Source organism: Diadema antillarum, unplaced genomic scaffold, assembly GCF_040938485.1.
Source record: "Diadema antillarum isolate AM-2024a unplaced genomic scaffold, OU_Dant_1.0 scf00000008, whole genome shotgun sequence".
NCBI lineage: Eukaryota > Metazoa > Echinodermata > Echinoidea > Diadematoida > Diadematidae > Diadema > Diadema antillarum.
Genome location: NW_027270897.1, coordinates 4,148,003 through 4,288,045, shown reverse-complemented (window position 1 = coordinate 4,288,045; position 140,043 = coordinate 4,148,003). Strand labels below are relative to the sequence as shown.

Genomic DNA, 140,043 nt, shown 5'->3' with positions numbered 1-140,043 from the left:
CACAGGTTCAGAAATACATGAAAGCAGAGCTGCGTACAGCAGCCTCTAGACACTCTAGATAGTACATAACATACTGAGCGATCCAGATTCCCTCGCCCACATCAAGGTTATCTTTCATCGAGATCACCACACACACACACACACACTCACACGCACACATCATGCACACACAAGCTGCTCTAGGCTTGCCAACTAAGACTGAGCTATAAAGCTAATATCCTTTCAGGAAGTACTATACCGTTAGTCAAGAGACACCAGTCATGATGCACAGATGACTGCATTCACAGTGCTCTCACTCCACACCAGTGCTGTTTTTACTTTCTCTAGCTGAACTTAAATTAGCTGGGTGAATTAAAAAAAAAAAAAATGTCTACAATCAGGAGATGAGACACTACTCACATCTAATACTATTATACCATTATGTATAGTCACTGGGAAAGTCGAGGGTTAAAAAAAAAAAGATGACTTACATCAAATTGTGATGCATAGGATGACATGATATTTGCATGTGTACACATGCAAGACTTATTGATTTTTGCATAGCGTTGCAAAAAAAAACAAGAGACCCGCGGGTCTAGCGCTCACCTGAGTATCGCAAGTTCACCTTTCACGCAGTCACTAATCTAAATTATTCACAGCTCTACCAAAATTTGACCAGGCATTCTCAAGTAGAAGATGAAAATGTACAATAAGGGCCCAATTTTTTTAAGATTCCTTAATTTGGGGGGATTGGGGGCCCCCTGGGGCCCTCTGGGTGGGGCATGGTGCCCATTTTGATAAATTGAGATCCTGACCCCCTAGGGATGCTACCTGCCAAGTTTGACAAAAATCCATCATGAGGTTTTCAGGAAGAAGATGAAAATGTACAATTCAGGCCCCCATTTGGACCTTTCCAACCACCACCCCCCCCCCCCCCCTACCCAAGAGGGGCACCCCTGGATCTCCTATGAACAAACTTGAAACTACAGTCATTAATGTACTCACTCATAGTATTATCTCAGCTCTATATATAACTTCTGATTCTAGAGAAGATTTATAAAGATTCCTTCATTTGGGGGATTTGGGACCCCTGGGGGCCCCCTGGGTGGGGCATGGTGCCCATTTTAACAAATTGAGATCCTAACCCCCTAGGGATGCTACCTGCCAAGTTTGGTGAAAATAGGTCATGGGGTTCTCAAGAAGAAGATAAAAATGTACAATTTAGGCCCCATTAGGACCCCTCCTCACCCCCTCCCTCCCCTGGGTCCCAAGGGGGGCACCCCTGATTCTGCCATGAACAAACTTGAAACTACAGTCATCAATGTACTAACTCATAGTATTAACTTAGCTCTATCACTTCTGGTTCTAGAGAAGAAGATTTTTGCGGATATTCCTTAATTTTGGGGGGTTTGGGCCCCCTGGGGGCCCCCTGGGTGGGGCATGGTGCCCATTTTCACAAATTGATTTCCTAACCCCCTAGGGATGCTACCTGCCAAGTTTGGTGAAAATGGGTCATGGGGTTCTCAAGAAGACGATGAAAATGTACAATTTAGGCCCCATTAGAACCCTTCCCCACCCCCCTCCCCTGGGTCCCAAGGGGGGCACCCCTGATTCTGCCATGAACAAACTTGAAACTACAGTCATCAATGTACTAACTCATAGTATTAACTTAGCTCTATCACTTCTGGTTCTAGAGAAGAAGATTTTTACAGATTCCTTAATTTTGGGGGGTTTGGGCCCCCCTGGGGGCCCCCTGGGTGGGGCATGGTGCCCATTTTAACAAATTGAGTTCCTAACCCCCTAGGGATGCTACCTGCCAAGTTTGATGAAAATCGGTCTTGGGGTTTTCAAGAAGAAGATGAAAATGTAAAAAGTTTACGCACGACGCACGACGGACGACGCACGACGGACGACGGACGACGGACGACGGACGACGGACGACGCACGACGCACGACGCACGACGGACGCCGGACGAAGGACGATCGCAATAGCTCACTTGAGCCTTTGGCTCAGGTGAGCTAAAAATAACTGTTATTGTTGATGTATGTAAACAGGCCTACAGGTACAAACGGTTACTAAAGAGCCATTTCCTCAAGGGATGAAAATGCATTTTAGCTTCCTGTTTTCCACTGCGCTTTGTAAGTCTTTTTCACCTACCACCTCCCTGGTCAAACACTACTTTAACACTGCTACATCAATATGCCTCACAAGTGAGAACTTACAACAGGCTAGGACAAGTCAGGCAGAACAATGACTTGAGAGGACAGAACATTTATTAGGGTTACATCTGAGGTCACACATTTTTTTTTTATTACATCTTATATACTGTACATCCTATCTATTCTTCTCTCTCTCTCTCTCTCTCTCTCTCTAATTTTCTTTATGTATGGCGTGGATTTCTTGCATCTGTACAATAACAGCAAATATCATGTAAATTGCAAATACCTTGCATGATATATATTTTGGTTTTGATACTCTACCACGCACTGGCCCCTCCAGAAGGTCATGTGACCAGTCATAATCACAGCTTCAAAAGCCGCCCTCAGGGCTGAGGTTAAAGTTTACACAGCAGGCCATCCGTGATGCTGAGGCCACAGATCACCTCCAGAGGTGGCCTGAAGTGGAGTGGAGTTGCCTGCCAAGTTTTGTAGTGACTGTTTACACATGCGCGAGAAAGTGGACCTGAGGAGCGAGGAACCCAGAAGGACGATCTGAATAGAAAGTGAGGCAGGCCTCGGGTCGGCTCTCTTGTATGTGCGACAGGGGTCTATGAGTCAACTGACAACATTTTCCCATCTCATGTATGTACAGCAGCAATCTAAAATTGTTGCCAATGGAACCATTCATACACACACACACACATTGAAAAAGCGTGCGAGTAAAATCACAGTATCAAAGCACACTTTTTGGGGCTCTGGTGGTTCATATGTACACAGACAAAAAAACAAAGTGACTCAAATCACACCACTTAAAGTGAGGCACGATTGTGCATGTGATGCAAGTCCTCAGAGTTTGAACTGACTTTGCATCTGACTCCTGCACACCTTGCATTATGGTATGTAATATACAAAAATGGTACAATTCTGCACAGCGTTTGGGCTCACTTTTGCAAGCAAATAATCATGACTACAAAAAAGAAAGTAACTTTTTCAGAAAAAGTCACACTTTTAGTCGTTTGTGGATCACAATTGAGAAAAACACATAAAAAAGTGGTTTTTATGTCGCAATTTGAAGCCTATCAAAAACAATCATGACTTTTGGTGGCTGTTCAAATGGGCCTTCTGTCACACACTTGTATTGTTGCAAAATTATTTGTGATTTTTAAAGTGATTGATTTTGCTAATAACTCATGACATTCAAGAGTCGTATCAGTAGAAAAATATTAAAACATTCACAAACTCCCCCACATTCTGCTAAAATGTAGAGGTGAGTGAAAGCAGACAATGGCCAACCTTCAGTTTCAAAGAAGAGGGAGACAATAGCTTTGTGGTGAGTCTTTGTTTTCAGACTCATATTTCTTCCCTGTGAGTGTCAGTGTAAGAGCAAATAGACATTTGAAAATAGATGGGGAGGTGCAGACAATCTTGACTGAAAAGATTAGTTTTGTCCGCAACTGAGCATGAAGCATATCAAATGTACAGTTGTAATGTTAAAATCTCCTCTGACTCACAATTGTGAGAAAAGGCACTTGCAGAGCTAATTTTTGCAATTGTGAAGAAATATGTGCTTGCCAGTATGTCTCTTCATGACAAAGGGAAATTATATTTCTTAGCATTGATAATAGTGTACATACTGTAGTTAGAGTCATACAAAAAAGCTTGTAACAGGCCTCGAAATAGGATTTTGGAGGGGCAAGGCCATTTAGAAAAGGGCACTTTTTCAAGAGGCCAGGGCACTTAAGTCAGTCAGAGGGGCACCAAGGCCACATTGGAAAGGGCATGTTCGGTGTTTATGAAAAAAGAAAGAAGAGAAAAACAAACCGAGAAAAACAAACACACACACACACACACACACACACACAAAGTGCAACACACAACAAAAACCTCTTCCCTACAGCTGTAAACATATTCCCCGATCTCCGCGTTCCTATCAGGTGAAACGACATTTTTTAAAACAGGAATAAAACAACAGTAGGTATTGATTGAAACTCGACACCCTTTCAGGCCAGCCAGGCCAGGCTGCCATGAAACTTCAAAGCACATTCCGACAGCTGGCTGGCAAAACCACAAGGCAAAGGAATTTGCGTGCGCGTGTAGATTGCTATGATTAGTCTGTGACAGACAGTTCATGACCTCCAAGAATGCGCCAGTACGCGTGGTTTCTTCTGTTGATTGGTCTCTCTCTCTCTCCACCCCTAGCCCTCCCCATTCCCCAGTCTGGCACACCTTGGCATCGTGGGATTTTTCTTTTTTCTTGGTGAACTTGGTGTTCACTCTTTACTACTCTATCTGAATATGCGCTGCCTAGCTAGTACATACTCGCGGGCCGCTGCGCTGCTGGAGGCAGTCGGGACAGTAAAAGCGACGAGTCGGCGTACATGTACGTACACGTCGTCTCGTACCTGATCGGAAAGATACTTTGAGTTTGAATCAGATATATCGGGACGCGAGTGAACTGACGGGTATGATATTTGAGATCAGGAAAGTTGTTCAAGCTTATTAAAGAGACTTTGAGAAAGGGCATATCATCCGTCATAAATAGTAACTTTCATTCTAAAAGGGCATCACGGCCCCAAGAAAAAGGGCACATTTTTTTTGGCCGTAACTTTGATCAAAAAACAAAAGGCATTGCGGCCAACGAGAGAGGGGGCAGCGACGGCCATGGCCGTCGGTGGCCGTCGGTTAATTCGAGGCCTGTTGTAACAACTTGGTGTTGTGAATCTAGCTGTTTGGTTTGAGTATAATCCACACTACTACGAAAATACCAGAATTTTTTTTTCAGGAAACACAGGAAGTAACTCAAGGTTCCGGCTAGTGTGTCAGATAGATAAACCTTGGCCTATCATAAAATATGAGAAAAAACATCATAGTCAGTGAAGCCTTTGCCGTATATAGTATGTGTTACATGTCTCTGTGGCACAGCTCAAAATATAAAATGATTACATGATACAGTGCTCAGGAACCGCTTCAGCAGGAACCCTGCTTATACATGCAACAAAACATGATCACTAAGCTGATGTAACAAGTTTTTCACATGTTTTTCCACTGCTTAATCAGAACCAATAAACCACTTCACTGTGATAAATTCTGGCTGAAACACTTCCATTGTCTGGCATTACATGTCTAGAATTAATAAATTAATCCTCAAAAATAATTAGTTTGAACAATGAGAGCGCTGGGCAACGAAAACTTTTGTTACCTAGAATAGCTCCCATAAACCTCGATAGCAAGATTCGAATAAAATCCGACAAGAAATGTGGCGATAGAGCATTATGCACAAGAAATGTGACTGGCATCCAAGTTGGAGCACTGAGGGCACCACCGCCACAAACTGTTGTGTCCTACATGTACATGTAGAATGACCATCCGTTCACCGATCCTTAGCAAGTCTGAATAAAATCCCATGAGAAATGAGATTACATGTAGTATAGCACATGTATGACATGGCATCCTTAAAAGTCGGAACAATGAGGGTGCTGTCAATGGAAACTTTTGTTACCTACAATAACCCTCCACAAACCTCCATAGCAATAAGTTTGAATAAAATCTGACAAGAAATGTGGCTTATAGTTATAGAGCATGTAGTGTATACAAGAAATGTGACATAGCCCCCAAGTCGAAACACTGAGGGCGCCGTCATCACAAACTGTTGTGTTCTTCATGTAGAATGACCATCCACACCTCCTTAGCAATTCTGAGTAAAATCCATTCAGTAACAATCAATCACGATCAGGGTAACCTTTGACCCTGTTAAAGGTGGAACAGTGAGGGCAGCATTATCAATAAGTATAGGTGTATAGATATGACTATGATACATTTACATACCAAATTTGACGAAAATCGGTCCAGAAACAAGGCCAGCGTCGCACACTCAAGCAGACCCTGTTAAATTCACCTTTTCAAGTATAAAGACGGAACAAGCGAGGGCGCCATCACCAAAAAAATAGGTGTCTTCGTTTTACCATAATACACCTTCATGCCAAATTTGAAGATGATCTAAGAAGTAATGCAGCCAGTAGAGCGCTCACAAGAAAATCTCCGCGGCAGACGCGGACGCAGCGGCGCAATGAGGCCAAATCCATAGTATCCTTGGAACTCTGTTCGGGGGATACAATAATAATAACATTGCTGCCATCACTCAATCATGAATGTATATGAAGGTGGACTTGCCCTTTACGCTTTTTTTGTTTTTTGCTTGTCAGCCAATGTGGCACAGAAAATTGCACATAAAGCCTTTTTTTTTTTGCTTGTCAGCTGATGAAACCCTGAAGTGGCAGAAATATAAAGCAGTGACCACTGTACTAACATCATATTTTTGAGGAGGACCTCTAGGTTAATGAAGGCTTTGGTTTACCTTTTTTTGCATGAAAGATACATGCCAATGAAATATCTATGACATAGCTGTGATTTCTGTATTAAGAGAAAACGAAGAGATGATTGATGTTTCAAGAATTTACCGGGTATCTGGTTTATAAAGTCTGAGCATGATATTTGTCTCTTTGTGCATTTTAATACTGCTTATTCCTTCTAAATTATTGGGTCCACTGAACTGATCAAGCCTTTACTTCAAGACAGACAGTACACTGAAGTGTTCACACAACCTACTCTCTCATTCTTTTATAGCACTTTCCCATTGCTGACAGAGATGAAAAATGGTGGGGGGAAAAAATGTTGAGGCCTATTTTGCCTGTTTGTCCTACAATGTACTTCAGACTTTCATCTGATGATATGCTTTTAAAAACTTTTAATGAAGACAGGTGTACCATTATAGAAGACCATGTAAATTGTTGATATTTTGTGTGTGTGTGTGTGTGTGTGTGCTGTGTGTGTGTGTGTGTGTGTGTGGTGTGCGTGTGTGTGTGTGTGTGTGGGGGGGGGCAGTTCTACATCTAACAGGTCCATCAAATACGAGTGAGACTGCTAGCAGTACATAACCTTGTGAAGTGCCACAAGTTCAATGTCAGAATTCCAAATCAAAGATTGAAATCTATAAATTTAAGTAAACTACTAATCGTGGACCTCATTACTTTGGATCCATAATTGAATGTATCACTACTCATAAAAGGATTATCTAAATAGACCATAAATCCACGAGTTAAGGCCTACATAGCTTACAGCAACACAGGGGATTTCAAGCAGATTTCAATGTTAAGCTGGTATCTCACTGAGCAGGCGAACGTTTGCGAACGTAGCGAATTTGAGATTCGCTAACTTTTCTGACGAACGTTTGCGAAAAGTCAAGGTTCGCTTCTGCCATTAGCGACAGTTAGCGACTTTTAGCGATGTTTAGCGACAATTAGCAACACTTCAGCGAATGTTTGCGAAAGTGTTTGCGAAACACAGGTGGCGACTGTTAGCGAATGTTAGCGACAATTTTGCAAATGTTAGCGACAGTTTTCGCGAATATTAGCAACTGTTTGCAAATCTTTTGCGACAATTGCGAATGTTCTTGGACCTAGAAAAAGTACCAGGCGATTATGTATAGTCAGACCCATAAAACGAACGTAAAACCTTCCACTGGATTCAGATCTCTTGTGACAACCGTTGTCAAGATGATTTCCAGTTGTATAGGGAAATAAATTTCTGCCAAGAAGAGGACTCAACGTGTTGCTATCCTTGAAGAGCTGCTTCTGTCAGGCCGGCTGGCTGGCTACAGCTATCGTGCAGCATAAGAGAAAAGAAAATAAAGAAAAACAAGAAAGGAAGAAGAAAAGAAAGACTGTTTGGGTCAGAGAGTGGTTGTTGCAGAGACAGACATTAGTCAATATGAAAAGCTTTTGAAGCAATTACATGATGGAGATGTCAAGAGCTTCAAGAACTTTCTTAGAGTGGAACCTTGTCTATTTCAGAAGCTTTTATATAGGAACCATATGGTTACTTGTTCGCTAGCAGTGGCGAATCAAATAAAAATGTTAGCGACACCGTATTACAACCGCTTGCGAATTCTTACAAGTGTTTTGCGAATGTTTGCAACTGTTAGCGAAAATACAAATTCGCAAAGGTTCGCAAAGAAATTTTGAACATGTTCAAAATTTCTTTGCGACAAGAAAAACTGTTTGCGACAATAAAAACCGTTTGCGAACTTTCTTGCAACCGTTAATGAACCTTTTGCAACCCTTTACAAACCCTGGCGAAATCCCAAATTCGCTACGTTCGCAAACGTTCGCCGCTCAGTGAGATACCCCCTTTACAGATAATGCCACAAGCAGCAGATGAGTATACATAGACTAGCTTTATCATCATGCATGCAGATGCGATACTGGGTGCCAGCGATATGGTTACAGTTCCTTATTCCCAATGGTTTTGTCCAATGGTTTATTAACCCAAAAATGAAACTGGAAATGTTGAGCTATGTTGTGTGGTGACTGGTATGCCTCCGCCATAGCACATGGTTCCCCCAATACGCCTAGTGTTTGTCTTGACAATGTAAGACGACATGTTTCACACTAGACTTGGAATTTGTCAACACTGACAAATTAGGTGATCTGATATATTCGGAAATAAATGTTATGACCTTTGACCCTAATTTACCTAGAAAAGACAGTGTCTGATGAAGTACTGAGTAGTTGTTAGTTTCTGAAAAGATGTACTTAACATGGACTAAACATGTGCAAAATGTAGGGGTGAAAGAGCATATTTTTCTTGAGCTATTGCAAAGAAGTCACAGAAAGAAAGACATATCTCCCGACATTGAAGCTAAGCATCAATTTCAACCAGGTCTTTGGATGTAATCCCGACTTCCAATAAGAATATGGATCACATGAGCAATAGCCCAAAGTTTCATCTACAACATATTAAAATCTGGGAGAAATTCACTGAAGGATGAATTAGCTAGTGCTCGATAAAGACAGTCATGTTATTTTTCATTTCCAGAAAAAAAAAAGTACTTCCATAGAGATAATACCTCATTTACACAGCCAAAATGGCGTCCGACCAAAGCGTCGTTATTTTACAAAATGATCCATCTATCGAGATCCATGTGTGTGCAAAATATGACGGTGATACCATATACACTAATGAGATTACAGAATGAAGTATATTTGACCTTTGATCCCACTTTACACAGCCAAGATGGCATCTGAGCAAAAAGTTGTTATTTTGTGAAATGATTCTTGCAACATGTGACCTTACGTGTGCAAAATGTGGGAAAGATAGGATGTGTATTTACCAAGATACAGGATTAAACACTTTTGACCTTTGACCCTAAATTACCTACCCAAGATGGTGTCGGAGGAAATAGTTGTTATTTTGTGAAATGATGTTCATGACATGAACTAAACATGTGCAAAATATGGGGTTGATAGCCATTGTTGTTGTTGATCTATTGCATAGAAAGTGGAAGAAAGAAAGAAAAATATTAAAAGAAAACTAGAAATGTCGCTAAGGCGACTGCTATGCCTCCGCCATAATGCATGATTCTCCTAATAGGTCTATAGTACATGTGGACAATGTATAATTACATTTTCACAATATTGGCAAAATATTGAAATTACATGTTTGTCACAAATGTGTTGAATGTTCACCTTCCTTTACCTAGGTTTAATTAGATGAATAGGAGAGCATGTATTTGGGGATTCAAGGACTTTAACTTGACTTTGACCCATTCATAAGTGTATGTATACTGTAATTTTCAAGGTATGGAGAAAAAAGTGTAATTTCTGTATTGAAAAGTACACTGTTACCATTTTCTTTTGGCCTTTGACCCTAAAATTCATAGGATAATCACTGTCAGGCAGAACATGCATAAATATGTAGTAAGTTTCAAGATAACTTGAGCAACTTCTGAGATATGGAGGAAAAAGTTAGTTCAGCACTTTCCCTTGATCTTTGACCTTTTGACCTTTGAGGCAAATCCCCCCCCCCCCCCCCGAAAAAAAAAAGAGAAAAAGAAAATTTCCACATAATCTAGGTTATACATGCATACACCAAGTGCAAAGAAAAAAAAATTGCTGGCATTACATAAATACATGTATGAGGGAAATAGTAAAAATTTGAAGTGTTGCACTTGACCTTTGACCCCTGACCTTTGACCCTATGAACCCTAGATTCTCTAGATAATAAGTTTCTGCCAGTCAGTACATGTATATATACTAGGTTCCATGAAGATACCTTGAACAATTTCCAAGGTACAGAGAAAAAAGCGAAGTTTTAATACTTTAACTTGACCTTTTGACCTTTGACCTTTGACCTCATGACCCAAAACTTTCACCAGAGAATCTTAATTGGGTAATACATGTATACACTAAGTTTCAAGAAAATATCTTCAGGCATTGCATAGATATGGAGGAAATAGTGAAATTTTATGTATTTGACCTTGACCTTTTGACCTTTGACCTTGACCATGTGCACCCAAAAGTTGATAGGCACAACTTCACCCCCTAATACACATACATGCCAAGTTTCATTAGGATACCTTAAAAGGTTTTGATAGTTACCCTGTCCACAAAATTTATTACGGACGGACGGAAGGACGGACGGACAGACGGAAGGACGGACGGACGGACGGACGGACGGAAGGACGGACGGACGGACGGACGGACAACCCGAAAACATAATGCCTCCGGCACCACTTCGTGGCGGAGGCATAAAAATTAAGCTATTGTATAGAAATTTGAAGGAGAAGCATAAAAAAATCAGAAAAAGATAAAGTTAGGAAGGGAGAATAAGACTAACTAAAGAAAAAGAAGAAAAAAGTGTTTCAAAAAAAAAAAGAAAACAAAAATATTGGCAGGGGTGAGCCTCGAACCGGGGACCTCAGGATTACAAGTCGGATGCCCTATAAGATGCACTGACCTATTTCATCCTCCATAGGCCCTGTGTATTAAGCAAAATGACACTGCATCGAAGCCAAGTGCCAATTTCAACCAAGTTTTTCGATGTGATGCCTATGTCATATGAAAAAACGGAGGGCACAATTACGATAGCCCAAAGTCTCAGCTACAACATATTAAAATCTGGGAGAAATTCACCGAAGGATAAGTGAGCTAGTGCCCGAAAAAGATAGACATGTCAATTTTCATTTCCAGAACAAGTGCCATAATGAGTCTCGCCCATTCCCGTACAAAAAATTATACGCGAATGGGATATAACGGATAAAAAAAGAGATATAACAGATAAAATGAGATATAAAAGAGTAAAAATTTATGGCAAAAAAGAAATGCACCATAAAAACTTAACATTGAGCTCTTAAAGTCCATTGACCCCTGTCTGTCACCTTTGACCTTGTGGTGACCATCCACTCCCCAAGGGACATCTACCATCCAAGTTTGGTAACAAACGGACCTATGGATCAAAAGTTATGACCCATAATAGAAACGTGCCATAAAAACTTAACATTGGGCTCTAAAAGTTCATTGACCCCTGCCTGTGACCTTTGACCTTGAGGTGACCATCCACTCCCCAAGGGACATCTACCATCCAAGGTTGGTCACAAATGGAGTTATGTATCAAAAGTTATGACCCATAGTAGAAACGCGCCATAAAAACTTAACATTGGGCCCTAAAGTTCATTGACCCCTGACTGTGAGCTTTGACCTTGAGGTGACCTTCATATGTGGTAAAATGTGAAACTTTGTATGACCCCTCTTCCCTCGAAGTTTGATTGCAATTGAAGCAAAGAGTAAAGAGTTATTGAAGTTTTGTAGCATTACGGACAGACGACAGACGGACAGACGGACAGACAGACGGACGACGGACGGACGGACGGACGCCGCAGGCGATCCCTTAGTCTCCCCTCACCTCCGGTGGGCTCGACAAAAACTGCACTCCCATAGAGATAACACGCAAACTGGTCAAATTTGACAAGATTACTTTCAATCCATTTTTCAGAGGTGATGCCGTCATCCGATCAAAATTTTGTAATTACACTTATGAAAGAGCACTTAATAAGTTACAACATACTAAAATCTGGGTGAAAATCAGCAACGGATAAGTGAGATACGCTCGAGTGAACTTAAAATTTGATGACGTCAATTGGGAAATTTACTTTTTTTATTTCATTAAGAAATTTGGTATCTTTTAATCATTTTTTCAGCATCGGCAACCCATGAAATGACATGTACAACTCATCAGCTTTCCGAATATGTAACGAAAATGGGAGGTCACCGTCCATCCTGACGAGTAAAATCGGATTTAAAATTGGTGGTTTTTTGGCATAGTTGCACTGTATATCGCCATTGACGCGCACATGAAATTTCAACTTTGATGGGCCCGTATGACGTCATATTGAGTCCGATTGACTTGAAACTTGGTAGAAATATTCCTTGACATTTCAGACATCTAATCCAAGTGAAAAAACGGGAAATTTCCATTGCATATGAGCTGTGCGTGTGTATATGCGCACGCGCGTACGCGTCCGTCTAATTTTTTATATTTTTCAAAAAAATGCTCCAAATGGTCTGAAACGAGTGCAAAAAAATTTTAAGCTCGATTGAAGCATATAAATATTTCAACGCGCGCGTATTTAGTTTAGAGATGAAATTTGAGAATATGGGTAGAAAGAACTTGACTTGAACTATATGAGACGTAAATTTCATTGAAAATTTTCATTCCATTAATGAGATATGAATGAAAATGTGTTTTCATATAATGACGTCATAGTGACGTCACGGTCGACTGATCACAATGATTTTATTACCTCCGCTATAAAGGGAGGAGGTTATGCTTTCGTTACCGTTTGTTTGTTCATTCGTTCGTTCGTTCGTTCGTTTGTCTGTGCGCAAAATAACTCAAAAAGTATTGAACGGATTGGGATGAAACTTGCAGGAAAGGTTGAGAATGACACAAGTACCAAACGATTAACTTTTGGTAATGATCCAAGAATTTGGGGGGAATTTATGAAGGATTTTTGATATTTTGGCAGGAGGGTCAATGAACTTGGGAGTTCAGGCTGGGCGTATTTGAGGTTTGCATGCACGCACTAAAGTGCGTGCCCTAGTTTCTGCTAGGGTGAGGCGCGCCGCGCATCTGAGGGTTTATGACGTAACAAAGGCTTCTATATTGGGGATTTCGGGCAATTTTTCAGTGGGTGGAAATCACTGATCTCCATATATGGAAGAGCAAGATCATCGATGGAAAGTAACTGCTTGGAGGAGGTCTGCGCTCTCGGAGTGCTTTTCTAGTTAGATATGTCGTCTTTGGGACACGATACATATATGGTATAATTTTGAAACTGATAGGCAGGGCTTTCTCAGCTAACCTCTACACAACTTTTGAGGAGAAAGAAGAAAAAGGAGAAAAAGAAGAAAAACAAAGAATCAGCACAGATACAGAAGGTGATCCGAGAGGATACTTGGATCACCTAATAATTGGCTAAAAAGGCACTGAAAGATGACACTGTACTGAGCATCTTTCCAAAGGGAGGACTACAAAATTGTAAATAGCAGAGACTTGCCTATACTCAAACACAAAGGGTAAGTTCTGAATCATATTCAGATGTGATATATACAAATGTAGGTGCATGGCACATTACCACGCCAATCATTGTCTAATAGATCAAATTCCCCTTCCTAAACACAAATGAAGGAATAGTTTGATTGTTGTTTGATTGTTTCATGATTTACTGCTTGTATTACATTCTAAAGACATATTTTTGCAGTCTTCTTGCACATACTTTTGTCACCTGCTGGTCACAGATGTAAGACCTCCACTGGTGGTCACATGCTTCATCAACTTGAATGATTGCTTGTCATCCTGCATCAGCCATATCTTTGTTTTCACTGTTTCACCACTGTATCTTCCACCTGCACTTAACTCTGCATGCACACTTGTTGTGACCTGGAAGGTTACCGAAATCCTGACGTATAAAAGCAGTCTTGTCAGACATAAAAGTCAGCTCAAAACCATGTGGATATGGTGTTTTTCTATGCCGTATCAGTCAATACTGTTCGATTTATCTAGCACAAGCTTCATAAAATACTTGTTCTCGATGCAGCTGATCAATACTTCTTTGGTTGTGCTCGGTGTTACAGAAGTCTAGAGTGATAGAAATGATCAGTTTCTGTAGTAGCTGTTGTAGCTTGGTAGTATAACAGTATATGGTGCACCGAGAGTGGCATGCAATGCTGCTGGCTATTAATGCAAAGGTATAGTGTGTCTAGATTTCCTGACTATGAAATACATCCTGTATTGCTGATAGACAGTTTAGGTAGTTTATTACAATTTATGGATTTTTCTTTTCCTACAGCCTAGTAACAAAGCATGATTTCATTCACCTGCGCCCCCTCCCAACATATTAAGTTCCATTAGGCAGGAACTGGCTTAATTGTTGTTAGGTAGGGCAAGCCTCTGGCAAAAGGGCAATTTTTGTGAGCAAAGCATGATAAAATCTAAATTCATTACAGAACAAGTCTATTGTTACAGAATTGCAATCTACTATCAAATAGTTTATAGCCTTGTTACAGTGAAATAATATTCATACAATTATATTAGACCTTGTTATATTTCAAATATTGGACATACTGTTAATGAAGATTATCTTTATAACTATGTAAACTAAAAAAAAAGCAATCTAGTGTGATTTGAGGAATAGTGTTACAACTGTATATTTGGAATGGCAACACTACGTATTTATATGCATAGCATCACATGCTGAGACTCTAGCAGATCTATGGAATCCGTATCTTACGTCACAGAAGTTCTAGTATGTGCCAGCAATGGCGATCTGTGGCTACCACGTGTCAGTGTCTTCTCGTAATTTCTTTTGACACTTCACCTCCCCCTTCATAATGCTTTTTGAAAATCCAGACAAACCTGCCTTAGCGGCCACCTGCTGTATGTGGCCACTGAAAAATCCCCCCAAGAAAAAAGCCCTGTTAAAGACCCTGTGTAAGTGGCCACCTGTCCAATGCAGCCAGCAGCCACTAGTTTTCTTTCCCGTGGTAGATTTTAACCTGTCTATACTGGCCACACCCACATGGAGCCTAGCTGAGCTGATAATTCAACATGTTTTTCTGCTTTGTAGCCATGCCAGTCATTCATGGGCAACGTTCAGTGATCGCCACCACTACATTCATCACTAACTCAGTCATAATAATGCACTAGTGTAAAACTTTCTTCATGACTGTATACATGCTACTGTGCAACAACTTGATAACACCGGCATAGTTCAATGCATGAAACACATGTGTGCATATGTATAACATGTACATGTACAGTTTTGTAGTACTGTATACAACGATGATACATGTACACTTGTACATTGTACATGTAGGCAATGCACACAAAAGTCGAATAACGTGTCTGTATAGAGGTCACCTGTCTATAACAGCCACTCTTTTCATCTCCATATGCGCAAGTATGCCAGTTTTGTCTGTAAATATATGCAACAGATCATACAAGTCGCATCCATAAACTGAACCTGCAAATCAAATGTTTACTCCACTGTGCATGTCCCTGTGGTATAGCACCTATCAATGGCATGCTCTAGCTCTCCCATTAACATACCTTATAATACTCATTCCTACATACATTTATGCTTTCTGGTAGTATATCAAACTTTTGCTTGTTCTGATTTTCAGTCTGGGTTCAAATGCATTTATTGATTTAAGTGAACCATATCATAACTGTGAGGCCAAGTGTTCTAAAGAAGGCATCTTTTTTTCTTTTTTTTTTGGAGATTTAGCTGTTACACTATTTTCATTTTTTTCACATAGTTTTGAAACACACACTCAACACGGGTTTGCATATTTTCAAAGAAACATGAAACTTACCATCCCATGGTGATGTTTCCCTTTAAGAGAGAATACTGTAAGCTTATCAAAATCTCCTGTTCTTGAAGTTAGTGGAAGAGATAAAGATCAGTCACATTCATTAGTTTTTGCACCAAAATAGCTTCAGAGAAGTACAGACTTCACATCATACTACAGTCTGACTTGCACAGGAAGGACAGCTGACGTAGTCTTCTGACTATCAGGGAGTTGGTAGTCCTGAACAACTGCTGTGAAGACAAGGAGATGAAAGTTTTTTATAAAACTTTTTCACTTTGTGCAATGACAACAGAGCAAATCAAACGCTGTCAAGTTTGGAGTATGCAATGACCACCGCTAATATCACAGTCATATCAACTAGGCATGACGTCAAAGGAAAGGAATGAGACAGCCCTCAGCTATGCCAGTATACTACGCAATGTAGCATACTCAAAGCTTTCAACCAACACACACAGGGCACTCTCTCCAAAGGCCATCCAATCTACTCATGAGACTCGTTCCACCTAGTCTGTGGAAAGGAAACTCACATGACCCCAACACTTTGCAGGTGATTTAATGATGCCTGTAGAGAACTATTGTAGTACCAGCAAATGCTGCATTGTTCAAGAATAAGAAAACCTACAAAAAATACAAGGTGGCTTGAAAAAAAACCACCATAATGAATCATGTTGGTATGTGTGGCACATTATGATAACAAGGAACAGGACTAGAATGTGCAGCAGAATAAAAAAAAATCCACATGTTTTGACCTACTACTATATTTGAATTACACCATACCCACAGTTGGAGATCACCAGTGCATTTAATATAAACAATAAAACTTCCCACTAGAATGAAAGTCCTTGATAAAGTATGGTAGTCACTCACTGTACAAATTGTAGCTGATAATAAAGTACTTCAGTAGACTATACTAAAAATACAATCTTTCAATGAGACCGAATAACTATTGCTAAAATCATTTCAAGGCATTTTCTTTTTTTTTTTGAAATCTAGTAATGTATACTCTGATTACATTTGTACCTCAAACATGGACATGCCATCAAACAAATGGGGTTCAGACCAACTGCCTCAGACAAAGCTCTTATGGAAATAGTAACTTCAGAATGTGTACTGAGTTTCCATATACATCATAGGCATGAAGAAGTGTGACAAACAACTCTGAATACATGACACATGCTAACTACTGCTGACACACACTACACAAACTAACACACACACACACATACACACAAATAAAAAATGACTTGTCATCTTATGAAGCATCACATGATCCATTGCAAAAGTTGATGCAAAGTTGCACTCATGCACTAATACGGCATTTGTCTATGATGCAGAAGTACAGGCCTGTGCAGAAAAAAAGAGAGATATTTAGTGGCTGTTCATTACAAGCTTTTATGCCCATGTACTTCAAAATGGAAGTTATGTTACGAAAGCTTTGTAGGATTGCGACATAGTGAAAGCACTAAGAAATCTTTCCGCGGAAATGTTCGACAAATCCTCAGTCTCATATTGCAGAACACACAGCCAGTAAAACTACTACCTGGGCAATGACATACACTGTACATGTATGCTGAAAGGTTGGCTTCAAGCCAGTCAGCAGATAGATTACTGAGCTTCATTTCCATTTGATGGACATTTTTGTTACATATAATACATGATATTGTCTAAAACATGACACATCGTATTGTCTTACAGGTCCAGTTTGCCTTTGGGAGCAGTGATTTAAAAAATGTTCAAGATATCACATTCGATGCATACGTGTAGGTCAGTTGTATCACAAAACATCCTACCATATAAAATTTTCGCAATAAAGCCTATAATAAGAGATATCAGTGTTTTTCTCAATAAACCGTAACTGTAGATGGTTCAGTCTGGAAACATTTTTATTATAACTATTGTTCACATATTGCTTATTTAACAATCTTTCAAATTTTTACAGCGGTTGTTTCTATCCCTAACTCACATTTAAGAACTATTAAAGCACTAATGCTGGGTTTTTGTTTCATCTGCAAATGGTAAATTATAACTTTAAACATGACAAACATATAGCTCACTTCATCTTGACTATAGTATAAGACAAAGATGTTTTCTGTGTAAAGTATTCTGTACATGGGTGTGCACATGGGTCTGCATGGAACACAGACTTAGCGACCTGGCATTCAGTGTTACTCCGATGGTGACCTTTGATAATGAGCTCACATCACATCCCCTCTTTGAAGCATCATGTGACTACAGTCACCACCGCTTCTTCAGAACATGTCAAGTATTCAACTTTGTAAGAACTTTTTTTCTCAATTTACAGAGGTCACATATCAAGCCATCTCCATGTCACATGATGGTAAATGGGCATACATAGTGTACTGTACAACTCTGTACACACTAGTTTATGTAACTTGCACACACTTGAATGTCACAAACTCAAACTATCCATACAGTGTTTTTACTTAATATGTATGATTGTACATCTGTGTTTTCAATCAAAGATAAGTTGATGGCAAAATTTTTTTCAATAAAATTGTATCAGGGATTGAAGCACAAATTGCACAGTAGGACTCGATTATGTAAATTCCCAGTTATCCAGACGTCGACTTGTTGACATGTTTTTTATTAAAGGGATGGTATAGTAATGGTTGAGGTGAGGAGTCAGCTTTTAATTTTTTGCAAGATACTTTAAGAAATTGTTTTATCAAATGCTAAAGAACATATAACTCTAAGCTTTGGCTAGGAATTCAAAGCTCATTTGATGAAAATTGGTTTTGAAATGGCCGAGATATCCAAAAACAAAGTAAAACAAAGCGATCATAATAAAAGGTGAGTCCCATCTTTTATAAGAATTGCTTTGTTTCGGATATCTCACCCTTTCAAAACCAATTTTCATCAAATAAACTTTGAATTCCTCTTAGAATTATACGCTCTTTCATATTTCATAAGAGATTTCTCATTCTATCTCACAAAACTATCATTAAAAAAAAAGACATTGGAAACCTGAAGCCCCATCTCAACAATAACTGTACCAACTTTTAATGTTTTCATGTATTCAGTTTAAGCAATTATATACATCTTTCTTTTGGATTTCCCTTAAGCTATAATCCTTCAAAATCAGTGTGCTTCCTGTACAGAGACTTGAAGAAGAAAGACAAAAAACAACAACAAACAAACAAACAAACAGGGCACTGTTCAAAGATGACGTCAATACGAACAGGGCACTGTTCAAAGATGACGTCAATACGAACAGGGCACTGTTCAAAGATGACGTCAATACGAACAGGACACTGTTCAAAGATGACGTCAATACGAAAGAGGAACTAAGTCAGGAAACCTTTCATTTATGTCCGTGACGTAAATTTGATGTCATACCACACTGCTGTCACCGGGTTTGCTTTCCAAGTGTGTCATTTGGAAGAGGATGTTACTCATTCCTACACACGACAGCATGGCTCCATGATAATTCAGAGGCCTAAATATACTATGTGATGAAATGAGATAATATTGCTCATTTCTCTAACTATCAGCACTCTGTCTACACAGTCACTACAATTAATGAGCTGCTATGATAAAGTATAAAATACACAATGTATCCATGTTTACTTGCTAAGATTGCCAATAAGCTGCATCTAAAGTATGTCCAGAAGCATACATTGTAAAAGGATTCTTAGGGGATCAAATAACATCTCTTTCAACATTTGTTTAATTCAATTTTCACCATACAAAAAATCTGGAACTAACAAGTCAAGGAGAATAAAAAAGGACAATTGGAGACTACAACAGTGAAGAAGAAAGACAAACTAGAATCCAACAACACACTCGTCAATGGACACTTCAGTGAAGAACAAGGAAAGAAACTAACTCTGAGCAACAGAGGGCAGCAAAGCTACAGCCAATGTGACCACATTGAATGCTCCTCCCAAAGCTAAAATGTCTTATCTGTACAAAAACCTTTTAAAGATGGCCCTTCCCTTCTGCATTCCTTCCCAAATAGCACAGAACATGATATATTCCACCAGAATGACAAGACTATTGTAAATCTATAACATTTCTGTGATATTTGAAGGTTGTTAGCCGTTAAAATTCAAATACAATGTAATGCACCATACACTCACCGTAACGTATTCGGTGTACTAGGCACAGCTGCGTACATTAATCCTCCTGTAGTTGTAATATGATACTTATACTTCAAACAACAGATTAATGCATGTTAAAGCTGTCAGAAAAGAAGAATTAACTAGCTTCTCTTACTTTGTTATCAATGGCAAATAACAACACACCACTTAATGTTCAACTAAGTGCATCACACAGGTCTGTAAAACTACAATGTAGACTAGTATTTAGATTTGTAATTTTCGCGAAGTTCGCAAAAAATTATTCAAATCTTAACGGTCAATTTAACTAAACAAATAAAGACCCTCTTGAGTTCAAAATTTACAGGAAGTTTCTAAATAGTGTTTTCTTCAATACCTAAGTGTTCTCACCAATTTTTCAAAAATTTGCATGCACAAGGGATTGGCTGTCTTAAACATACGGTAACAGCACAACCCACATAATGGGTATCAGGTGGATTTCAGTAAATATTTCCTTTTACTGAGAAAGTGGTAATTTTCATGCCAGTAAATTTTTCACGCTTGGCTGGGTGAAATGAATTCTACATGTTTTCAATTCGGAGGAGTCAAGACGTGTATTAGTGGAACATGATGTGCAAAAATATTTGCATGTTTTTATTTTCGCACTGGTTTCTGGTCACACGAAATGCGAACAAATATCCACACTGCTGAATTTCCCACTTTTACAGTACCTCTTGATTGGGTACAATAAAAATCTAAATTTGCCGTGGTGGCAGTGCCTTCAAGGAAGCCATGTAATAGCATATTCTGAAACTTACAAGAACATGTTGTGAAAACGAAAAGCAAAACATAGCCAAATAAAGTTGTTAACAATTCCATGTTAACTACTGTTGTTGAGGACATTACATGCACGAAAGAATTTAAGGGGAAATTCAGTCTAAATATAAGTTAATGTGATAAAAAAGAATGAAATCTTATGAGTTCAACGGTAACAAATTTGACAGAAATTGGATGAGAAATAAGGAAGTTATAACATTTTGAAGTTTTGCTAATTTCTGCAAAACAGTTCTCGCACAGTAGATATATGAGTGAGCTAACCATGTCATATCCTCACAATTTTCCATTGATCGTATACAAAAAAATGATGAAAATTCAATGTTTCTGTCATTAAAGTCTGAAACATGCTGTTATTCCTGGTTCAATAACTTCAGAATAGTGATCAGTTACGATGATTTGAGTCTCAGGCATAATTGCATTAGAATGAAAAACTGGAAATTTCACAATTGTATACATAACAAACTATATGGTAAGTTGTGAAGGGATGACATGCTCACTTTGCCATTTGCATCTATTCATATTGACTGTTCAAGAACTGTTACCCCTAAAAATAGCGAAACTTCAAAATGTCATAACTTCCTTATCTTTCATCCCATTTCGATCAATATTGTACCGTTGAACTCGTAATATTGTACCGTTGAACTCGTAATATTTTACTTTTTCTTATCAGACTAACTTATAGTACCGTTGAACTCGTAATATTTTACTCTTTCTTATCAGACTAACTTATATTTGGACTGGATTTCCCCTTTAAAGGGTGCAACAAAAAGAAATCCAACTTAAGAATTAAATGAATATTTAATTGGGGTAATAAGTATCAGCTGGATTTCAGTAAACACATCCTTTGAATGTAGAAGAATTGTTTGCCTCTTGATTGGGTAACTCTACTCTCAATGACCTGTTGAGCACACAATTCCTCAAAGGTCCAAAGACATTTAATTCATTGTGAATTTGCAAGAGAGAGAGAGAGAGAGAGAGACTCTTTACAGGTGGTGCTCAAGTTTTGTTACACAAAAGCCCCGTCTTAACAGACCTTCTCCCAGGGCGCGCCCGGGTGTTTGCTGGCGAAGATTCGCCCATGTTTACATTCTACAGATTCCATAAAACACGGGTTGAACGCCAAGTGCACCATTTTACCAGACAATGCTCGAAGACCTTCTCCGCGTAGGATACGCTCCCCTTGGCCAATCACATTACAGATACGCTGATATTGGAAGCATTTCACATCATTGTCATTGCAGTAGCATGTGATTGTGTACTTATGTGCACGTGTGTGTGTGTTTCAATATATTAGGCCTACTGCTTTTCTTTTTATTTCTTTTATTTTTCTTTTCTGAAGGGTCTTTCAAAAAGAAATAAAGAAAGTATAAGTCATGAAATCAGCCACATGTTTAATCAGAGCACGTCTACTATGCTACCCTTCAACCCACAGAACTCGTTGAGCGTGACGACTGTGTACATACATTGTAGGTAACTACACTTGTACACGCAGCCCAATACAGGCTCGGCGATATGGTGCCATACTCCATATGAATTTTGGGTGAAAATGCTGATTATACATACTTATGTATCTTTCGAGATATGTGTATTTTTCTGTTTGAGTCAACCATGGGGAAGGGTTACTTACGATTATTTTCCAACACAACTCTGCTACAGCATGAATATGATGCATTTGATTAACATACTGCTACTTTTTATACACCAGGCTCACTACCTGCAAAGTTTCGTGTTTGCACAATTAGTAGTTAGGTTAAAATCAGAGCAAATAGAGAACCAACTTTTAGAGAAAATACTGGACTATGCACTACTAGATCATCCTCCTGCGCATGCGTTCTCTGCTGGTCAGTGCATACTAAGCAAATCAGCGGTGTCAGGTTTGTCGCACGGCCACAGGGTTCGGTTTCGGTCCATAGGGTGGTGAGTGGGTGAGAGACGAACCCTGCAATATGCTTCAACTGCTTCATGCAGCACGAAAACCGATACATCAGACTGCATAATGCTTACGCTATGGATTTTATGTAGGTCACAAATGACACTGGTCTCGGTTTTTTCCCAACATAACCGTGCAACAAATATTACAAAAAAGAAATTTGGAACAAAGTATGGACATACTATCACAAGTCATATGCCCTAGTTTCATTTCGGGGCAACAAAGAAAAATGTGAAAAATTAACACTTTTCTAGATACCAAATTTTCTTTTTTGGAGGCTAAGTTTCGACATTATTTTCACAGGTTTATCAATAAAACCAAAAAAAAAAAAAAAAACATTGTCAGTTAGAGAATAGTTTCTCCTTCAACTTACTGTATAGATTTTATCATTTGACGGCTTCTGAGGCAAGGTATTGTGATCGTCCTGCAACACTTCCCCAGCGGTTTTGCGTACACAAGCTGTTTACTTTATGCAAATGAGGTTTCAAGGTCATATGCTTTTGGCGAGTTAATTGCACCGTATCGCTGAGCCTGGAAAGTAGCCGTGCTTTGCACGGCGTCTGGTCGTGCTAATACATAGGGAGAGTTTGTACATGTAGGATTTGTGTGGCACAGCGCTGGTCACCTGACTTAGCGCTGGTCCAGTGACGCCTCCGGGTAAGATTCACCCCACAAGCATTTTAACAGACACCTTCGCGGTGTAGCCTGGTCAATCGCTGGGTAAGATTTCGCCGCAGGCTACCCCGAGGCTACCCTGAGGATGTCCACTGTGTTGCGTCTTAACAGACACAGTTTTCCCCGGGGAACAATCTTCGCCGGAGGCCACCCTGAGGCTACCCTGCGTTTTGTGGCCTGTTGAGACGGGGCTTTAGGCAGGGTTCCTGATTAATGGGTGAGCACTGTACTGGGTACAGAGTTTCAGAATCTATAGTGATTGGAATGAAAAATAAGAATGTTTTCAAAAGTCATAACAAATCACAATAAACTAAGGATGATGACATAGCAGCTCTACATGAGAATGCATGACTGAGTACTTAAGGGAGCAGAACAAAAGAAGAAAGCATGCACAAATTCTACACAAGTGAACTTCAGCAAGTGGTATTGTCAAGGCGGTTGAAGCGAATGGACCGACTCACAACTGTCTTATTTCCTTTGAACTCAAGTTCGATGCCACCACTCTAAAATATTTGAAGCATGTGCCAAACTGGATCTGCCGAGCAGATAGGAAGACAATTGACCCGTGTCTCATTGCATAATCACCAGCCACTTTCTACGGAAGATATGTCTTTGTGATGGTAATTCTACTTTTCGCCATCCCTACTAAGACAGATGTTAAAGACACGGGGATGCGCGAACAGATTTCGGAGGAAAAAATGATGAAATAAACCCTGCGTTCAGGTGACCCCCGCTTTGCGGGAGAAGTTGGGAGATATTGTATCTTTTTGACGGTCGACCGTCCACACATGCATTGAAATACCCCGCTGAAAGGGAGACAAAATCACGGCTGGTGGTTTCAGCTGTGTTAGGTCACCGTACGTGGCGCTGTAGGGCGCGCAATTGCAAATTATACAAACACATGTAGTATAAATTTAGTTCTTCACCACCACATTTCAAGCATGCGCACTTATGAGGAAAACAGCTGCGCGAGAGATCAAGGTCAGTCCCCCACCAGAATTTGTTGCCGGACTCGACAAGCTTGCCGGGGGAGCGGGGGATGTCCCAGGCAAGCATTCAGACAATGGGATTGCCGGGGAAATTCCTAGCAAACGGGACATTCCCCGTAAAGCGGGGGATTGTCTGAGCGCACTGAAAAATGACAAACTTGACTGAGCATGCCAGGGCACTCGTCTGATATTCAAATTAATTAAGAATTATACAGCATTGTCTAATAAACCATACCATACCATAATATAATGAAAAAGCTGATGAAATACAAGGCAAACATTTATAACCCAGTATTGTAGTGATGTAAATGTACGTCCATTCTACAATACTGAGTTCCAACTGGCTGTAATTATTCAAATAGTCAAGCTGGAAATAATTGTATGACAGCTTGTCAATGACTAATTAGATAGTGTTATGGATTAAAATACAATGACCACAATTTTAACATTGATGCAAAATCAAATACAGGTATTTCTATTGATAAAAGTTAAGATTGGTAATCTTTCATCCAAAGCAAGAAGACAAAGTAGGCCAGAAAAAAAAAAATGTGTTTTGTTGAGTATAGACTATAATATTTGACATTATTTCCTTTACAAAAGCTTGATACATTATTCCTCACAATAAGACAACAATTATGACAATGATAGATACATAGTTAGTGTAATGAGGGCAGTGCTTGCATGATGAACAGACAAAAATATTGTGTAGGATATCAGCTTCTTTGATGTGCATGGGGTACAATATCTGTAATATACAGTGAATGTTTTCAAGTTCAGTGCTAGTGTTGATGCTAGTGTTATCTCCTATATCTGCCTTAAATCGAGCTCTAACACCAATGGTCAGATTAACGCAAGTGGTACAATAACAATTATTGACCCCCAATGCTAGTGTGATCTTCACATCACCATGAGGTTCACAGGTTCGTGCTGAAATTGCAAAACCGAAAATAGCAATGCATATATAGCAACACTAACACAAACACTGAACTTTAAATGACAACTTTCATAATCCCTAGAGGTCGGTGTTAGCCAATGAAGAAAAAACACATATCTCGCCGACAAGAATAGTGGAGCTCTCTTCAGGAGACAACATTCAATGCCGGGACCGACATGTAGCTACCAGAACTTTGTATATGTCCATCATACTTTTGAGGTCAAACTGCAAACACCGATTGATTTCAAGTTCCACATTATCGCAAGTGCTAGTGTTGAGGTACAAATTGTAGCACCATCACCAGCACTTAGCACCAATCTTGAAATTGTCCAGTGTGTACAAGGATACGTGATAAACAAAAAACAGCATTCATTCCGAAAGAACAAGTCAGCAAAGGGCTGATGCAGATTTACTTCTGGGCAATTCCGCAGTTTTGTAGTAACGTTACATTTTAGGGACATTCTCATGACATAGATTAGACTCATTTCTCTATCTGTGGATGTGAAGTCTCATTAATGTCACCAGAGATCATTCTAGTGTAGACCTAGAACAGAGCAAAGAATGAAATCATTTCATGAATTGTTTTAGAAGAAAGGTCTGCTTTTAATGCCTGTTAGTAACGTTACAAAAAAAGGACATAAAAAATTGATGAGCGTCTTTGAACAAAAAGTTTGCTAAAACTGGTATAGCTTGAAATATATCAACACTTATTTTTCATTTCTATCTTTAAGGGCAATATCTACCCCAAATATCCTTTCTCATTGTAACTTTGTTTGAAAATTAAGTACAAAAATCATGGTTAGTAACGTTACGGTTTGTCCAGTGATTACAGAATTGTGTATTAACTCAAATCATTACATGTTTCCTCATGAGAATGCAAAGTTAAAGCTAAGAAACATCAGATAAGACATGAAACTCTTATTTCAATCATCAAACTCAGGCAGTATAGTACCATTGTACTTGTACACCTATGTTAAAAAAGACTAGAAAAAAAGTTTGCATAAATTACAAACTAAAAAAAAAGTACCACTTTTAAAGACTAGGTCAAGTGATATCCACAGTTTCATAACTTTGCCAATCACTGTTCATCATGACTCACATTAATTCACAAAAGCAGCCTGTTTTATTGAGCAAAACAGTTAATGTGTTCCTTATCAAGAGTACCTTTAATAAAGGGGAAAGAAATCAAAGAGCAAAAAACTAATGTACCGGTATGTAGTATGTACAGTGTATGGCCAATTGTGGTGTGTGTAGTCATTGCACAATAGGAATCTAGCATAATGCAATGTTTTATATTATTGTGAAAGTAGTTTAAGTCATATGATATTAACTCAAGTAATACAGTGTATTAGTTGAATTCATGTTTATTCAAGTCTAGAGACATGTATTCTTTTTCTCTTTTAGACCAGTTTTCTATGATCTCTGCATTGTTCTGAAAACAAAAGTCTGTTCGCTGTATCTGAAGCGTAATTAACCCCGACAAACCATTGTATGATAATTTCAAATTGGGACAGAAAATTTGAAGTGATGGCCTCAATTGTTTTTAACACTACTTTTCACACAAAATGCTCTGCTGGCCCACAGATTCCATCAATTGCCCCTTCCCATGGGAAGTGGTACAAAAAAAAAAAAAAAAAAAAAAAAAATCGCTCAATGTGTACCTTGTGAGCCTTCTGTAGTGATGTGAATGCTGCAGACCCCCCCCCCCCCCCAACATTTCCCGCCACGATTGAGCAACGCGCAAAGATTTTGCCGCATCGTTTCATGACTTTTTTTCATTGAAGTCTCCCGCATATTTTGAGACCAAATTTGCGACGTCCGGGAACACTGTTCTGCAGTTATGTAATGTTTTGCATACATGCATGTCGACCTGAAAACAGCTCAAATTCATATATCATGTGCAAATCCAATGCAAATTGTGTTTTTTCGTTAATATGATAATAATTAGATTGTTTCAACCTTTGACCAGTGAAATTAATCAATTGTAATGTAGATAAGCTTGAAAACGTGCCTGCAACAAATTTTGGCAAAAAAAAATTAAAAAAACATTAAAATACATAAGATATGAACAAAACAATAAAACACAAAAGAAACTGATTTTGATTTTGCTATTTTTTTGCAAGAAAATTGTTTGATGTGTCTTGAGGAACTCTTACACAAAAATTTAGCAATCCTTCAGTCTTTTTTATGGAGTTATAGGTGAAAATATGATTTCATGCGTAAATTTGCATATTTAATTCACTAAAAAAAAAAAGCCAATATCTTTTTACTGTATGACCACGTAATCTTGTAGTTGACATCTGGCTCTATTATCAGGCAAAACTTTGCCAGACCAGGACCTGTCCATTGGAGTCTTATTCACTTATTTCATGGTTAGTAACGTTACAATACACACAGGCTGTGGTTAGTAACGTTACGTGGTTAGTAACGTTACACATTTTGACTGCTGTTATTTCTAACTTCTGTAATGATTAGTAATACTTATTTTTATATTTCAATTAGTCATTGGACACAGCAGGAAAAATTGAAATATTATCATTCATAGACACTTTATACTCTCTGGAGGTAAATAATTTCACTTTTTGGCTAGTAACGTTACATGTCTGATGGTTGGGGAAATGCACACATGTTTGCATTTCGAAGACATGTAAGTTGATTTTACTTAATCTATCCATGAAAGCACTGCATTGCCTCTGTGAATTCAATATTTGCGGCTAGAAAATGGCATTTAACTTGACTAGCTATCTGCTTTGCCATCATGGAGATTTTGCTGATGAAATTCAATCTGAAAAATTACTTGTTCAAAATTGGTGAATTCAATACCTAAAACTATCAAGATACCCTGAAAAATAGTTTTTCCTGAATTATCAATGTGTTCTTTCTAAAGTCAAACACAAAAATCAAGGAAAAAACCAAATTGAAATTTTATGGTCATGTCCCTCTAACTGCGGAATTGCCCTTCTATGTACATGTGTACATGTTCAAATTGCTAAGTTAAGGAAGCAAAGAGTTTCACACTGCACAAGCACAGTGATGAGGAAGAGAGGCTTGAAATTAATCCTGGTAAACAAAAATGAGCGGAGGCGTGGCCCTGAAAAGGACAGTTAGGTTGTGAGGAGAGTACAAAATAGAATGAGGAAGGAAAGAGGGTGGCAAAATCATGAAGATTGGAGAGAAAAGTGATGAAGACATGACATTCTGAATTATGTATCACAAAACAACATGAGAGAAAAAGTTGGCAAGCAATGAAAAAATGGGCTATGGAATGAGGAATAAATGACTACAAAAAGTGAGAAGGGGGTACGGAGTACATGTAAATTTATACATCATAAGAATGACTAAGTTCTTGATACATTGTACATCATTCAGAATTTTTGTCACTTCTCTCTTTTATCTCCACGAGTCTCCAACCTTCTCCTTTCTCCTCTCCTCCCACCTTTCTGGTTTGATAAATCTTTCTCCTCCTACCAACTTCTTAACCCTTTACCTGATTCTCACTCCATTCTTCTATGCATCCGTGTTTCCAATTCTCCCATCTACATTATAAGCACAACCTCAACTTCCGTCTCACCACTGCCCTTCGTCTAGGTCACTATTTGCCTCACTTTAGGCCAAGTAAAAAAAGAAACCAGTTTCTCGTCCTCGCGCGCATCGATTTTGGCCGCCGCATCGATTTTTTTACTATTTACTAATTTCAAAATGGCGCTGAAAATACCAAGAAATTCATAATTCTTGTCCCAGCCCGCTCCCCGCCCGCATCGATTTTCAGTTGCCGCATCGACTTTTTTGATATTTACTATTTTTTCGGCCGCCGAAAAAAAAAATTTGACAATTCACCTACCAATCGTGATGTCTCATTTCTAATTACGCCTTGCGTCCTCTACTTAAATATAGTACTTAGCTGTAGCACAGCTGTAGCTTCTGTAGTGCGTATGTAATAACGCATGCATTCAGAGACTCCAACCCCAAGCACCTTCTGATCTGGAGATTCTCCCGCCCGAAACCCCTAGCAAACAGGACTCCAAAGTTGATGGGAGCGAAGCGCGAAGTTCCTAGGGTTCTAGATGTTCTCTGGTGCTATCTAAACTTATTCTTTTCAACATACGATAGCAATAAGTAAGAAATCCTTTCCACTGGGAGACACAGAGCCAGGGCGGGAGAAATCAAATCTCAAGCGGGAGAACGGGAGATTTTGCAAAAATGGGCTTTCGGCGTGAGATCTCCCGTCGAAAACGGGAGAGTTGGAGTCTCTGTGCATTTCACACTGCGAGCTCGGCAAGAAGGAATGACGGAATGACCCACAAAGCAGTTGAACTGTAGTTGGATCGCGGCGGGCCTGGGCTGTGATGTACAGCGCACTCGGTACGTCGTGATGTAGACAGGACGTTGAGCACCTTCTGTACATTTCTCTCGTGCTATTGCCCGCTTCATGTGCTGCTAGATTGATTGCGCAATGTAACCACAAACCCCGCTATAACGAGTTCCGTGGGACCGGCGATATTACCTCGTTTTCACCGGTACCTCGTTATAACCGTACTCATCAAAAACAAAGAAAAACATAAGCATGACGTCATATACCCATCAATGAAACTTAAACATATCCTTTGCGTTGTTATTACACAATTATTGAGCGTTATTATTGAGAGAATAAAGGGAGATTATTTGTGAATTAGACGAAGAAATAGAGGCTGAAATGAAAAGTTAATTCTTTATTGTAATTATTGTCTGTTTAGCTTTTTCTAAACACCTGCGCAAATATGGGGGCAAATATATAGAGTAACATACAGGCCTTGTTTACCGTAACTTGCTAGGTATTTTTATGCTGTTGGTGCCCAGCGGGAATACGATGATTTCATGAATCAGTTCGGCTGTAATCTTGTACACATGTACAATGTATGATTGTTGCGCCCACATGGATTAAAAATGCGTTCTTTATTTTCTTCCGAAAATCTCTTCGCGTTTTGTACGACCGTTCTTGAAAATATCTATGCGACAGGATTGAATGTGGGAGGTTGTCATCCTGTTTACGCAAATCTGTACCAGATCTATTCAAACTAATAAATGCGTTTGTTTCTTTTTCTGATTTAGGTTAACATGCGTCATTCAACTTTTTTTACGCTACTGTCACCTGGCGAGATCGCGATGATTTCAGAGTAACATACGTGCGTTGTTTACCGCTAACTTGCGAGGTACTTTATGCTGTTGGTGCCCAGCGGGAATTCGATAATTTCATGAATCATTTGGCTGTAATTTTATACAATGTATGATCGTTGCGCTCGAAGGGATTAAAATTGCGTTCTTTATTTTCTTCCGAAACTCTCTTCGCATTTTGTACATCCGTTCTTGAACTGTTGAATGCGTTTGTTTCTATTTCCGAGCACCGATTAAGTAGGTTAACATGCGTTATTTAACAATTTTTACGCTACTGTCACCCAGCGAGATCGCGATGATTTCATTAATTATTTCGGCTTTAATCATACACACTCATATTCAAATTATCATTCGTTAAATGATAATGAACAAATCCAGATCTATTCAAACTAATACATGCGTTTGTTTCTTTTTCCGAGCACCGATTAAGTAGCATAACATGCGTTATTCAACTATTTTTACTCTACTGTCACCTGGCAGGATCGCGATGATTAATTCACTAATTATTTCTGCTTTGATCATACACACTCATATTTAAATTATCATTTGTTAAATGATAATGAACAAATCCAGATCTATTCAAACTAATAAATGCGTTTGCTTCTTTTTCTGAACACCGATTAAGTATAGGCTAACATGCGTTACTCAACTATTTTAATGCTACTGTCACCCGGAGGGATCGGGGCGATGATTTTATTATTTCGGCTTTAATCATCCAAACTCATATTTGCTCAAAACCAGCAAAAGAACTGGACGTCGGAACTAAAATTGGAAAGGATATAATGACGAGTTGCACACGCATTCCAATTGTCCATTTTTGGTCACAATTTTATTGTCGCTACATGAAAAGTTTTTGAATGCGTTAGCTATTTTTCTCTCGTTGCGCTGTGGTCTGACTTCATATTATCACGCATGCGTTTCTCGCGAAAAAGAAAATCGAATGATTATGTTTAATAATTTAGTAGGGACATCGGAAGGTGTTCCTGTGTCTTATCTTGTGATTAAGAAGAAAACATGGAAGGAACGGTTCTCTGCAAAACGGGAAAAGACGTGGATAGCGAGATTTCGGTTTCCAATATTTCATTTGTCGCGTGTTTGAAAGCGGCAATTTGGTCAAGAAATGGAACCTCGTTATATCCGATCAAATTGCTTATGTTTTTCTTTATCATGATTTACCGAAATTGTCCTCGTTATAACCGAACTCGTGACCGATTCGTTCTGCCATTTACACGCAAAGGAAAACGGGACCGACGCGATCACCTCGTTATAAGCGGTTCCTCGTTATAACCGAACTCGTTATAACGGGGTTTCACTGTAGTAGAGGAGACCAGCCAGCCAGCATAGCATGCGTTCTGGAGCTGGTAAAATAAAAAATCGTTGAGTGATGGAGAGAACCGGTCTCAAGCGCACGTGTGCACAGCGAACGGCTTTAATATAGTATTAAACTGGTTCATATTCTGTCTTTCAGTAAAAAGGAAATCAGTTGGTTGTTTCACAGGGTTGACAATTGGCAGTACTGTCTGCGGCATTTTAAATCCTTGAGCGAATAAGTTTTCATATGAGAAAAGATCTAACTCAGTAAGTTTGTGTTTTGTTGAAAGGCAAAAATAATGCTATGCATTTCCAGAGATAATGGTTGGATTCATAGGTTCAACAAGTGATGCATAAATGTCACTATTTTATGTTAAAAAAACGTGTTTTTTTTTTCCATACCCTTGATATGACTGAATGAATACAGTCACAGTGTAGTTAAATTGGTATACTTGTCATGCATAAACAGCAATATATGCAGATTTGGTATAAACTTGTGCATCACTCAAATGATAAGTGTCATCTATTATGGTTTATATCACTGCTGCTTCTTGGTAGCACTGTAATGATGGCCATGGAAGAAATGAAGGGAGAATGTGACTTACCTTCACAGGTACATGTTTTACTACATAGTTTTGGTATACAATCATTCATCATCCAAATGATGAGTGATTATCAAATGTCTTTTTAGAACATGAAGAAACATCTTTAAATGTTTAATGCTATAATGCCATATATGTATCATTTTGACATCCATCTGCAATTGTACAAGCCAGTTTCCAGTTGAATGTGCTACAATACTGTGAAAAAATGCAGATACATACCAGCTGTGTGGACACAAAAAGTCACAAACACAAATGATAAACAAGGAAAAGTAGAAATTACGCGGTGCGTAATATATGTCCCCGCCGGAAGTAGCATTTAGTAGCAAAATGCACAATATAGGTAAAAAGATGAAGGTCAAGGTCAAAGAAGTCAAAGGTCAAAATTCTATGTAGAAGTTTTGAAGCCCTCACCTAGTGCCATCACATAAAGCAAACGGAATCGAAATCGGGTTAGAAATGGCGAAGGAGTAGCATTTTGTAGGCAATGTGCAATATAGGTCAAAAATCAAGGTCAAAGGTCAAAGAAGTCAAAGGTCAAAATTCTGTGTAGAAGTTTTGAAGCCCTCACCTAGTGCCATCACTTAAAGCAAACGGAATTGAAATCGGGTTACAAATGGCAAAGGAGTAGCATTTTGTAGCAAAACGTACAACATAGGTCAAAAATCAAGGTCAAAGGTCAAAGAAGTCAAAGGTCAAAATTCTGTGTAGAAGTTTTGAAGCCCTCACCTAGTGCCATCACATAAAGCAAACGGAATCAAAATCGGGTTAGAAATAGCGAAGGAGTAGCATTTTGTAGGCAATGTGCAATATAGGTCAAAAATCAAGGTCAAAGGTCAAAGAAGTCAAAGGTCAAAATTCTGTGTAGAAGTTTTGAAGCCCTCACCTAGTGCCATCACTTAAAGCAAACGGAATTGAAATCGGGTTACAAATGGCGAAGGAGTAGCATTTTGTAGCAAAATGTACAATATAGGTCAAAAATCAAGGTCAAAGGTCAAAGAAGTCAAAGGTCAAAATTCTGTGTAGAAGTTTTGAAGCCCTCACCTAGTGCCATCATATAAAGCAAACGGAATCAAAATCGGGTTAGAAATGGCGAAGGAGTAGCATTTTGAAGCAAAATGTACAATATAGGTCAAAGGTCAAGGTCAAAGGTCACAATTGAAATTCTGTAGAGAAGTTTCAAAGCTCCCATGTAGTGCTATCATATAAAGCAAACAGAATCAAAATTGGGTTAGAAATGGCGAAGGAGTAGCATTTTGAACGTTTTGATCACACACGGACGGACACACGGACGGACACACGGACGGACGGACGGACACACGGACACACGGACACACGGACACACACACGTACGGAGCCCGTTTCATAGTCCCCTGCTCGAACTCGTTCGGCGGGGACAATAAAGCAGTGTTTTGAATATCATGGAATTTATTTTAGTCGTACATTTGTTGAAAGACATGTTTTATACCTGTTTCAATTATTTAATAGCACAATACCCTACATCAGAACTGCAAGTACACTGGTATCAGAAATGCCATTACAGCACTAAATACCGGTATTAAGATGGCCAATTTCCCTTCGACATCTGTAGTGGAAAGAAAAAGCAAATGTATTTCTGCATGCATGAAGTTTCATTTCAAGTATGGTACATTATATAGATGATGACTGGCGGGGGAGGGAACATACCGAATGTTCCACCCGAAGGGTTTGAAATGCTATTGAGGGAGGTTATAAGTCCCGAGACGAAGTCGAGGGACTTATAGCCTCCCGAAATAGCATTTCAAACCCTGAGGGGTGAACGTTTGGTACATGTTCCCGACAACAAAAGTCATCATCTGTTATATTATATGGGTCAGTCAAATACGTCAACGTCAACCACCAAAGATCGTAGAGATCTGTAGGCTCCTACGAACTTTGCAGCCACGGCCACCATGTACTTTGCACCAGCAAAGCGTGCATGTGCAGCTAGCGCGCACTACGCACTATGCATAACTCGCTCGCGCAGAGCCAAATTCACTGTGCGCGCGATCCTACGCGTAGGCATTCTGTCATTTGTTACGTGGAATGTTTTCCCATGGGAGAACATTACCAAGAATGTCCGCCCATGGGAGAACATAACGAATGTACCTCCATCACGTGACTCTGTTTAACCAATCACTAACCAGTATTTGACTAACCCATTTAATATATCTATTTGTTTGAAAATGCACAGAGTGCAGGCAAGACATACACTTGGGACCTGGTCTCTCATAACACAGCTACCAGAGTGAAACTGATATTTCATTTCATAAATTGGATAAATAGAAAATAGTAAAGCCCTCTCTCGTTACCTTTCTCAGAATTACCGGACAAGAAACACATATTACTTTCATTTTGACAATCCTCGAAAAAATAGTAAGATATCAAATAGTAAGGACCTCCCTCATCGCCTTGCTCAAAAAACCCGGACGAGAAACTACTTTCTTTTTTTACTTGGCCTTATACACTCTCTCTCTGTTGCTTCCTTCCTTCATTTCACTCTCCTATTTCTACTAGTCTAGGGTCTTCTTTCACCAGCCCTTTCAGGGACTCAAGGACTTCATGCACACGGTGTTATCACAAACCTCTCTTCCTAATTGCCATCGTGCAAACTTTCAAACAACACAAGTACAGTATCATTCATCACAATCATATATTTCCTGCACAGAGACAGAGATCCTTCCCACTGATTCATCTAAGCGTATCCAGCAAAAAAAAATGAAAAAATAAAAAAATGAAAATATAATAATAATAATAAATATGTTAAAACAAAAAGACAAAGGCAAAAAACAAAAAACAAAACAAAAAACAAAACAAAAAATCTTATCAGGCAATCTGAGTCTAGAAATACTTATATTCCCCACATGCAGCAGCTTATCAAGATATTTAGCCATTATACCGGGTATGTAAGCAGGGCAGGGCATTGAACAAGCCCTTCTTTCAGCTCTACCTTGTTCTCAAGTTCTACTTGATTACCAAATGGTTACAATACCACAAAGTAGTTGGCTACAACTGTACAAGTTCTACATATATTCATCTACCACACCACTAACCCCAGGGTGCTCCATGGCACAGTGCCCTGAGTAAGCAGCATTCTTGATTTGTACCATCAGAAAGAATACAATAAAATCAGACACCTCTAAAAATGCTCTTTTTCGCCAGCAAGAGGCTGGCATTGTTCTATAAATATGTTTTTTGTCAAACTTATACCTACACCAAACTTACTATAAATTCCCAGACTGTTCCCATTGTCTTGAAAAGACATTTTTCTTCGTATTTATCTCCTTCCCACCATTCATTTTGGAAACAACTTTGTGTGGAACTGTGAATACTCTACACTGCATGAATATTAATTCTTTCTACCTGTTCATGACTGTCTGGTGTGATACAACATGTACGTTCCTGCTGATATACTGTACATTACACTTGTAGACCTACTGTGTGCAAAAGCAATAAATGGCGAGTGCATGCACATTGTAGATTTAAAATCCACTGACGGGAGCAGTTGTCGTTCTTGCACATTCTGCTTGATCGAATCAAGAAAAATCATCAATTTTTTAAACTGGAGGAAGCAAATGCTACACAACACCAGTTGTTAACAACTGAACTATCTACATCTGTACATATTCAGATTGAAAAAAAAAAAATCAATTTTTAAAGTCAAATCTTATGCTCAATACCAAGTAGATGTACGAGATGAAAAATCCTACTATCTGCATTCCATTCGCGTTTGGGCTGGTCACATCACAGTTACCACACCACTAGAACAGCACAATTGCCCAGTAGACTACTAGGCCTACTACATGTATGTTGTAGCTCTATACTTACTTCCTTACATGGGTATCTAACCAGTCAGTGCTTAACAGTTAATTTACAGAACAGCCAACAAATTACACCATTGTGGATGGGGTTTCGGGAAGAAATTGTGTCAATCGTTTATTATGTGTATTCAGTACCAGGTAATTAATGTTGATTCTCTCAGTAATAAGAAACCTATTCTGGAAGCAAGGATTTCCATTACCAATCCAGATATTATAGCATTGGGGGAAATTATCCTAAGAACAGTTTGAATTCAGTAGAAGAAAGTGAACTTCAGTTGCCAGGGATCTGTTTTTGCCTGCCAAGTGTCGTAGAGGTGCAGCTATTTATTACAGAAAGAGTCTTCAATGTAAATGAATCTGATTTTGAAGAAAAAGTTTGGTGTTCTGTGAACGACAACAATGAAGAGTTACTGTTTGGCTGCATTTATAGAAGCCAAAATAGTGTCGAAGCTAATAATACAGCTCTGTTACAACTTTTTTAAGAAGTAGAGAATTTGCAATAGAAGAATTTGCTCATCGTGGGTGATTTTAACCTGCCAAATATTGATTGGGAGATCCCTGCTGCACAGGGAACGGGTACAAATGACTTTGCACTTGTGCGTTTGTCAATGTTATCCAGGATTTATTTTTGATGCAGTTAGTAAATGAGCTTACCAGACTGAGAGATGGGCAGAGGTCAAACATCTTGGATCTTGTTATAACCAACCAAGAAAATATGGCAGAGTCTTTACACACATCTTCCCCAGTAGGTAAGAGTGACCATTTAGTTCTTGAATTTGAACTTTATTTGCCTGGTTGTTATCTATCTACTGAGAAACCTGAACGTTATGCATTTTTTAAAGGAGATTATGACGGTATGAGGAAATACGTATTGGACAATGACAATTTTGACGTGTTGGATACAGAAGGAGATATTAACACTGCAAATGATGTTCTTGTGAATGTAATTGGAATGCTTACTGACAAGTTTGTACCAAAAGTCAAACCAAGAGTGCAGGAGAAACCTCTATGGCTGAATAGCTCTGTTAAGAAAGCAATTGTCAAAAAACATAAAGCTTGGAATCTTTATCAAAAGACAAGAAGTCAGAATGACAGACTCTGTTACAGAAAAGCTAGAAATGAAGTAACTAGAGTGGTATTTGGAGCAAAAAGGGACTTTGAATGCAAACTGATATCTGAATTGAGTTGCAACCCCAGAGTTTTTGGAAGTATGTGCAAAGCAAAACCAAATTCAAACCCTTTTTAAGCATTTTGGAGAAACCAGATGGCCGTATAGCAGTAAACGATGCAGAAAAAGCAGAGACACTGAACAACTTTTTTGCCTCTGTTTTTACACATGAAGACTTATCAAACGTTCCAGTTCTGGATCCCAGGATCTATGATGTACAATTGGATACAGTCATTTTTACAGATCAACTTGTGAAAGAAGCCAAAATGAAACTGGACCAAACAAAATCTCCCGGTCCAGATTATGTGCAAAATCATATTTTGAAAGAAATGGTAGATTACGTTTTGAAACCACTTGCAGATTTATTTACTATGTCAATGTCAAAAGGTGAACTTCCAAAGGCATGGAAGAATGCTAATGTTTTTTTCAATTTATAAGGAGATAAGAAGAAACCAAATAATTATCTGCCTGTGTCTGGAGAGTTTGACTAGTAATACTTGCAAGTTAATGGAAACCATTGCCAGAGACAGAATTGTACAACATATGGACTCAAATCTGTTGTGTACAGAGGAACAATACGGTTTTAGGAAAGGAAGAAGCTGTGGTGCACAGTTATTACGTGTCAGAAACACGGACAGAAGTATTAGATAATGGTGGAAATGTTGATTATATATATTTAGATTACAGCAAGGCGTTTGACAGTGTACCTCATGAACGACCGATTAAGAAAGTAGAAGCGTACGGGATCACTGGAAATCTTTTGAAGTGGATCAAGTCTTTTTTAAGTGAAAGATCACAACAAGTGGTGGTCAATGGTGTTTCATCTTCACAAACTGCGGTTTCTAGCGGAGTTCCACAAGGTAGCGTTCTGGGCCCAATTCTGTTTCTGTTGTATGTACTAGTAAACGACCTTCCTGATGTGTTAGTGGCAGATGTGACGTTAAGCTTTTTGCAGATGATACCAAGTTGTATTCACAGATATACGATAATGATGATGCACTGAATCTGCAAGCTGATCTAACCAGAGTGATGTAATGGTCAAAAAAGTTGCAGCTTCCTTTTAACCTGGAAAAGTGTAAAGTTGTTCATTATGGAAGGAATAACCCATGTGTCAGTTATACAATGGATTCATACAAACCCGCCCATCCCAGTAGCTACATGTGTAAAGGATCTTGGAGTAAATTATGACAAGAAGTTAGATTTTACTCATCATGTGGACACAATCTGTACTGCATCGAATCGTAAGACTGGAATTATGGACCGTACATTTTCTACTTTCAATGAGAAAGGATTTATTCAACTGTACAAGTCTATTGTCAGACCGACATTAGAATACTGTTCTTCAGTGTGGCATCCACACTGGAAGAAAAATGTTGTAAAAGTAGAGAATGTACAGCGCGCAGCGTCGAGCTACCAGACTGATACGTCCACTCAGACCTCTGAGTTGTGAAGCAAGACTTAAACAATTAAAATTGCCTTCATTGGTATACAGACGGCATAGAGCCAGTATGATATAGATTTTAAAGATTGTCAATGGGATTGATGATTTGAAGTCTTCAGTGTTTTTTGAGTTCTCATCTGGAGGAAGGACGCCTGGTCATAAATTCAAGATACTGAAGAAACATGCAAAGTCTACAGTGAGACAGTGCTCTTTCTCTCAAAGAGTAATCAGCGAGCGCGAGTGGAATAAGTTGCCACCATTTTGTAGTTGACAGCCCATCTGTAAACAGTTTCAAGTCTAACCTAGAGAGGTTCTGGAGTCAAGACAAGAACAAATATAACCCCGAAGGGATATTTTTTTGCCCATGCAATACAATTTCTGCACAGCGCCTATGGCAATGCGAGTAACAGTTACGTTTAGAGCTATTCTATCAATGTGTTGCTGACGCCTGAAAGTTCAGTGTGGAACCTTCAGTGTTATTCACCTAAACTGTGACTGGCAATTATGCTACACATGTCTCCGAAAATTTGTTAGAAAACAGATGAACCACAAACCAAGAGGAACCGTGCAGTGAATATTTGTAAATACATAGGCTAGTAGGCGTGTGTATGCACGGCACGGACCACGGTCGCGGTGCAGGATGGAGGCGGGGACGCTGCGCTGCGCCGGTAGTGGTTCTGATGCGACAGAAGGTCTAACATTGTTAGGCTATGTACTATCGATGTGGAAAGTGTTGTCTAACTGTTCGTGTTAGAGCAATTACGGGAAAATTGAGTGCTTCAAACGATTATCCTCTAACCAGCCTCGTAAGAGATAGGTTCAATTTGACGTGAAAACAAGTGAGTTTAGGTTAACCATTAACGACGCTACTAGACGTCTAACTAATAAAATACAAAGCAACTGCCGTTAGATACTAATTACTATTTAGTACCTGCAGTAGTACGACAGCCTAGCCCATGGCGTTCCGCACAGACTGGATGCTAAGTTTGGGTGTTGGGCTTGGCACTACAAATTCATAAATTTCGCGACTGCTGTACAAGATAGTCCTACCTTTTGAATGGAGAAATGACGGCCACAGCTTTGAACAGCTTTTCTACAAGAAGCAATGGTCCGCACTCTTTGCCTTCAATAATTTATCCACAAAATCGTGGTGATGTCATCATATAGCCTATGGAGTAGACATAGTTCAGTACCAATACCGTAGCGTAGAGGAGACTGACCTACCGCGTATACCTTACCGTTCCCCCCACGCTGGCATGCCATGCTATGCTCAGATCACGCCCGGTGACCATACAACATAGAGGGCGGATTTCATAACGATAAGAGTCTGCTGCAAAGAGATTCTCCTCCTCCCCGCAAGCTTCAATACGTGTATGAACGTTGTAGTTACCTGCACGTAATGAGCTTCTATAGAGTGTCCCAGCCCGGCATGAGTCCATGGGCCTAACAGAGATGAGCTAGTGTACATCACAGAGCTGTATAATAATCCAACTCTATGGTGTACATGCACCTACGGTGTTTCTTTGTTTTTGTCGTTGTTGTTGTTGTTTGTTGTTGTTGTTGTTGTTGATTTTCAACAGGAGCAATACGGTACTTGCAGGCATTGACATAACTTCCATTGTCCCCATCTCCACTATTTTTATAAGGCATTTTCAGTCTTCTGCTATAGCTAGGACACTCAGATCATCAGACCTCCCCAAACCTTTCCGAGTGAAAAATAGTGATGATTTGACTTAAAAGTAGGAAAGAAAGAGCAGTTCCCAAAGGAGTGTGGAGTAAAATTATCCAGAAAAATAGGAAACTCCTATTGAAACAAGAGCTCGGAATGGTAAAAATTCAGATACTTTCCTCCAAATTCAGTAGGCCTATTGGTTGGGAGGTCTGTTAGGCATAAGGCCTATTTGTAATTAAAGTAATAGATTGTGGTTATGTTTAATAAAAGTGCAGGCCTAAAAGTCACATAACAATCCGTCCGTTTGGGGTTTGTTATTGTTGCTTGTTTGTTTTTGTTTTATCTATTTGCTTTCTTGGTTCTCTTTCTGCCGTGAAGTCAGAGACTTATCGGCGGAACATAATATCCCCTACGCGTACGATATAGACAGCTCTTTTTATATGGTCAGATTGGTCAAAATAATTATGTATATAAGCCTATATCGCCCGCAACTTTAAAAGATGTTAAAATCCATGCACTCCACGTGTAAAGTGACGTTGTCGAAAAGAAAAAGAAAGCACGGATGAAGTTCAACTGAAATCGAATCAAACATAAAACGGTTATCTACTTTATTATCCCCAGGTATATAGGCTTTTTTACCCCCAAGGACTGCACATTGAGTATATCGGTCACATGCGTCACGCATTGCAATGAAATGAGGTGATGGTTGGCCCCACAAGTCTCAATACAGTTCACTTGCACACTTAATATCTTCACCAAACGTCAAGAGGGGAATACAATCCATGTAGGTCCTATGCCCTTCATATTAAATTGTTCTGAAGTTGTAGTAATTGAGCTATAAGTATAATAGACAACAGGGATGCGGTTAGGTTGCTCCGTTGACAAAAATAATAAATTTATGAATAAAAGCTGCACACTAGCATCCAAAGTTAAAATATTGATGGCCAGTGAAAAAGACATAGGCCTACAGCACAAAAAAACAACCAACAAACACAAAACAAACACGAAACACAGAAATCCATTTGTTTCTTTATTTTGTGTGTGAACCTGTGATAGGAAATTGTACAGCATATTGTACCATGGACCTATATATTACACATGGACGATCATTATTTCGTATTAATGCATGCCTCTGTCTATGTCAAAAGTGTCACAAAAACATTTTAACTTTTTTCTCTGCTTTGATCTTATGATCTCCGCCGCCGGCAAGCCGGATCAAAACACGACGCAGCTTTGAAAAATCTGTAAACTAAATGTGCTGAAGATAATTATTGTCCTTAATCAAGGAAAATGTATGTGTAGTTGCGGAATACGTATTGATATACCTGGTATCACCGCTCGGACATTTCCATCAGCGAAATGCAGGTAGGCCCTACTTTTAAAGAGAAGGCTAAGTTTTAAGATATAATTGATTACGATTTGTAGGCTCTAATCCCATTTTCTTTACCTTTTCCGCACATTTTCCAGAGTAAAAACGGATAGGGAAGAGGATATGTAAGCCTATATTAGGCAAGGTCACGATATGCGTGAGCAAGATCTTATGTGTAAGGCAAAGTCATGTGTGAGCGGTATAATAGCGAGCGAATCGGTAATTTCCAATCCAATCAGAATGACACGAAATTAGTCATGTTCTGAGATTGCCGCTGCTCATCATTGGCGTTTATATTCAAAGACGTTTCCGTCTGAAAATGCGCATCAGCCAGAAAGGCCGGAATAAGGGAAACAATTCTTTTGTCAGTGACGACGCATTATTTTTCATTACAGTATTATGCAATTATCATTTTCAAGACAATAACATCTTGGTGGCGGCGGCGGATCTCGTACTTCGAAGTGGTTGGATTTGTTGGAAGTCCATCCGCGCTAGGTAGGCCCATCCATGATAGTACATAATAGCATTGCATATCCATATATACTTATATACTTATATATATATATATATATATATATATATATATATATAATATATATATATTGTGACGAACTCGCCTTCTTGTCGTGAATTAAGGGAGTGTATTTGCCTGTTTGTACAAATGTCTCCGCGAGCCGTGTCAGGATGGCCGAGTAGGCGGGGTTCGCTTTGTTGCAGTTTACAACGATCCCTTTTAAATTACTAAAACTACTAGTCTATGTCTACCATGTAATATGTTGGGTCAGAAGCAGTTCACCAACACAAGCGGCATACATACAAGTTCATCATCACTTAACGTATCTCACTCCCAAGCGTCTCTTGTTGAGGATGTTAAATTGGTACGCCTATTTTTGTTACCAACATTTGCTACCAAGTTCTACTACCAAGGTTTGCTACCAAGTTCTGCTACCATGTTTTGCTACCAAGTTCTGGAACACATTTCACAACTATGTGGTGGCACACAAGGTAATGTGATGACTGGACCTTGGATTGGGCACGGGCATATGCGACAAGTCACATTACCACTATTCCCGAAATCCAATAGCGACGACTGGAACTTGGATTGGGTACGGACTGTTATGCGACAAGTCACATTACCATTATACCCGAAATCCAACGGCGACGACTGGAACTTGGATTGGGTACGGACTATGCGACAAGTCACATTACCACTACCCGAAATCCAATGCTGCTTGCTGGTAGATCTCTACTGCTTGTGCCACCACCAAATACTACTTGCTTTATAAGTCAAACTCAAAGAAAGAGTCTAAAGAGTCAAATGTTGTATGAATGTATAAACAGTTTACTTGGGGCTTCCAAGCAGCAATGAAACAAAAGCAAATGAACTCATGCAAACACTTACTGTACTGTTAGTGCTACGGGCTACTTGCTGGCGACGTAGTCGGACAGCGGCCAGTTTATATGCTTCCTTTCCTTAAAAAGAAGGATAGAGGATGCAATCCCGCACGGCCTTATAGTGCAGAGCGAATCCTCCGGATATAGATCAAATAACCTATTATCATGTCATGGTTAGTAAATTCGACATAATTATTGATTCTAAACATATTTGGGGTTCATCGTTCCATCTAGCGGTATGTACCGACGGCTAAAACAAACATGTAAATACTACGATGATGCCAACTCATAAATTTCCAACAATATAACTAATTATTTAACATCAATGTTTAAATCATGATAATGAATTATCCCATAACGACTATTGAGAGTACCGTATACGGCACTACTGTTGAAATGAATAGGACGCCCTCTTTTACTGTTAAACATACAATCGATTTTAACAAGTTGTAATTGGAAACAATAATTACAATCGATTTTAACAAGTTGTAGTTTGGAAGCAATTAATAACAATCGATTCAACCAAATTTGTTACATGGCTGCCCTCCCCATGCAGGCTTCGTCCCTGGAGCCGAATTTAAGAGAAATATAGAACAGATATCAGGAACGTATAACTACGAGATCAATTGTGGGTTTGGTAACTGCAAGTCTAGGTACAGTCATATGACAATGTTACAGCTACAGTTTTTCCTTGTCAAGCTGTCCAATATGACTAATTGTCCATAACGAATTCCTCTTTGATGACCTCCACAATCTCCCCATTTGGAGCGAACAGTCTCTCTGTCGTGCGGAGGAGCCGGTAGCCTGGTCGAAGGGTGAATACTTCTGCTCTCGTCTCCTGCATATCCTCCCTGCAATCTTTGCGGACTCCGTTTATGTAGTGCCGCAGCATTCCCTCCGGAGGGGTCTGTGTGGCCACGGTGCAATGCTTCTGGACAGGCGGTGGACTCTGCGGGCGACGCGGTCGGGCCGATGTGCAAAGGTCTATCACCTCCAACGCCGGTGTAATAGCGGTGGATGGTGCTTCTTCCCTGCTGCTACTCGGTCCGGGCTGCCCCTTGGATGCAGAGAAGCTGACATGGGGAAAGTCTTCCCTCTCATCCAGACACGGAGTGCCCGAATGATTCCGAGTACGCGGGGGACGATCATGCCTCGAAGGGGAGCGGATCCGGGATCGAGGTTGGTGGTTGGATGGTCTCTCCGGAGACCGGGTACGTCGCACTGGTGAGGGGCTCTGGGTACGAGGAGATGTATATTTCGAGGAGCTGATAGGCGGTCGGGGAGAAGGACGAGAAGGACTGGCAGGTGGTCTTGGAGAAGAGCGAGGAGGACTGGCAGACCTCCTTGGGTCCCGGGAGCATCTCGGAGGGGAACGGTTGTGCGAATTATTGAAAGGACGTGGATACTGTGGGCCATTAGCGTTTCCCGAGAACACGGGTGTGTGGTTGTAGACCCGTGATGGCGCTGTGGCGTGGGTCCCGGCATGCTTCTCAAGAGTAGTCTTCCTACCCGTCGTAAAACTACACTGGTCACACCGGAACTTTTTCTCATGTGCCTCAGTCACGTGTCTTTTGAGCGAGGCTACTTTGCTGTACGCTTTGTCACACAGTCCGCACTGATATGCTTCTCTCTGAGACATCCTGAATGCCTGAAAAACATAAATATTAACAGTTCATTAGTTTCATCAGATATGTTGTATTTCAAGTTCACATGAAGGACGCATTACTATTGTTCAGTATTATCGTGTGACTCAGGATATGTCCAGGTTTCTAGCTGTTTTCCTATGTAAGGCTTAAGTCTGTCTACATGTACTACCACACACTTGGCACGGGGGGAACGTTGGACGCGGAATGTCACTGCAGAAAGTCGTGATACGACAAGGTATGGTCCTAGCCAACGGACTTGCAGCTTTGGGCATTGTCCTTTCTGACGTGTTTTCTTCCGTAACCACACAAAGGTCCCTACTTCAGGACTGGCGGGCACAGCCTTCCTGTCATAATAACGTTTCTGGTGTCGTCCCGCTGTGCTCAGCTTCAGTCTCACACGTTCATGTGTCTGATCCATGCGTCTCCGTAACGCAGAAGCATACTCTGTCTTTTCTGGAGCCACTTCTCCGGGGGAAAGCAACGCTACATCCAGCAAGGAGAGAACCTCTTGTCCCAGCATCAACATATTTGGGGTTTCGCCGGTCGATGCTTGAGGACAGCTCCTGTATGCCGCAGTTGCAAAAGGAAGGAGTTGGTCCCAGTCCCGTTCGTGGTTTTCCGCATCGAGGAGAGTTGCCAGCACGCCAAGGAGTGTACGGTTAAACCTCTCCACCAGTCCGTCTGACTTCGGGTTATATGCTGTTGTACGAGTTTTTTTTACTCCTAGCAGCCGGCAGACTTCGGTAAAGACTTCAGAAATGAAATTCCTTCCTTGGTCAGAATGAATGTGCCTTGGTACGCCATACCGACAGATGAACTCTGTCACCATGCGTTCTGCTACTGTTTCTGCCCTTTCGTCTGGGATGGCGTAGGCTTCACACCATTTGGTAAAATAATCCCCGATGACGAGGACATACTTGTTTCCATTGGTGGTGACTGGCAGTGGTCCGAGTATGTCTAATGCAATCCTCTCCATAGGTGAACCACTGATGCGTTGCTGCAATGGGGCCTTGACACTTTTTGCAGGGGACTTCCTTCTGGCACAAATATTGCACTCTCTCAGTTCTGATCTGAAGTCAGCAGCCATGCCAACCCAGTAGTATTTCTGTTTTGCTTTCCCCAGACACTTGGACAACCCAAAGTGGCCACTTGAGTGGATAGTGGACACTACCTCGGCCTTCAAGGGCTTTGGAAGGATCAATTGTTTGGTTGTTTCCTTTCTGTCCGATGATTCCCAGCGGCGATAGAGAGTATCATCATGGATCTCTAGGGCCTCCCCAATGATCCAGTAGTCTTCTTGCTGGTTCCGACCATGCTGCAGCCTCCTGAGAAGTAGGAAGGAGGCCCGCCTGCTTTGCCTTGTATATTGGGGCAATGTCACAGTCCTCTTGTTGTAAGTTACCAACAGGTTTGTCTGTCGGCCTAGCAGTAAGCACCCTTACTTCAGGTTGTCCATCTGGTTCTACACGCCCACATTGCTTGCATGGGCGACGGGACAAACTGTCTGCGTTCCCATGGCTGCGGCCCTGTCGATGCTGGATGTCAATGTCATACTCTGAAATTTGTTCAAGCCAGCGAGCAAGCTGGCCCCGTGGATCCTTAAAGTGAACCAGGCATTGGAGGGAACCGTGGTCTGTCCGGATGGTTACATGTCGTCCATAGAGGTATTGCCTAAATTGTCGCAGGGAGTATACTACCGCCAGTAGTTCCTTTCTTGTTACACAGTAATTCTTTTCTTCTTTGTGTAGGCTGCGACTCGCGTAGGCAATGACCTTTTCTACGCCCCCTTGTACCTGGGAAAGTATGGCTCCGACACCGGTGTCACTTGCATCCGTGTCAAGTATGTAGGGACCATCTGGGTTAGGGTATGCCAAGACTGGTGGAGATGTCAGTCTCATCTTCAGTTCTTCGAATGCAGACTGGCATGCATCGGTCCAGTGAAACTGTCTGTTTTTCTGCATTAGCTCATACAGAGGCTTGGCAATGGTTGCGAATCCTTGGACGAAGCGACGATAGTAAGACACCAGGCCGATGAAACTCCTCACCTCCTTTGTCGTCTTAGGGGTAGGCCACTCCTTTATGACCTTCGTCTTGTTGGAGTCAGTGCTAACTCCGTCAGCTGACACGACATGGCCGAGGTAGTTGACACTTCTCTGAAACAGATGACATTTTGATGGCTTTAACTTCAGGCCTGCCTTTTGTAGTCGTTCGAAAACAATCCTAAGCCTTGCCACCTCCTCGTCCACAGTTCTTCCATAGACGATAACGTCATCTAGGTACACGAGAAGGACCTCCCAAGTCAGCCCTGCCAGAACCCGATCCATCAGTCGCTCGAAGGTTGCCGGGGCGTTTGTAAGTCCGAAGGGCATCAATCGCCAGGCATATAACCCACCGTTGGCAATGAAGGCCGATTTCTGCTTGGCATCTTCATCTAACTGGACTTGCCAGTATCCACTAGCTAAATCCAATGTGGAAAACCATTTGGCTTCGCTCAGGGCGTCCAACGTGTCGTCGATGCGTGGCAGAGGATATACATCCTTTACGGTTACTGCATTTAACTGCCGGTAGTCTACACAGAACCGTTTACTACCATCCTTCTTCGTGACCAGAACAACATTTGATGCCCAGGGACTGGCAGTGGGTTCGATGATACCTTGTGTCAGCATGTCGTCAACCTGTCTGGCTATCTCTTCTCGTTGTCCGGGAGCATGGCGTCTTGAAGCCTGGCGGATTGGCCTAGCATCACCTGTGTTGATGGTATGCTGCACAAAGGTTGTCCTTCCTAGATCTGCTGGGCCTGTAGAGAACACATCTGAATATTCCCTCAGAAGCTCACATACCGAGTGATGTTTTTCTGGAGGTATCTCCACCAGACTGCGTTGACACAAGTCTTCCAAATGTGTGGGAACACAACCCTGGGATATGCCTTCTTCGGAAGGATTGGCCTCCACGTCATTCGCGGCAATGCTGGTTAGGTTGGCAACCACTGTTCCTGTTGGCAACGTCAGTGCCGTCGTTGTTGGGTTGTACACCCAGACTGGTAGAATTCCCGAGTCAGTCGAGATAACTGCCCGAGCAACCAATAAGCCTTTTTGCAGTAACTCAGTTGGGTTGTCTGGTGGCTCCAATAATGCGAAGCCCTCGGGGATACTTTTGTCGTGTTTTGCTGGGAACCCTAAGAGTATTGCTTCGTGACAGGGGGGTATGGTGCTCGTCTCGCTGACAGCAATGCGACAACAGAAGCTGTGGTGCTGGCTCTCCTGGCTTACACACGGGAGGGATACCCATGGTGTGTGCAGTTGCATGGCGTGAAAGTCCAACGTGGTTCGCAGACCCATCAACAGATCTAGGCCTAGTATACCATCAGCTTTGATATCAGCCACCACCAAGTTCACATGGAAGATGTAGGAGCCCAGCTGTAATTCCATTGTTGCGTGCCCTTTTGTCTTTAGCTGAGACCCATCTGCTTGGCAGACAATGTTTGTTACTGCTTCAAGTGGCGTTCTTCGCTCCGGTCTCATCTGAAGGTACACCGCTTCTGAGATATATGACTGAGATGAGCCACTGTCTATTAGAAACATCACCTCCTTCCCATTTACTTTCGTCTCCACGAACAGGCCCTTCAGGAATGTGGATGGTACGGGTTTAGCTCTGGAGCTAAGAGGTGGTAGTTGAGATGACCCTGGTTCCTTGTTGGCATGGGTGCGTCCGGCTCTGGTAAGACTCGTATCTTCCTTGGATGTGCTCTTTCTGTCGTGAGCCAGCTTACTGTCCTCTTTCTTCTGCTTTCTTTGGGGGAGTGCATCAGGCTTCAATGTCGCCCCTTTGGTAGGCAAGGGTGTTGGCTGCTCGTTTTCTCTTCTTCTAATCAAATCGCTGACTGCATCGATCATGGGGATGGCACTGCTTGCAGTAGTTTCCATGGGCATGTCACCAGCTGCCTTGTCCTTTGTGACCGCATTGTCTTGTTTTGCATCTTGTGGTGACAACATTCGGCTATACTGTCGGCGGTCATTCTCCATTCGCAGGAATGCCTCCGTATTCAGAGCTGCTTGAATTGCTTCATCGAGCGTAGTTGGTTGGGCGCGGAAGAGGCCAGCTCTTATTTCCCAGTCAACTAAGGCATCGAGAAAGTGACCCCGAGCCAACCTGTCTTGGCCTGCTTCCCCGAACTCTGGATAAGCCATGATTGTAAGTTCGCGAATGCTTTGCCCAAGCTCTTGTAAGCTTTCTTTGGGTTTGCGTCGCCTGGTGCGCAGTTCCGCCAAGAACATTTCCGAGTGTCCAACAGGGCCAAACCGGTGCTTGAGGCGGTTAACCAATTCTTGATACGTCAAATGACGTCCCGTCTGTTGAACTAGGACTTTGACAGCAGCTCCTTTGAGGCTGGCAGCCAGGTATTGGAGAGCCTCTTCTTCTGTCCATTGATTAACACCAGCGCAGGCTTCGAAATGGCTGAGGTAATCCAGCACTGGTCCCTTGCCATCATATCGATCTGGTGTCACAGCTGGCTCGTGGGCTCTATTGCCTTGTACAACATAATGGCGTCCCTGGTCCCACAGCTCTGGGCGTCGCTACGGAGTACTTGTCGCTCGGATTTCCAAGGGAGGTGCTGGGCCAGGTGGTTGAGTCATTGTTACTCGTGACAATCCTGGTTCAGTCAGCTGTCGTTGCCGCATTGTCGGTAGATTTGATGGCCCTGCTTGGTGTGAGTTCGAAACAAACTGGTGTGGCATAACATCTGATTGTTCCCCACATCCCAGTGCTTGTTCACTTGTACGTGGTGGAGGCGACTGCTTCTGAAGTAGCTTCGATGAAGGCGGAGCCGACCACTCTACATCCACATTTGAGTCTCCAAACAACTGAGGTTGTACTACTGGCGGGCGTAACGGTGGTGACGGCTTAGGGCTCCCTCCATGAAGTGTCATCGGTGAGCAGCGTGAATTAGACATGACCGATGTTGGTGCTACTCCAGTTTGTTTGCGTACCGACTCAGATACCTTGATGATTAAGTCGTCGATTTCACTTATTCGGTTCTCCAGCAAACATGAAAGTTCCAATAATGATGTTCCCTGTGCCATCGTGGTAACAGATTCAATTACATTTACCTATCTTAAAATTATTAACTAGGGATCCCACTCCTGACACCATGTGTGACGAACTCGCCTTCTTGTCGTGAATTAAGGGAGTGTATTTGCCTGTTTGTACAAATGTCTCCGCGAGCCGTGTCAGGATGGCCGAGTAGGCGGGGTTCGCTTTGTTGCAGTTTACAACGATCCCTTTTAAATTACTAAAACTACTAGTCTATGTCTACCATGTAATATGTTGGGTCAGAAGCAGTTCACCAACACAAGCGGCATACATACAAGTTCATCATCACTTAACGTATCTCACTCCCAAGCGTCTCTTGTTGAGGATGTTAAATTGGTACGCCTATTTTTGTTACCAACATTTGCTACCAAGTTCTACTACCAAGGTTTGCTACCAAGTTCTGCTACCATGTTTTGCTACCAAGTTCTGGAACACATTTCACAACTATGTGGTGGCACAAGGTAATGTGATGACTGGACCTTGGATTGGGCACGTGCATATGCGACAAGTCACATTACCACTATTCCCGAAATCCAATAGCGACGACTGGAACTTGGATTGGGTACGGACTATGCGACAAGTCACATTACCATTATACCCGAAATCCAACGGCGACGACTGGAACTTGGATTGGGTACGGACTATGCGACAAGTCACATTACCACTACCCGAAATCCAATGCTGCTTGCTGGTAGATCTCTACTGCTTGTGCCACCACCAAATACTACTTGCTTTATAAGTCAAACTCAAAGAAAGAGTCTAAAGAGTCAAATGTTGTATGAATGTATAAACAGTTTACTTGGGGCTTCCAAGCAGCAATGAAACAAAAGCAAATGAACTCATGCAAACACTTACTGTACTGTTAGTGCTACGGGCTACTTGCTGGCGAAGTAGTCGGACAGCGGCCAGTTTATATGCCTCCTTTCCTTAAAGAGAAGGATAGAGGATGCAATCCCGCACGGCCTTATAATACAGAGCGAATCCTCCGGATATCGATCAAATAACCTATTATCATGTCATGGTTAGTAAATTCGACATAATTATTGATTCTAAACATATTTGGGGTTCATCGTTCCATCTAGCGGTATGTACGGACGGCTAAAACAAACATGTAAATACTACGATGATGCCAACTCATAAATTTCCAACAATATAACTAATTATTTAACATCAATGTTTAAATCATGATAATGAATTATCCCATAACGACTATTGAGAGTACTGTATACGGCACTACTGTTGAAATGAATAGGACGCCCTCTTTTACTGTTAAACATACAATCGATTTTAACATCGATGTTAAAGAAGTTATGAATTATAAGGAGATTTTGAGTAAGATAAAGAGATTATTATTATGGTGGAAACAGAGAGATTTAACGCTGATGGGGAAAATTCAATTAGTAAAGGTTTTTGTTTTACCAAAGTTGATTTATATTTCTTCACTCATGGTAACACCTGATTGGGTATTTGAGGAGTTAGATAGGGTGGTATTTGATTTTATTTGGAGGGGTAGAGATAAAATAAAAAGGAATATTTTGTATTTAGATTATGATAGGGGAGGATTAAAGTTCATTAATTTTCGAGTGTTTGTTAAAGCACAAAGAATTATGTGGATTAAGCGTTTGATTTCTGGGGATCATAGTATGAAGTGGAAGTTATGTTTTAAGTTTTTCACTAAATCGGTGGGAGGTATTTTGATTTTTTATAGTAAGGCAATTTTAGGGTTGTTGAGGCTAATTTTACCAGAATTTTATAATGATATGTTGCAGGTTTGGATGGGAAGTAGAAGTTTGATTCTGAAAGAGGATTCAAAAAGGAATGAGGTAATTTTTAATAATAAATTTATTTTGATTGATGGACATACAATATTTGATAAAGAGTTATTTCTTAGGAATGTATATAAAGTTCATCATTTGGTAGATGTAAATGGGGACTTTAAAGGGAGAAGGGAGTTTTTAAGATTAGGATTTAGTGAAGAAATGATTGGAAAAATGTTTGAAATATTTTTAGCTTTACCGTCATCATGGAAAGGTACATTAAAGCGAGAAATGAATATGGAGGATACTCAACTGAAAATTGAATTCTATTTGCAGAATAAAATATATCATATACAGGATATAACATCAAAACGTATTTATAAAGCATTGATGAGGGATGGAATTGAAACATCATCAGCATATAATAATTTAGTTGGTTTATATAATTTTGAGGAAATAGACATTAGATTGATTTTTCTGAGGCCTCGGAAGTCTACTCTTGATTGTAAACTGCGTGAATTTCAATATAAAATGTTGTATGGTTTAATATATACAAAAGCTAAGTTATTTTCTTTTGGTTTTGTAGGAGATAATCAATGTACATTTTGTTATTCTGAGGTTGAGACTTATGAACATTTGTTTTTTCATTGTAGGAAAGTCAGTCAGATTTGGAAATTGTGTAGTGAAGTTTTTGTTTTACCCCAGATGCAAAAGTTAGATTGGCAATCTGTTCATGTTGGTATTAAAACGCAGGATATTGGAAAAGGACAACTCATAAACCATTTGATATTATTGATAAAATGGATGATATTTGTATTTTCGAAGGAAAAGAGCAGGCCCCCTTTGATAAGAGAAATTAGAGAAAGAATGTTAGAAAGTAGAGAAGAAGAAAGGAAATTAGCAATGAAACGAGGTACGCTGGCCCTGCACAGCAGGAAATGGAATCATTTAATGGCACGGGATACTTACTGCACTACTATTTGATACCTTTTTTTTTTGTGCTTTTTGTTGTTGAGTGTTTGGTGAACAGGTTCGATGTTTGTGGGCGTGTGTGTGTGTGTGTGTGTGTGTGTGTGCAAATATGTGTGTGTATCTGTGCTGGAGTGAGGTATACCTGGAGTATGCCTATTTAGAGGGGGAAGTGTTGTTGAGGTTATACGGGTGAGCGATGAAGGGGTAATGTTTATAGGTATGAATTATGTACAGACATTGATCATGAAGATTTGTAAAATGTTTGTATATTGGATTGTGTGTACATAGGTATGTAGGCTTTTTGTTGACACCTGATGCATAGGTATGCAGACCTTGTGTTTCTTAACAATAATGATTTCATTATCTCATAATCACTGCTGTGACGAGTATACGGACGCAGTCAATGGGTATATTTTGTAATGTGTATTGTACATACATTTTGGTTTTGCTGACCCATTAGGCATTAACAATTGATTTTATAATTATTGCGGAGATGATTATTTGTGAAGCAGTTACTGTGTATTGTATACTAGTAGTAGAACAATCGGAAATTTACACAATGACAGTCCTAAGAATTATTTTGTAATATTTTGATATACGTTTGAAATGTCACGCTGCAAGCAACACAATTAAATATTGAATTGTAATCAATGATGGATGATGAAATCGAAATAAAATATTGTTTGAAACAAAAAAGTAATTGGAAACAATTAATTACAATCGATTTTAACAAGTTGTAGTTTGGAAGCAATTAATAACAATCGATTCAACCAAATTTGTTACAATATATATATATATATATATATATAATCATATATATATATTTTCTCAGCAAAAAAAAAAGTAAGCACTTTTTCAAGATCATATTTCTCATACAATATTTGGCTAAAAGTTAATGTATTATACGCCATATTAAAGATAATCTAATTGGCTATCAACCCGGTAGGTTAGCAAAAAGGAAAACTTTACGCATGAGTGAACACCTTTGTTTTTCTCGTCCAGGGCACAAAAGTAAAAATTGCAAAACTGAGCAAGTTGTCATTCATGCGTAGGCGCTCTTCCATTATAACAATAAGAACAAACAACAAATTTCACACAAAAAGCAACATGAATTAACTTGCAAAAAAAAACCCTGATCTCTACGATATCTTTAAAGCCCCAAAGATCAATGAAGTCTAAAAATAATGGCGGAAAATAAGGAATATTCTGTCAAATCTAAATTCAAATGAAATAAGAGAAGAAGCAATAATTAAAAAAAAGGCCTAAATCTTAGTTGTTTCTTTTTTTCAAATGAGAAAATTGTCAATAATGTTTGGTGCTTGAATATGTCTTATGAATTCTTAAAAAATAAAAGAATGAAATAAAAAAGAAATCTGTTCATTTAACCATGTTTATGCATATTACTCCCTATATCATTTGAAGTTTGAGTGAACAGAAAATTCTTATTTTCCCCTTTAGTTTCCCACTTTGTTATTGTTGGAGGTTATAACACACGAGGTTATAAAGAGATAAAGAGAACAAAAACTTATTTTTGCTATCTCATTCATGTCTCTAATTGTGTTAAACTGGTCTTTTGTTGTCAATATAATCGTGAAGGGCATTTGCAAATGAAAGGCAACATATCATTTTTTGCAATTTTTACTTTTGTGCTTTTTAGGACAAAAATGAATGTGTTCACTCATGCGTAAAATTTTCTTTTGTATTAAGCTACTAACTTGATAGGCAATTAAATTACCTTTAATATGATATATGATACATTGATTTTCATCAAAATCTTCTATGAAAAATATGAACTCGAAAAAGTGTTTACTTTCTTTTTTTTTGCTGAGTGTATATGTATATATATATATATATATGTGTGTGTGTGTGTGTGTGTGACATTAATGGAGATGTCTGGAGGAGAGTCAGTGCCTTGGGTCAAGATCTTAGTCTTTTTCAGGCTGATGGTTAGTCCAAATTCGTTACAGGCATGGGACAGACAATCAACAAGCCTCTGCAATCCCGCTTCTGTGTGCGATACCAGAGCAGCGTCGTCAGCGAACAGCATTTCTTGGATAAGAACCTCTCTAACTTTGGTTCTGGCATGCAGTCGGGCGATGTTGAATAGCTTCCCATCCGCTCTGGTACGGATGTAGATTCCCTCTGTGCTGTCAACAAAGGCGTACTGAAGGAGCATGGGGAAGAAGATTCCGAAAAGTGTCGGTGCGAGGACACAGCCTTGCTTCACACCGCTGTTCACAGGGAAGGCATCAGAAGTTCTCCCGTTGTAGCAGACTCTACTTTGCATGTTCTCGTGAAAGGAAATGATAATTTGGAGCAGTCTCGGGGGGCATCCAATCTTCTGCAGGAGACTAAAGAGTCCACTTCGGCTGACCAGGTCAAAGGCTTTCGTCAGGTCTATGAAGGCAATGTACAGCGGCTTTTGCTGCTCACGGTACTTCTCCTGCAGCTGGCGTAGAGAAGATCATGTCTACTGTAGATCGGCCTGCCCTGAAGCCGCACTGTGACTCTGGATACACCCGGGAGGCAAGACTCTGCAGGCGTGCCAGAACTACACGTGCGAAGACTTTTCCCACAACACTTAGGAGAGAGATGCCTCTATAGTTGTTGCAGTCGCTGCGGTCTCCCCTGTTCTTGTAGACAGTGACGATACTGGCATCACGCATATCTTGGGGTACGTGGCCTTTTTCCCAGCAAAGACACAAGAGCTCATGGAGGTGTTGCAGTAGTACTGGCTTGCCGCTCTTTAGAATTTCTGGTGGGATACCATCATTTCCAGGAGCCTTCCCGCAGGATAGACGGTCAATGGCTTTGCTGAGTTCTTCTTTTGTAGGCAGGGCATCCAGCTCCTCCATGATTGAAAGGCTAGGTAAGGTGTCCAAGGCAGCATCTGTTACCTTATTTTGGGCTGCATAAAGTTCCAGGTAATGTTCTACCCAGCGTTCAAGCTGCTTACATTGGTCTGTGATGGCTTCTCCAGTCTTTGTCTTCAACGGTGCAGTCTTGATGGCGGTGGGACCGATTGCAGCTTTAATGCTGTCGTACATGTCCCTGGTATTTCCGCTGACTGCAGCTGTCTGAATCCTGCGGCACAGGTTCAACCAGTAGTCATTAGCACAACGGCGCGCAGTCTGTTGAACCTTGTGGACTCTTTCACCTACCTTGGTTCAGCAATCTCCAGTTCCCTCTCCCTTGACAATGAGATAAGCAATAGGATAGGGAAAGCTACTGCAGTCATGGCCAAACTGAACAGGCGCGTATGGAACAACAGTCAGCTGACCAAGAACACCAAGCTCTGCGTTTACCAAGCCTGCGTCCTCAGCACCCTGCTATACGGCTCTGAGTCCTGGGCAACATATGCTGGCCAGGAGAAGAGGCTCAACACCTTTCACCTCCGTTGCCTCAGACGACTCCTGCACATAAAATGGCAGGATAGGGTGACAAATGCAGAGGTCCTCCAGCGAGCCGGCATTCTCAGCATGTTTTCACTCCTCAGCCAGAGACGCCTGAAGTGGTTGGGTCATGTGCGTCGAATGGAACCAGGTCGCATCCCGAAGGACATGCTGTATGGAGAGTTAAGCGAGGGGTTTCGTCCCATGAGAAGGCCGCATCTTCGCTTCAAAGATGTGTGCAAACGTGACATGAAGACGATGGACATCAACACCAACACATGGGAAGGTGTAGCTGAAGATCGTCCGCTATGGAGAGGCACCGTCAGGGAGGGCGTTCAGAGAGCTGAAGCTGTAAGGCACGTACAGCAGACCGACAGGAGAGCTAAGAGAAAGGCACGGGCAGTCTTAGTATTGGCCCCAACAGACTTCATCTGCTGCAAGTGCTCTAAGGATTGCCACTCAAGAGTGGGGCTTTACAGCCACTCAAGGCAGTGCAAACTTCTTGCCTAGCTAGTGCTACGCCATCGTTTCTCGAGACGAATGGATGCCAACAATATATATATATATATATATATATATATATATATATATATTTGTCTCTTCGCATTTAATTTTTTTAATAACAATTGGAAGTATCGACCCAAAATAAATTTCAACGAATCATTATCATAATATTTTGCCACCTCCGCACCTACGTATTACTAATAAATTGATACAGTGACTGTATTGATTTGATACGGGATTTGATACAAACATTAATCTGTCCACACAAACACACACACACACACACACACACACACACACACACATACACACACACACACAAATAGAGACTGGAGATGTAAGCACCATTATAATATGTAAACTCCATGCATGCTAGAAGCAAATAATTCATCCTGCAACCATCCCCAATGACTAGATTTCTAGATTTATATCAAAATCCCCATGTTACGTCAACAAAAAATATCAGCGGTTCAACTGTTCAGATCTGCATTTTATCTTATCTTAAAGTGTATAATCAGATCGTATTCACCCCTAAAGATGCTTAAAATGATCAAATTATGCCATGGCAAATTTGTTAAGATGATTCAGTTCAAGATGATAAACTGATCAAGTTTAAATACTGATTAATACACTTCTTCACAACTTGCAAAATCGGGGGTAAAGCAGCTAAACATCCAGGCCGCTAGCCTATTGGCAATTCAGTGTTCCACAGACTTACGCGACCGTGCATTCAGCTGCGTCACGTTTTGCCGATGTAGGCCTAATTCATAGTGAAAAGGATAAAAAAAAAAGTTTAATTCATTATTTTTAGCATCGCTTTATACAAACTTGAAAAATATAATCGAAAAATTTGCAAAATATATTGTTGAAGTCTGATGAAGTCTCTTCGCAGAGATGAGAAACAAGCTTTGTGTAAATACGGTCTATTAAACATAGTTCACGGAGTAGCATTTTATTGCCCTGCCGATTTTTGAATCTATTTCATCTATTTATTTCATTGTTATTATTATCATTGTTATTATAATTATCATTGTATTTTGTTGCTTTTTTCCGGGGGGGGGGGGGGGGTGCGATCATTTCCGAACCGAGAAGAATTGCGCCGTGGCCTTTCATGACTTTTGAGCCTATAGAGGCTTGCGCATCTTCTGAAAACAATTATTTTAACATTTGGACTGCCAGTTATCACGCCCCTGGGCACTTCACAGTCGTGCGCGCCAAAAAGGAAATTTTCCCACACGTATAACACATGCATTACCAAAGAATGACAGAACTGTGTGATGTACAATAATCACTCATTTTAGGTTTGTAAATTTGTTATATTTATAATAATTATAATAATGTATTCCTCATGCTTGAATATTTGTGTTAAAGTTCTCAAGGTCAAGACCGAGGTTAAAGTGTGTTGTACACTTGTTGTTGTTGTTGTTGTTGCTACACTAACATTTGTAAATTGATTGGAGTATACTAGTATATATCTGCTTTTCCCCCGAGAAAGTTTGACTATGCAGTTTTAGGGGAAAAAAAGACTTTTAAAGCTCTATCACTTCTGATTTTACAGAAGAATATTTTGAAATATTCTTTAATTTGGGAGGTTTGGACCCCCTGTTAACACCCGCCAAGGGAGCATGGTGCCCATTCATACAAATTGAGATCCTATCCCCCTAGGAATGCTACCTGCCAAGTTTCGTGAAAAATCCATCATGTTGCTTTTCAAGAAGAAGAGAAAGTACAATTTAGGCCTGTATTTGAATCCCCCTCCCCCCCCACCCCCCCCCCACCCCAGGCTCCAAGGGAGGGGGGACATCCCTGGATCTGCTATGAGTCATCAATGTACTAACTCAAAGTATTCATCACTTCTGGTTCGAGAGAAGAAGATTTGTAAATATTCTTTAATCTTTTTTTTTGGGGGGGGGGCAAGTGGAACATGGTGCCCAGTTGAACAATTGACATCCTAACCCCTCCAACCTGCCAAGTATGGTGAAAATCCATCAAGGGGTTTTTCAAGAAGAAGATGAAACATGTACAATAGGTCCCCATTTGGACCCCCCCCCCCCCCCCCCCCCCGACAAGGAAGGGAGCACCCCTGATTCTGCCACGAACAAACTTGAAATAGCAGTCATCAATGCTCTAACTAGACATAGCTCTATCACTTCTGGTTCTAGAGAAGACTTTCAAAGATTCCTCAATGGGGGGGGGGGGGGGGGGGATCCCCTGGGGGCCCCCCATGGTGGCCCCCCATGGTCAGCCATGGTACCCATTTGAACAAATTGAGATCCTATCCCCATAGGGATGCATACCTGCCAAGTTTGGTGAAAAATTCATCACACTGGGTTTTCAAGAAAAAAGATGAAAATGTACAATTTTAGGCCCCATTTTGGAACCCTGCGGGGTGGGGGGCCGGGGGCACCCTTGATTCCGCCATGAACAAACTTGGAACTACAGTCAACAATGTACTAACTCATCATAGTACATGTATTAACTTAGCTCTATCACTTCTAGCTCTAGTGAAGATTTTGAAAGATTCCATAATTTGGGGGGGTTTTGGGGCTCCCTGGGGCCCTGGGTGGGGCATGGCGCCCATTTTAATGAATTTATATCCTATCCTCTAGACATGCTACCGGCCAAGTTTGGTGAAAAATCGACTTAGGGTTAAGAAAAGTTGTGATATTGTAAAGTTTTTACGTGAGGGTTTATTCAAAAACAATCAGTAATACAATGTGTCTATCCAGAAGATTTCTCTGATTAAATTTTCCAAATACACTGTATGTACAATGTACATATTTGCAATGTAGATGAATTTTTGTCGAGGTTATCATATAACATATGAAGCAGGAGGACTCCACAGGATGATCAGAAATACTTTTGTGTTACCGATACTTGTACATGCTTCTCAGTTGACCAAAATGATGCCCAGGCTATTACTTGTACACTCTTTTGTTGTGACATGCAGATGCATCTTCATTTTTCATGGAACTTCCTGCAGAAACACGGAGGCTTGGCAGCTCTGCTGTAGGCATCCCACAGCCATCTACCCACCAGCCAATAAATGGCTTGTGTTATTGTGAAAGCGGGACCTCCCTGACATCACAGGGAAATGAAGCCCATATACACTGTACACATGTGGACTGACTGAATGCAGCATTGCAGTAGAACACATTAGTGAAAGTTCGAGGAAATCAGACAATCTGTTCAAAAGTTATGAATTTCGTAAGTTTTCAGTGCAGCCGTCATTGGATGACAAGACTACTACAAAAAAGTGTACAGTTCACGAGGTCACATATGGAAAATGATCTAAAGAAAATTTATAGAGGATTCCACAAAACTGTTATTTTGTTATGAATAATACACACTCCCTCGACTTGTTACTGTAGAAGTGGAAAATTTTCGCAGTGTTAAAATTTTCGCACATTTCGCGCAACCGGAAACTAGCGCGAAAATAAAAGCACGCAAATATTTTTGCTTGCCATATGTTCCTATGCGTGATGTCTCGATTCCGCGGAATTAAAAAACATGCAAAAACTCTTCTAACCCGGCCAAGCGCGAAAAAATTAGTTGCGCGAAAAATATCCACTTTTACAGTATTATAAAATGGGCTTTAGAATCTCTGCAATCTGATTGGTCAATCATAATGCATTGAATTTTTACTGATCCACACTGAGCCATGCGTCCGGTAAAAGGCATGGCTTAGCCTTGTACAAAGTACATGTATTGTAGGTGTACTGGATGCATAATGGGAACAAGGTTTGAATTTCATGAATTTATGGGCCCATTTTAATAAAACGAATGATGCACAGGCCTATTTCATGATCACTGAGAATTGGATGCTCTTGGTAAACTTTGGAAACAGTTCCAAAGTTAAACTCACACATTCAATTCTCACTAATCCACTCTGTCCTGTGCATCATTTGTATACTGGCATATGTCAAGGGTAGCATTATGCACCTGCTTTCTGAAAGTAGTAAGTCAAGTGCTCTTTCATTATGCTAGAAAAGTGAACATAAGTTGAATGTTCATTATTATCTTCTTTTTTTTTTGGTATACATTGTACATGTATCTTTTTTTTTCATATGTGATGTCACGTTTGCAGTGTTCTTATGAGGTGATGGCTGCACTAAAAATTTTAAAAATTGTAAGTTGTGAACGGATTGCCCAATTTTCCTCAAACTCTGCTGATGCATGCAATATTGCTCCATTCCCTCAATTCACATACAGTGCACTTCTGTTTTAACGAACACAGTTTTTAACAAAATTCTGGTGACATTATCCACTCCATGCATTTATATCATTTGTTTTGTTCTGTTGCGAAATTTTTATACCCCCCCCCCCCCAAAAAAAAAAAAAAATGTTTGGTCCCGAGGACTTCGTTATAACAGGAGTCCACTGTAATACGATACAGTATTTGGTTTTCATTCACCTTTCACGCAGACTTGGCAAAAAGCATTTTTTACTTAACATCTGAGGCGACATTCATGCACACACGCATGCATGCATGCACACATCTTTGTACAGGGGAAAACTCGATATAGGGAGAAGGTCGGGGACCGGGGACGTTTTCCTCGTTATAGCCGATATCTCTTTTTATCAGTAGGCATGAAAAAAAAAAACATACCTTGAAGACATTAAATTGCATATGTGGGACAATATATCACTTTTCAAGTAATACTGATAACCTGGCAATGTGTGTGAGGGAATTACTCACTTTTATGTGGAAGAAGATATTTTTTTTGCCAATGAAATACAATATCAAGAATGTGTTTCCTAATGGATGTTCGAATTTGTAAATATATAGTTTTGCGTGCAATCCTGTCACGATCCTCCATGGATTTGTATGTGGTTATGGAAAACGTGTGTTGTGTATGGAAAGCTCAAACATGTTCTGCATAATGTTGTGTGTGTATGTGACACATTCTGTACTTATACATTGCATACATTACGCATGGGTGCGTGAAGACAGGGAATTCCCTAGTAGAAAGCCAATCACAGCATCAGATTGCCTCACACCTGCTATACGTCATGATGTCATGCACATGTATGCATAGGGCTGTACATAGTCCTAGCACTCTTACATGTATACATACAATATGTGCGCACACACACACACACACGTTTAACATGCGGGTGCTAGGCTAGGTGGAGTGCACAGAAGGAGATACATGTGTACAAGACACAATTTTGTAGCATCAAGCTTTACTATCTTCGCACATGATTGTACAGGAGAAATAAAGCTTTACCTGAAGAGATTTCGCTTTACCTTGCTTTAACAACTAGATTTGATTAACTATGTTTTTCTCTGTTTGGAAAATCACAAAATTTATCTCATTACAGCAGTTTTTTAGAGCCGATCTCGCTATAAAAGTAGCGTTTTTACATAGACTTGTGTGGAAGGAAATTTGGGGACCGCAAAAGTTTCCTAGTAATAAGCGATATCTCAATATAGCAGTGTTCGTTATATCAAGTTTCCCCTGTATAACGAACACTGCTATAAAAAGATATCAGTTATCACGAGGAGACTTTTGTGGTCCCAAAATTTACTTCCACACAAGTCTATGTAAAACGCTGCTCTTATGGCGAGGTTTGCATCACATATTATGAAATAACTACTATAACGAGATTAATTTTTGTGATTTCCAAAACACAGAAAACACTTAGTTAATTAAACCCGTTATCGCGAGGTAAAGCGAAATCTCTTCGGGTAAAGCTTTATTTCGCCTATGCAATCATGTTCGAAGATTGTAAAGCTCAATGCGACAAAAAACTGATTCTTGTACACATGTATTTTCTTCAGTGCACTCCACCAAGAGCACCGCATGTTGTCTATTGCACGCTTGTGTGTACACATATATTGTATGTAGGTATACATTCAGTGAGTGTGCTAGGATAATGTACGGGCCCTATGCATCTATACATGACATCATCTTGGCGTATAGCAGGTGTGAGATAATTTGATGCTGTGATTGGCTTTCTACTAGGAATTCCCCCATCTTCACACATGAAGGCATAATGCACTTAACAGAATGTGTCACATACACACACAGCATTATGCAGAACATGTTCCAGCTTTTCACACACAACAAATGCTTGCCATAACCACATACCAATCCACAGACGATCGTGACACGATTGCACTCAAAACTATACATTTACAAAGTCGAACATCCATTAAGAAAACACATTCTTGATCTTGTATTTTCATTGTCGAAAAACATCTTCTTACACATAAAGTTAATTCCCTCACACACATTGCCAGATTATCAGTATTAATTGAAACATGTTTTTTATAGTCCCACATGCGCAAAATCAATGTCTTTATGTTATGCTTTTTTTTTTCATGCCTAATGATATAACAAGATATCGACTATAACAACAGAGACTCCAACCCCAAGCACCTTCTGATCTGGAGATTCTCCCGCCCGAAACCCCTAGCAAACGGGAGACTCCAAGTTGATGTGTGCGAAGCGCGAAGTTTCTATGGTTCTAGATGTTCTCTGGTGCTATCTAAGGCTTATTTTTTCAACATACGATAGCAATAATTAAGAAATCCTTTCCACCGGGAGACACAGAGCCAGGGCGGGAGAAATCAAATCTCAGACGGGAGAACGGGAGATTTCGCAAAAATGGGCTTTCGGCGGGAGATCTCCCATCGAAAACGGGAGAGTTGGAGTCTCTGTAACAAGGAAAACGACTCGGTCCCGACCTCCTCATTATGTCAAGTTTCGCATGTATTAGTTATACTCTTAAGGTTGTGGTTAATAATGCGAAAAGAAGGCAGTCTACAAGAGTGATTGAGTGTGACACTTATTTATTTTAATATCTTACATTAAAACAGAAAAATAACAGTCAAGTCTAAAATAGCTTAAAACAGTGCCAGCCAGGGAACCTTTGTCTTTGCTACAGCTGTATGAGCAAAAGATGGAACACAGACATGAGAAATTTGCAGATCAAGACAAATAGACCCTACGACATAGCAATGGTAAACTGTGATAATATATGGCACTTTGCATGTGTTGAACATACATTGTACATAAACCTTGTGCACTGACACATAATGTTTCATATATCAAAGTTCACTGTAGAATCTGTTCTTATGATATTGAGGTCTTGAGCTTTGTTTTCCTTTAAATTCTCACAATACAGTTTTAATAAATGAAGGAAGTCGCTACTGTAGAATCATTTTCTCGTACTTCCCCATTCTTCACTTCAAGAATTTCTAGCAGCAAACACTTACCACATAAGCCTCAACATAAATATGATGAAGCTAGATTAACACCACTTATGCACACTCTGTAGAAGATATTAATTTGGTTCCAGCTAAGCACAAAGCATAACTGTTGAGATGAAGAGGTTAGGAGGCAAAAAAAAAAAAAAAAAAAAAAAAACCTTGCATGTCATTAAAAAGCTGGTTCAGATTTTTGTGGTGATTGATAATATTTCACATCTCAGCACTTATTTCTTACTGTGGTAAGTCTGGTGGGTCTCTTGTAATGTTCCACCTTATACATAACCTAGTGCAGCCCAATTGATGATCACTGTCGCTTCTTATGATCTAAATGCACAATCTAACTGCAGTAGGGTCTAATAAATGAATATGACTTATTCTAAGATCTTAAGTTACTTACACCAACACTTACTGTGGTATGCTGCACTAAGAGATAAATATCACCGCTGTTCAAAACGAATACAAAAGACAAAATACCACAACATTTTACAACTTTTATGTAGCCCTTAAAAACTTAATATTTTCATGTGTTCACTTTGTTCCACTCAGAAATACATATTTACAACAGTGTGGATGGGAAAAGAAATATTTCTCGCAGTTGCCATTCAGTATCCAGTTTACCTTACATCAGCTACTCAACAAAAATGTGAAAATGGACCAATTCAAAATGAATGGTTATCATTTACCAACATTTTTTAGGCAGATGTAAGGGATACACAAATCGGCACTATTAGCCGTATTTAAATGAGTGACCAAGATGCACAACAAAATAAAGAGTAAGATTTATTAACACTTTATCAAAGTCATAGAGGTGGGTCATATGACAGCTGTTGGGGTTGTGTGTGTATCTAAAGGAGATACAGACAGTGTGGTGATGATCACTGCCTTTCAGGTAAAAAAACAAATAGAAAATGAAAGGAAAAAGAAGATCAATTTTTCTGCAACTTGGTCTTCAACATAAAGTGTGTGTACAACAAAGCATGATGGTCCCCACTTACGGAAAAAAAAAGCATTATGGATAAGATTACACTATACAAAATCTCAGACTGCTTTGTTTCCCCTTCCATACGCACGTAGAGTCTAGTAAGGCCGGTCTCTCCTCTCCCTACGTTGGTCCATTCGGTCTCCACCCATCTTGAATCCACCTGGGCCTCCAGGGCCACCGGGTCCACCAGGGCCGCCTGGACCACCAGGTCCTCCACGCCCACCACGGAATCCACCCCGTCCACCACCGAAACCTCGGCCACGATCTCCACCGCCAAAACCACCCCTTCCACCACGGTCTCCGCCCCGACCACGATCGCCACCACGTCCACCACGGAAACCTCCACGTCCGCCACGCATGCCACCCATGTCTGGTGGGCCTCCTAGAATGAAAATGGGAGTATGAAATAAATATTTCCTACACCTTCCATTTTCCCTTAATATGGTAATTAATCAGGCTGTGTTGAGTATTATCTAATTATGTTCATATCCTGCATTATCCTTAAACTCTTTGCAAATGACAAGGGTCAAAGTACTTTGAAAATGACAAAAGTGAACTGTGTGTTTTCATGTCAGCACAAATCACAGCTATTTCCACATGAATAAGCTGATATGTACCTCTGCAGCAAAGTGATGTTCACGGTTTATCAAATTTGATGAATTTTAACGAGTCACTCAGGATTGAAAATATTTATAGCCTTTGGCAAAGGACTGCCTGGACAAGCTTATTTGATAGGATACCCTAGTCTATGCGCCAACTTAAAAACTTCTGTAAATGTGACCCGCTACAACAAAAGGATCCTAAAGTCGCAGACGGGTGAGCCGAGAAAATCGAGTTTGAAGTCAGATCATCAAAATCTGCAAAACGTTCGGATTTTATGTTTTTGACATAATTTTGTAGTCTAATGTATCTTCTATCATTTGCCAAAAATTTCAAAGCTAAATGATCAAAGAAAAGGCAAGAAAATAGCATTTTTCTGGGCCATGATTTTCCGACTTTCAACAGAACAGAAGCGTGTCTGAAGATTTGGATTTAGCGTCGCAGCTAGACTCCGCCCCTAGCAACGAGGGAGTGAGCTCATTGGTCAGTGCGTGGCATCCTGGTTACTGATTGGTCGTGCGTAGACCGCTTGAATGAACCGCTTGAATGAACATCGTGGAGGTTGCTAGAAGCGTACCATCTATTGTCAAACGGTGAAACTGTCTTGCTTCTCCTTGATCATGATATCGTCGGAAGGAAAACTTTGAAGGTGGTTTTCTTGAAACACTGATTTCTTAAACCACTCGAGATGCGTTAATAAAATCATCGATATCTCCGATATCTACTGTTATGAGTCATGTTATATATGACATTAAAGTGGAAGAAAAAGGGAATAATGTCATGTCGTTTTCAGAAAATTGTCCTCCCCTGACTTTCGGATCCTATTGTTGCAGCGGGTCACAAATGCTGTTCTCACAAAATGAGTAATTACACGATAAAGCTGGTACAAGCACCATTCTGATCAATATATAACTAATTGCTTTCACATTGCTACATACCTCCACTTCCACCTTCCCTTGCTGCCGAGCACCTGTTACATGTCTGCCTCCAGCCAAAGTTTTTGTTGTCACATGATCTGCAAGGAAAATGCAGAAGAGATGTTTTACCTCAATTCAGGATTACTATACTCTATAAAATCCAGACATGTAGAGTGTCCGTGATAATGTATTGGCCTTCAAAGTGTTTTGGTTGATTCCCAACCAATATTCAGGCTCAGTTCTGTCCATCTAGCTGTTGATTTAAACAACAGGGGTGGGCAAATTCTTAGTTTGAACCGGTATTTCAATTTGACCTTTGACCTCTACCCAAATAGGGCAACTCAATGTTTATACAAATTCACCTGACATATTCTTTCCTTCTGTCGGGCAATTTTCTTACATTGGAGTATGTTTGATGTTTCTCACAGCAGCATCACTAAATTGCTTCAATTATAAAAAAATGAAAGAGGAGTTCGATCCACAAGATTCTGCAACGGACCGCCCACCCGTCCAACCGACTGGCCACCCGACCTCAGAGTGATTTCCTATATACCCCCTTACACACTATGTGTGGGCGGGGGTATAACAAGCTTGATGGCATTCAGCCAAAAACTTCCAAGGGAGAGAGCGATTGTGAAATTTGGGACTCCACCTAGCTAGATACTGCCTACAAAAACTAATTCTGTGAATCACATTCGTGTCAGAGATTAATCATGTTTGTGTTTATCTATAAAAGCTCTAAAAGTTTGGGTTTTCTTTCTTTCTTTCAGATTTCATTGCTGCTGTTTTACCATTTACCTCAAGACATTATTTCATCCTCAATTGTAATCACATAGAGTCAACCTCGCCCAAGTCGACCTCGCACAAGTCGAAAACTCGGCCAAGTGGAAGCTCCAGAAAAGTCCCGATTTTCTCTTTAATTATTTCTTTAAAATAATCTTTCACAAGTCGAAGTTTTTTGAGTCGCATTTCGCCTATGTCAAGGATAATTTTGAGTCCAGATTTGTGTAAATACATACAGTAAACCTCGCATGAGTCGAAGCTCTCGGGACTGACAAAAATGCGTCGACTAAAGTGAACTTCGACTCTCGCGAGAGTCGATTTATTTTCCGACTCACAGTTATGTACATGTATTATAGTACATTTGCATGCATGTGTGTGTGTGTGTGTGTGTGTGTGTGTGTGTGTGTTTGTGCATCCGTGTGTGTGTTTGAATTCAAATTTGTCTGTTCTTGAAGATAACATTCTTATTTTGTTCTAAATTGAACGTGGAATTTGTATCAATACTAGTAGTTAAACATAGTTCTGAGAATGTCTGCGCTAACGTGGCAATGTGCATGTGCTATGTCTATGGTGCAACATAGCTATAGGTAGCCATCTCTGTCAACCTACCCTGAGACAAACACTCTCCCAGGCCCATCCCATCTCCATTGAACAAAACTATACAGCCAGCCGGGCACGCACAAACAAGCTCCGCCCACTTGGCCTGTCACTAAAATATCAAAGCAGCGATTGGTTGACCAAGGAGTTCTGGCTTGACATGGATGAAGTATGGATGTGCTGTGTGTATGGATAAAGTATGGATCGATGTGCTGTGTGTATGGATAAAGTATGGATCGATGTGCTGTGTGTATACATGTATACATGTGTATGTATTCGACATGCGTGCGGAGCGGTACGGTGAGTGTGCATGCTTACCTGCAGCAGGGCAGGGACGGGGTTCTGCGACATGCCGATTTTTTTTTGTTCTCATGAGAATGCCAGACAAATCTTCTTCGGCTCAAGTGATGTATACTACGTGTATTTTGTACAAAAGGGACTTAATTTTTTACTTCGACACAGCCGAAATTCGACTCTCGTACTTCGGCTTATCCAAATATTTCTTAGAGAAAATACATAGGGAAAAATCGGGACTTTTTATTTTGCTTCGAGTTAAGTGATTTTCGACTCACTCAACGTCGACTTATCCGAGGTTTACTGTATTTCCATAGCACAAGTCAAAGTTTTTTTCCCCCGGTACGTCATTCAAACATGGAAGTGCATGAAGCATTCTTTCATTCTTTGACCTCATTTCTGTCACATACGCCGTAGCCAGACTACTCAGACATTTTGCAGTGCGCAGACACAAGATTGTTGATGGCCATTTCTGATTGTTATTATTGACACTAATGTGTCATGTTATACATCATTTAAAAGCTTATGGTCTAAACTTTCATATTACATAAATCTGAGTGAGGGCGCCCTTAAATTTTAAGTAGGACGCCCTCTTATGTCACATAATTATCATTGCAGACTTACTTCTACAAGTTATCACCTCATTTTTTCACACATGCTCTTGTATCACAAAAAGGACTCACAGATGTTGTAGAGAATCTATTCAACTTTCAGATGATATGAGTTTTTTCATCAATAGCATCAGTACTTTTTATTTTATGAACAAAAGTCTATGGCAATTACAACTTAGATTTCACACATTTTGTGTAATTTCTGATTTTGTGAAAGATGTTGGCCTGAAAGTAGATCTTTCTGTGACCTTTGACCTTGTGATGACCTTTAACTCCAAGGGACATCTACCGTCCAAGTTTGGTCACAAACGGACATAGGGATCAAAAGTTATGAGCCACAATCAAAATGCGCCCTAAAAACATAACATTGAACCCTAAAAGTTTGCTGACCCCTGTCTGTGACCTTTGACCTTGTGACGACCTTCACCTCCCCAAGGGACATCTTCCATCCAAGTTTGGTCACAAGCGGACAAAGGGATCAAAAGTTATGAGCCATAAACGAAATGCGCCCTAAAAACTTAATATTGGGCCCTAAAAGTTCGTTGACCCCCGTCTGTAACCTTTGACTTTGTGGTTACCTTCAACTTCCCAAGAGACATCTACCATCACCCAAGTTTGATTGCCATTGTAGCAACATGTGTCGAGTTACGTGTGATAAGAGAGTCTTGCAAGTAAACTTTAACGTATGACCTCAAATGACCTTTGATCTTATCCTGTGACCTCCAACGGCACCATAACATGATGGTACCCCCAGTGCATCTATGACCCAAGTTAGGTTGTAATCCAAGCAACTCATGTGAAGTTATTTGTCAAAAGAGAGTCTTGCAGGTAAACTTTAACATAGAAAAGAGAGTCTTGCACATACTCTTAAATATATGACCTCAAATGACCTTTGACATCATCACATGACCTCCGACAACACCATAACATGAAGATACCCCTAGTGATTCTATCACCCAAGTGTGGCTGCCATTGCTGTAACAGTTGCCAAGTTATGCATCATAAGAGAGTCTTGCAGGTAAACTTTTAACATTTGTGACGGACGACTGACGACGGACGACGGACGGACGACGGACTGACGACGGACTACGGACTACGGACGACGGACGGACGCCATTTGGATCCCTTAGTCTCGCCTTCACCTCCGGTGGGCAAGACAAAAATGGACCCATGTGTACAATCTTTTTATCGCACAAGGCAATCTCTATTACAGTCCTACATATACAGATTTGTGTAAGTTCTCCACACAAGAAACCTCTGGCAAAACTGTACACAATACATTGCAGTCTGAATGCAAATAAACATGGGCGGGGCCACCACAATTTCTTGGACTTTCAGAAGGCTTTCCTCATTGGTTGAAGGTTGGGAAGCTTTTTTCACACTTGATATCGTTTCCTTACACTGTTAGCCAATCACAAATGAGTTTATAAAGTGGTAGTGTCCTAGCCTTTGAAGTAATCTTTCAATCAAAATAGGGCCGATTAAATCGGCCCGTGACACGGATAGGGTGAATAAATAAACGAAGGAAAAAACACACTACTTTTGTAATAAAATACTCCCAAGGGTCAAATACAAGTTAACCTTAATGTCTCTTGTATCCTGGATGTCCGGCTGAGAAGAACATAAATCACATGCACCAGGGTAAAGGCGAGCGATGTGCGGGCAGCGCAGCAGGGTTTGGAGAAAAAAAGGAAGAAAAACAAACAAACTCACAATCCGGTACAAGCCACCAAGGTACAAGCCACCAATCTCACTGAGTGGCGAATGTGTGCGAGTGTAGCATGTTCAAAATTTCTTTGCGACAACAAAAACTGTTTCCAACAATAAAAACAGTTTGCGAGTTTGACTGCAATTGCTTAGGAATTTGATTGCATTCTCTAGTATTCGCTACGCTTGCAAACATTCTAGCATTATAGCAGTCCAATGATTGAGCTTCACAATTCTTTTTTCACAACGATTTTGCGAACATCGCGCATGTCTGGCAAAGGTCTTGCGCTATGACGAGACATTAAAGACATTTTCGAAAACAAATCACAACCAAATCATTACTCATTGTGCGCAAAAGGTTCACAAAAAATTCTAATTGTTTTGAAATTCTTGCAGAAGTAAAACCGACTTCCCCAAACAAATGACCCCCCTCAACTCCCACGTTCGTTTGGCAATCTTTTGCAGACATTACATGCAACGCATTTCGATTATCGCAGTCCAATAATTGAGCTTCACAATTCTTTTTTAAAACTTCAACAAAACAAAAACACTAAGTACAACATATTACTACCGTCTACTGTAATTTCACTGCCAATTAAAACATAAAAAAGACACTGCATTAAAAAAAATTCATCAGGAAATACAAGTCGAAAAAAAAATTTGACTTCCGCAGAATTTCGCGTAAGTCAAAGTGTTTTCATAGGCCCAATAGATTAGACGTAGGCAAGGTTGACTGTATATACTGGGTGTCACAAAAAGCATTTCCCACTTTTGATCCTTAGTAGTTCAAAGACTATATATCAGATAACACTGACATTGATATGAGCAATAGATGAATAGTGTACAATTTTGTTGCAGGCAATTTTACAATGACAGCATAATTCAGTTTCATTGAATTCAACATTTAAGGGATCGTACAGTTTTGGTTGAGACCTAAACTCAAGTTTCTAACATTTTTTGTTGAGATAATGAGAAAACTCTTATGAAATATGAAAGAGCATGTAATTCTATGAGGAATTCAGTGTTTATTTGATGAAAATTGGTTTTGAAATGGCTGAGATATCCAAAAAAGAGCTATTCCAACAAAGTGTGGGACCCACACTTTATTACGATTGCCTTGTGTTAGTTTGTTTTTGGATGTTTCAGTCATTCCAAACCTGATTTTCATCAAATAAATTTTGAATTCCACTTAAAATGGTATGCTCTGTACTATATCACAAGTGTTTTCTTGGTGTCTAGCAAAAAGTTAAAAGCCCAATTCTCATCTCCACCAATACTGTACCATCCCTTTAATTTTTCAGTTAGATTTCAGATTTTGCTCTATTTTCAACCCTCTGTACAAAACTTTGCACAGAAGTAAATTGGTGTGTACGGGAGTGTGCAGTTGATACTCAGACAATGGTCCTGAACAATGGCCAGGATTGGAATTTCCCATTATTTATTGAGGAATTCCACTATCACAGCTAGTCTTTTTTTGTTCTAAAATGTGGTGTATGCAAGCACATGGAAACATGTGCTTACTTTTTAACCCTTTCACCCTTTGCCATGAATTCAGACTAGCAGTGCCCAGGGCAATCCATCGTAAATGATTAATAAAGCATTCTCGTGCCTTGGAGCACAGCTCAGGTGGTATCCATGTCCATTGTTCAGGCTCATTGTAAGTACACACTCAGATACACGTCATTAGTTCCTGTGTAAAGTTCAGGTTTTGCACAGAGGGTTAAAATTTGACCAAAATCTGGAACCTAACTTTAAAATTAATCGTGGATTTCATAAAACTGATATAGGTTATCATTTTCAAATCACCTCCAACTAAATTGTACACTATTCAGCTATTACTCATGGGTCAATCCACGTCAAATCATCCAATTTTCAGAAAAGTTGTCACCCGACCCCCTCCGATTTTCTTTAAAATCACACCAAATGTTCCCCAAAGTGTCTGACGGAAAATCCCAAAATATTTTGCCCCAAGGTCAATTGGTTGCTAAGATACAGCCTCACATAGCAACCAGTGCGCATTCAGAAAAACTAGTTAAAAGAAAATTAGGCATTTTTGATTGATTGTGGTGGCATGGATATTTATGCAAAAGCGTTCATTTTCTGGAGATTGAGAGAACTTTATAGTCTTTGCAAGAAAAACTGACTGTGACGCGAAATTGACTTTTCGTTAACGTGCACGAGGTCACCGAAAATGGTGTTAAATGTTAATTTCCAAAATTTTGATGCATATTTAGAGGCTAATATCTTCCACATTTCATCACCTTAGGTTCTAATATATTATGATGTTGAAGGCTTTGACTTGCTCGGTAATTTTGAAAAAAATTGGCACATTCATGCCCACCGTTTTTACGGAGAGCGCCCTCAAAGTTGACAAAAATGAAAAATATGCCAAATTCAAGGTCACGGATCACCCTTTGTCCCACCTAGGAATGGCACCAATTTTTGTGTATTGATAGACATTTACCTATATTATCTTGGGTTACCAAAGAAATTTTGCTCCCGAAATGTTCAATGGCAAATTTACCCTACCGAAAATGGTCGTAAATGGCCAAATTCCCATGTAATATCACATATTAGGTTTAGAGGACATTTCAAATGTCCAGGCTTTCAAGATAAAAAGGCCTAGCCCTGTGATATTTGCAGTAGGGATAGTCTGTTATACATATTTTAGTAATATACACCACAAAACACTTTCATTACATAATAATGACCTTGAAATTTAATCCAAATTTTGATAAAAACAATAAATTGCTCCATTTTCCTCATTGCACTGCATACAATATTATGTAATACGTGTTTTGTAACACTTCACAGAGCAATGTTTCAAGAATTATGAAAGCTGGCAGCCTACCACATTAAGGTTCTAAAGTATTTGTGCTCTTCTTTCAGATTTTGTGTCAATTTGATCATGAATGTTATACCCTTGACCTTGAAGTGCTTCTAAAAATAGCTGTAAATTTGTTAACTACTAACCTACACACATGCCAGGTGTATTATGGCATGCTATACTTGTGATTCTTTCACAAATACACAAAAGCTTTTTATGGTGTAAATGTATATACTGGAATTAATCTATACATGCTTGCAAGATATGTTACAATCAATTACTTTGTTCCGATAATGACCCTCGATTTATGACCTTCAAAATCATGAGAAATGCCTATTCCTCTCCATAAAGACCTGTATTTAAGTACGTAATAATAGTTGATAATTATGGACATTGCGCCCTACATAGTAAGACTCTTATTCTAGCCTGTGAGACGCACATTAAAAGGACTGAGAGTCTTCTTTTTCGGGGGATTTGTTCTGTACCTTATGAAAACTTCCAAAATCATTTCAATTCTTATGTATTTTCTTGTTTTTGGAATTTCTTATGTATTTCTTTGTTTTTCTATTTTCTACATCGTAACCATGTTTTTACTATATTGGAAATTGTCACAGCCCACTTTTCTAACATAACTACAATAGAATTAATCAATCAAAGTGACAGATAGTAAAAATGGTCAAGTTTTTATGAGTTTCACCACAAAGCACTGTTTTCAATAGGAAATGCACACAAAATCACAAAATATTACTGTCCCCTTTTTTGATTGAAATTGAGGGTCATTGTTAGAACAAAGTAATTAATTGTAACATATCTTGCAAGCATGTATAGATTAATTCCAGTATATACATTTACACCATAAAAAGCTTTTGTGTTTGTGAAAGAATCACAAGTATAGAATGCCATAATACACCTGTCATGTGTGTAGGTTTGTAGTTCACAAATTTACAGCTATTTTTAGAAGCACTTCAAGGTCAAGGGTATAACATTCATGATCAAAATGACACAAAATCTGAAAGAAGAGCACAAATACTTTAGAACCTTAATGTGGTAGGCTGCCAGCTTTCATAATTCTTGAAACATTGCTCTGTGAAAAGTGTTACAAAACACGTATTACATAATATTGTATGCAGTGCAATGAGGAAAATGGAGCAATTTATTGTTTTTATCAAAATTTGGATTAAATTTCAAGGTCATTATTATGTAATGAAAGTGTTTTGTGGTGTATATTACTAAAATATGTATAACAGACTATCCCTACTGCAAATATCACAGGGCTAGGCCTTTTTATCTTGAAAGCCTGGACATTTGAAATGTCCTCTAAACCTAATATGTGATATTACATGGGAATTTGGCCATTTACGACCATTTTCGGTAGGGTAAATTTGCCATTGAACATTTCGGGAGCAAAATTTCTTTGGTAACCCAAGATAATATAGGTAAATGTCTATCAATGCACAAAAATTGGTGCCATTCCTAGGTGGGACTAAGGGTGATCCGTGACCTTGAATTTGGCACATTTTTCATTTTTGTCAACTTTGAGGGCGCTCTCCGTAAAAACGGTGGGCATGAATGTGCCAATTTTTTTCAAAATTACCGAGCAAGTCAAAGCCTTCAACATCATAATATATTAGAACCTAAGGTGATGAAATGTGGAAGATATTAGCCTCTAAATATGCATCAAAATTTTGGAAATTAACATTTAACACCATTTTCGGTGACCTCGTGCACGTTAACGAAAAGTCAATTTCGCATCACAGTCAGTTTTTCTTGCAAAGACTATAAAGTTCTCTCAATTTCCAGAAAATGAACGCTTTTGCATAAATATCCATGCCACCACAATCAATCAAAAATGCCTAATTTTCTTTTAACTAATTTTTCTGAATGCGCACCGGTTGCTATGTGAGGCTGTATCTTAGCAACCAATTGACCTTGGAGCAAAATATTTCGGGATTTTCCGTCAGACACTTTGGGGAACATTTGGTGCGATTTTAAAGAAAATCGGAGGGGGTCGGGTGACAAGCACTGGATGATTTGACATGGATTGACCCTCATATCAATGACAGTTCTATCTATGGCCGTATTCTGAGGGCTTAATTAAGGTGTAATTAGCACTTAAATACCGAATTGGTATTCTGAGAGCTTAATTAAGTAGGGGGTTTATTTATCTACCATGACAACAAGTGTTTTGGCGGGAAAGTATTACATGCTTGCGTGTACCAACGCACGAGCACGAGGACTTAATCACAGAGTTAATTACAAATCGGTATTCTGAGCTTAAGTATGAAAGTTAAAGGAAAACTTAATGATACCAAAGAGTGTCATTAACTATTCCGATATCATGCATTACAGCATTTTTTATTGGCTACAACGATGCTTACCTTCTCCGGTTACTGAGGAGTAGTCGAGTCTTGTTGTTATGGTATCCATAGAATTCAGATAAAAAAGAAATATAAGCGATCTTTGAGGAATTTTGCCATTTTATGTGAGCTCTTCGCGTGCGTAGGTGAAGGGTTGTAATCAAAGACCGGAGTGTGCGCACGGAGCTCTTGCGTTATAATTACAGGGGGTGTGAGGAGGAGCGTGCATTGAGAGCATATTTACGCGCGCGTTCATCATTTTGGCTTCTGACAATGCGTCTGATTGGATGGAATAACAATTAGATGGGAGGAACCTACGATAATTATAGGGGACTTAATCATACCTTACGTCCTCAGAGTATCAATTTTGCCCATGATTAAGGGCCTATTAACTTCTCAACTTAACTACAAAGTTAATTACAGACTTAATTATGACCTCAGAATACCACCCCTGATATATAGTTTTTGAACTATTAAGCATCAAAAGCATGAAATGTTTTTTGTAACATCTAGTATAAACATTCATATAGAAGAAATGGCTCTGTTGTAATCCTAAAGTCGAGAAAGAACAGTAAACACAGCACAGTGGGGGCATGAAACACACACACAAAAGTAATGACAAACATTGACACCTACGGGCATTCCCAGTCTCCCTCACGGAATGATCCTCCACCTCTTCCACCTCCACGACCACCTCGTCCACCACGGTCCATTCCACCACGACCACGACCGCCACGGTCAAAGCCACCACGTCCACGTCCACGACCAGCTCTGTTAGCAGGGCGCTGAGCAAGCTCTACCTTGATGGTTTTGTCCATAAAAGTTTTGCCTTGGATCACAATAGGAGAAAAATATAATCAGTAAAAATAATGAGTTTTCCTCCAGCTTTACAGTAACGATCACATCACTTACATCCACTTATATAAAAAGACAAATAGTAACTACACCACCAAGATACAATGCCTTCTGCATTCTTTATTTAAGGTACTTGAGTGGAAATCTGGCACATACCGCCCAACTTAACTAACTGAACAAGGCAAGTGCCATAATGTGTCTGGCCCATTCGCGTACAAGAAATTGTACGCGAATGGGATATCACAGAAAAAAAAGAAAGAGATATAACAGAAAAAAAAAGGAGATATAACAGATAAAAAGAGATATAAAAGGGTAAAAATTTATGGCAAAAAAGAAACGTGCCATGAAAATTTAAAGTTGGGCCCTTAAAGTTAGTTGACCCCTGCCTGTGACCTTTGACCTTGTGGTGACCATCCACTTACCAAGGGACATCTACCATCCAAGTTTAGTCACAAATGGAGTTATGGATCAAAAGTTATGACCCATACGGATCGAAAGTTATGACCCACCTATGACATTTGACCTTGTGGTGACCTTCAACTCCCCAAGGGACATTTACCAGCCAAGTTTGGTCACAAATGGACATATGGATCAAAATTTATGAGCCATAATCGAAACACGCTGTAAACACTTAAAGGACAAGTTCACCTTCATAAACATAAGGATTGAGAGAATGTAGCAATATTAGTAGAACACATCATTGAAAGTTTGAGGAAAATCGGACAATCCGTTCAAAAGTTATGCATTTTTGAAGTTTTTGTGCAGTAACCGCTGGATGAGAAGACTACTGCAGTGTGTGAATAACTTAGATGTCACATGCGTACAACAATATAAGGAAAATATAAAGAGAATTTCACAAAATTTCATCTTTTGAAACTAGATATATCGCTACGGCTACTGATATGCCTCCGCCATAATGCATGGTTCTGGTCTATAGTACAATGTCTTGACAATGTGTGATGACAGTTTCACACAATTGGCAAAATATTAAAATGACAGGTTTGACACAAATGTGCTGAATGATCACTTTCCTAGAACTAGGTTCAATTGGATGAATGATTAAAATGTCAGAGTGCAGGTATTTGGGGAACTGATGATTTTTACTTGACTTTTGACCCTTTTATAAGTTTATGCATTGAGTAATTTTCAAGGTATTGAGAAAAAGTATAATTTCAGTATCAAATGGGAAAATAGCATTATCTAAACCTGGCCTTTCATCATTGACCTCACAGTTCCCAAGAGAATCACTGTTAGGTTGAACATGCATGAATATGTAAGTTTCATGATGATACCTCGAGTTACTTTCGAGATATGGAGGAAAAAGTGCAATTTAGCACTTTCACTTGACCTTTGACCTTTTGACCTTTTGGCAAGAAACTTCCCCAAAAATATACATTGGGTAATACATGCCATACAAATGTACATCAAGTTTTTTTTTTTTTAAAAAAACCTTCAGGCATATTGCATTTTAAGGAAAGTAGTGATATTTTGAGGAGTTGACCTTGACCTTTGACCCCCTGACCTTTGACCCATGACCCCCAACTTCCCTAGATAATCACTGCCCATTGGTACAAGCATATATACTAAGTTCCATGAAGATACCTTGAACCATTTGCGAGATATGGAGAAAAACATGAAATTTCATTTTTTTTTTTCACAAAATAACCTGTGACCTTTGACCTTTGACCCTGTGACCCTAAAATCCACACAAAGTATCATCCCCCAAGGATATACCCTCATACCAAGTTTGATGTAAAACCACCACACGGTTCTTGAGATATTGACAAAAACAAAACGGGACGGACGGACGGACGGATGGACGACCCGAAAACATAATGCCTCCGGCCACTTCGTTGCGGAGGCATAAAAAGTACACATTCTTCCGACTTGTTACCGACAAATGTTATGGGTAATATTATTCCCCCTGCCTTTAGAAAGAGGCAAGTCAAGCGCTCTTTTATTATGCGAAAAAAGTGAAAATATGTTGAATTTTCTTTACATTTTCTTTATACTGTTGTACGCATATGACTCACAAGCTGTAGTAGTCTCCTCATCCAGCGGTTCCAACACAAAAATTTTAAAAATTCATAACTTTTGCATCGATTGTCCAATTTTCCTCAAACTTGCACTGATGTGTTCTACTAATATTGTTGCATTCTCTCAATCTTAATGTTTATGAAGGTGAACTTGTCCTTTAACATTGGGCCCTAAAAGTTTGTTGACCCCTGTCTGTGACCTTTGATCTTGTGGTGACCTTCAACTCCCCAAGGGACATCTACCATTCAAGTTTGGGTAACAAACGGACATATACATCAAAAGTTATGAGCCATAATCGAAACGCACCGTAAAAACTTAACATTGGGCCCTAAAGTTCATTGACCCCTGCCTGTGACCTTTGATCTTGTGGTGACCTTCAACTCCCCAAGGGACATCTACCATTCAAGTTTGGGTAACAAACGGACATATACATCAAAAGTTATGAGCCATAATCGAAACGCACCGTAAAAACTTGACATTGGGCCCTAAAGTTCATTGACCCCTGCCTGTGACCTTTGACCTTTCAGGTTTGGTAAAATGTGTAACTTTGTACAACCACTCTTCCCTCCAAGTTTGATTGAAATGAAAGTCCTCTGTAGAGAGTTATTCAAGTTTTTGTAGCGTCAAGGACGGACAACGGACGGACGCACGGACAGACAGACGCCGCAGGTGATCCCTTAGTCTCACTGCACCTCTGGTGGGCTCGACAAAAACAGGGATGATTTGGCTCATAAGCAGGAAAGAAAGAACAGTTCCCATAGGAGTGTGTAGTAAAATTATCAAGAAAAATAAGAAACTCCTATTGAAACAAGAGCTTGGAAAGGTCAAAATTCAGATTGTTCCCTGTAAATTTACAATGGTTGGGAGGTCTGCTGGCATAAACTGGCATGAAAGCAAATACACATGTCAACCATCAATAAGACACATAAAGAAAGAAAAAAAAACCCAATAAGAACAAGAGACCCGCGGGTCATGCGCTCACCTGAGTATCGCAAGTTCACCTTCCATGCATTCTTACAGACTCTTACCTGAGAACATTGGAAACTTATGGTGGGGGTAGCTTTGAGAATGGGGGGCATGGTGTCCATTAACATATTCCATCACACTGGTAAAAATACCTGCCAAGTACACTGTACTTTATAGAATGTTGGATTATGCAGCTTGGGAAAAAAGACTTAAAGCCATATCACTTTTGATTAGAACTAGAGAAAAATATTATTTAACATTCATTAATTTAGGAGGTTTGGACCCCCTGGGGCCCCCAAGGAAAGCATGGTGCCCATTCAAACACTTTGAGATCTTATCCCTATAGGAATGCTACTTGACAAGTTTGGTGAAAATCCATTATGTTGTTTTCAGCAAAAGATGAAAATTTAGGCCCGCATTTGGACCCCCCCCCCCATCCCATCCCGCTTCCTTGGGTCCCAAGGGGGTGGAGGGGGGGGGGGGGAGGGAGGGCACCCCTGATTCTCCCATGAACAAACTTGTAACAGTCATCAATATACTGACTCATTGTATTAACTTAGCTCAATCACTTCCAGTTCCAGAGAAAATCTGTAAAGATTCTTTACAGGAGGGGGGGGGGGGGGGGGGGACCCCTGGGGCCCCCAGGTGGGGCATGGTGCCCAATTGATGAAATTGAGATTCTATCCCGCTAGGGATGCTACCTGCCAAGTTTGGTGAACATTAGTGATAGGGTTTTCAAGAAAAAGATGAAAATTTACAATTTTGGTCTAAATTTAGGCCCCCTGGAGCCCCCCAGAAGGGGCATGGTGCCCATTTGATGGGAATGAGATTCTTTCCCCCTAGGGATGCTACCTGCCAACTTTGGTGGAAATTCATAATGGCATTTTCAAGAAAAAGATGGAAATGTACAATTTGGGCCTCATTAGAACCCCTCCCCACCCCCCTCCCTGGGTCCCAAGGGGGGCACCCCTGATTCCGCCATGAACAAACTTGAAACTACAGTCATCAATGTACTAATTCATAGTATTAACGTAGCTCTATCACTTCTGATTCTAGAGAAGAAGATTTTTTAAGATTCCTTAATTTTGGGGGGTTTGGGCCCCTCTGGGGGCCCCCCTCAGGTAGGGAATGGTGCCCACTTGAACAAATTGATATCCTATCCCCCTAGGGATGCTACCTGCCAAGTTTGGTGAAAATCGGTCTAGGGGTTCTCAAGAAGAAGATGAAAATGTAAAAGTTTACGCACGACGGACGCCGGAAGCCAGACGAAGAGCGATCGCAATAGCTCACTTGAGCCTTCGGCTCAGGTGAGCTAAAAAAAAATCAATGTGATGGTCATAAATCCTTTTCTCTCCCCTTATCCCAACAGATTGATTACATTTGCAATAAGAAATTGGAAACAAACTGTAAATGCACTACTGGCTTGATCTAGTCAGAGGAACTAGAAATGAACAGACACACTATCCCCCCCCCCCAAAAAAAAAAAAAAAGAATCACACATGTTTTACATACCATTAAACCAGTCAATAGCTGCTTTGGCTGTCATCAGGTCATCATAAGTCACTGTGGCCTCACCCGTGGGCTCACCAGTCTGCTTGTTCTTGTAGATCCAGATTCTTTGCTTTCCACTTCTCTTATCAAGCTACCAATTTAAAAAAAAATAAAGAAAATACCAGCTAAGTATGACTGTACATACCTTCTATTCAAAGAGGTACAACTCCTCACTCGGGTATCATATACTAAAATTGCTTAATTTTTCCTGTTTCACAAGCAGTGTCTTCTGCAGTAGCACATATGGTACAGCTGATCAATTACTTACAGTATCTTGACAAACTAAACCATATGAACAACAGAGAAATCTACTGAACAATGAAATGTACCAGGAAAATAAGTCATGTGTCATCAGTTTCATGTGTGGAAGATGTTCATCATCCTTGATGTTTCTGATTCCATTTTCTCTTCTGCATATCATAACTTGTTGCCACCTTTTTCCATTTTCAACCCTCTCCCTTACAGCGCATAGAGACACTACGGTAGTGATATGCGCTATATAAGCACTGTATCATTATTCTTAAGTAAACATACAGCTGACTTACATAGAATAAGAAAACTACATTGATTTGTGTACTATGGTTTTTAGAAGTAGTCTCTTACATTTTGGCAATTCAAACAGAAGTAGTACAACCAGAATTAGCAGCCACAAATCGTAAAGGTCCAGTTTACCTTTGGGAGCAGTGATACTTTTGATGCTTATGTGTAGGTCAGTAATACTGTATACGCTATAATTTTCGCGTACATAAATTTTCGCGAATTGCCGCTGTCACACATTTTCGCAAGTGGTTAAATTCGCGATTGGGGGACCAGAGAAAATATGAAGTGGCAGAGAAAGTGTGAATTTTCAACTTACTAGCAAATAAGAATGATACTAGTTATATACTGCATGAAAAAAACTTACCAAACTCTGCAAACTAGTAAGTTAGAATTCAACATTTTGAAGTGGTTAAGTCCATCGCGCTAGATTTCTGACGAGTGGTCCCCTTGCGATAATGGATTGGCTCTCTATGTACAGTATTCATAAGTAGAAGTGGACGTATGTATGTACAGTGTAAACAAGCTTAGCCAGTATGGTCTGTTCGGTAAGCCATGACATGGTATACTAGTACTGAAATGTTCGTATCATCAAGGCAAGGGATTCATTTTGGAAGGTAATATTTTCGTGTGTTGTTAATTTCGCGAATAGCTCCCGACTCGCGAAATTCGCGAAAATAAAACCCCCGCGAAATATATAGCGTATACAGTATCACAAAACATCCTACCATGTACAATTTTTGTAATAAAGCCTAAAATATGAGGAGAAATTACCATTTTTCTCATTAAACCATAAATGTAGACAGTATAGTCTGGAAGCATTTTTATTTTAATTATTGTTCACATTTTGTATATGGGTCTGTTCAGAAAGTTGGGACCCAGGGTTTTTTGGGCACAGACTCAACATGCCCAACATTTTGTGTCTTGGTGCTCTGTTCTTACCGAACTTTTTTTGCATTGAGTATCAATATCATAGGAGGGCTTATACCATGAAATACCAAACATGCTTCCCCTGTTGGTAAATTTGTGTAAAAATGAACTTATTTGATGGTGTCCACTGCCATTTTAGCCTCTTTTGCTTTTAATTTTAACAGGTTATTGTAATGACAGAGTATTGAGCACACTGTCCACGTCACTAGCAATTCTGCAATAATCTAAGCAAACACCATTGCTTGGCTAATTTCTCCCACAAAATAATTCATACCGTACCAAACAATTTTTTTATTTTTTTTTAAATATAGGTCTTAAAATTGTCAATACCGATGTTACATGTGGTGTCCAATGATCAAAAAAGGATGTAACGATAGTATTCTGCTACATATTTTTATTTCAGCTATAAGAAAGGCCAAAGTGGTTATAAATTCAAAGAATTTCTTCATTTGTGACACTAAATACATCTATTATGAAAGCAAGAAAGTGTCCAAGTATTTCCACACTTCGTGTTCAAACTCTGCTGTGTCAGGATGGTGTCCAGCGTAATGCCGGTATTTTGGGGATCCATTTTCACTTTCTTTGAGTGATAGATCAAATTTTCCCTAAAAAAGATAATTGAGGACATGAGCATTCGATTCTTGGTTCATAGTGTGGATGGTATTCATTTGTGATATTACTGCTATTAACTTACAATTCTCATGCCATTTCTTGGAGAAAAGGAGAAAGATACAAAACATTCTCAATGTGGTGTCCATGTAACATCGGTATTTACAATAAATCTCATTCTCATTCAAGAAAATTATATGGGATTTTCAAGCAAATCCTATATGGAATATATTATAGTATGGCTAGATGTAACTATAAATGTCAATCATTTTCATTAATTTGATGTTTAATTTTGGACCTATGTGTCAAATTTTGGGTCCCAACTTTTTGAACAAACCCATATTCAACAATACTAATATCGATTATACTGGTTCAAATTTTTACATTGGTTGTTTCTATCCCTAACTCACATTTTAGAACTATTTTAAGGCACTAATGCTGGGTTTTTGTTTCATCTGCAAATGGTAGATTATGCCTTTGGTGGTATAATGACACATAGCCAAAGAAGAATGCAAAATTTGTTTTCCTTGTTAGCAGTTTACACATACTGATGTGTGTTTTTTGAGGTGACACTAAATTGATGGTGACGAATAGGTTCTAGTTTACACAAAATATTCCTCCTATTTTGAAAAGATCAGCATTACCTTTATGATACCAATCTGGCCAAAGAATTGTGACAGCTTGGTCTCTGTGACATCAGGGCCCATTCCACTGATGAAAACAGTATCCTCTTGTATTTCCATGTCTGTCAAGGAAAAAATATATTATATTCAGTCTCAGAGAAAGGTAACTATCTTGAATTAATAAATGGATTGAAGAGAAATGACTTTTTTTCTCCCTGACACTTACTGTGCACCATAGAAATCAGAACTCCTCTAAACTCTCTGTACCAAGACTAACTAGAAAGCGACTGGTTATACCCCCGCCAAACAACATTTCATAAGCTTTGGTCAAAACAACATTTCATAAGCTTTGGTCAAAAAACTGAGGAAGTAGTTAAATCCGCAAGATCTTTCCTTGATCTTCTGCCATTAATATGCCGTTACCATGGCAACGTACTTTCGGGTACTGTCGAAAAATGCGTCTTGCACATCTACAACCAAAGGCACACATCTGTACCAAGTTTCATGGAAATTGGGCAAAAACTGAGGAAGTAGTTTGCAACACAAAATTTTCCATCATTTTGGCTCATAATATGTGAGCTGTTACCATGGCAACATACTTTTTGTCACTGTCAAGAAATGTGTCATGCTGACCTATATCCTAAGACAAACATTCAATATGAATTCCATGAGAATTGGAAGAACACTGATGAAGCAGTTTTGCCATGAAGCATTTTGCCCTATATTTTACCAATAACATGCCGTTACCATGGTAACGCACTTTTTGCCACTGCGGAAATATGTGTCTTGCACATTAACATATTCAGATGAACATCTGTACCTAATTTCATAAAAATTGATCAAAAACTGTGGGAGGAGTTCGCGACGCAAGATTTGTACCCATTTTTGCCCATAATATGCCGTTACCATGGCAACGTACTTTTGGGTACTGTCAAAAAATACGTCTTGCACATCTACAACCCAAGGCACACATCTGTGCCAAGTTTTATGGGAATCGGTTGAAAACTGAGGAAGTAGTTCGCGACGCAAGATTTGCAACGGACCGACCGCCCGACCGACCGACCGCCCGACCGTCCGCTGATTCCTATATACCCCCTTCAAACTTCGTTTGGCGGGGGTATAATGAGACATGGCTAATAAAACTAGAACTATCACTCACTGTGATTAATACCCCCACGTAACACTGTTGGAGTTAGCTCAACCAGCAATAATTTTGTATGCTTTTTATTTTAAAAAAAATTGTAACCATGGCAATGCACTGTTCACCATTGAAAGAATGTATTTTACTCACTGTTAGTATGTGCCATATCTTAAGTAATGTGCTCAAAAATTGAGTAAGACAACTAAACTGGCAATTCTTTATGATTTTCATTAAGAATGTTGTTACCATGGCAACACAATGTTTGAAATTAACAAAAATGAAGTTTGCACAACTATATATATCAGCTCAGTAACATGTGCCAAATTTCAAGTCAAATGCTCAGAAGCTCAGGGAACTGGCTGAATTCCCATTATATGAGTTTTATTCCAAATATGCTGTTACCATGGCAACACTTTTCAACAATGACAAAAGATAAATTATGCACATCTAGGTAATAAGTGGTAACATGTGCCAAATTTGAAGCCAAATGCTCTGAGAGACTTAGCTGAATCCAAATTTTTGCATGATTTTTACTGAAAATATACTGTTACCATGGTAACACATTGTACAACAATGAGGAAAGATGAAGTTTGCACATCTTGGCACTATAGCGATCACATGTGCTAAATTTCAAGACAACGCTCAAGACTGAAGGAATTAACTGAATCTACAGTATTTTTGTATGATTTTCAATCAAAATATGCTGTTACCATGGCAACGCACTGTTCAACAATTATGGAAGAATAAATTTGCATGTGTATGTACTATAGCCATCACATGTGCCAAATGTCAAGCCAAATGCTTCAAGAGAGAATAAGCTGAATCCACATATTTCTGTATGCTTTTTAATTAAAACAAGGCAAGTGCAATAATGTGTCTCGCCCATTCACGTACAAGAAATTGTACGTGAATGGAACATAACAGATAAGATAAAGAGATATAACAGATAAAAAGAGATATAAAGGGTAAAAATCTATGGCAAAAAAAGAAACGTGCCATAAAAACATTGGGCCCTTAAAGTTCGTTGACCCCTGCCTGTGACCTTTGACCTTGTGAAGACCATCCACTCCCCAAGGGACATCTATGGACATCTACGGATCAAAAGATATGACCCATAATAGAAACGCGCCATAAAAAGTTAATACTGAGCTCTAAAAGTTCGTTGACCCATGCTTGTGACCATTGACCTTGTGGTGACCATCCACTCCCCAAGGGACATCTACCATCCAAGTTTAGTCACAAATGGAGTTATGGATCATAAGTTATGACCCATAATAGAAATGTGCCATAAAAATTTCACATTGGGCTCTAAAAGTTTGTTGACCCCTGCTTGTGACCTTTGACCTTGTGGTGATCATCCACTCCCCAAGGGACATCTATCATCCAAGTTTCGTCACAAACATACCTATGGATCAAATGTTATGACCCATAATAGAAACGCGCCATAAAAACTTAACATTGGGCTCTAAAAGTTCGTTGACCCCTCCTTGTGACCTTTGACCTTGTGGTGATCATCCACTCCCCAAGGGACATCTATCATCCAAGTTTCGTCACAAACGTACCTATGGATCAAATGTTATGACCCATAATAGAAACGCGCCATAAAAACTTAACATTGGGCTCTAAAAGTTCGTGGACCCCTCCTTGTGACCTTTGACCTTGTGGTTATCATCCACTCCCCAAGGGACATCTACCATCCAAGTTTAGTCACAAACAGACCTATGGATCAAAAGTTATGACCCATAATAGAAACGCGCCATAAAAACTTAACATTGGGCTCTAAAAGTTCGTTGACTCATGCTTGTGACCATTGACCTTGTGGTGACCACCCACTCCCCAAGGGACATCTACCATCCAAGTTTGGTCACAAATGGAGTTATGGATCAAAAGTTATGACCCATAGTAGAAACGCGCCATAAAAACTTAAAGGACAAGTCCACCTTCATATACATAAGGATTGAGAGAATGCAGCAATATTAGCAGAACACATCAGAGAAAGTTTGAGGAAAATTGGACAATCCGTTCAAAAATTACGCATATTTTAGGGATCTCCGCAGTCACTGCTGGAAGAGAAGACTACTACAGTGTATGGTGTCACATTCATACAACTATATAAGGGAAATAAAAAGAATTTCACAAAACTTTACTTTTTGAATAAAGTGCACATTTCTTTGACTTGCTACTGACGTATGTTAAGGGTAATATTATTCCCTCTGCCTTCTTAGAGAGAGAAGTCGAGTGTTCTTTTGTTATGCGAGAAAAATGGATATGTGTTGAATTTTCTCTATTATTTCTTTATATCATTGTACTCAAGTGACATCACAAGCTATAGTAGTCTTTTCATCCAGCCATAACTGAGCAGAAACTTCAAAAATTCATAACTTTTGAACGGATTGTCCGATTTTGCTCAAACTCTCACTGATGTGTTCTACTAATAGTGCTGCATTCACTCTACCCACATGTCTATGAAGGTGAACTTGTCCTTTAACATTGGGACCTAAAGTTCATTGACCCCTGCCTGTGACCTTTGACCTTGAGGTGACCTTCATATATGGTAAAATGTGAAAATTTGTATGACCCCTCTTCCCTCGAAGTTTGATTGCAATTGAAGCCCAGAGTAAAGAGTTAAAGTTTCTGTAGCGTTACGGACAGACGACGGATGGAAGACGGACGCCGCAGGCGATCCCTTAGTCTCCCCTCACCTCCGGTGGGCTCGACAAAAAATGCTGTTACCATGGCAATGCATTGTTCAACAATGACGAAAGATTAAGTTTGCACATCTACGTTCTGTAGCGGTCACATATTCCAAATTTCAAGTCAAATGCCCAAAGGGAGTTAACTGAATCCACAGTAGGTTTGTATGATCTTCATTCAAAATATGCCATTACCATGTCAAATGTGTACATTCCTGCCTAAACTCCTTTAAGGACAAGTCCACCTTCATAGACATGTGGATTGAGTGAATGCAGCAATATCAGTAGAACACACCAGTGAGAGTTTGAGGAAAATCGGACAATCTGTTCAAAAGTTATAAATTTTAAAAGTTTCTGCTCAGTAACTGCTGGATGAGAAGACTACTACAGCTTGTGATGTCACATATGTACGATATACTGTATAAGTGGATATTTTCGCGCGAATAATTTTTCGCGCTTGGCGGGGTATGAAGAGTTTCGCATGTTTTTAATTCTGCGGTATCAAGACATCAACTACAGGAACATATGGCAAGCAAAAATATTTGCATGCTTTTATTTTCGCGCTAGTTTCTGATTGCGCAAAATGCGTGAAAATTTCCACTTTTACAGTAAAGAAAACTTGAAGAAAATTCAGTGTTATTTTCACTTTTCTCGCATAATAAATTAATGCTTGACTTGCTTCTTTCAGAAGGCAGGGGGAATAATATTCCCCTTAACATACGTCAGTGACAAGTCAAGGAAATGTGCCCTTTTTTTTCTTTGTTTTTTTCCCTTTTGTGACATTCTCTTTTTATTTTCCTTATATTGTTCTACGTATGTGACATCATACACTGTAGACACTGTGGTAGTTTTCTCATCCAGCAGTGACTGCGAAGATACTCTAAAAATTCATAACTTTTGAACGGATTGTCTGCTTTACCCCTAACTTTCGCTGATGTGTTCTACTTGAACTGCATTCACTCAATTCACATGTACATGAAGGTGGACTTGTCCTTGTCGTAACAGTATGTCCTATTTTCACACAAATAATGTCACAAATATGTGAGACTTGAAAGGAAAAAGTCAGCTAGGGGGGCAGTCAACAATTTTGTGCAGAGGAATGGGCATGGATTTTTTTTTTTTTTTTTTTTTTGGGGGGGGGGGGTTGATTCAAAACGGCTGTTTTGAGGGGTTAATGATACATGCATTCCAAATGATAATCCTTGAAAGGTACTCTGCAACATGCAGAAATGTCGGCATCCTCACCCAACATTGCAAAATTGAGTAAGGTTCTCTGTACTCGATCTATACCTGGATGAGGTTTTTTCCTACAAAACATCTCAAGTTAATGATATTCAAGGTTGTTTCCAAAATTGCTCTCAGTCAGTTACTAGGAAGCAACAGAATCTTACCGCCACGGTCACCACTGTTATCAGAATCCCCACCGTATCCACCGCCGCCACCTTCAAATGCAAGAAGGAAGATAACATTCTATTAGTTTATGCCGCAAAACATGTATTCAACAACAATATTTTTTTTGCTTGTTCCATCCATCTGGCCTTCAGCTGCTATATAAGAGTCAAAAGAAAAGCCATGTTAGTTTCACAAGCCTTAGGCTGCACATGCCTTTAACACAATGAAATCTGTTCACTTCAGTTGTCACAGAGTTCATGACTTCTAGGTCTGCAATACGATTTGTCATTAGCTTGCTTAATACCACTTCCTTTCAAAGGCACATCCACATATGCATTTGTGGCACCATAACTCTTAACCCCTTTCATCGTTATGACACATATAAGAAACAAGGACACATCTGTAATATTGTTTTACCCACGTTTTGAGTATATTTACCAAAATTAGCTCGTTGAGAAAAGTTAGTGCTGCTAAGCTTAGTGTATACAAACTTTTTTTTTTTTTGGACAAACATTTGAGTACTGGGTTTGTGTTCCCAATAAGACTTGTGCACTTGCACCTAGTTATACAACTCTTCCTGTAATAAAGAGCTTGTGAATATGATCCCCATAACATGCTCCACACAGATGAAATGAAGGCTTTGCATAAAGCTGACACAGGACAATTCTAACAGACAGGACTATTTAGAAAGGCTTTGGTAAAGTCCCAGTGCATTCAGCACCTGCATAACACACACACACACACACATACAAGAAAAAACAAAACAAAACAAAAAACAAAACAAAGAGAGAAAAATTTGTAGCAAAAATACTGTGCCACTCCCATGTTTCACATACATTTACATGGCTACACAACTGAAAATTGGTTGGTGATTTTGTTTCGTTTTCCTTTGTTTTGTTTTTTCCTTTGCTGTAAAAAGCAATCCTATTGCAGAGCCAAATCTTCAACTCAAAAGCAAGTCAAAAAAATAACTACATGCAACAAACCTCACTGGGCTTTCAACTGGTTCCCACTCTTGTATTTCACTCTAACTACTAAACTCTAAAGGCTAGGAAACAGATGATAATATACATGACAGAAATGTGATCCCCTTTCTTTTTCATGTGTTGTAACAGTGTATAAACTTTTGTGCAAATATGTGTTGTAGGATTAACATTTTCCTATCCACCCAAAATTGAAATAATTTCCTCTGAAAACTACCGCTATTCATTTGCACATTAAATCAAATGCATACTGCACACAAACTTACATCACAATGCCAATGGAGTATTACCCATTTAAAGCTCTAGGGGACAGACTATCGCATAAGGCTTCCAAAGAGAAGCAAGATCCCCCTAGGGATGCTGGTACAGTATTAGGCTTATCAGACTCATATTAGCACAAAGGAATTAACATACTTGTGCTCATTTTTCACCATACACACAGACGCAGTTGACCATTTTCTGTGTTTTGTTACTACATTCACTTGTATGAGCACACACAAGATGTGGCCCTTTAACCCATTCCAGTATCTTTTTTTACCCAGTTTGATGTACCTTGAATAATTTTTGTATGCAACACACAAAATTACAAGTGTCAAAACCCCCTGTTTTGCACACTTGCAACTCTCTTACCAAAGCAGAGCTAGCACAGCCCTAGCCTTTTGATAAGGCCTCCTGGCCGAGGCTTGAAAAGAGACTATGAGGGAACTAGCGAACCCGAGACTGAGTGGTGCAGCCAGGGGGCCTTTTGGAACCTGACATGAATTTCTCATCTTACACCTTGTTTCTTGTCGATTCTGCTACCAAAAAGTTAGTGGCCAATCAGTGACCACACTACTCACAATGACGTCGCATCTAGTGACTATGCATGTCGGCAGCTTGCTCATCCTGATGCTCCGTAATCCAGCCTGCGCTGCCTGCATTGACACGTAATTCATTAGCATACCAACTGCGGACTGACTCATGAATACATGAATAATTCATGCTCACATGTCGCAAAGCAGCAGGAAAAAACCAAGGTTTGAAAAGGCCTCGTGGCTGCACCACTCAGTCTCGCATTCACCCGTTTCTCAAAATGCTCAGTGTGGCGAGTTAGTCTCATTCCTCAGCAACAAGGCCTTGTCAAAAGGCTATCACGGCACCAGCCTTATGTTGCAAACCATCTTATTCTACATTGGTTTTAGAGCGCAGATTTCACATCCCTAATACCACCTCACTGTCCTATTGCACACACACTAGAACGTAAAAGAAGCAATTTTTTTCATGGCAACTTGTTCCACAGGGTTAAGAGCAACATCATATGCTCCTCTGCAACAGGATCGCTGGAAAGAGATATTTTGACATGTATACAAACATGTGCATGACACAAAGATACAACCAACCAACCCACGGTATAATGATGGATGGCTGTACCTCATTAAAAAAAAAAAAAAAAAAAACACACACACATTTGGAAATCAATTCCAAACTTCTTTAGGTCTGTCTACTTTCATGCAGGTATTAAATATTTTTTTGATGTGATGAACAACAAAACTGAATTTCTTATTCTTTCTAAAAATTTATATAAGATGAGCTGTTCTTATGCTGCCTATCTACATTGCTTTGAAACCTGAAACTGTAAAACAAAACTGCATAGATACTTCTTGAAAATATTATGGACTTCATCATGATCTGTCTCTGTTGAGATTTATAACTGAAAATTACCAATCACTTGGTTACACTGATAACCATGACACTGAATAAGGAGGGAGATTCAAAATGGTGATAACACACCAAAGTGGTGGTGTACCCCAGCTTAACTTACCACCAAACTTATTGAAGCCACCCCTGCCGCCACGGTCACTAGTAGAAGGTAAAAAAATGGGGAGTCGGACGTAAGCTTAGGAGTGTGGGGCGCGTGTTTATAGGTTTCTCTTTTTAAATCTTGCTGGTGAACACCATCGGAAGCCTGGTGTCCTTTGGCTCGTGTGCCCCACTCTCACTTTAAGCATCTACAGCACTTATTCTCCTTCAAATCTTCTGCTTCTTGGCGTCAAAGGGAGACATCACAGCCATAAAGTTATGGTTGTGCTGGCAGGAGTCTGGGAGGATATATTCCTTCTCTTAGAATGCTCATCTTGCAAGCAAAGGACTCTATCAAGCCATTCTCTATAATACTTGAAAGGTGTATTTTAAAGGTGATGCCCTCTGGCGCACAACATTCCATTATTCCAAATATATTATAAAACTTTGCAGATTGCTGTTGCCTAGTTGTCGCGCATTGTTGGTTGTAAGAGTCCTTTGCAAGAAGAAAATACATCAAGAACGGCATTCTTCACAGATCAAAAGTACCAGACAATTTCATGACATTTTACATATCATTCAATCACTTTTTTACAGTAAAAGACTTAAAAAAAAATGTTAATTTCAGAAAAACATACAACTAAAAACTTACAAGCTGGGACACAAAACCAGTAACTTGCAAGTTTGAGCTAAAAATGTTCAAACTTACATATTGTACATGAATCAAACAATTAAAATAATTTCAGCCTTCTAAATACAAGTAACCATAATCACACAAAAGCATAATTGCTTTAATAGGACTCACATATATCAATAAAGGGAGTTCATCATCCTCTAATTAGAGATAGAGCTTCAGAGATTAAGCATGAGGCACCAGTAAAAAACTGCTGACATTCACATCAAAATATAGGATCCACCAGCATTCAGGGAGATGAGAATTATGTGCATCTAAATAGGTAAATTTCATTCCCATGTTGAGGCTTGTAAATTCAATTGCCAGGGCATAAAGATACATTTCAGTTTTTAGGGCATCTCATGCAGAGGCTGTGAGAATTGGCAGCATATTATTCTGGTACTCAACTTGCTAAAAGCACTTGTTTTGATGCATATCTCGATGGTATAATTTTCCGTGCCTATGTTTGCTATAAAGTTATGTCATTCACTATATCTGGGAAGACAGTAATAGAATGACTTCACAAGACCTTGCATCTGACTCACATGAGCATGAGTTTGAAAAGATCCATCTGCAGTGTTTATGCATCAAGTGAACGATACTTGCATTCACTAGTACAGCTCTGTATTTTCAACAAAAGAATGGATGAACCCCTTTTACATTACATTGTTTTTATACAATATATCCTTATAATAGAAAATAAAGACTACCACAGACAATCATGTCTGATTTGAACCATTGTACATGTGAGCAGTATCATCCATTTCTGTGACACATTAAATGAACACAACCCATGCAGTTCATCAATACTTTAAAAATAAAACCCAGATAAATGTCATTCCATTTTGCAATAAAAAATAATTTGAACTACACTCTGACTTTTCTCTTCCTTGAAAACTTAATTTTGGTTAAATCTGAAATCAGCTCTGAAGTTCGGTTGTGAATTCATCTATTCCTGGTATGGAAAAATCAAAACATTCGTCACGTTTGCTATAAAAGGGAAGAAAACAGGGTAACCAGAAAATGGAGATAACAAAAGATGTTATTTAAAAAAAAAAAAAATTCAGCGAAGTATTTGAAACACCAATGACGAGTTACATTCTTGTGAGGAAAAAAAACTGACTGAAGGAGCATTTGTCGCTACTGACTTGGAAAGAATACTTGGTCAAAATCATATCAAATCATGATAGTATTTTGGTTGTTGGGTAAAGGGCAAATTATATCAGCATTGCCTCACAGAAGAAAAAGCTCTGGGTCACCAGGTTCATACACATCTCTACAAGTAATACATTACTAATCACATCACGTCAACAGTTAGGTGGAGTGAAAAAACAGAAGAAGAAAACTGCTGTATGGATACTGACTTCACCACGAACCACAGTACACCAACAGACCTAATGTACACTTGTGCATATTCTTTTTAGATCTAGAAGGTAGGACACATCTTTCAATATTGTATTTGTTGATACTGAAAAACTGCAAACACAAATGACCTGTCGGTTGACTAATGTTAAAATGATATTGATCGAACTGAGCTGGATGAATTGCAAGAAGAACTAGAAACTGACTTCAACCAAGAGTATAGTTTTTGGTTGAGATAGGTTACTCAGTCTTCAACATTTTGCGAGATAATTATAAACCACCAATGAAATATTAAAGAGCATACAATTTTAAGAGCTATTTAAAATTTATTTGATTAAAATTGGTTTTAAAATGGCTGAGATATCCAAATACAAAGTAAAACACAGTAGTCCTAATGAAAAGGTGGGTCCAAGCTTTATTGGACCTCTTTGTTTCTGGATATCTCAGCCATTTCAAGACCAATTTTCATCAAATATATTTTGGATTCTCTTAGACTTGTATGCTCTTTCATATTTCATAAGAAGTTAGAAACCTGAAGCCCCATTTCAACCCTAATTATACATATCCCTTTAAATGCAAAATAATCCCAAATGGGTCATATCACAATATGCATGTACACTGTAAATTATTCCTCAATATAGATTAAGTACACATATTGAGTTCACATTATTTAATGTAACATGCAGCACAATCTCTAGTATTCCAGCACTGCACTCCGATAAATCCTTGTAAATGACCACCAAAATCTTACAGGGAAATACTTTCATGCCATGAAAATTAAATGTTTTTTGTTGGCATCCCATCTATAAAATCTCAATTTATGTTCTTAGTCAACTACATTTACCAACCACAATTCAGAAGAATCAGACTTTATAACAAGTTGCAAGGGATGACGGGCACATTATTTCATGTAGGTTTAGCAACAGCTCAAATATGAAAAAAAAAGAAGAAGAAAGAAATTGAACATCATTCAAAACTGTTGACAATACACCTGGTCACATTTACTAAGATAACATGCTCATCCATCAATTTACTTAAATCATTGGTAATTTGGAGTCTTATCTAAAACAACAAAAAATCAAACTAAAATACTTGCCTGACAATTACATATTAATATACTAGTATCCAACTCAAAGTATGCAGTAAAAATACCTCTGCACATGTGGGTTGAAATGCAAAGAAGTATATGTTCAATCATTTCACACATTGTTTGCAATGTGATCTGCAGTAAAACTACATTTCATGCTTTGATCTCATTCTTTCAATTTATGATCGTCATGGCCTACAATTCTTGAGCATTCCCTCTGTCTTCAAAACATGAACAAACCCAATAAGCAAATGCAACAAAATGTTTATGAAAGTGGTTGATATTTCCATTCTTTTTATACTTTCTTTTAAACATATGTTCAAACTTTCCTTTCAAATAAAATGAAGTACAATGTGAATGTTGCATACTATGACAATGGAAGTGGCTTCTGAATAATTCCAATAAAATGGGACCCGAAGGAAATATACACCATTTATTTATCCTATAGGTCAACAGTGACAAACATTAGAACCAGCCAATTCACAAAAATTCTTTACTTTAGCATCACATAACCGACATAAACTACATGACATATCTTTGGCTAATGGGTCAGTAGGAATGTGCACATATCGAGGCAGACACAAAGGAAGTCTGAGACAGATATATAGCAGGGCTACACACAACTTTTTTTCAAACTTGCCCTTTTGAACTAGTAGATTTCTCACGCTCATATTTTTACTCCCCCAGAAGGAGAACCCACTTGCTAAAAATAAGCTCAAATGTGGGATTGTAAGAGCTGTAAATTATTATGAATCTAGTCATAAACTTTCATCACAGTTCTGCACAGCCATCATCAATGACATTTGATATGTAATGGCATACTACACATTGCATAGAGTCAGACACGCACATACGACCCCAAAGACGCATAGATGCATAGCAGGTGGTTCACATCCAAGCTTAAAAAGCACGCAAATATAAGTACAATAATCAAATTCATACAATTTAGTATATAAATTGAATGAATAATGTCAAGATGTCAAAAAACTATTCAAATAATTAAACATGTTTATGCAAAGGTCACTTGGATGTGATTTTTGTGACAAAGTTGACCTGATAGAACAGACGGATGAGCATTATGGTTCTCATGTGTGTCTCTATTGTTTATATATATATATATATATATATATACAGGGTGGTCCACAACTTGAAATTCTAGCAGGTTGCAAGCTCAGAATCTGAGAATCTTAAATGCCATATAAGTAAAAAGTTTAGTTATTCATTAGGAATAGAGCTTTTCACATAGTCCTCAGAACTAAGAAATAGTTCAGGGTCGTCCACAACTTGAAATTTTAGCATGTTGCAAGCTCAGAATCTGAGAATATTGCAGAAATTGAATATGCGCGGAGCGCACACGATGAGTACGTAGTACGCAATATTTTGCTGCTTATCTCTCTTTGTGCTGCTTACATTCAATGTTCTCTCTCATGTTTTGCACACAAATATCTAAAGTACCTGGTAGTTTGATGTTTCTTATGTTATGCACATGTTTTGCCCGTTTTTGAATACTTTTACTTTGAGCTTGTTGCAAATTCTTGAGGATGTTGCATAGCATGTTGCTGGCTTTTTAGGATGTTGCACAAGAATTTTAGCATGTTGCAGCGACATGCTAAAACCCCTCGTGGACCACCCTGTATATATATATATATATATATATATATATATATATTTTTTTTTTTTTTTTTATAGTTTCGAGAAGGCTGAAGAAAATGGAGCCCTGGTTCTGATGTCCATGATTTTGATGAAGTTATTCTATAATCCTTGAGCAAGGTGTTTTATTAATTAACCATACTAAAATATATGAAAGACTTGAGATTCATATCATCAGTACTACGAGGGGAGGGGAGAGGAACGGGGGAAGAAATTGAAAAAATTGAAAAATTGAAGAGGGAGATGACAATTATGCTCTCTCTCTGCAATTACAGGACAAACAACAAAATGATGCTGAATGATTTGGTTTGAATCTGACGACAGTGTGTCAACAGACAATGATAATCAAATTCAATTACAAATGTGAAGTTTGTTTTTTTCTTCAAAACTTTAATCTCACTTTACAATTGAAATCTTGTTTCCGAGTTTGGGCCAGTAAACTTTATATTCATACTTGCCCAACAAATCTTACTTGCCAAGGGCAAGCGCTGATATCAAGTCCTGGAGAGATTGGTGTAACAGAAGTCTTACTTGTATTGAGATCCTTGAATAACCAGAAAATATTGCAAAGGTGTCAAACAAAATGAAAACCCATATTTACTACTGGATTATGCTGTGCTTAGCCTGTGTTAGACCAGTACCATCATATTTCTGTGATAATGAATTGCATTATCCAACAGTGTGTAGACCAAAGAAATAACAGTATCAAACTGCAGGTTTTTTTTTTTCACAGTTCTTCAGGTTCGTAATAAACAAGAGACCTTGTGGGTCTAGCACTCACCCGAGTATCAGACTATTACCTGAGAAGAACATAGCAAGCTTGAGGCTTCAGGGGACCTCCAGGGGACATAGCGTCCATTTGTAAATTCTATAACACTGGCAATAATACCTGCCAAGTTTGTTGATGATTTGACTGTGAGTCTTCACAAAGATAAACATGTGCAAACTGCATCCCAATTTTGGTCCCCCACAAGAGCCCAAAGAATTAGGCTGACTTGAGAAATTTGAGATCTTATCACCCTATGGATGCTAGCTGCCAAGTTTGGTGAAAACCTGTCATGGGGTTTTCATGAAGCTGAAAATGAAAAAATGAAGTTTATGCACCATGCACGACAAACGATGCATGATCGCAACAGCTCACCTGCAAACTGAGGAGACCAAAGAATAAGCATGTGATACTTTAAGAAAAAAAAAAAACATCACACTGGTTGGAGAGGATCCATATTATAATACTCTGTTCAAAAATGCATCCCCCCCCCCCCCCCAGTTGCCAGCATAAGAGTAATGCAGACAATTCAATGAAAAATGTTTTCACTCACTCCAGAAATGATACAAACTATGTTTTTATAAATGCCTGGGGAAAAAAAAACAATCATGGAAAAACTACACAAGCACCTCTGATGATGTGTGGGGAAAAGATGATCTTTTGACTGCACCTTGCAAATAATGTACATTATTTTGAATTGTATTCACACAACACACACAAACAAGGAGGCAATGTGGATATTGTGCAGATGATAGCACCGAAACAGTGTGGATCACTCCAGCTTCAATTTTATGACCAAAAAATGCAGATAGTATCCTCCTAATTGAGATTACAAAGGGGTAAAACTCAATTAGAAATTATAGAAGTTTGCCCAGTGACCGCAATGGTAGTCACAGTCTGAGTAGTCATTAAAGACCAAATTTTGAAAATTTGTGCACTGCTGAGATACTTACCTTGCAAAGTTTAATGTTGTCGTTGTTTTAAAGAAAGAAGAGAAAGAGAGAAAAACTGGGGCCCTACACATCAAATAATTTGCCCCCCAAAAGTTTGATATCAAAAAGTAACTCATTGAATATTGCACTCTGGAAGCTCCACTTATTTCTGTCTTCAGTAAATATTAATAGACAGACATCCTCAGCTGACGTTATTGCTAAAAACATTAAATATTCAGCCAAATGGAATGATCTATCATCTAGACCTATCCCTACTATCAAGTTCATGTCAATAACTATTTCTACCATTCCCACCAAAGTGACATTACAACTGAACATTCTGAGCTGAAAGAGTGGAAATGCTTAAAGTTTAATAACTTTGAACTTGCATCACCATTTCACACCAACAATCCTTGATTTTTATCATTTCCACTATACAGATCACTGAAAAGTCCTAGCTGAAATTACAGCTAAAAAATACCATTTCTAGTATAATTTCAGAGACTATGATCTTGAGGGATTTGCTTGAAATCTCATACGCACACATGTCAAGTAACATAACTGCACCAGGTACACAGAACGTACTGAACGTGTTTGATAATAAGATGTCAGCGGGAGAGACAAATGGACAAGCTTATAGACATAATGCCTCGGCCACCCTTCTGGGTGAAGGCATAAAAATTCTTGACTTTACCACCTGACCATCAAACATTACAGGATATTTGAAAGTGTAATAGCAGCAAAATGCAATGTTGGTCCAGTCACTGCATGCCAATAATATCCTCAAGTACAAGTAATTAAATTGTACATTTGAGTACCAAGTAGATAAATGGTACTGAATATGAGAATTTACATGACAGCACTTCTCTCGTAGCATCAGCATGGACAGCCGGGCACAGACCGCTAGTCAAGGTAGTGAATGGAGTATTGCATGAGTGAAATGCTTTTTCATAATTGTGCAGACTTTGTTTTTTGTTTCTTTTGTAGAAACAGAAACAAAAGGTGTCTTGATTATGTGAGTAACTGCAACAAATCAAAAGATGAACTTGAGTCTGTGTCTCAGCCAGGTAAAACTTTGCATACCTAACAGAGTTGCTCTATCCTTTGAGTTTGAAGGCACTTCTTGCAATGCATGTCACATTTGATTAGACTGTACCCACAATTTTCTGGCAAATATGTAGCAGTTACCATTTTGATTCAAGACTTAGTGTGCCATGCATACAGAGCAAGGATACAGCATATACAATGTACTGCAATAAACATGCAGTATGTACAAAGTGATTTCGTAGTGTTCATTGCTGTCACATAGCAATCTTTGCTGTTTACAGCCACTGGAAGCATGCTGCTTTCTTCGGCCACTTATATTTGTAAACCTTCTTATTCCAAATGCGACATTCAGACATGATAAAGAGTGGACAAACAGGTAATTTGCATGAATCGCGCTGGGCATTCTAAACTTGTGCTACTTCTGTGTGAAGAGTTTTCCCATCATTACGCAGCATTTATAATATCAGATATCTTCACATTTTCTGCAAGACTTACTTCATGAATGTACCAAATGTGAGGAAGTTGTCGGTATGAAATTCGCTTGAATCCATCAGACTTTGCTAATAAATATACTTATTCACTACCTTTCATTATAAACATGTATCTACATACCCAGTTTAAAACACTGAGTACTCCTTTGCCCTTCCCATATGGGTTTCCAATTTATCTGCAAATCTGTTAGTAAATCAACACCTTGATGTAGCATTGGAATTCTGACAGTATTATTGAGATAGATTTGAATCTGGAAGTGTCATTCATCTGGAGAAAAAAAAAAACTGTTTCTTGCCATTGTCTCTAATCACATGCACAATCTTGGTCATACATAACACACTGATGAAGACCAGTCTTCACATACTTTGGTGCCACAAAAGAAGAATGATGACCTCCATACATGAGTGCACCTCATTTGCAAAAAATGGCTAGTTAGATATGTACTTCTAAAGATAACCACACACTCTACTGACCCATACCAAGAGCATGCAAATTTGACTGTTTAAGAAAGTTTCAACAAAGCTTGAACTAGACATACAAGGCATTCCATAAAATGATCTGCAACAAAAAGAAGGGAAAACCTAAGTCCTTGGAATTTGGCTGGTTCTTTACAACTATGTAATACACTGTTCCAAATGTATTCATTTACAGCAATTAGAATAAGTACAAGCACACTCATTCATCTTTAACATAATGTCCTCTAAGGGAATAACATTATATAGAGCTTAGATACAATGGATGATACCTGAAACGAGAAACTGTGGCATGTATGATGTTAGACGTAGGAAGCATGAATGCACCAACTCTTGATATGTATAAGCATTACAACACCCTGGACATGATGTAATGGCATATATACCCCTATTGCATTCAGATTTTCTCCCCCCAAAAATGTCTGGAAGATACCCCAATAAAAACAAAGATGGCAATATTCAGTCACTAACTTCAAATTCCACACCATGTGAGGCTTCAGTACTAAGACATAGGACACCACTTCACCAAAAATTGCAGTTTCTACTGCATTCTAACATGTACTTCATAAACCCGTAAAAGCTGAACTGAAGCTAATGGTCAATTCAGAGATTCAACTTCATGATGGCAGGAGGCAGCCATTTGTAACCATAACTACCTACTGTACAGTAATGTTTGCATTTTTATTGCCAAAAAAACCAGGACTGACATACAGGATGCCAGAAGCTTTTTCAAACCCTGTGCTGATTTGCAGTAAATCAACTACATTTACCAACATCATATAACAGAAGTCAGAATGTTACGAGATATTCCCACAATATTCTCTTTCGCTCTGAAGAAAAGCAAAACTATCATCTCTGAGCCACATCTCAGTCTAGTACACAACTATTACCCAGGTCTTAAATAAGTTTTGTTTTCCTTTCTTTTTAACATGACCTACAACCAATAATGTCTCAACTAGTGAAACAACTATGCTTGAATATGAGTTGAAAGATCTGAGATGTGGCCACTTTATTGCTCCTGTTCTTCCTTCCTCTCTCTCTCTCTCCCTCTTTCTCTCTCTATATATTTGGTAGTTCATATCTAGGCTGACAAGACTCACCCAAAGCCAGTGCGTCCTCGTCCGCGGAATCCCCCTCTGTCACCACCATCTCGTCCACCATAACCACCACCACTTGGTCCACCTGCAGAATAAGACACTACACAACATTAACCCTATACAGGCCGGGCTTTTTTAGCTATGCTAAATCCGGGGGGCTGATTCCGCCCCTCTGACATCTCAGCCACCAGTGGCGCAACACCCAAGTGGTAATCTACAAGATTGTGTCTCAACATTTTTTGAAATTATCAATTTGTAATTTTAAGCAATGAATTACGCAAATTACTCCCAACATCTTACTTTAGCCTGTTAGCCACTAATCGAAATCAAAAGCACTGAAAGTCTATTTTTTGTTTGTATATCGTTGCTGGGGTGACAAGACCTTGTATCTGAAATTTTGGTGAAAATGACTTTTTTAAATTAATGGTCAAATAATGGGTTAACCCTAACTAGGTCGGGGGGGGGGGGGGGGGGGGGCCCTCGACGTTTCGCGCGATGTATTGCTATCGCGAAAAGCTATTGCCGCGACGTTTCATGACTTTTTTCTTTCGAGTCTCCCGCATCTTTTGACACCAAATTGCGATACCCGGGCGCGTGGTTTTAAAGTTGCGCATTTATGTACGTGCATGTCAGACCAAAAATTGCATATTTCATAAAAGCATGATTATTTGGGGGTTTTATTAATCAAAATCAATTCATAACATATTTTCTTGTTCGGAACAATGTTGCGGACAAATTTCATCAAAAAAAAAAATGAAAAACATGAAGTCGAAAAAACAAAGAAATACATAAGAAATTCAAAAAACAATAAAATACTTACGAATTTTTTTCTGATTGCACACTTTTTTTCTCTTACATTTGCTAAGGACACTAAAAAGAATATTTACACAAAAAATGTGCCTGTTTTGAGCTTTACTTAGTGATTTATACCAAATTGTCTGATTTCATGCATCATTATGCATAAATTAGCCTAATTTAGCAAAAATAATTGTCAAAAAAATTAACTTCATGGTACTTTAGATTACATAATAAGCAATGTGTGTGCCAAATTTTGTCGCAATCGCGCGGTCGACGGCCGAGATCTGGAGGGGGGGGGGGGGGGGGGGGGAGGGGGGTGGCCTGGGAGCCCCCCGGCTCTATCATCAGCCTGGCCTAGTTAGGGTTAAAGACACCCAGTCGCGAGGATACATGGACATATTTCAGCCGCGGGCGGCAGCACGTAAACTCGCTTCCGAAGTTGCTACGAAGCGAAATGTGTGTGTGCGCAAGACATCCCTAAAGCAATGTATCGCGCTATAGTATCTCGATTGCTCGCGATCGCTTGCTGAGCGCGGGACGCGTTTTTTTTTAAGACGGCACAGATTGGGGCATGGCGCGCGTTAAACCTATGGGAAAAACGTTGGGTTAGGGTTTTTGGTTATGGTTAGGGTTAGGGTTAGGGTTAGGGTTGGGGTTGGGGTTAGGGTTAGGGTTAGGGTTAGGGTTTGATGGTTAGGGTTAGGATTAGGATTAGGGTCAGGTTTAGGGATAGGGTCCCTGATAGATTTTTAGTTTCCCCAATCTGTGCCGTCTAAAAAAAAACGCGCGCGGGACAGTACGTTTTGTGTAATGTGAGTGATGTTCGCATGAGCTACTGTAGTAGCTAGCTGCGTATACTTCGTACGACTACGCATTCTCTTCATCGCATCGTCGATCGTCGTCACTCGTCAACTATACTGTAATGATCAGATCAGATCAGATTAGTGAGTGCAGACCACATTATAATAGATAGGGTGGCCATCATGGACGATGACACATCGTCATGGGTAGCGGATATTACCGCCGAGTTGTCTATTCTGAACGCGGACGATTGGGTCGGAGACCCTGCCTGTATCATGTACTTGCCCTGGAGTGTGTACATAAATTCAGGACGGGGAAGCGACTGTGCCCGTGCAGGGCCAACGGCCAACGGCCACAGTTGCACTGCACATTTATGCAGTATTTTTGCACTCTTCATTGTTTTACTAACTAATATGAAGAAGGTGAGCGTTGTATCACCTGCCTGGAATATACTATATGTAAGAAGCAATGCCGAAACCCTTTCATTTGACTAGGTAAACTCACAGTTATAGTTCTGTCAGCTTAGCCTGGTGTGAATAATCTTTAAAAAAAAGACACACACACACACAAAGTGAACATTAAAACTCATAGATAAGTACATGACAAATAAGATGTAATGCCTTCTTCAGACAGGAGCATAAAGAAATTATTGTCTATCTCCCTCTTACACAAACAAACAGAACACTATTGTCTCAACAATACAGTGTGAAGGATAACCATTATAAATAAACCTATCACAGGTATCAGTATTTGAGGTTATGTGTGAAAAATGCCCTACAAATAAATGAAAATCGCGGACAGTAGACCTTTGTCCATAGTCAACTCAGTGTAACATCGCAAAGCCACTGTAATGGGTTAGCTTTCTACCAAACACTGATTAAAATACCAATCAGAGGCGTACCTTTGATCAACAAATAAGGGATGTGCCACGGATACCAATTAATCGTACTTGATGAAGCTCATACCTGTACATATTAGCATGTTACAAACTGATAGGTTCATATTGCCCCTTGACCTATGACCAATATATGTATTAGAATTAAAACAATGGATTCTTATGAACTGTTGTTCATCAACAACTTCCACACCAATCACCATCCCTATTAGACACTCCTATATGAAGATGTGAAGGTAAATAAAACTGTAACTTTCACGTACAAGGGTATTGTACGTACACTACTGTATTAACTCTGTAGTTACTACCACTGACCTGACACTGTCGGTGTAACCAAACTTTAACGAATTTCAACTGTAAAGGATCAATTTTTTTTTTCTTCAGAATTTACATTTCAACATACTTGTAGAAATTCACATGAAAAGATGTACACTTCACTGGATCACTTGAATTTGGTTTCAAATTATTGGACCAAATGCATTGGAAGTTTGACTATAAATGCAACATAGATGCCTGAAACTTTTGCCAAGCTTATGAAAATTACAATCTTTATCAAAATTCCTTAACCAAACTTAAAATGTAGGGCCCCTAAATATGATGAAAGAGGAGACTTTGCTATACAGTTAAATCAATGGGGACAAACAGTATTTGAATCGCAGCCATGAAATCTGGCTATGCAAATTTAACCTGGATTGTTGACGCTAGCTGCTCAGGAAAGTGACCTCTCTGTATCTATCTAGATTCTACATTTGCACATGAAATACTTTAAATTCTCAATACTGTGATGACAAAAAACTTACCACTACTTGCGATTCCCTGACTAATGACATTTGCTGCCTACTGCTGGGTCAGTTTTTAAGAAGCGATAAACTGACCCAGCAAATGTCATTTCGATTACGGCGTTATCATAATTTGACATAAATGAGAACTTAGAGAAGTTTTTCGCGGAATTATACATAGAAAAATAGGCCTACTTGTCGATGAAACGCAAAGGCCCTAGCAGTTAAAGATAGATTAGAAAAAGTCATTCCACTTCAATCATTGATTCATGTAATAGACTTCTAACATTACTTACACATCATCTGGATCTGGATTCCTTGAAGTTGTTGACTTGGTCAGCTGGGGTTGCTTGATTGGCGTAAGCCGTGGCATTACAATTCCACCGTGCATGCCGTAACACGAATTTGCACATTCTAAATTCCTGCAAAACTGTTCATGCAACTCCAGCAAGTGGAAAGCAAATTTTTCATCGGCACGCTGACGCTGAAGCTTCCCCCTCTGCCACTGGTCTCTTACTTGTCCTAAGCAGGGAGGTGAGAGGAAACCTCCCTGTCCTAAGCATGCTAAGAACACGTCTCTCTGCGTTCTCCACTCGTCGATAGCGTCAAACAAGTAGATACGTTTTACTCGAGTTGGACGGCTGTTTTGATCTCCATTGTGAGGTTTCATTACTAAACCAAAGCCAAGGCTAATCCGAAACAGTACACGCATACCACACACATTATTGATATTGACATACCGGTACCGACGACTTTATACCAACTTTGTTATGTTCCGATCCGGCCCAACATACAGTAACACAGCTGACGCAGCAGCAGACAATTGCCAATGAGATCAAAACAACCCGCCATATGGCCATGAGCATTGCAACTTGCTATACATGAAGTTTAGAGTTTTAATATTTCTTCATCAAAGCATATTTATAAATACCAAATATTAAACAACGTAATATATGAATGATTTAAAATATTGTTATATAATATTTTCAGACATTTTAAAATATTATTGCTTAGATTGCTGAAATTGGCACCATAGTGCAAATACACAGAGACTGCAGCCAGATACGTACGTACGTACACCACACAGCTCTACTGTTGTGTCGCGACGGGGACCCGTAGGAGAGATTTTCATGCACATGGCTGTTGTGCGGTTTTGTGCGTGCACCCATTCGGCCCCATTCGGTAGGTATTCGGGCGTCCATGTTGAAATTACAGTGGACGGCTCGCACGGCTCTCGTGCCCCATCTGGTTTTCGCTGGTGCGCTGCGTAGCGTCGTGTTCGGCATTCGGTACGTACGGGGGTACAATAACGGGAGGAGCAGCTTGTCGTGCTTTTCTACTGAGCTGCGAATCGCCTGCGACGACCGATTGCCTTTAAAGTGATGTCCTGTCCAAATCTCAACTGTCTTACTCCAAAAATGAAGCCATCACACCACAGCATGTCAAAGGAAAGGGTTTCCCACTCGCTCTAGTGCTTCGGCCGCCATGTTTTTTTGCTCTCCTGATGAACATTTGACATTTTGTAGATACGAGGTCTTGTCACCCCAGTGAAGATATATGTTTTAACATATTAAACAATTTTACACAATTGTACATCATAAAAACTTCTAAAGTCATTAAAATTATATATTTCATTGTTTTTGGAATCTTACGTATTTCTTTGTTTTTTCCCCTTTGCTTTTTTCAATGGAAATTGTCATGGACCACTTTTCTACCATAATTAGCATAAAATTAATCAGAGTGATTAGAAGGAAAAATAGATTAGTTTTTATGAGTTTCATGACAGAGCACTGTTTTCCATAGGAGTGAAGAGTGCATGATATTTAGTGAAATTGTTGCACACTTGGGAGTAATGCTAGCTTTGGACAGTTTCCTCATTCTGTATTTCCAGGTAGGTACTATGATGCTGCTGCTCTTTGTTACTATTTTCCTTGAAAGGGTTTGCTTAACCCTAATAGGGCGGGGGCAGAATCCACCCCACCTTGATTCATTCTTGATGTACATGATTTGTTGTATAAATGTCCTATAACACAGATGGATATTGGTGCATATCAAATGACTTTCTGTAAGTGATGAGTGCAATGTTGTTGTTTTCTTCTGCATGTATATGTGCAAATAAGACTGTTATTCATGCGCATTTCCCCATTGCTCAGTTTGCTTCTCGGGAAGCAAGTAGATAAAAATAAACCAGCTGCAACTATTTTAATGTCTTTCAGTTTGTGGAGGACTTCAGATGTTAGCAGAAACACCCAACCTCCCCTCACGCCCAAAAGAGAAATATCAGCTATCTCGGAACAACAGCACATAGTGATTCACCACATCTGAAATTTACACTAAATCAAAATTGTACTTCCATCTCCATGCAGAGACCACACAAGCCAAATTCCCAAACATTTCCCCTCCAAAGTACATCTAGCATTCGGGGACTTACCCTGAGGAGGGGGTCTGTAACCACCGCCACCACTCTGAGGACCAGGCCCACCTGGCTGCTGGTTGTATCCTATGCAGAAAACACCAAAACAGAACCATGCCTGCTTTTAAAACTAAGATTCTGGAAGATTAGTCCCTAGTCTAATGAATCGGAGCATTTCTCTTCAAAATTTCATAATGCACCATCACAGTACCATAATGACAAGGAAACTTACCAAAATAGGCTCTATAAAAAACATGCATTTGTCCAAACTTTGTTGCATACATAAACCCCATTAACACTCAATTTGAGCAAGAATCTGGCAGGAAAGCTTCAATCTGCTTGGGCCTGCTCACCATTTTCATACAACGAAAAATGTTGAAACATATGCAGATGTCATAATGGCGACCAATATGCCTGCCACACCTCACTGTATATGCACTGTTAGTTGCACGCAAGCCCATACAAACCCCTTGATAGAATCTTGTCCAAAATATGATCAGCCAACAGCCCTGTTACACCAAGTTAACAGAATACACCAACTGCAGGTAAGTAATGATCCCAAGTTAAGACACACATTGACTTTCAAAGCCAAATAAAATGTTTAAAAAAAAAAAATCACTTGACTTCTCTTGTCAAAATAAAAGGGAGAACCTTCACTTGGCAACTGATTGACAAATTGCTCTTCATCTATATAAATACAGACTCAATTGATCAGTGTGTTAGTAGTAGCCATGACAAAAGAAATCATGGGCATACCTACTCCAGCCAGTGCTGGTTCTAATCCTTGTAGTTTGTAGCGGGCACTACGAAATTGTTCAAATTGATGAAATTCTTGCATAAATTTGCTTTTTATTGCAACTGATTAACAAATTGTCCTACATCCACGTAAATCAGGACTGAATTGATTAGTGTTTTAGTAGCCATGACCCCTCCCCCCCCCCCCCCCCAAAAAAAAAAAAAAAAAAATCCTGGACATATAAACTCAAATTTGTCAATCTCTTGCAGATGTGAAGTATACATTTAATTCTCTTTGATTCCATTTCAAGTGATGACATTCAGTGAAGGTTCATGTGCAGGACAACAGGAGATGAGCTGACTACACTGTTACCTTACCAAATGTGCATTTGTGAATTCAACACTGTGTACCTTGAAACTTTTTGTAACCTGCTCATGCGATTTGACTCTACTAGTGTTATTTCACACATATTGCAGATCTTTAATAAAACCTCCATCACCTGTGCACTTGATTTTACTCTATATGATTTCAGTCTATCATTAATCAACTCACAAAGCACAGAGTGGTATTTTACTATAAATTGCTGATACTACTGTTTTGTGATTACATACCTCCTTGATAGCCCCCAGACTGCTGCTGATAGCCACCAACATTGCTACCTCCTGCAAATAACAATCAAGATATTCTCTGCTGTAATCACAACATTGATAGCTATGTAACAAATTCATAGTATTGTGGCACTTACATCAAGTTGTGTTTTTCATGCCTGAATGATGGGCAAGAGTGCAAATTCCATTTTCCTGAGGTATACCTGTTTGTGACTTGTTTGTGGGTTTTTCCCAATGACAGCCAAGAACCTACATATCTAACATTGAAAAGTTGGAAATTTCAACATGCTCAGCATTGGAGCAGACTTTGGATGGACATCTCTTCCTTAGTTCAATCAATTCCTATATGAAGAACACAACTGAAATTTAGTAATGCGCGTACAATTGCATAAGAAGAATGGATTTTCCCATGGCTGTAGTGCAACACAGGATGGTGTGAATATCACTACCATACAGTGTTGATTTGAGGATGAGGACACAACAAACCTGACTGATTCTGAGGCGGACCATACCCTCCAGAGTTCTGGTTCTGGTAACCTCCTGAAAGACAGAGCAACAAAAATTTCCTACGTTAGTATCACTTGTGATTATTGCAACTTATCTAGTAAGACTGCCTTTCCAGTTTCTCGGCTTGGAGAACCATTATGGATTCAGCAGTGCTCTCAACTCCAGGCTAAGGTCCAGAACAGATAGGATGAAAGATGCTACAGACGCAGCACACAAAATGTATAACATAACACAGAATTTTGTCAAGGTGTCAGCTTGATGCAGTGACCTATGGCGAGACCTGCAATTCTTGTTGAGTTGCAGCTTCTAGACACTGACTGGACGCTGACTGAAAAATGTTATGCAGAAAAGCACACATTATCACACAGACACACACTCACAACTGTTGGTGTTGAAAGGTGATGTGTTAGACACCATCAAAGTCTGAACATAACAAGAGTAATACTACTACCACTTGGAAGAGATGACAGGAACCATTGCCCTTACCTTGACTACCGGACTGACTGTAGCCACCAGCACTCGTCCTTTGGTAGTGCCCTATTTAATTCAATCAAAACACAAAATGTTCTACTATTAGTGCCTTATCTCTCTTTTATAATTGGTGCAATGATTAAGGGTAAAAATGTGTACGCACAAGAGAGCAAAACTCTTCAAACTGTGCTGTTCCTCCAGATATATCTTGTGAAAGCCAGTCTGATAAAGATCCATCAGCATGTTAAGTGATCAGATGCATCTGTGTCCAATAAAACTGCCAATATAAGATGTCAGAATCATCAATGTCCGGAAATGCACCACAGAGAGTAAGCCAGCACACCCAAACAAGTAAACCAAACACTTCAATGGGATTATGAGAAGATTAGTATGTAGTAGAGATTAGCTGCAATGACAAAGGTATGGATGAGATCCACACTTGGACATCATGTTGTCCACCAATCCACCTTACCTGATGTGTCAGTTTGTTCATAGCTTTTGCTGCTGGACGTCTGACCGTAATAACCTATAGGAAACCCAATTGAATCATAAATTTACTCAATTTTGTCCCCCTGAGTCTGTGTCTCACCAACCACACATCACTAACACATAAACACTGATCACATATCACTTGCATTTGTTAATACAAAAGCAGACAAGCACACCACGGCTGTGAAAGCTGTTTGCAATATTTAAATATTTGCATGATAGGAGCAAGCACTCAATTAATGCTGCAAATGAGTGCAATATTTGCATGAAATAAAGCAGTTTGACATATGGGCCGGACATCAGTATGAGACATATTTGTTTAATCAATATACTAAATTAACAGCCTTTCAGAACAGCTTTGTACTAAAAACCTCTTAGAATGAAAACCCCCTATATATTCTTAGCAACAATATGAATAAGTATAGCAATACAGTCACATATATCACCACAGCAAATATGTTTTGACAAGTTTTGATACTACTGGACAGCCAGCATCTTATTGACACCAATTACAGCACTGAACTGATTTCAACTGATATACAAGGTCATTCCACAGTAATGAATTCATGGACATGACCCAACAACGAGCTATAGAAACGAAACTGTGATGCAATCATAGTACTTTATTACTACCTTTATTACCACAAGTTTCCAAATTCATCTTACTACAGACTAATATGCAGTATGAGCTTGAGCCAGGGCATCAATTTCCTAGTGCAGTGCCATATTATATATGGACAAACTTTGGAGAAAAAAAAAAAAAGGGCCTGCATGTAAAAGGCATTGGAGTGACTTAGAAGTTTTAATATAAGAACAATAATGTACACAATAAAAACAGTTGGCTATGACTTGATCACTATTGCAGTATACAGCTATTAAGTTTATTTCTTGTGTCTTACACTGAGAGCAAGCATGCAAAGCACTTTTATATCTGATTTTGTTTTAGTTTGTGTCTTCCCAAGCTTTGTAATGTTTCTGTGACTGGGAGCTACAAGTGTACTTTACACCAATAAAGCCATGCTCACATTTTGTTAAATGTGAGTAGAGAAATATAAGATTTCACCATGGTTTGGTTCAATCAATGTACCTTGGGATGGGTCTTGCCCATACTGTCCACTAGAGCTCTGGAATCCGCCGCCACCACCAGATTGCTGGCTCCCTTGTGAATAGCTGCCTTGCCCACCTTGGCTGCTCTGGTTGTAGGTGCTGGGCTGGCTTGGCTGGGTGTAGCCAGACTGGCTAGGAGGCTGGTTGTACGATGGCTGACTAGCAGGAGCTGGCTGGCTGTAGGTACTCTGAGAGCTAGATGTCTGGCTGTAACCAGAGCTGGCTGAACTCGGTTGGCTGTAGCCTGGTTAATGCAAGTTTATGCCATTGTATGGGTGTGTGTAAGTGAGAGCATCATTTGTGCAGACTGTACCAACACAACTGTTTGAAGATTGACTGTAATTCATCAAATAAGAAGATTAAATAATAAAATCTGACCAGATTGCTTCCTTTCTAGAATGTTCTTTTAGATGGTAACTGCATTAACTTGGATAATCATACACATGTGAAGCGCCCACTTATATGACATACTACTACATTTCTCATGTACATGGAATACAGCATGTAACAAAGATACATCAATTAAACTACCTCACATTGACTGTTCTTGATGAAAACCTGAGCAACTAGCACTGTGCAGTTGTATTCAATATGTTCAAGCACTTCGTCATGTCAACCACAATATCTAGTTGACAAGATAGCGGTACATGTGTTTCTGTTCGCAGTGGGAACGCCAGTGCTGTTATTGATGCACAGCACTGGAGCAGGCTTCAAGCCTAATCTGCGATGTATTTGGTTTTCCATATTGACTCCACCATGAGCTTCTCTATTAACATGCAAATGCTCAATTGGGGCAACTGTGAATCAGAAAACCTAGTGATTTTGCAAAGCCATTGACTGACAAAATGCAGTATCTGCGAGGCTGGAAGTAATGGCCATAATTTAACACTAAAAACATTGCTTCATATGTGTAACAACTGTTATCATACTCACTTCACAAGCCATTTCTAGCAATACTTTAGCACATATCTATATGTGTAACTCTATGACAAATGGTTATATTTTCTCACAAAAGGAATATGAAACTCAAGCTTTATGAAAATTGAGAGACAATGAAACACCCAAGGTGTACCACTTTTGACCTCCTGTCGATGAATGACTACTAATTATGATCAGTGGTGTGGATGCAAGTCTTCAGGAGTCAGGATGATTCCATCTTTAAAACTAGAAATGTCGCTATGGCAACTGATGCCTCTGCCATAATGCATGATTCTCCCAATAGGTGTATAGTATAATGTCTTCACAATGTGTGATGACATTTTCACATAACTGCCAAATATTGAAATGACAGGTTTGTCAGAAATATCTTGAATGTTCACTTTCCTTGAACTAGGTTTGCTATAATTGTCTATTAAAGAGTTCAGGTACATGTATTTGGGGAATTGAGGATTTTTACTTAACTTCTGACTGACCCTTTTATAAGTTTATGCATAGAGTAATTTTAAAGGTATGAAGAAAGAGTGTAATAACAGTGCAAAATAGATTTGTTTTTTTGCATTTAAACCTTGCCTTGACCCTTAACCTTTGACCTTTGACCTTCTGGCAGGAAATTTCCAAGAGAATCTCTATTAGGTAATATATGTACATATTGTATATTGAATTTTAAAAATAATAATGCAAGCATTGCATATAGGTATATACTAGTATATGAGGGAAATAGTAAAATATTGAGTTGACCTTGACCTTTGAACCCCTGACTATTGACCCATGACCCCTACATTCCCTAGATAATCCCTGCCAGTCAGTACATGCTATGTACCAAGTTCCATGAAGACACATTGAACCATTTGCGAGAAAAGTGAAATTGTAACATTTTTCACCTAACCTTTGACCTTTTGACCTTTGACCTTATGACATGGAAACTCTCTCTGGAAAATCTTAATGCAGTAGTACATGTCTACACTAAGTTTCAAGAAAATACCTTTGGGCATGGCATGGATATGGGGGAATTAGCAACATTTTTAGCATTTGAACTTGACCTTTTGACCTTTGACCTCTTGCAAATGTCACTAAAATCTCAACTAATTGCCCCATCATACATCATCCTTGGACTAAGTTTGGGGAAAGCTGCTCCATCCAGTTTTAAAGGACAAGTTCACCTTCATAAACATAAGGATTGAGAGAATGTAGCAATATTAGTAGAACACATCATTGAAAGTTTGAGGAAAATCAGACAATCCGTTCAAAAGTTATGAATTTTTGAAGTTTTTGTGCAGTACCCGCTGGATGAGAAGACTACTGCAGTGTATGAATAACTTAGATGTCACATGCGTACAACAATATAAGGAAAATATAAAGAGAATTTCACAAAATTCAATCTTTTGAAAAAAGTACACATTCCCCTGACTCGTTACCGACAAATGTTATGGGTAATATTATTCCCCCTGCCTTTAGAAAGAGGCAGGTCAAGTGCACTTTTATCATGCCAAAAAAGTGAAAATATGTTGAATTTTCTTTTACATTTTCTTTATACTGTTGTACGCATATGACTCACAAGCTGTAGTAGTCTCCTCATCCAGCGGTTCCAACACAAAAATTTTAAAAATTCATAACTTTTGCATCGATTGTGCAATTTTCCTCAAACTTTCACTGATGTGTTCTACTAATATTGTTGCATTTTCTCAATCCTTATGTTTATGAAGGTGAACTTGTCCTTTAAGTTATCACATAAACAGATAAATTTTAGGATTTGACCTTGATCTTTGACCTTTGACCTCTGTCCGATTTCACTCAAAAATCAATCAAGTAATTGTCCCACCATACATCATCCTCGGACAAAGTTTGGTGAAATTTGCTTGATCCAGTCTTGAGTTATCGCGTAAACAGATACAATTTCATGATTTGACCTTGACCTTTGACCTTTGGCCTTAGGCCGATTTCACCCAAAATCTAATCAAGTAATTGCCCCATCATACTTTATACTTGGACCAAGTTTGGTAGAATTCTAGTCAATATTACTCAAGTTATCGCGTAAATGAATGCGGACGGACGGAAGGACAACCCGAAAACATAATGCCTCCGGCACCACTTCGTGGCGGAGGCATAATCAAACATTAGTTAGTGTCTTCAAATTCTCAAAGTCAGTGAACAGCTTCTCTTGTTACTTCTTCCTCTCTTCATCCTCTGCCTCCTCTTGAGAAGTCAATAACTTGCAAGTACCAGCTACAAGGGTCATGTATCATATGAGTGACAAAATCTACCTCCTTGCTGGCCATTTTGGCTACCTTGTTGCTGCTGCTGACCATAGGTGCCTGAACTGTAACTTTGTTGTTGGGCTGGCTGCGCAGCTGGGGGCTGAGAGTAGCCACTGCTGGAGTAAGACTGGTTTTGCTGTGGTGGCTGTTGCTGCTGTGAGTAGTCGTAGCCACTGGATGTCTGAGCAGTCTGGCCATAGCCCTGCTAGTATTGTTAAGTACACAACAAATCAGAGGACAGATAATCAATATACTGTTTCCCAGGGGCCTGTCTTATAAAGACTTGTGATAGATATCAATCACAAGTTTCTTGTGAGCTGCAATGCAAGTTGCGATTGATTTTGGGACTTGTGATTGATTTGAAGGCTTTATAAGACGGGGCCCTCAGTTTTGTCAAAGGCACCATGAGCTACTTGTAAATATCTCATAACATGGAGATCTGTACAGTTACTTCATGGACAGTTAGCTAAAAACTGCAGTCGTGCCGACAGATTTGGAGCTACATAGATTGTCTGTGTTGGTGAAGCAGGTGATTCACTAGGTTGGAAAGACCTTAATTTGGTTGTGGCGGCATTCTAGTAGGCTGCATCTTTCATTTACGTTTAACCCTAACTCGGCCGGGCTATTTAGGTAGATGATAGAGCCGGGGGGGGGGGGCCTGGGAGGCCCCCCTCCAGATCTCGGCTGTCGACTGCGCGATCGCGACGAAAATTGGCACACACATTGCCTATGATGTAATCTAAAGTACCATAAAGTTAGATTAAAAAAAAAAAAAAATCATCTTTTATGCTAAATTATGGTAATTTATGCATAATGATGCATGAAATCAGACAATTTGGTATAAATCACTAAATAAAGCTCAAAATGGGCACATTTTTTGTGTAAATATTCTTTGCAGTGTCCTGAGCAAAGACAAGAGAAAAAACATCGTGCCATCAGAAAAAATTTCTGAAGTATTTTATTGTTTTTTGAATTTCTTATGTATTTCGATGTTTTTGGACTTTATGTTTGTCGTTGTTTTTTCGGTGAAATTTGTCCGCAACATTGTTCCGAACAAGAAAATATGTTATTAATTGATTTTAATCAATAAAACCCCCAAATAATCATGCTTTTATGAAATTTGCCTGTAAGCAGTTTGCATCGAAATTGTATACAAATTCACATGTCTTAGCAATTTTTGGTCGTACATATTTATACGCAACTTCGAAACCGTGTGCCCAGGCATCGCAAATTTGGTGTTAAAAGATGCGGGAGACTCGAAAGAAAAAAGTAATGAAACGTCGCGGCGATAGCTTTTCGCGATAGCGATACATCGCGTGGAACGTCGAGGCCCCCCCCCCCCCCCCCCCCCCCCCCCCCCCCCCCCCCGGCCTAGTTAGGGTTAATATAGCGTGGCCTTATAGCTGGTAAATACAGTACATAATGGTAAACATTTTAAGAAAATGCAAAAAATGACGAATAATACTAGGTGGTTTTTACACAGCACATTTTGGGTCAATTCCATTGTGACTTATGGGACAAAGTGACTATTTTCAGCAATTTCAAACCAGTATTTTGAGAAAATAGTTGCATCAAATGCATTTTTCTCAGTTCATGGTTAGATCCATCATATCATAGTTTATGAAAACACCATACTTAGTTTGAAAAGTATCATTGCATTACGTACAGCAACGAAAAATTGCTGTCGTGACTTATGGGACATCTGAGGACCACCGTTTTTCACATGGGAAAGTAAGTTCTGAAATATTCTTACACACAGAGTCTCTGGAAAGACATTTTCTTTCCTGAATGTAGCAAAGGGTTGGTGCTTACCCTGAGTCAAGTGGTATGAATATCTACTCATTGGTACAGTAGCAGGATAGGGAAAACCAGTGTGACTGATGGGACACAAAAACGTGACTTATGGGACGCTATCAACTACCACATTTTGAGATTGAGAGAATAATATTTACTGATGCCGGAACAAGTTCTAGAACATCATAAAACCAATCTATGACCAAAGAACATTCAGAAAATAAGCCATCTGAGAATTACACAAGCTGTATTATGGTCATAATAGTGTATCAGAAATGATACATAAATTCTGCAAAAATTGGCAATTTTCATGAAAAATGAAGGTTTTTCGGACATAACTCCACTCCACATTAACCGATGTTCACAAATGAGGTATCGAAATATCCGTTGTGAAAGGCTGCTTTGAGTAAACAATACTAGATCATCTAATTGAGCTTCATTAATCATCTATACTCAATAGTTTGATTTTCATAAAATGCAACCTTTCTGTGGAATTGACCTTTGGACTTGTTCAGAATTTCAAATGCGTTTTACAGACTATAATTACCCGGGGCACTGGATACATTTAATTTCAACTAGCACTTACAGTGCTCATTTTCCACTCACTGGGGAGCATTCCAGCCAGTCACCATTTTACAGAACGAGTGCTACATGTATCTATCCAGTGAATACCCAGGTCAAGGCCACTGCACCTGAGAACAAACATAATGCCTCTGGTGACATTTCATGGCTTAGGCATAAAACTTTTGAAATGGCAAGTATTTACATGTTAATGTATGGGGGTGAAGTTTCTGATCACCTCCATACCATACATGGTCTGGATTACGAGGTTCTAGGGTAGTGTATAACTCACAGAGCTGTATTGTCCCTGCTGCTGTGGTTGCTGGTATCCAGAGCTGGCTACTTGTGGGGCTTGAGGGTTGGACTGATATCCAGTACTTCCCCCATAGCTGCCATACCTTGAAGAAACAAAGCAAAGAATAGGAAAAATGAAATAAATGAAATATATGAATACTACTACTGCTGCTACATATGTATGTAAACATCACATCAAATGCACATTACATTTACATTTACAGAGGGCTGTATACTTTTTTTTTTTTGTGACTGGTTTGACCCATATGTCAGACCAGATGGTACCCAGTTTCTCCATTTTTTTTTTTTACTGATTCAATTCCTGAGAGAGTTACTGGTCTGACAATAATACACATTCTACTGGTCCTGGACCTTCGGACCAGTGGTAGTGTGCAGCGTGGCTTTACTTAAAACTTTGTCACTGAGGTGCCGAAGATGGGACAGCACATTTGTGCCCTGATCTGATACGTGACTGAACATGGAAATTTTCTAATGACATTATTAACTATGCAAAAAATGTAGAAAAAGTGTTTGGACACGCCTTTGAAACTATATTTTCATTTTCCGGAATCTATACAGCAACCTGAAAAAAAAATAAGAAGGTACAAGTCCAACTTACGACTGTTGGGTAGACCCATAACCTGCATATTCTGAGGAGAGAAAGAGAGAGGAAAATATTTGAAAGTAAGTTTCAAACACAATAATTTCAGCTAACTCAGCTACAAGTAGTCAAGGCGCAGGGACCCAGAAAAAATGACTTCGTTCAACCACCCCGCAGAAAATGTTTGACTGCATGGGGTGGTCGGTTAGACCCTCTGGAACACCCCTAGGTAGTATGTGATTCCAAATTGTGGTATCAATATAATTTTAAAGGCCACTTTAGTTGCGACAAGACCTCACTGTTCGAAAAAGAGTCTTCGCACGCCAAGACTACTACGCGCACCACTAGCGCTGCTACAGGCGCCAGTGCCAGTGGTGCATGTACATGTAGTAGTCTTAGCGCACGCAGACCTTTTCTTCGACAAACAAGGGTTTTTGCCTGCAAACTAACTTTTCATGCCAAGATGGGGTCAGTGTAGTGTAGTTTCTAGCCGTTTTTATTTCGTCTTTATTTCCTCCGAGTTGCAACAAGGCAAGTGAGGGCCCATACCCAGTGATTGCGATGCCCAAACCGTTTTTTTTTTTTTTTTCGGGCGTCACAATCACTGGGTATGCGCCCTCACTCGGCTTAGCGCAATACAGCGGGCTTCTCCACATACACAAGCTGCAACTCAGAGAAATAAAGACGAAATAAAAATGGCTAGAAACTAGACTAGGGTCGATGACGCTTGACACTGAAAATGACAAAACAATCAGTTTTTTTTTTCATTTATTTCATGAATAATTCATCAAAACTCCATAAAATCATATAATATTATGTACATGTTGCGAGAAATGTCAGCAATACAATGGGATACATTGCAAGGTATAATATCGTGCATGGTTACCATGGTAACCAGATGCCTACAGGTGATTGGTAACCCCAAAAATGCCTCCTACTGGTGCAAACTTTTGTATTTTTTGGTTCATTTTTTTTAGGGTAGATAGATGCAATTAAAAAAAAAATTGATTGTACAAAAAAGTTTTCTCCTGTTGCCATGGCAACCAGTATTATCCAATCAGCATTCAGCTGTCAATAACTTAAAAACTAAAGCCCATAATTTGAAGAAGCTCAATAAGCCATACCTACCAACATTTCAAGATGAAGTATCTTACTTGTCGATTGCAAAAATCGACAACACGTGTTTTAATGGGCGCTCTGCATCGGTTGATTAAAACTCGATTTTTGAAAAAAAAAACAGATAGGATTTTTTCTTCTTTTCATCATGGATAGTGGACATGTGTGTGTAACAAAAAATTACCGTGCAAAGTTGCGACAATTTATACATCAGATGTGAGATGATTTCAGATTAGAAGTGAATGGGGGGCCTCATGAGGCGTTCCCCCCGGGCCTCATGAGACATGGGGGCAGTCCTCATGAGGCCGGGCAGTCCTCGTACGCGGGAGCGGTCCTCATGAGCGGGTTTCCCGGACTGAAGTAAAGTTGCATAGCAACACATATCGACTCGTTTCATTCCAAGTTTTGAAGTTACTAGTCCGTTTATCTGCATTGAATCTATCCTGCAAGTACACTTACAGCCCTGATTGCAGCCGTTTCTCAGATAACTTGAGCGTTTACGCGATATTCATATTTTGCATGCCACCCGTGCCAGAATTTGCTGTATAACCAGGGGACCGTTTCATGAAACTTTTTGTCGGTGATTTACACCGACAACTGTTAAAAGCTACTGAAATCCTTGCGTCTGATTGGCTGAGAGCAAATTTGTCGGTGAAAACCTCCGACGAACTCGTTGATGAAACGCCCCCCCAGTGTTCGATCGCAACGTGTTATGAATGCGTTGAATCTGTCGCACAGCGTGCGATCGCGAGTACAGGGATAGTACCGCGCTTTCGTAGTGCGATGTACTACAGTACAGTTCGGGAAACCCACTCACAAGGGGGGCCCCTCCTTATAAGTAACCCGTCCCCCTTATAAGTAACCCCGTCCCCCTTATAAGTAACCCCCGGGGCACCCCTTATAAGGAGTCTCCACGCTTTTTTGCAATGCAACGCGAAAATGAAAGGACTGCGGCAATTCGCTTGATTATGTCCATAAAGCTTCACAAGTTTCCTAGTTACTCACGAAATTTGAGCAAAATCGGTTCGAGGCCTCATATCTAAAATCATGGATTTAAATGCGATGTCAAAGGACCCATGCGAATGCTGAAATGCGAGCGATTACTGGCGTGAGTGTCGCCAGGCGCGAAAGCCACCTGAATGAACGAAAGTCTCCGTACTCAGTCGCCACGTCTGCACTCGAGCATTGCCGGGCCGCCGCGCCTGGCGACACTCACGCCAGTAATCGCTCGCATTTCAGCATTCGCATGGGTCGTTTGACATCACATTTAAATCCATGATTTTAGATATGATGCCTCGAACCGATTTTGCTCAAATTTCGTAACTAGGAAACTTGTGAAGCTTTATGGACATTAATAATCAAGCGAATTGCCGCAGTCCTTTCATTTTCGCGTTGCATTGCAAAAAAGCGTGGAGACTCCTTATAAGGGGTGCCCCGGGGGGTTACTTATAAGGGGGACGGGGTTACTTATAAGGGGGATGGGTTACTTATAAGGAGGGGCCCCCCTTGTGAGTGGGTTTCCCAAACTGAGTATGTATACACTATATACAGTTTCACCCATGCGTAGCACGCGCGCTAATACATTCACATCGGCAGGGCAAGCGCACGGCGGGGTTCGTCACGCATGTTGATGCACGGTCATACGGGGCCGAACAATAAGTAGGGTCTACAGGGGGCCGAACGATGGTCGCAGCGCAAGCGTTCGGATCATGCACGCTATTTTGCTTCTGCTGCTTATGACGAACATTGGGCTACTTCGCACTTGCTTTAATATGGAACTTTCAGCATAAATTCAATTTTTATGAAAACGAAACCCGAATGTTTATACACTTTCTATGACATGTAAGCATCGTGTATTCAATGGTAGTATATAAGCAGTGTCTGTGAATGTGAAAAGATAAATTAATCTTCAACGTTAAAGAAAAAAAAATAACAGCCTTAGATTTGCATCGCTTTATTCGTCATTTACAGATTTTTGGTAGCCAATGAAAAAACAGCATCACAGTGACGTCATATGAGTTTGAAATTATGTTAAATTAATTACCCTTAGACACCAAATTTGGGTAAAAAGAAACCACGGAATACAATTTTGGCGCACTTTGTTTGAGCTCATTCTGGCCCAAGCACTGTGTGCGCCACCGTATGCATTGACATCGCGTGGGGTGGGAGCACATGGCTGCGCATTACCCCAATGCAATAATGGTACGGTGTACAATCCCTATGGTGTAGTGGCAGCCGCGCCGGCAGACAGAGAGGTGATTTTGCTAACTTGAAACTACCAGCCTTATTGTATATCTCACAAAGATAAATGAGTTATTTAAGAAGGATCATAGTGACTTGCATCCTTACACAACAAGGTGAGGCATACTGAAGGCCCATATGATTTCAAACAAATTTAACTTACGGGAATCTGCCGACATCTTTGTGCTGCTCACAAGGTACTTCTGAAAGCGAACGAAGAAGAAAGACGCTTCATTAGCATAATTTGGATCACATGACTTAGACGTCATCGCCGCGTTACGATCCCACGAAATTCGTCCAATGGGCTGGATAGACACTGGTCACGGGATCAATCTGCAGTAGCAGGTTCACAGGCAGGAACTTCTGCACACATCTCCATTCACACTACAATACTGTACACTCTGTACGGTACGGTACATACTAATGAAGGACGGAGTAACAAAGTGTTTTCCCTTTGATCCCATGTTTGATGCCGCCACTATTCTTGTGCTAAACTGGAGCTACCCACAGATAAAGGAAGACAATATAGATTCATGTGGCATTGCATCATGACTTGTCTCTCTCAAAGGAAGAATGTCTTTATGATGGTGAATTTACTTTTCGCCGTCCCTTCTTGTAAATGAAACATGAGCGGTACATTTAAAGGTACATGCACAGGCAGGTTTGATGTGCGAACAAAAATTCCACAAAAAATTGATGAAATAAGAATTAAAATTACCCGACTTTAGGCCTACATGTTTTTACACTAATCTAACATATAAATGGATAAAGAACCACACTTGAAGATTACACCATATCAGTTTCATTTGTCGGAAGTGATCGGAAGGATGATAAAATCGACTTTCCATTAAGGGTGCAGTTCAAATATTTTCACAACGTACGGCTCAGATTTACACTTTTTGACATAATCCTGGACAGGAGTTACTTTCTTTATCATATGTCTTATCAACAGCTGAAATTAAGTTTCCTTCAGGGCCTAATACAGAAACAAACAAAATATAGCCGACATTATGTTAGCGTTCCAAATGAATCATCATATATTGCTCGGAAAGACAGTGGCATCGAACTCAGATCATCAAAGGCACACTGGACCCTGCTCGGAAAAAAAAAAATCACAAAAATATTATAAAATATTTCAAAAATCACCCAAAAATATATTTTTACGATATTTTTGTATTCAAAAATATACTGAAAATAGAAAAATACCTCAAAAATGTATTTTTGAAAATACATTTTTTTTTCTTACAGTTTTGGAACACCGAATACTGTATGTTAAAAAGATATTTTTTGAATATTTTTGTCACGTCGTGCTGCTACAGCAAAAAAAATACTGTAAAAATATGTTTTCTAGCTATTTTTAATGCTTTTATGATTTGGGGCTACAAAAATACTGCAAAAATATATTTTTCAAATATTTTAGTTTTACATGTTCGAGTTTGGACAAAACAATTATTTTTTGAGTTATGTTGATGTTTGAGCGTATCCCATAACACATGTAAATTGTAGATTCTGTATATGACTTTGTGAAGACATTATCAATATCCAAGTTTACCTTTCACAATCATAATCCTACAGCAAGTCTTAGAATCTAGGCCTATGTAATGTATAGTTGGTATCTAACACATCTCACTCACTTATATAGGGCCATTTAGTTATAACAGGGAGGTGCACCTTCCTGGTTATAAATGTTTAAAGGCGTGGTTGCCAAGTAAATTACACTTTTGATATTGAAAAATGAAAATGCCTCCTCATAACACAAATTGAAATTATGAATAACACAACAATAATATTGAGTAAACTTTTTAACACAGTTCAAAGGTTATTGTAATCATAAAAACAATTAGAACTATATTTTTTCTCTTTCTTTTCCAAGAGAATTTGAATAGCTTATGAATATGCATGACCAGCAGAAACCATTAAAAACCAACCAGCAACTGGTATTATGGTTAATGGGTTTTAATCTGGAATGAACTGGTAAGCAAGCCCAGTCAGGTACATAGCTTTTAAGTGTCAACAAACTGTTTACACACAAATTAACACACACACGTACACACACACACACATACACACACACACACACACACACACACACACATATATATATATATATATATATATATATGTATACATATATATATATATATATATATATATACACAAACACACACAAGAGCATTGTACATGCCTGGTCTACATAAAAGTTTGCCAGTTGAAATTTCAACTGACTTCAATTTGTACCAACTGAATTCACTTTTACCACAATTTTACCACATTTTTAATTGTAAAGCATATTTTAATGCTTTGTTTATTAACCTGTTTTTCATTAATTAAGCTGAAAAAATACAGAAAAATATAAACAGTATTTCAATTTTGACAAAAATACCCCAAAATATCCTATTTTTAGAGTATTTTTACAAACTGACAAGAACGTTTAACCCTAAAAAGGCCGGGGGGGTTGAATCAACCCCCCCCCTCGACATTTTTCGCGACTGCTCCGCCGCGCGAAATTTTTTGACTGTGCCGTTCGCTGACTTTTTACTTTCGAGTCTCGCGCATCTTTTTACATCATTTTCGCGAAAATCGCGCATACTGTTACGACGCTGGATAACGTTTTATACATGCCTGTCAGACCGAAAATGGCTCAAAAACGTGATTTTGTGTATAAAGTCTATGCAAATGGAGTTTTCTCTTCTTATTCATAAAGATATGATTATTTTCACTTTCATAGGTTGAAACTAATTAATTTTAGGATAATTATGCTTGAAAAAGGTTCTGTCATAAATTTTGCGGAAAAAAATGATAAAACAAAAGGTCGAAAAAACAGGGAAATACATAAGAAATTCATAAAACAATAAAATACATAAGAAAATGATTTTGATACCAATTTTTTTTTCAATTACATTGTTAGGAATGCTATAAAGAATGTTTCCACCAAAAATTAGGATTCTAGGAGCTTTAATTTCTGATTTAGAGCAAAATGTATGATTTTATGCATATATTAGCATAATTAATCATTATGACAAAAATTTCCATTTCTTTTTGTATAGCTTGGTAGATTACGACACAGGTAATAAACGTGCCAAATTTCATGGTGATTGCGCGATCGACGGCCGAGATCTCAAGGGGGGGTTGAATCAACCCCTCCCCGGCCACAGAACACCCAAAAAAGCCCGGCCTGGTTAGGGTTAAAGATGAAAAAATATAGTAAAAATATTCGTCTCATCTGAAGACTCGAAAAAATACCCCCAAAATATGCTATTTTCAGAGTATTTCTTTTTTAAATATGAATAAAATATGCTATTTTTCCACACAAAAAAATCACAGAAATATGCAGTTTAAAAGAAAATACTCATAAAAATCCGAAAAATATGTAAAACAAATATTTTTCAGTTGGGAAAAACGACTGGGGAATGCACCTGTGGAATTCTTTTGTACGTCAAAAGAAAACTGACAGCTGTTTGAATTTTTACAGCCAGTTGGAACTCCATTTCTCAAACCTCCGTGGTATTACACGTATCATGATTATACTATACTGTAGACTAAGACTATATAAAAAATGAATAAAGACACATTGAACCCCCCCCCCCCCCAAAAAAAAAAGAACACTCCGAGAAAGCAGACCTCCACCAAGCAGCCACGTCCCTACTGTTTTACCTTTGGGAGCAGTGATCAAAATTTTCGAGTTATCACATTAATTGATGCAGAGCCTATTGTGTCGGTCAGTTGCATCATTAAACATCATAATTGAGGGCCTATACCAAAGAAAATTGCAATAAAGCCTGGCCTAAGATGTAAGGAGATATCACATTTTCTTTTCTCAATAGACCATAACTGTAGACGGTTTTTATTCTAGAAACAATCAGTTTATTATATCTATTGTACACATTTTGTATATTGACAATATGCCTACTCAACATAGCATAAGGCCTATTAACAGCTATTACTGGTTAACATTTTTATATTGGTTGTTTCCACCCCTAACTCACATTTTAGAACTATTTCGAAGCACTAAAGCTGGGTTTTTGTGTCATCTGCAAATATGGTAAATAATGCCTTTGAAATATCGCCATTTCGTAGGCAGTATCTTCCACATAAACATAGAGGTAGGGCCTGTATAGGGATCGACGTCTATACACAATACATTAGATTGATGAAAATCTATGTTATGATCATGAATTGTTGAGTAACGGAGCATAATGGTTATATGTCCTTTAAGATCCCATGACCTTTGATCTTTGACCTCGTCACCCCAAATTCATTTGTATCATTATTGCTTGAACACAATTACAAGTTTGGTGAAAATCCGACAATCCGTTCTTAAATTATTGGGAGATTTAGGGTCCATATAGGCCTATCTATGTCCTTAATGACCAAGACCTCTGACCTCGACCCCCAAATATCATTGTTTTGGTTCTTACCTCATTATGTACACACCCTACAACTTTGTGAAAATCTGACCATCAGGTTCCGTTCTCAAGTTGTCTTGTACACAAATAGACAGACCTACAAAAAGAAAAACATACGGAGCCGAAAATATGTTCTAGTATAGTATAGATTTTACCTACTGGCTGAAGTGAAAACACTTTGTAACAAGAAATTGACACTGTGGGAAAGGAAAACGGGAAAAGGAAATTGGAGTAGTACAAGTGCACTATATATATATATATATATATATATATATATATATGTGTGTGTGTGTGTGTGTGTGTGTGTGTGTGTGTGTGTGTGTGTGTGTGTGTGTGTCATGGGACACAGGAAAAATTATCCCCAACTGCAGTACCTATAATTTACACTAGTGCATTGTTGCATCGCGTGTTCCACTTCCCAAGCGGAAAAAGAAACATAGGCCTATACCGTCTTCACTGATGTAGACAAATCAATTTTGTTTTGCCAAAAGTCATGAGAACTGATTATTAATCAAATACTGAAACTTGGTGTTTGGAGGGAAAATAATTCAGAACTTTTTTTTTCCTTTCAATGGTTTCTGGAAAATACGAAGTATATAGATATAAATGCATATTTTTCTATCTGAAAATGAAAGAGAGAAAATGTAAGGGCCGAGCCAGGCTGAGTATAATAGACAAAATTACAGAACTCGTGTATCTTTACTTTGTATCGTTATTTCTTACACCGTTCTAGTGAAGTTTTATGCCTGGTATAAGCCGTTGATTTTGTTACGATGCATACTAGAGGCCATGTTGGGCAAAATGATAAACCTACGTCAATTTCAAGTCAATCGTTACTAGTTATGTGTCACGCAACTTGCGATCAATATTGCAAGTTGCGTTTGATTCAATTCAGCTGCAATAAATCGCTACCGGTACCGGTGTCAGAATTCGAGATAAATCAAGACAAGAATCCTTGATTCTGTATGACATGTCTAACTATCGTTTTGTTCAGTGACGCAACGTTTGCCGAAGTGGGTTTGTGTGTATGTGTGTGTGTGTGACTGTGTGTGTATTGTTCGCTTGCTTGTAAAGCCATTACCTTCCCCCCCCCCCCCTTTTTTTGGTCAGCATCCGCGGGTCCCCGCAGGTGCCCGCACATGACAGTACCTACGTATCTCGCCCGTATAGTTGCTGGAGGAGCGCACGCAAGTCCTCAGTATTTACCTTACCCGCAGCCAAGTTCATCAGGCCCTCCGCACCTTTCCGCGCAAGCTACGCGGATTGAGCAGTTGCGTGTATAAGGGAGGACAATTTCTTCGGGCGGACAAGGATTTGGGCGAGTTTTGCGTGCGTCTTACCTGCCGGACGTGTGCTACATACGTTCTACTCGATCACGTTCTAGTTACGGGCTAGTTGTGTGGGATTTGCCTGCGAAGTGCTACCGCTACGGCCCTTCTATACTGGTGTTCTGCGTGGACATCTTCGGGCAATCCCTGCGATTCACCCGGAACTTGCAGTTTGAGCATGTTTAAGGGCCCGTCATTACACACCTTACCGGGAAAGTCTTATATTGATCGTGATTTGCGGGGACCAATCACCCGGAGGTCCCCGCAGATGACCTGCACACTGACAGTACCGTAGCATGCAGCCGCCCGTAGTTGCGCACGCAAGTCTGATTTACCCGCAGCCAAGTTTTGAGCATGCTCAATTTTTTTTTTCCGGGTGACTTGCGGGGATTGCCAGCAGAGGTCCACGAAGAACACCAGTAAGAGGCCCGTAGCTGCCGCAAATCACAGGCAGTTAACGGCCGCGTGCAGATTGAGGGTCAGTTACTGCCTTTCTACTGATGGTTAGAGTTGAGAGTAGGCTGCGGCCAGGATTTTTAATGACATTCTCTGGGACCTCTGCCTAAATATTCCTTCAGAGGAATTCCTTCACCAGGTTGTCAGCCCCACACGCCTGACACGCAGGTCACACCACCCGCAAGTAGAACTAAAGTCTACTATAGCACACGTCCACTGCCGTCTCGCTATGCAAAACTCGCCCTGAAATCCTTGTCCGTCCTCAGAAATTGTCCGGTATGCTGGAAAATCCCACACGCAACAAGCCCCCGTAGCTTGCCCGGAAAGGTTATGTGACAGGGCCTAAACATGGCTGCGGGTAAAAAGGATTTGCGTGCGACTCCGGGCGACTACGGGCGAGATACGTGCTAAGTACTGTTATGTGAGGGCCATCTGCGGGGATCTCCCGGGTGCGGCAGAGAGCTCCATAAATCTATATAAGAACAACAAGCAACAGACGCGTACACGCATGCAGCGGTGACGCGGACGCATACGGTGACCATCCATCCATCATGCAGGGCTCGATACTAACGGTGGCCCGGTGGCCCGGGGCCACCAAAAACGCGCGTCGGGTCACCAAAATTTCAGAAATGAAGATTTTGGTGGCCCAATCGGATACGTGCTAAGTACTGTTATGTGAGGGCCATCTGCGGGGATCTCCCGGGTGCGGCAGAGAGCTCCATAAATCTATATAAGAACAACAAGCAACAGACGCGTACACGCATGCAGCGGTGACGCGGACGCATACGGTGACCATCCATCCATCATGCAGGGCTCGATACTAACGGTGGCCCGGTGGCCCGGGGCCACCAAAAACGCGCGTCGGGCCACCAAAATTTCAGAAATGAAGATTTTGGTGGCCCAATCGGATCGGGCCACCAAAAAGTCGGATAATTGCCTTTAGCTTTAGATGGACAGCGGTAACAATCGGCTCCGTAAGATGCTAAAATAAATGTCAGATGTTTGCTTTTTATTTTGGAAATGAATAACGGTAATATTCGACTCCATGGTACTAAAATAAGTGTCGGATGTTTGATTATGCGTTCGGAAATGAATAAGGATAACATTCGGCTCCAGAAGATGATGAAATAAATGTGGAATTTTAGCTTTGACGTTCGGAAATGAATTCAACTCCGTACGATGAGAAAATAAATGCCGGATGTTTGCTTTTTATTTTGGAAATGAATAACGGTAATATTCGGCTCCTTATGATACTAAAAGAAGTGTCGGATGTTTGGTTTTGCGTTCGGAAATGAATAAGGATAACATTCGGCTCCAGAAGATGCTGAAATAAATGTGGAATGTTAGCTTTGACGTTCGGAAATGAATACTAATAATATTCAACTCCGTACGATGAGAAAATAAATGCCGGATGTTTGCTTTTTATTTTGGAAATGAATAACGGTAATATTCGGCTCCTTATGATACTAAAAGAGTGTCGGATGTTTGGTTTTGCGTTCGGAAATGAATAAGGATAACATTCGGCTCCAGAAGATGATGAAATAAATGTGGAATTTTAGCTATGACGTTCGGAAATGAATTCAACTCCGTACGATGAGAAAATAAATGCCGGATGTTTGCTTTTTATTTTGGAAATGAATAACGGTAATATTCGGCTCCTTATGATACTAAAAGAAGTGTCGGATGTTTGGTATTGCGTTCGGAAATGAATAAGGATAACATTCGGCTCCAGAAGATGCTGAAATAAATGTGGAATGTTAGCTTTGACGTTCGGAAATGAATACTAATAATATTCAACTCCGTACGATGAGAAAATAAATGCCGGATGTTTGCTTTTTATTTTGGAAATGAATAACGGTAATATTCGGCTCCTTATGATACTAAAAGAAGTGTCGGATGTTTGGTTTTGCGTTCGGAAATGAATAAGGATAACATTCGGCTCCAGAAGATGATGAAATAAATGTGGAATTTTAGCTATGACGTTCGGAAATGAATTCAACTCCGTACGATGAGAAAATAAATGCCGGATGTTTGCTTTTTATTTTGGAAATGAATAACGGTAATATTCGGCTCCTTATGATACTAAAAGAAGTGTCGGATGTTTGGTTTTGCGTTCGGAAATGAATAAGGATAACATTCGGCTCCAGAAGATGATGAAATAAATGTGGAATTCTAGCTTTGACGTTAGGAAATGAATTCAACTCCGTACGATGAGAAAATAAATGCCGGATGTTTGCTTTTTATTTTGGAAATGAATAACGGTAATATTCGGCTCCTTATTACTAAAGTATAAGTGTCGGATGTTTGGTTTTGCGTTCGGAAATGAATAAGGATAACATTCGGCTCCAGAAGATGCTGAAATAAATGTGGAATGTTAGCTTTGACGTTCGGAAATGAATACTAATAATATTCAACTCCGTACGATGAGAAAATAAATGCCGGATGTTTGCTTTTATACGTTGGAAAGTATAATAACAACATTCAGCTCCAGAAGATGCTAAAGTAAGTGTCGAATGATCCCTTTGACGTTCGGAAATGAATAAACATCATATTCAACTCCATATAGATAGTAAAATAAATACCGGATGTTCACGTTCAGGTGAATGATAAGAATGTTCTCATGTTTGCTTTTATGTTCGAATGTATAGCAACAACATTCAGCTCCGGAAGATGCTAAAATAGATGTCGGATATTATTTTGCTCTGACGTTCGGAAATGAACAACAATAATATTCAACTCCATATAGATAGTAAAATAAATACCGGATGTTCACGTTCAGGTTTGAAGTAAATAGCAATAACAGATCAGCTGCGGAAGATGGTAAAATAAATGTCGAATGATCCCTTGCCCTTTGACGTTCGGAAATGAATAACAATGATATTCAACCCCGAATGATGATTAAATAAAATGTCGGATGTTTGCTTTTACTTTCGAAACTAAATAGCAATAACATTCGGCTAAGGAAGATGCTAAAATAAATGTCAGATGATTGGAAGTGAATAGCAGTAATATTCTGATCCATACGATGCTAAAATGAATGTCGGATATTTGCTATTACATTTCGAAATGAATAACAGTAACTTTCAGCTGCGTTGATGGTAAAATATTTAATTTCTGATGTCTGCCTTGACGTTCAAAAATGAAAAACAGTAAAATTCGGCTCCGTACAATGCTAAATTGTCAGATAATTCATATCAATTTCGGAAGTGGACAGCAGTAACATTCTGCTCCGTACGATGCTAAAATGAAAAACAGATTATTATTACATTTTGAAATGATTAACGGTATCAATCGGCTCAGTTAGATGCTAAAAAAAATGGGGATGTTTGCTTTCACGTTCAGAAATGAATAACGATAACATTCAGCTCAGTAAGATGCTAAAATGAATGTCAGTTCTTTGCTTTTACATTTGAAAAAAAAAAATTAATAGTAACATTCGGCTCCGTTCGGTGTTAAAATACTAATAAATGTTGGATAATTGCTTTTACAATCAGAAATGAATAACGGTAACTTCTAGCTCTTTATAATGCCAAAACAGATGTCGGATGTTCACAAATGTCTGCAAATGCTCCCACTCTATCGTTTCAAAGGTAAGTTTTGACCACCTAAATAGGCATCAACTTTTAAAATAATCTGTAAGCCTATTTGCTAAATCTTAGAACTCAGAATAACGGTAAGATGGTTGAATTTTCTCTTCATTTATTTTAGACATGGGTACATGTATCACTTCAGTAATACTTAATATTTCATTTTCTATGTTCAGTAGGACCGATTTACTATTTCTTATGTTTTTCTTGATTTTTTTTCGGGCCACCAGATTTTACTTTCGGGCCACCAAAAAACAAAAATTAATGATTTTGGTGGCCCGATCGGGCCACCAAAAATAAAAGTTAGTGTCGAGCCCTGCATCATGTATGGCTTGTTTTTCATTTTGTATAGTTTTTAAAAAGGAATAAATTATATGTATTGGTGTGTAAAGCCTCGCAAAGGAGGAAATAACATTTAGACAGTCATTATGTTGAGAACCTATAACTAAGTGAGCTACTATGAATGTTGGTTGTGAGTAATTATTTGGAAATATTTTCTAATGAATTCTGATATGTAGGCCTACTTTATACCGTGTAATTTGAGTCTTCGAGTGCGTTATGAGAGAAAAAATGAGAAAAGGAATATTTATACGTGTTGAGACATGAGATTCAATTGAAATAAAAGATTGAGCGTTAGTGTTATGGGTATTTTTTTAAGTTTTTCATTTTCTTTTAGTTCATCGTCTCTTTTTACACTCTGATGTCCATCTCTTTTTTTTTCTATGTAATTATCTTTTCATCTAAAGTATTGGAAACCCACTCTTCAACAGTGAAAAAAATAAAATTATGCAAACTTTCTGTTTGATTATTCATTTTCCCTTCACTTTTCATACATGCCTGCCCCTCAAACACCACATGTGATTTTTTTTTCTTCGATCTTTCTTCAGCTTTCTTCTTGCGACTCAACAGAAACAGACAGGGCAGCACACATGTTGCTTTGATGAAATCTCTTGGCCAACTCTCTTCCAAATTATTTGGAATGGGCTTACATGCAAATTCAAATTGGAATGAATATTCATACACCGATTTATCTTAACGAAAATGCAACGAGGAAACAATGACTCAAACAGAATATTCATCACATGTAGGCCTAAGTGAATATGCAACCTCAGATGACTTGAGGGATAAAGGAGTGATAAGCCCTACATGCAATTACAGAAAGAGGAGGATATACAAGTGTTGTACTGCTTTAAAGGACACAGTTAATTTGAATAATTGAATGGAATGGATTTCGGGTTCAAAATGAATTCATTTTTCTGCTTGTTTATCTTCCTCACGTTTTTCTTAGCTCTACTGTTCACATTTTGTGATTCCCTCGTGTTTCTCTTCATTCTTTACCATTCGCAATTTGCAAGAACAACAACCCGTATCCGTAGCCTGTAACTAGACAGTCTATTTGCAAAATCATTATCTAATAATACTTATATCTAACAAATGACTCGTATCGATTGAGAAGTTTGGGGTATAGTTCTTGGGGTCGGCGCATGTATGAAACATTTTTTTTATGTATCTGTACGTGGAAACAGAAAAAAAATCAAGTTGTTACACTTCGATACGAGCACTTTATTTTCAGGTACAAGTAATCAATATAATATATATATATATATATATATATATATATATATATATATATATAGACACACAGTGTGTCTCTAAAAAAAGTAAACCCAACTTCAACAGCAAATTTTCAGAAAACTATAAAATGTTAACACATTATTTTTCATCGTTAGATAGTCCTCTTTCTAATGATACCACGTAGGTTATGTAACTCTCATGCATGACTGAGCATCACTGTGGCAAGTTATTTCATGATATTGTCATGCATTCAAGGCATGTATGAACTTTTTTGTGGGTTTTTTTTTGTCTCATGTTAGGCCTGTGATTACATAACGACTTCAGCAAAGGTTGTTCCTGACACAGGCACACTTCACATGCTTTCCAAACATGGTACAGTTGACAATTAAGCAGAGAAATCCTGTTAACTCAATACCAGCAAACAAGAGGTTTCGTGAAAGTTCAAGAGACTTTTCGGGTGCAGTTCCCCGACAGGCAGCCTCCAACAAAAAGAGCCATCTGGTACAATGTGACAAATAGGCTGATCACGGAACCAGTCTAAAGTGGCCACAGACGAACTGGGAGGTCTGCTGAAAACATCCAAGTGGTGAGAGAGGCCATCCAAGCCAACCCACGCATAAGCACCAGGAGAAATGATACTGGAATTCACTTTTAACAGCTTATTGATTGATGAACTTCCAATCAAAGTGCAATTCTAACTTGCCACAGTGATGATTTCACACCCATGCACTAAGTTGAAGCATGCTCAGACATGCATGAGAGTTACATAACCTACGTGATATCATGGACAGAAGACTTATTGGACTATCTAATGATAAAACAATAATGTGTAAATATTTTATAGTTTTCTGAAAATTTGCCGTTGAAATTGGGTTTACTTTTTTTAGACACACCCTGTATACACACACACACACACACACAAATATATATATATATATATATATATATATATATATATATATATATATTCAAACAGTTTATAAACTTCTTTCTGTTCTGCCGAGCTATCTATGTGCCATTGTATACCAAATTCGTAACAAAATTGCCATTGCTCTTGATGTCTACTATAAACTCTCTGCAAAAATATAAATAAAAAGAATAATAATGATAATAAATAGAATAATAATAGAAATATACATGAGAAGCAGAGTAATCAAATTATATTATGACATAATATAACTGCTATAGAATAGCTTCGGAGGCCTCATTCACGCCAAGATTAGCTGTCACTCATCACACGCACATCACCACGGTCATGGTACACTCAACAAGCTATTGCGTCTCTTCGTAACAAGACTGCTTAGAAAAACAAAAATGGTTCGTACCTGCAAGGATATATTCGGTCATTATTGCAATCATATATATAAAATCTAGCCCCACCATCACGTTTCAAAATCAAAGTGGTCAGCGATTTAGCAAGGCAAATGCAGGGGCGTCACCAGCTTTTTTTCAAGGGGGTGCGTTTTGGCAGTAAATGTAAACTGTGAGATTTTTTTTAAATTGATTTATTGGCTCCTGTGTCATCATGTACATTTACACATACTCTATATATTGTACATTACATGTGATTGTATACATACACGAATCTTTCGCTATGAAGGACTATACGGGGGTACATTATGTGACGGTGTGAGATCCTCGGCGATGATCCATTCCGCTCCTTCATTGCGGAGGGTGCGGGAGGGGGATACCCCCTCCACGGTAGGAACTCTCTAAAAAAAATCGAGTGAAAATATTCACTCTTAAAAGAGTGAATACAAAAAAGAGTGAATTTCGAGTGAAATTGGAGTGAATTTTGAGTGAAAATGTTCATTTTCACTCATTTTGGAGTGACGTCAGGGATCACTCCAAAATCTTCGAGTGATCCCTGACGTCACTCCCAAATGAGTGAAAATGAGCATTTTCACTCAAAATTCACTCCAATTTCACTCGAAATTCACTCTTTTTGGTATTCACTCTTTTTAGAGTGAAAATTTTCACTCGATTTTTTTTTAGAGAGAACTTTTTGTAAAAACAAGAGTGTAAAAGTCACGTTTACAGAGCATATTATAGTGAAAATAAAAATACTATGAAGGACTATTACGGAGGTACATTATGTGACGGTGTGAGATCCTCGGCGAGGGAGCGAAGCAACCGAGCGGGAGAGGGTGTAGGAGGGGGATACCCCTCCCACGGAGGGACTTTTTGTAAAAAGAAAAAAAAAGAGAATTGCATAACAATTAAATGCGAGCGAGTAGAGCGAGCGAGCTTGAAATTTTTGATATTTTACGATCCCAAACTGCGGTTTGTGATAGCTATATTTTTTCGCTTTGGAAATGAAGGGGGGCGCACCGGGCGCAACTGCTTACATTTACTGGCAGCAACATGAGGATAATGGCATAACGATTAAATGCGAGCAAGCGGAGCGAGCGAGATTGAAAATTTTGACATTTTACAGTCCCAAAACTGCCGTTTTTAGCTCTATCTTTTCGCTTTGGAGATTAAAGGAGGGGGGGGGGGGGTGGCGCACCGGGCGCAACTGCTCGCACTCACTGGCAGCAACGTCAGGAGAATGGCACAACGATTAAATGCGAGTCGAGCTCGAAAATTTTGGCATTTCACAGTTTAAAAAATGCCGTTTTTAGCTACAATTTTTCGCTTTTAAATTTTAAGGGGGGCGCACCGGGCGCAACTGTTGGCAATTACTGGCAGTAACATCAGGAGAATGGCAAAGGGATTAAATGCGAGCGAGCTTGAAAATGTTGACATTTTACATAAAAAAATTACCGTTTGTAGCTACATTTTTTCGCTTTGGAAATTAAGCATGGCGCACCGGGCGCAACTGCTGGCAATTACTGGCAACAACATCAGGAGAATGGGATAAAGATTCAAATGCGAGCGAGCGGAGCGAGCGACCTTGACAAATTTGACATTTTACAGTCAAAAAACTTCCGTTTGTAGCTATATTTCTTCGCTTTGAAAATTAAGGGGGGGGCGCACAGGGCGCAACTGCTGGCAATTACTGGCAGTAACAATAAATCAGGAGAATGGCATAAAATTAAATGCGAGCGAGCAGAACGAGCTTGAAAATTCTGACACAGTCAAAAAATTGCCGTTTGTAGCTATATTTTTTCGTTTTCGAAATTACGGGGGGGGGGGGGGGCGCACCGGGCACAACTGCTGGCAATTACTGGCAGCAACATCAGGAGAATGGCATAACGATTATATCGTCTGTATCACTTCAGTCAATCAATTTTCCTTACAACGTATTTGTTACCCCAAGGTTCCGCAATTATGTTTTTTTTTTCCAATTTACTTTGTTTTGATTATGCAACCTTATTCTATGTTACCAAAGAAAGTGAAATGTTTATGTTCTTTTCGAAAAATGAAATAAAGTTTGAATTGAATTGAATTGATTAAAATGCGAGCGAGCGAAGCGAGCGAGCTTGACAATTTTGACAGTTTACAGTCTAAAAACTGCCGTTTGTAGCTATTCCTTTTCGATTTGGAAATTAAAGGGGGGGGGGCGGTGCGCCACTGGTAGTCAAGGATGTTGGTTTATGTTCATGATTGGGGGAGGTATGACCAGCGAGGGGGCGTCGAAGTGACCAAGCGGGGGAAGGATGTCCAAAATCTGCACTTTAGAGCATCCCCTTATTGTTTGTGTTTGTGTGTGTGTGTGTGTGTGTGTGTGTTTTATACATGGAAAAGTTGGGAAATAGCCCAGGTCAAGTCTTTATTATTGGCAATGCAAGGCATTTTTATACAGACTATAGTATGTAAAGCAACACTCAGTGATCTAGCTTTGATATAACAAAGTGTAAGGTACAGAGGTGTACATTCTACATCACATTGCGCAACATTGCAGCGACTCTTTGCCGTTCGGATGTTCGGAGTACACTGCTCCATCCTGCTTATCATTCAGAATGCCAACCAGGAATCACGCTGAATCACAATCCTTTTTTCGGCTCCGGGCTTTTTAAAAAATGTTTCACACTATTGATGCCTCTTTAATTATGGTTAAAAGAAATCTTAGATTAATATATAATAATAATTTCTTGCTCACCCTTTCATGTCAATTTCAAAAGCAGTTTACCAACCCTTGAATTACCATTTTGATTTCTTTTTTAAACCAGCGGATTGGGGGGAGGGGGTACGTGCCCCCCCCCCCCCCCCCCCAGTTACACCACTGATTGGAGACCTATAACGGGGGAGGGTGTGGGCGGGTTACTCTCCCTCCCATGCGACGGATGTTAACCCGGTCTTAGGGATTGTACAGTTATGGTTGAGACCTAATTTCAGGTTTCTAACAATTTTTGGTGAGATAATGAGAAACCTCTTATAAAATGTGAAAGAGCATGTAATTCTAAGAGGAATTCAATGTTTATTTGATGAAAATTGGTTTTGAAATGGCTGAGATATCAAAAAGAGCGATTCTAATAAAGTGTGGGACCCACACTTTATCACGATCGCTTTGTTTTACTTTGTTTTTTGATGTTTCAGTCATTCCAAACCCGATCTTCGTCAAATAAACTTTTAATTCCTCTTAAAATGGTATGTTCTGTACTATATCATAAGTGTTTTCTTGGTATCTCGCAAAAAGTTAAAAACCCAATTCTCATCTCCACCAAAACTGTACTATCCCTTTAAAGTGTAACTCGGTGCCTAGGCTTCTGAAAATGTGTCTCGCATATAGAGCGCCACCTGTGGTTTGGGATAAGTTTATAGGCCAGTTCTTTCTGTCGTCTGCTCACACACCATCCGTGGTTTGGAGTACGTTATCAGCCAGTCCTTTCCGTCTTCCGCTCGCTTGCTATAAGAATTGCACTTTGACAGTTTCGAAAATGAATTGCAGAGTATTGTTATTGTGGTGTTTGTTCCTGTATACATCGCTGTTTGAGTGTCAGTGTCAAGCACGTCCAGGCAGAAAATCAGATGATGATGGCGAAGAAAGGCTCGGCGAATGGCAAGAAGATGGACAGTCATTATTTGCGTGTCGAGGCAGTCGTGGTGATGCTGGCATTCCAGCTGCAGTATTTTAAATCCAACCTACTCGGCGTTAGCATTCCAGACTCATTTTTGGTACTTGTTGTAGTAGTGTGTGGTGATATAAAAAGCAATGGATTGTTTACATAGGACTATAATCATATCGATGATTGTTCAACTTGAGTTGTTTTCAGTTGCCAAATAACCTCTGTGACTTGGAAGTCATTCTGACTGGGACTGTAACAAGTCTCCCAATCTTGCCATTTCTGATGTATACATGCATGTATATGTTAATTACATTCCAGCTATTCCACTGCCAGTTGACCTATTCAGCATTCTGGTATTCCAAGCTATAGTATTGTATTTGTTGTATATATAGTAGTGTGTGAGGGTATCTAAATAAACTAATAATCTCTACATATTCTATGATCGTCAAAATTTACAATGTAAGTTGCATTCCGTTGCCAAAGTATCCTCTATGAAAAGTTTTCTATTTAAACATTTGTTAAATATCTACTTTGGAGAGTCATTGTACCTGGGAGTGTGACAAGGTTTCAATCTTGCCATTTCTATAGTCATTTATTTCACGATTTCACGGGTATTTCAGCTTTTTATCAGCAAGTATTTGTTTATCCATATAATTCCTTTTTTAATTTGATGCATTATAGTGTGCAAAATATTGTATGTAAATGTTCCCTGTTACCATTAGACACAAGCAAATTCGGAATTTGTAATAGGCTGGGTTTTTGCTCTTTTTGTTCTCAGTGTCTTAATAACTATTCGCTAAAGATATTTTCTCAGCTTTTGAGTAATCATAATGGAATCTTACACATTAGAGCCTTTGAGGGCAGATTTAGAAACATACAATATGCATTGTATTGTCGAAAAGGGCATTATCAGTGATGGCATATGACGCAATACTGTCGATGTGTAATTCAAAAGAATAGTATAGTGTGGCAATCCTCCCCTCCCAAACAATGCTCGGGAGGGGACTGTGAAATGGGCTAAATAACATACGTGTGTGCAATGTTCCCTTGAAGTATCAAAGTAGATTATTGCACGCTGTATAACGTACATATTGTCACTCTGAGGTGACCAACCTTATTTATGTATGATGCACGTCATGTCAAGATACATTTTAATATTGTATTGCTCTGAAAGGATTTGGTATACTGTGCAGTGTGTATAAGCGACTGTCAGCAGAATCACGTCATATTTTCATAGCTTACCAACTCATCTATATCAGAACTTTTATATTTGCTATGGTTTTAGAATAGAAAAAGTATATTTATTTTGCATGCCTTTATTTCAACATAGGATCATAAATAAAGAAATATTATAATTTTCTTCCCTACTTACAAGATTCCATCATTATATGAAGTGCGCTTATTTCTTAAGAGGCGTTATAGATGAAGAGGTGGATGACAGAATGAGAAGATGACGGATTAAATAGCACTGAAAGGGGGGGGGGTGGAATGACAGGTATGTGTGCAAAACATCATACTGGCAACCTAAATTTAAGAAGTGAAAATTGCCATCTTTTCACAATTTGGTTTGGTAGCTAATCTATGTATTACTTGATATGTGAGTGTCTCGTGTCAGTGTGTTGTTAACGCGTGATGTGCGAGTGTCTTGTATGACTTTAAGCAGCAATATGATACTTGTAGATGTTAAAACCTCTACAATAGTATTTGATATACCAAGCAACTTTTCCTTATCATAGTGACTTACAAAATGTTTGTACACTTAATAATCACAATAGGGGTGATCATTTCTGTATGCAGGATATTTTGTGGAGTGTTTTCGAGAACAATCATGTGCAATAAACCGCACATTACGAGGAGCAGATACCAATATGTAGGCCTACACGTCAGGTCCTATGTGAGCAGTTCTTTTCATATCATTTATTGTTGTTTCTGTTTGGTATAATGTATCAACAAACACCTTCGAAAACATACTTATTTGTTCACCATTAATAACCCACAAGCGCTTTGGGCCTTGTGGGGAAAAGCGCACTATAAATAATAATAATAATAATAATAATAATAATAATAATAATAATAATAATAACAATAATAATAATGGCTAACTTTGCAAATGAGAAATAAGGAAATCATCAAGAAAGAAAGCAGAGATAAGATAAAAAGAAAAATGAAAGCACGGGGAATGAAGTTTGCATTTCCAGATAAAATTGTGGATTTTACCATACAAGCAGTAGATACCTCACCGATCAGAAAAAAAGAAAGACAATAAAAATGATGAAATCACTTTCCTTCGCTGCATCAGTGGCCACCATCTGGGGTTTCAAAGTGAAAAACCACAGCGGACCTTCCTCATCTTGGGATGTTAAACAGACAGGAATGTGCTATAGGCAAGAATTGAGCAAATAAAAGTCCACCAAAAAAAAAAAAAAGAGTCACAAGCCAGCAAAACCGTTACATTATGTAACAATACAGTGTTAGGTGTTGAATTACTCTGGGGATGCTACCTGCCATGTAAAGTAAAAATCTTTTCAAGAAGATGTACAAAATATGAACATTACCCCGCCCTCCTCCTCCCCCCCCCCCCCATTCGACATAGCAAATAAAAAGAAATCATTCATATACCTTCTAATATAGCATGGCAACAGCTCTGTTACTTCTGGTTCTGGAGAAGATTTGGGTGTATTTTGTTCAAACAGTCCCGTATGTTGAGGTTTTTGGATTCGGTGCCCCTTCAAACAAAGTGGGATTCCTTTACCCAGGGATGCTCTCCCAAATTTAAGTTTAGTTGAGATGTATATGTCATAATTATCATTTTCAAGAAGATGCTGGAAATGTGAAAATTCCACCTCCCCTACCATGGACACGCCTGGATACCGCCATAATCTATAACATGAAGCTTCTAACTTAACTATACTATTTGCCTAGCTCTATCATTTGGTTCTTATTATTGAAGAACGTATACAAAAAAAAAATCCATAATTTCTTATGTAATTATTTGCACATTAATTTTGGTAATGCAATATATTTTGATAATAGAATTATTGTGCACATTCATTCTTTTTTCCCTTTAAATCATGTACATTATAATCTGATATTTTCTGAGATTTTGCTGAACGCTGAAAATGATTTTGATTCATAATAGCAAAATATGTTGAGGACAAATTAATAAATCTTACAAACAAAATAAGAA

General features: G+C 39.3%; 2 protein-coding genes across 5 annotated transcripts; one reads left to right on the top strand and one right to left on the bottom strand.

The window, feature by feature from the left end:
• The first annotated feature begins 55,918 nt into the window (after window positions 1–55,918).
• LOC139718676 (uncharacterized) lies at window positions 55,919–59,591 on the top strand. The gene is made up of 2 exons (XM_071630138.1): window positions 55,919–56,308; window positions 59,529–59,591. The coding sequence occupies exons 1-2, from the start codon at window positions 55,919–55,921 to the stop codon at window positions 59,589–59,591; spliced, it is 453 nt and encodes a 150-aa protein (XP_071486239.1).
• Window positions 59,592–64,732: 5,141 nt separating this feature from the next.
• On the bottom strand, window positions 64,733–120,772 carry LOC139718928 (uncharacterized). 4 transcript variants are annotated; one of them, XM_071630380.1, is made up of 17 exons: window positions 120,716–120,772; window positions 117,214–117,244; window positions 116,593–116,698; window positions 113,952–114,150; window positions 110,732–110,995; window positions 109,171–109,221; window positions 108,664–108,717; window positions 108,181–108,231; window positions 106,852–106,920; window positions 101,151–101,232; window positions 91,591–91,628; window positions 88,806–88,856; window positions 83,602–83,702; window positions 80,843–80,972; window positions 76,109–76,301; window positions 66,318–66,394; window positions 64,733–65,161 (listed from the first exon to the last, which is right to left on the bottom strand). In XM_071630380.1, the coding sequence occupies exons 1-17, from the start codon at window positions 120,729–120,731 to the stop codon at window positions 64,875–64,877; spliced, it is 1,800 nt and encodes a 599-aa protein (XP_071486481.1). In that variant the 5' UTR covers window positions 120,732–120,772; the 3' UTR covers window positions 64,733–64,874. The 4 variants fall into 4 exon arrangements, with proteins under 4 accessions (XP_071486481.1, XP_071486492.1, XP_071486487.1 ...); XM_071630391.1 differs by having other exon boundaries at window positions 113,976–114,150; XM_071630386.1 differs by having other exon boundaries at window positions 113,952–114,147.
• Between the last annotated feature and the right edge of the window lie 19,271 nt (window positions 120,773–140,043).

What these genes read in the sequence shown, in the direction of transcription:
- LOC139718928 (XM_071630380.1), bottom strand. An exon ending in TTACAGACCCCCTCCTCAGG is followed by an intron (nt 101,233 to 106,851) that starts GTAAGTCCCCGA and finishes CTTATTCTGCAG; the next exon opens with GTGGACCAAGTGGTGGTGGT. An exon ending in AAGGGAAGGTGGAAGTGGAG is followed by an intron (nt 65,162 to 66,317) that starts GTATGTAGCAAT and finishes TTTTCATTCTAG; the next exon opens with GAGGCCCACCAGACATGGGT.
- LOC139718676 (XM_071630138.1), top strand. Translation starts at nt 55,919, where the DNA reads ATGGCCAAACTGAACAGGCGCGTATGGAACAACAGTCAGCTGACCAAG. An exon ending in CGCATCTTCGCTTCAAAGAT is followed by an intron (nt 56,309 to 59,528) that starts GTGTGCAAACGT and finishes TGTGACATGCAG; the next exon opens with ATGCATCTTCATTTTTCATG.